A 144,179-nucleotide genomic window follows, 5' to 3' on the forward strand; every position below is an offset into this window, starting at 1 on the left:
TCCTTCCCATTAAAGAGCCACGGTAGTAGCTCCACTTACATTAACACCAAAGCCTCTCTCTGTCTTGTCTTCACTCAGATTTATGGCTTACATCTCTTGTCTGAAGAATGACTGAATCCTTTGGCAAAGCATCTTCAACCACCCACTTCTATGCCATCCCTGGATTTTTTCGTTTGGGTCATAAATTATGTAACTCCCTTGTTGCCTCATAAGTGTGCTCTCACGTTGTATTGTGAGTGTGGCAGAGGAGGAGATGGGCACAAACCCAAGCAGCAAAGACAAGGCTGACCTAGGAGAGCTGATCATTCTTACATCCATGTGCCTGTAACTGTGACAAATCTGTTTTGGTTGGGGTTTTATCCCTATAGTTGTAACATCGTTATGATAAAAATACCAGTTTATTTTCTTCCTGTTCTTGCCAAAGGTGTTAAGTATCGAAAAACCAGACTACTGATAGTCTGTGTGAATGTAAAGCCAGCTCCAGCAACAGCAAGGTAGGCTGTGTTGACAGGAGTTCAGCAGATATTGTCAGACTGTATTACTGAATTATTCAGTGTCACCATTTTTGTTCTGCTGATTTTCATGGATTCACTGACAGAGAGAGTGATAAGTTAGTATACTGAGATCAAGAGATCCCTTGGATTCTTGAAAACAACCTGTGACTGACATAACTGCAATGAGTTCTTGTTTGCTTGAATGGACTGATTTGCTGCAGGTAGCTGACAGCAAGGCAATTATGTGAAAATTGGAAGTGTTCCATCATAAGGAATTGGCTGTTTGTACACATGCAGCTGTTTGAAGAAGCAGGACTGGAAGAGTGATAAAGAGAAAGCTGATGTTTGCACAAGTGAGTAGGGGGAAAACAATCATCCTAAGTGTGAAAGAACAAAGTTGATTGCATAAGGCAGGCAAGTGACTGGAGAAACTACTATTCATCCAGTTGTTACATGCTTAGAAGAAAGAGCAAGGCTTGGGAGGCCCATGCTTCACCTTTGTATCAGACTCACATCTATATACTCCATTTTTTTCCTCTGTTCAATGGGACAGTTGTCCCTGCTTGCCAGTTCATTCTGATTAAGAGAGGGTGTGAATTTGCAGGCTGTTCCTGATCTATCTCTTTGTGGACACTCTTCTTCCACCTGCTCTGATTTAACCCAATCAACTCCTGAAAAGAAGTCAGTTTTGACACAGTATTGTGATTAATCAGAATGAGGTTTTCTTCTTTCAGAATAAGCCTGGTTTTGCACTGGGTTGTTCAGAAACAGCTATTCTGAAAAAAACAGCTATTCAAACAGCCCTACAGTAACTCCACTACGGAGGTGAATCTTCTAGAAAGTCATGTGAGACTGCTGGGGGAGCAGTATAACATAAAAGCAAGGATTTCTCAAGCATAAAGGCAGCAGGAAAAAAAATTCTCCATGAAAATGAATTTCTGAACTTCCATATCTCAGCAGCCCCAGCCATACCAGTTAGAAAGCATGACACAGAGAAGGGTTCTGGTTTTGAGTCACACAGCCTATGGTTTGGCTGTCGATGTGCTTCTGCCCATCCAGGGCTGAAGGGACCCCTGCTGCTGTCCTGGCGGCAGAGCCCTCCTCACCACTGGCCTTTGGATTTGTACAAAGCCACGCTGCTCTGTTTTCCTGCAGCCCCAAGGAATCGGGGATATTCCCATAGGGGCCCCACTCCTGGCCCCAGAGGGTCTCGGAGGCTGTGCCTGCATCCCTGCCCCTCCACAGGGCTGCGAGCACAGCTCTGCCTCGCTCCACCAGCTTCTGTCTCTGCTGCTGCCCCAGAGGGCCCGGACTGGGTCCCCTACTGTGCTCACGCAGCTGAAGGGCTCAAAAAAGCATGTTCTGGCCGTGCTTTGATGGGCTTGCTGCGCACCCAGCAGGGACACCACCTTGGGCCACCCTTAGCACAGGCCGTGCGTGCAGCCTTCCTTTTCATTTTCTCCCTGGGAGGTGGAGAAGAGTGAGTTTTAAATACAGTGCTGCGAGTTCAATGCCGCTAAGCAGAGCCTGTCTGACTGCAGATGCAGCTGGAGCTCCTGGCTTAGTCCTGGCACAAGCAAGTTAAGGACAAAAGGTCTTCGCTCCTCTTATGCAAAGAGACAATTTCTGTGGCAGCTGAGGGCAGCATTAGTATTCATGCCTTGGCTAGTCTGGCAGCAAGGCAGCTAACTTGATATTAACTGTGGCACAATGACTGGGGTTTATGGGCTGTTTCTTAATATATACCACAGGTAGCCAAGCAAATGTTTCTTTATCCTATTTTCCTTGGGGTTCCTGCTGCTCCAGCAATGGCCTTGGGTTTTTCTTGCAATGGTGGTGGTTTTTTAAGAGTCACAGGCAGGTTCCCTACTTGGCTCATTTATTGTCGTGTTGTAATTTGGTATTGGTTTATTTTCCAGATGACCAAAGTTCCTCTTAAACTCAAGTCATCTGTGTTTACAAATATTTTATTGTGTAATATACTAAAGCTTTTTCCCAGCATTTGAACTGGACCACAGATTTGCTGCTGAGACATTTCCACATTGTATGCATTAGAAACGTGTTACCCTGAATGACTAATGGAAATTATTTCTGCTCCAGGAAGCAAAATGATGCTGAGTGAAAGAGAGAAGAGGGTTTATATGGAAACAAGAGTATATTCCCCTTTGCTCAGGCCTGCTGAAATGCTCTCTCCCCTGCCCCCTCGTCATGTATCTCACTACAGCACAAGGGTGTGCCAGAACATGTTCCCACAACCTTTCAACCCATTCAGCACAGCCTGCAACTTTCCTGGCTATTTTTGTGTACTCCACTCAATGATTAAGTGCCCAGGACTGTGATAATACATCCTTTCAGCACTGGCAACCAACAAAAATGCAGTCTCAGCTGCTCACAAACAGCTTTTCCAGTTCTTCTTCCTTAAAAAAATGGATTATTGATAGATTATCCTTCTGATCATAAGGGTGTAAACTTGGAGACGTGTTCTTCCTGGCAAGGACTTCAGCTCTTAGTAATCAAGGATTATTCTTGTTGACAATAGGGGCTCTGCATCTAACTGAAGCCCCTTGCAGGCTGCCTTTGCCTGCTATAAACAAAGTGTCTCATCTGCAGCTGAAGATTAACCACGTCTGGGTGGAAACAGGGCAGCTATTCAATTTTACAAAGCTGTAGCACACAGTGGTTTCCTGAACACCTCTGGTTGTATTCTGGTATTTTAGCTTTGCTTCAGCTTCTCAGCCTATTTACCAAGCAGGCTGTAACCCTGCTGATGATTTATCCTCCGTAGAAAAGCCCCTTCTCTCTCTGACATCTGAATTTTTGCATTGGTCAGCCACACTTGGGTGCTGTGAGCCCCTACTCCCACAGCAAGATTAATTCAATCTCATATTGACCAGGTGAAAGGGTTACCATCAATTCACTGTGGTTCATTGTTCTTGTCAACACCAGAACAGAGTCTTGTGGTCGGGGTTGGGGTGCAGTGGTGCCACCCCAATAAACTATTTCAATTGCTCCTTCAGGATCAGCTGACAGAGACCAAGGCACAGCACATCCATTGCAGCTGACTGACAGCTTGCTGGCAGCTCACAACCCAAATCACGCCTGCTTCAGATCATACCCTGGTGAACTAATAAAAATAAAACAACAAAATGGGAGCTCTACCACTGAGCAAAGTAAGGGAGCACCAGCCACTGCAATGTGGGCAGGACGTGACAAAATCAGAAATCAGAAATTTTGGTTCCCACCTTCCCACACACCTTCAGGAGTGCCTGAATCCTTGAGGAGCCTTCATTGCCTGAGCTTCCAGGCAGGCTCTGCAGCAATGTTTGAAGGAGTTTGACTTCCAAGGACCTCTGGCACAGTGAGCATTTCAACATTAAATCTTGAGTCACTAAACAGAGCAGGGGTTAAATGTAGGGAACCATACTGAGGGTCTGGCCCTGCGCATACCTGCAGAGACAGCTGATTTTTAATGCCAAGATCACCTTCTAGGATCAGGGTCAGGCAGAAGAAGAAAGCATTCCCCTGATGGGCTATCTCTGATTCTACAAGACATATCCTCTGAGCCCCACATGGCAGCCAGAGGAAAGTCTCCATCCAGAAGCAGAAAAGGAGGCTGTTTTGGGACCTGCCAGGCACGGCCAATAGGAGTTATGCAGGCAAAGGGCCAGACTCCCACAGATATAAACCAGTCAGGCTCCACTGACATCACAGCTCTGCTCGTTCACACTAAGGGCAGGTGTTGCTCACTGTATTTCAGGTGTTAGATTCTAATTTATACTCATTCTCTATCCCACTACAGGGTAAATCACATTCATTGGCAGGCTCTTGGCTGAAGAGGGTGCTGCATTATACCTCTGGTTTTGTTCTAAAAAGTAAAAGCAAAACCTTAGCTTAGCCCTTCCAAACTATGGTATGAAAATGCATGCCAAAACTGTGCTGTCAAAATATTTGGAATGTTAAAAATAGATTGGCATTTGAATAGCTGTTGAAAGGGGAAGCAGTCCCAACTAAACCTGGCATGACCAAAGCTGTTTATTTTTCCTACACTTACTTCCAAGCAGGTTCCAGCACACAGGGAGATCATTTCCTCAGAGTCTTTGTATCCCAGGTACCACTGGTGGCAGCTCCCAGTGTAACTGTAGCTGGTTTCCCGCTGCTGTCACCTGCCTTCCTGGCCTGGCATCCACTCTGGGCATTGCCGTCATCAAACTGGAAACTTTTTCACCACAGGAAACGATGAAGCTTGAGTTAAAGAGAACAAAAATCTCACTTAGGGAAAGACTACCATCTCAAATTTTAGCCTCTGAAACTCTTCTCTGCTATTTTAAAGGCAGAACCCAGCGATTTATCAAATCATCAGACAGATCAATGCATGCAAACACTGTCTGCTTTCTCAGTGCCCTGTGCTGATGTGCTTGCATATTGCTCGTTTTCCACACTGAAGTCATGCTGTGCTAAATCAAACATTCATATGTAAGGCTCTGCAGCATCCTATTCATGGCAAAGTAATGATACCTTAGAAGCACATTTCCCCAGCTCAACTCTTAAGTACCGATGTGTATTTATACAATCAATACTCATCTTTAAACATGAGACACCTACACACCTTCTTATGAATCTTTTGAAGGGCCAGGGCATGGGGCAAGTGGAAGGGCCACACTGTGGAGAGGGGAACTGATGCCAAGAAGAGTGATGAAGTCAATGTTTTATGAAGCCAATGGATAGACAGAAAAGCAGTAGATAAATAATCACACATTATTCTTGTCCAATTTAAGCTTCAAACCATCATTAGCAAGAAAGTGCTGCCAGTAGAATTATGAATGTCTTCTGTGATATTTTCCATGCCCATATTTGTGCGTGTTTCTAAACAAACTCTCCTCTGCATCACACTGTAGTGGGTCAGCTTCACACTTTTTCAGGGCAAAAAGCTTCACCTTTGTTCTTTCTTGCCAGTATGCCTCACTTAAATTGTGCCTGGGTTTTTGATGACTGCCTGAGGTGGCTTCTCTGTGTGTTAGAAGAATCATTTCAAAAGGCTTATTTGTTCTAAAGTGCACCAGAGGAATGCGGGGAAGTGCACTGGCAAGGGAAAAGATAAACAGAGCAAACAAAAAGAGCAGTTTAATCTTGCTCAGCTGTATCTCAGCTGCAATTCTACTTTCTCTGGGCAGCTTTGACACAATCATGATGCAAACAGATGGCAAGGAAGTGAAATTTGCAGTAGCACCCAGCCCCACCTTGAAACAAGACTGAAACACGCACAGAAAAGGAAAGCCTCGCTCACCAAGCCATAACACACAACAAAAATTTGCTCTACTATGGCTGCGATTTGTTGGTAGTCTCTTACATTTCTGTCTCTACAGTGTATAGCAGGAAGCTATCAACTGCATTATCACAGATAATGGTTTTTGCTTAGCAAGGCTGTAGATGAGTCATTAGATCCACCAGCACAAGTTCTGTGTGCTGCCTCATGCCAGGCACACCCTGACGAGCCAGGGCAGCAGGGTCATACCCCTTGGGATGCCCACAGGACAAGAGGCTGGAGCTGAGCCCTGTTCTTGCCAGCAGCAAGTTCTTTGCAGGTTATTTGACATTTTTCTCTTTGTTTCTCCGCCTTTGTAAAGCTATTCCTCTCTATTTCATCTGATGCTGTTGGTGTCTCCTCCCACTGCAAAGTGCTTTAAAATCATTGCATGGAAGGACGTCTATGGAGATGCACTTTACAGCTCCAGGGTAACTGGTGGAATGAGGAGAAAGCACATTGCCCCCTCAAATCCAGAGAGCTAATGTAATTACAGGCTTTCTGGCTCACAGCTGGGGAGGCAAAAAAAAAAGCTTCATGGTGAACTCTCCTTTCTGGCATCTCAGTGTGGATGAGGGTGGGGAAACCCAGGAAAGGATCACTACAGTAGGGCTGTGAAATAATATTTAAATCAACATCCTAAAGCAATAAAAGGAGTTTGCTTCACAGGATGATTTCTTTATGGTGGACATTTTATTATACTGGTTCAGGCTTGCTGAAGCCTCCAGAAAATGTCATGTGGTCCAAATGAATAAGTATTTAATCAGTAAAAAGCCCCCCTCACTCTTTGCATGTTGTTGCAGTGCTGCCACAAGCCACCCAAAAAAGCAGGCTTGGGCCAGGGAATCCCTCTCCACAGTCCTTGTCCAGAGCAAGACCTGTCCCCTGTTCCCAGGAAGCTGCCTGGCTCCAGCAGGGTCCCTGGGGCTGCACTGCTGAGCCTGCACCTTGGGCTTGGCTTTTAGTCTCACTGATATTTACCAGAACCTACCCTGGGACCAAAGCAGGTTTCCCTCCTCCATTGCAACGACTGGGAAAAACATGAACATATTCCAGATAAAGCCCCAAGAGGGGAATGGTCTGAGGGGCGTCACAGCTGATTAACAAAAATCCTCAGTAAGAATAAGCCTCCCCTTTGAGCTACTTTGAAATAACCTTTAGCACAAATGTCTCTCCAGGCTCAGGACAGCTGAATGCAAAGCAGACAGGTCCCAAGAGCTCAGAGAGTTTTCCCCTGCTCTCTTGTACTTTTCTCTCTATCTTTTCGCCATGATGCATTTGCATTTAAAAGTAACAAATGGGCAAAAATTGCACCTTGTGGGAAGTTTATCTCTGTTCACATGATCTGCTTTCTTTTTTTAGCAGGATGCTTCCTGTATGCTCAGGGAGGTCAGTCACTGTTTCTGGTAAACTACATTCCCAGAAGAGAAGGGAGTGCAGGATGGGCAGGTTCTGTATAAGTAGCTAAGTAGCCCCTGACAGCACAGGGGATTCAAAGGGAAGAATTTTTTTTTTTTTCATGCAGGAATCCCCCTCCCTTCAGGCCTCGGCAGGGTGAGCACAGCATCTCTTTTTGCAAACCCGTGCCTCAGAGATGCAGCTGCTGAGTTCAAGAGTGAGGGTGAAAGGAAGGTCGCGACCACTGCGCTGTGCCGCCTTCCACTGCAGAGAGAGGCCCTTGGGCCAGCTCCCCTCCCCACTTTCTGGAGGTAAAGCTCGGGGCACTGCCCTCCTGCCCCCAGAGACACCCAGGGAGAGGGGAGGGAAACCCTGGGGAGCAGCAATGCCCAGGGTCCTGCACAGCCCTGTGTGCCATTTGGGTTCAGCATTCCCAGATTCAGGTGGGAGAGCAGAGGACATCCTTCCTTCCTCCATCTCCCAGCACCGCCATGGGTCATTTGGCTCCTCAGTGTCCGGGACCTGGCTGGAGACCTCCTGCCCACGGTGCTGGCAGAGGCTGTGGTCATTCTTTCCATGTGATATATATGGTAACAGAGTTTGCACAAGGTCAGAGCTGGGAATAAATTCCATTGCTCAAATAGGAGAGAGCTAAGTTTCATTCACTTGCCCCTGTTCCAGCTCTGTGTCAACGCTGTTTGTTAAGGGTGACCTATTACAGGTGACCTACAGGCTGCCCTGGAAACCAAATTCACTTTTTATCACTCCTCCAAGCTGGCAAAAGCCCCTTGGTAGAGGCAGTGGCCGATCACACTGGATGTTTGCTCCCAGCCGGGCTGGAGGTGCTGCAGAGACTGCTCCTTTGGGCACCACCGAGGACACAGCACAGGGCAGGCACAGCACGCTTGGGAGCTACAGGATCTCTGCCTGAGACTCTGCCATGGACCCAAATGAAGGGCAGAGTGCTGATCTTGGCTGCCTTTACTGCATCCAGAGGTCACCCGCTTGCCGTTGACACTGCTATCCCAGGCCACGCCGAGCCGCCAGCCCGCCATCTGCACACGGCCATTGGGCAGCCCCAGAGGCACTGCCCTGCTCCCAAAAGGCTCATCTTGGCTCGAGTGGGAAAAACACTTTCATGCAGCTGGATGTTGAAAATATGCCCAATCACCTGCCAAAACCTAGCAGTTGGAGGCTGTGCTAATAGATGCACAAAGAGACAGAATTATGCATTATAAACAGAAGAAAGAAAGAAAGAAAGAAAGAAAGAAAGAAAGAAAGAAAGAAAGAAAGAAAGAAAGAAAGAAAGAAAGAAAGAAAGAAAGAAAGAAAGAAAGAAAGAAAGAAAGAAAGAAAGAAAGAAAGAAAGAGAAAGAAAGAAAGAAAGAGAAAGAAAGAAAGATCTGACATTTCAACAGCCCTGAGCACTCACCCTTGCAACTTACAAGAGGGAGTAAAAGGACACTAAATGTTCCATGTGTGGTGCATATTACATATGGCAATTGTGTACTGAAGACCATTAATCTCTGCTTTTCCTAGAAAAACCTGTTTTTCCTAGATCACATAGAAAAGACTTATTTTGGAATACCTGAAACATGCGAGTGTAGTCCAGGTTAATAAATTATGGGCAAATCAACTGTCCATATGCATAACAACTGTTTGGTGACTATGAGAGAGGAAAAACTTCTCATCTGAACACAGCTGATGGCTTTTACAAGGTCCTGAGTAGGAGGTTACCTAACAAACACACATTTTATTTGAATGATGGATCTGCCTCACATCTATGCACTAGTGTTTGAGATCTGCCCAGATTCACCCTGCAGTTGAGGTTAAATTAGTATTTATACACATTTATCACTGGTTGAACAGTCAAGAGTGTCATTTCAGGTAATGGTATTTGGAATAGGGGGAACACACCATGGAATAATAAAATAGCATTCTGAGCCATCACACAATATATCATGTTGGATGGTGTGAATTCAAAATATTGAAACCACACCAAGTGAAAGTGCTTCATCCTTCTGCTGGTCTGTTTTTGCTATCAAGAAACTGGACTAAGTGAAACTTAGGTCTCTCCTTCCTAAACCATTCCTGTTCATTAATTCAATTTTAAGAATTTAGAGGAAAATGTCTTTTTTATGCTTTGATATACAGATGGAGAGGGAAAATGTGTTTTTAGGATGGTAGGTGATGTAATTTACATGAGGAAACTCTAACACTGAAAATTGATCTCTCAAATCCAATAGCTCACCACCGCACAAATGTAAAGCTACTGAAGTCTCAGTTTGCAGAAGTTTTAAGACTTCAGAAAAACAAAGCAAATTACAGTCATTTCTAGATCTCCTACCACACATTACTAAATTTTAAATTGCCATTCATATGCGTACCACAACCAAAGACAATTCCTGCCCCAAGGAATTATCAAATCTAGTTGACTGATGAGTGTATAATCTATTACAGGTAAGCCACTTCCATATTTTAGAAGTATCTAATCACACTTGAAAGCATGCCTGCAGAATCTGCTGGTACCTTGTATTTATACAGATACAACTTCTCTAACTGATTTAGGAGAGAATATGCATGGCCAGTACACATCAGCAATGCTTGCTGATAGCTTTGCACTGTGCTCCTCCAGTCTTCCTCGGGCCAGTCTGAAATCTGTACGCTGTTTATTTTCATTTTAGGCTTCCTCAGTGACCACATCACTTGTTCACTGACAGCACACTTGAGAGCCTCTGTTGCTGGAGTTGTTTCTCCTTAGAGGCTATTTGAGATCCTTTGGGTGCCAAGGTGATAAGCATCACACAGGTCTGTAAAGCAGGCTAGCAGGGCTCACATCTGATGAAGGTGGTATGAGGGGAGAGGCTAAGGCTATCTTGGGAGAGCATAAACAAAGTTATCTCCACAAGGAGTAAACAGATCCATCTCTTGGCAGGGAAGAAGGGTGGGAATTAAATCTGAATTAAAGTTCTTTGCTTGCATTGCAAATGATTTAATGTCTTAGTTGAATGAATTTAAAGAGACATCGGATGTTTATAAAGATCTTCCTTCTGTTTTTTATTCTCCTTTGAAATAATGAGCCTTAAGCCAAATGCTTAAGTCTTTAATAAGAATTTTGACCAAGTAGTAAAATTAATAATGACTTCAGGTTTTGGCCATGGATAAAAACAAATCTTCTTCCTGTAACAGAGAAGAATAATCCATTGATATGAAGTATCTAAATGGTCACTGAGACAATAAATCATTTCATAAATCCCTGACCACTGATCTTTCAAATGCTTAGTAGTTTGAAACAGATACACTGCATGCTTTAGAAAGTCCTGAATTATGCACTTTTTCCAACCCGAGTATGCAGACCTCTCATGTGATTAATACTTGTTTTTAAGACAAAGCCTTGAGAGGGAGTGAGATTAGCTGGCCTACAGTGTGATGGTTCTCTACTGGGCAGATGTGTTGGGAAAGCAAAGGGCACTTCTGACACATCTGTCCAGAGGCAGCAGCAGTCTGGCTCTCCTGTATGGTTGGTGGCACCAAAATATTCCTGTTGCATCACTGCCATCAATAAATCATCCTCTCCCTCATGACATATTAGGTGATATTATTGTGTTTACATAAAGCATAATCAATGCTAGTGACTCAAACAATTCCCAGTTTGGTGTAGCAGAGGATGTCCCTTCAGTCACCAGGGCCTGGCCCACACACATTACAAGAAGTTTAATCACAGTAAAACAGAGGACTGCATTGTTACTTCTGTCCACGACGGCTCTCAGTGAATTATCTTCTCTCCTGTTACATTTCAGAGATCTCTTCAGAGGAGAGTTTTTTCTCCTCCTGGATACTGTACACTATCTACGTGACAAGCAGAGGACACTTCAATAGGAAAAAAAAATAAATCCCAGGTGATTGCTGAATTTGATTACTTCACTGAAGGCGATATTCCTTTCCCAAGTTGCTTTAGCATCCCTGAGCTGTGCCAAAATTGCTTCTCCTGGGTGGCTGAGGTAGAACACTTAGTATTTGCTAAAGGAAATGGAGTGAATTGCATCCTCAAGATGCACAGTAAGAGATGAGTCCATGAATCTTCTGGATAGCTTTGTGTTTGTCACCCCAGTGCTGCATCACCTGGCCAGGAGTGTGTGTGCTCTTTTAGGAACATCTATGAACTGATGGGAGATACAAACAGGACAACAAACTGGGATTGGCCAAGTCAAGCAATATACTTCCCTCACCCAGATACCGGGACAGGTGTACTCAAGGAAAGCAATAGAACATTTCAAGTCTAAAATCGACAACAACAATCTTTCAACAGTATTGAAATTCAACGTATTGATATTCAACAAATCTAAAATCTTTCAACAGTATTGAAAGAAAAGACAGATTAGAGCATATTTTCTTAAGCTAGGATTGGATCAGTAAATTTGATATAGTCTGAAGGATGAATTTTTAAAGATCAGTACCTCCCCTCGGTAAATTAGCCCATTATCTCAATGCAGGATATCTGTATCTAGCAAGTGATAGAATTCTAGTAACAAGGCATTTTTCTGACTATCACAGACATCCTGATTTTTAAACCAAACTAAAAGAATTTTTTTTTTTCAAATGCAGTGGAGAAAAAAAAAAAAAAAAGGTGGGCATCTGTATTTGTGTAAAATCCCCTCCCTGCTTCCCCTCCCTGTATTTTGTAGAGGAACAGAGGAACAAAGCTCTTATCTTGGATGTTTAAAGTCCACAAACCCAACAACAATGCAGTGCTCATCCCTGTGACGTCTGAATTTCCTGTGTGGCTCAAACCCTTCCTAAGTGAGATATCCTTTATCGCAGACCAGCCACTTTTGAAGTTGCAAGAAATCCCTGTAAGATGGTGAGACAATTTTTTATATCACTGCTGAAATCTGTTCTAGCCTCCATCCCAAGGCAAGCTGAGAGAGGTACATGTGGGCTGGCTACACCTCCCCTTGTGAGGTGCAGCACTTTGCACCACCTTCTGCAACAGCGAGGGTGCTTGCAGTGAACTGAAGCCTCATTCTGTTGCACCAGGCAAAAAGCCTGATAAAGCCTTTAAAAAGAAGAACCAAAAAAAAAGTGTGCATTATTTTTATTCCTGTGCTGGTGGCCACAGCTTTACGCAAGAGCGGAAGGAAGGAAGTGAAGAAAGTGGGTTGTTGTGCTCTCTCACTCACATCAACAACTTTCTGGAGCTCGTCAAGCTGGTGAGAAGGGCATCTCAAATGTGCTGTGAGAGGTAAACAAAGCTCTGGGTGTATCAAGGATATGGAGGGCAGTATTAATCACATCTCAGGGTACCTCTTTGTCTTTCCAGTTCAGACCCTATATGCAAACATCAGACATATCAACAAATAAAATAAGTTACATATCAGTGCCATGACTGTGCTTCCAAAGGGGATGAAGCTACTTTACCAAGTAGCAGCCCAGAGTTATGTTTGTTTTATGAGCCAGCTTTAGCTGCACACAACTTCCACTGGTGTAAGACCTACCTACTGCACACCTCAGCTAAATTAATTGCTTGTCCCGATCAGCTACATAGTTTGCAGTTCTGTTTCTCCTGACCTCAGACACATTTATTGTAAGAGGGGAGTTGACGCACAAATGGCTTGTTTTTCAGCTGTGTGTCTGTTCCTTGAAAGGAAGGTAGTTTGCTGATTTTTCTACAAAAAATTTCTAATGATACCTGGTTTTCCACAGTGAGAGAATACCTCTCTTTTCAGCCTTTGCACACACTCTTATTGCTCTGAAATAGATGCCCCTTCAACAGACCCTGCACAGCTGGACCCCAGTTGTGGGAAAGTGCCTCCCTTTCTACATAAAGATTTAATTTCATCCTAAAATTAATTAGGCACTGGCCTGCAATCAGACATCCAAGCCTCTATCTTCAAAAGTTTTCACCTTGTGCTGCAATCCCCACTCTCCCTCACTGCCAACAGTGCCAGTCGCAGGATGATGCCTGCCACCTTCCTGGTGGTCCCAAAGAGGAAGAAAGAAATGGAACAAGGATTGTAAGGATCCATCCAGCTCTGGGTGCATTTTGGCTGTTTTCATTTTAAGTTCAAAGCCTTCTACATGGCAGCTGATTGGGAGACTTTCCAAAATCTACAGGAGGCTGGGAAGGAATCCAGCATCACAAAGAGTATCCTGACAGAAACAGAAGAACTGGCAAATAAGCATATGTGAAACGTACCCCTTTTTGTCACAACCAGAGGCACTGTTTTCCCAACAAACACCCAATCCATCTGGTAAAGAACAGCCACTACCTGTCTCTGTGGATATGATCCTTGCTGCCCAGACAAAGGGAGTTTTAAGCAAGCCATCCCTCTACACTGCCCTCTTCTTACCCCGTTACCTCTCCAGTGTTGCTACCCTTTTGTAACAGATGATATTTTTCTGACATCCTAGACCTACAAAATGATAGCAGAGTCATGCAAATAGGTTCATTTGCAGAGATAAGAATTCATCATGAGCACTCTTTTACAGGACTGGTCCCTATATTTTTCCTTCAACTCTTTGCAACAATTTCTCTCCTGCCAAATCCCTTTCTGTCTAGATCCTGCTCTTACATTCAGACTCCATTTCCTGTGGCTTTGGTTTGGCTGGAGTTTATACTCTCTTTTTCTTCTTAATCCCTCAACTTTCTTTTGCTGTATTTTATTTTTGCTTCTCAAGCTCCTAATAGTGTTTCTGTAATCAGATTTCTTCTGCACAGCTTCTGAAAAGGCAACACTGCAGGTCTGTCTCAGAGCATTAGTTTGCAAGCATTAGAAGAGGCAGAGAAAAACCCTCTGTGTCTAAATCCTGCCATTTAAAGTAGTATAACGGACAATGTTCACAGAAAGTCCTTTAAATATTTTTTAAGGGTATCTCAAGTGTCATACACGCTGCAGGCACAGACTTTTTAAGTCAAGGATTTACACTGACATCGGCGTCTCCTCAATTTTCTTCATAAAGCAGCGTGCCCAGCTCTTTCCTGCTATGTCCTTGCCTCTCTCCAGCGGCTGCAATAACACCAGAAGTAATTCAGAGGAGCGAGCAAGAGGCTCCTGCTTTGTGTATAGCAGTGAAAAGCCCAAGGACAGAGCAAGCCAGTGCTTCTGGCAGCAGAGCACAGGATAATTAGACAGCCCTGGTTACACATCCGTTGGTGCAGGAATGGCATACTTTCCTAGTGAGCTGGCAGGTAATAAAGCTCGCATGCTTACACGTCCATTATGAACAGGCTTATTAAGAGCCTCTCCTCCCCCAGGAATGCTGTAGTATACGTGGAAATAAGTCTGTGGTCACCCAGCACTTCACAGGTATCCAGCTGCGCACTCAGCACACACGGAGCACGCAAAGCTGTGCCAGCCTCCCAGGCAGAATCCAAATATTCCTGCTTAGAGAAGCAAGATCCTTTTAGCTGGAGCGAAGACAAGGCCCATTTGCTTTTAGCATTGTTTGAACCACAGGAAAAAAAAGCTGTTTCTCATTCTCTTCAAAGAAAGATTGTTGCACATATTTCTCCAGGCCCCCAAGGAATATTTTGTCTCCATATAAAATCCTCCAGATTACTTCACGAGTTTCTTAGCCAGAATCTCATTGATTACTGTTGCTATAATTCCTCCTAAACAGATGAAATATTTCAACTGCTTCAGAGAAATGTCCCCTCTCTGCACTGACGTGTGTAGAAACTCGTAACTTCTGTAACTTCTCCTCTCGTAATTTCTGAATCTGGCTTATCTTTCCCAAGGGCTGAGGCATCACAGTCCTCTGTTATTCCTCTCCCTGGTGTTTAGAATTATGCTTCTGCCTTTGGCAAAAGATGAGGGAGGTCAGACTCTTCCCCCACACAGTTTGTTGAAGCTACAGGATTTGAGACAGGTTATTACTGTTAATATTACTAATTGTTTTAGAACATATTTTTTAATGCCTTATAATACATATGGACTTTATTGTGAATGCTACTACTCCCTTCTAGCTACTAACTACTCCCTTCAGGAATACTTCCTTTGAAGCAGCAAGTACAGGGTAAATGCTTCAAGACTCAGGAGCTGCTAGGGTTTAGAATGCATGTGATGATGATTAGAATTTCCTTCAGGAACTCCATGTTTCTGAGATATTCTTAACATTGGACTCTTGCATCTTTCAGACACTCAAAACTCCCATGGGATCTAGGGAAGCTGGCAGTCCAGCCAAGTCCACTTATTCCCACAGTTCACTTTCCACACCTCATTAAAAAAGTGATTCAGCATTTCTCCTCAAAGCCTCAGCAGCCCTGCACGTTAAAAAAGAAACCCTTCGGAATCAAACCCACATATGCTGTTAAGCACATACAGTACTCTCAGTGGGATTATACGGCAATAAGGAAATAGGGTAAAACACCAAAACAAAAACATTTTTAAAAAGCAATGCAATACAAATGAGGCCAGCAGCTCCATGTGACTCCAAACAACATTCCAAGGTCTTCAAGGATTCATCTATGCTTACCAGTTCTGCTACTTTAATTATGCTAACACAGAGCAGCATAATGCCTTTCTGGCACAGTAGCAAGTATACTGGTACAGTTTAGTCCACTTACGCACATTGAGAGTGCACACTTATTTATACCTTCATATGCAGAGTGCAGATTTTACTGGCTGTATGTATATCTATCTATCTATCTATCTCAAAAGAAAAATTATACGCTTGTTAATAAAATCTCTGTGTCAATTAGGTATAAGTCCCAACTAAATTCACCTTTACTTGAACTGGCTTATTTCTCTATCATTTCTTCTGGGGTTTTCTTTGGAGATCTCTTTATCACAACTCCCCTTTGCCTTCCCTGCTGCACTTTTCTGTGTGCTGCTGCAGCTGCCAAACCTCTTCCCAGGTTTGATTCCAGGCTTGACTCCTCCCAGTCCTGTTGCAACATTTTCGGATCAGACCTATGTGTGTGATCATCTAAATTCCATTTTTCCTGACAACATTCACTTCCTCTTCTTTCCTGTGAGCTGGGTTAACAAACCAGCTGGAGCAGAAGGCCAGCATGAGCCCAGTTATTCCAGCAGGACAGGTGGATGTTAAGCAATCTGTTACCTGCTTATTCCTATACTTTCATATAGAAAGGTAGGGAATGAATACAATTTGAGACACGTAGTTTTCTTCTTATCATGAGACTGCCTCACCAGCCTATTTTCCATTGCAAAGAGGTATCCTTAAGTGCAGATCTTGTTTTTCCCCATGTAGGTTGTCTCTGAGGCTCTTGCGTATTCAGATTTATTACACATTTGAATCAGAAATAAACAGCCACCTCACAAATCTGGGTAAGGTACCAACATGTGTACATCTATGTTCCCTGCTTCTCTGGTAACAGTGACATAATTACTGCTGACCACAGGAGACCACTACTGGAGTAACTCCTCCACGCCTCCTGAAGGGAGTCAGCATCCCCTCAAGCCCCTGGGCACACATCAACCTGTCCTTCTCTGAGCCAATCACAAGCTGGAGGCAAAAAGGGAGAGAGTCTTCCATCTGAAGCAGACAGTCACCACCTCTGAGCACATCTTCATGCCACAGCTGGCACAGGCCATTTGATGAGGAGTCAGGCTCATCTATTACAAATTAGTGTAGAGAGCTGTCTGTTTATGTTAACCACAGCCTGACTGTCCAGGGAGAAGTCCTACAACTCTTTGGACTTGTAAACTTGCATGTGATGTCTCTGCTGGTTGTGTCAGCTGCAGAAACAGATGTATTTTCAAAAGGGAAGCGTGAGAAGGACATTGGAGGGCTGCCTGCATTTCACTGATGTCCTTCTTGCAGATGGGTTAGGTACCAGGCTGCTGTAAAACAACACTCAGGGAGCTAATCTGCAACTCCAGACAGGAAAACTCACTTTAGCCTAAAACACTTTCAAGCTTTTATCTCTGGGAGCTGGGGAAGCAAAGGGCTGCGCAGTGCTTGGTATGGCTGGTGCTTGATCCCTGATAACTTTGTGACAGTCGTTTAAACAACCTAGGGAAAAAAACAAGGCAAGGACCTAACTGATGTAACTATTAAAGAAAAAAAAAAAGCCAAGGTTCAAAATCTGATTTCCTTCATATTTACTCCAGTTGAGTGAGAACAGCCACACTGCAAACCACGGTGTCAGGAGCAGGAAACTGAAGCCCTGCATCCTCTCAAACATCAGCCTGAATCCTGCGATGACCCAGATCACGAAGATTAAAAGCAACACAATCCCCAAACTAATGAAGTGGCTAAGTGGATAGGACTTAATGACAGTGTGATACTTGGGTTATGGTTTGTGTGCAGTAAAGAGGAACTCTTTGGATAACTGATGAATTTATTTGTTCCCCTTTTTCTCAGCCTCTCTGGAAGCAGCACTCACACACTCATAGAGTCTTGATCCTGCCAACAATTCAGAGAGGGATGCTAAATGTCAGAAATGCAGTACTGAAATGGCTTAACTTTGTCCAATCAGTGGCTTTTTCTTTCATTTATTTATTTATTTATTTACACTGTAAGCTGTTTAACTGGGGCAGGGACAACTTATTTTTATGGGTTTGCATACGGGATTCAAACCACAACTCTTATATTTCAATGGAGCACTCATAGGTGCTTCCAGAAAAGAAGTGAAAAATCCTACAGGCATGTGCAGTGAGAAAGTCTAATGATTACTGAGAAGAGCAATAATCCAAGGATAAGTGACATCTAGTACAGCTCTGTGGCAGTAACAGAGACAGCAAACAAGGCACTAACAGCACTTGTTAGCAAAGGAGCAATTACAGCACCAGCAGCTGTGGGTGAATGTGAAATCTCTGTAGAAAGGCCTGTGCCTCTACCACATGCTTTGACAGCGAAACCCAACGAGACACTGAGCTCCCCAACTGCTGCACAAAGAAGGAAGATGACACAAGCGAGTCAGACACGGTTGTGGGTCACTTCACACTGCAGATGGCCCCAAAATACACCACACTTGTCAAACCTATGTCTAGGCAAGCAGCAGCAGCTGGAGCTCGTGGCAATGGTGCTTGAGGTACTCAGACACCGCAGCAATGGCTGCACTCAGGCTCAGAAAGTGTTTCACAGAGAGCCGCCAGTGCGAAACTCCTGCTCCATTTTCATGTGAGGGGGACTGGACTGCAAGGGATGTCACGCGGTGAGAGAGACTCCACGTCAAAATTAGAGGCCGTAAAGGACCAGAAAACTGGAATTTTTCCCCCCCGCTTTTGTTTAGGAAGAAACAAATCACAGAAAACAATGGATCACAGCAGGGCCATCTAACCCTTGGGAGACAGGATGGCAGTGTTGGAGCACTTTTGTGCTCCAGCCAGTATAGCATGAGTATAGCAGGTGGCAGGGTGTTGGGTTTCCAGCCCCGGATTGGGGTGACCCCGAAAGATGGAAAAGTCTCTCCTCCAACCCGTGCCTTTAAGGAAAGACTCTGTAGTCTTCTGTTGTCTGTTCTCAAGGTAGTTTATTGTTGGTTATCTAAAAGATTCTTTTCCTGAACTGCTGTGGCCCGTTCAGCAGGTCAGACAAAGGCACACTGCCCTCCCAGGGGGCTGGTGCCATCTTTTATATCATACATTACGTGTTACATGTTTATACTTTTCCCCAATGCCTACTATCTATATTGAATGGTGACTTTCTACTCTAAACCAATCTGTGAGTGCCAACATCACCAAAGACATGGAGGCTAGGAAGGAGAAAGAAAGAGGACAGGGCACACCCAAATCCCTCCATCTTAGAACTCCTGACCCCCATGTACAAAACTTGGACCCCTGCGTACAAGGCTTAAAACCCCCTTGTACAGCACTCAAAAATCCTACCCTTCACTTCGTGACTACTTCTAATACAATACCTAACTTGTGTGTGTGGCTTGTAGTTCTTCATACAGAGTTAGTAATTTGCTCCATGGGCTAAGATCAAAACCCCACGTGTGTCTTTGGCTGCATGCCAGGGTCTCAGAGCCTCCTGCCAGCGGCTCTGGCCATCCAGGGCACCCAGAGGAGAGTCCTGGGTTCCCACAGCAGGGCATGGGGTCCACCCAGGCACAGGGGCACTGGAAGGCCTTGGGCTATGGCTTTGTAGTTGGAGATCCCTGCATTACTGTCTGCACCTCTGCTAAATCTCCTTACAGACTAATTACTTGGGAGATCCCTCTAAACACTGCGGGAAAGTGCCTCATGCTAGGCATTATGGCTGCCAGCCCTGCAGATGCAGCTGTTTTGTAACCAAAGGAGTGAAGACTGCAATTAGTTGCTCATCTTTCAAGCCTTTATTTTGAAGAAGGTAACACTCCCAGTTACAACCAAAATGATTAAGACACCAGAAACTGCAGAGCTGATGAGTAAATAATAACCATATGACTCATTTCCTAACTCAGAGATGCCTGGAAACTGAAATTAGCAAGTCACAGAGCAAAAGGCTTCATCTCTGAGGGGTTTCATCTTGTCTTTTTAATGTGCATAAAAACCAAAAGTCTGCAGCACCTGGGCCTTGTGACAGTGTCTTGCCAAGACAGTTTATGGAGGAACCTGCACTTTGTTATATTAAAGGCCATGCCTTACAGTGCGTAAAACCACACCTTAGAGCACAGTGGATGGCCAGGGGTCTGCAGCGCGCCTTCCCGAGCTGCTGGCACCGTGGGGCTCTCTGTTCCTGGGCTCTTCTTACTGTCCCAGCTGTAAGGCTGTCAGTGGTTTGGGCTGTAATTTATGGAAACAGCCAGATGGATCAGGATGGACCTTAAACCCAAATTTCCTTGCTGCAAGAAAGCTGAGCTTTAAAGGGTACTTAGAATCTGAATTAGAAGGAACCACCAAGTCAGAGAACCCTGCTTATGTGCATGAGTGAAGGTGGCTGGTCTCTACCAGCTGCTGACACCAGCCTGCTTTTCTTTGCAAATATGTCAGTTCACAAATGGGCCTTGAGGATTTAGGAACTAAATCCAATGCACTTTGCAAATCTTGTGTATCCTTTAAGATGCAAAACCCCACAATTTTGAGGGTGAGTGGTACATAAGTGCTGTATACAGTTCACGTTCATCTCTGAGCAGGAAAAAATGTGTTAGAATACTTAACCTAATCTGGCATTCCAGAGGGAAGCCTTACCTTGGCTTTACCTACAGAAATTTGTTACAAGAGTAAATACATGGTACAGAAATTATTCATCTCATCTTGAAAACTTGCAGTCTGGATTTGGGAGGTTTAGACATAAAATGTTGAAGCAGGTAAGAAAACTACTTCATCTGAATGCAATTTGGATGTCCAACAGAATGTCATTGTAGTCCCAAGTCACCCAAAAAAATGACTGCTCAGAAATGAGACTCAGAGAACATTATTCAGAGTTTCAAATTAAGGAATATAAAAAATTGAGAGAGCCTACATTATTCATAAAGGCTGGCCCAGTGAAAGACCCAAAGAACCTGAGCTTTCAGAAACTTCAGCCAGTGATGGATCTCTGTGCAAAGCCATTGGACCCCATAAATCACTCAGCTGCAGTGGACTTCAACACACACAGCAGAGAAGCCCAGATAAAAAGAGTAAATATTTAAGAATACAAAAAAAATCAATAACAGACCTGAGCAGCAGAAGATTTCTTCCAAATCTATGAATCAGTTCCTTCATTCTTATGTTCACATAGTGCTCACTTGTTCTCAAGAGTTTATGAAAAAATAGCATCCTTTCAAATTTGAGGAGAACAAACAGTACCAGAACCATAACCAAAACATATGGTTTACCTACAATTTCAGCAATTATCAAGTGTGTTATTTTGAGTTAATACAATTATTAACAAGGGCTTCTCAAACATTTTAGATACTCTGGCAATTTATAACAGGCACAATACGTACTTGTCTGTATTTGCAGCAGAAACTAAGACATGTCAGAGTCCTGTTGGCCTCTCTCACTGTGCTCTGGAGCTGCTCACCTACTCCTCCAGCCTCACAAATGGGCTGAGGTTGCCCCAGGAGTCCCAGCACAAGCAGAAATGGGAGGCCTCCCATCCTTATGCCCTCACTCCAGCTTCTGAACTGAGACCTGCTTTTCATCTTTCAACATTATCCCAAACTGGCCATCCCCCAGTGGTCCTTCCACAGACTTCCACAGACAGTATTCCAAATCCATTACTTAGCTGCCCTTCAACCATTTTCCAGTTATCACCTCTCAAATCTAGGAAGGAGGTTAGCAGCACGAAAATCACAATTTTTACCTCCAACATGACATTGGCCAAACAACCCTCTCTGGCATATTGTCTTTTTCTTTGCCTTCCTCTGACCGTGACTCTAGCAGGCCTGTCATACAGTTGTGTGCCCATTTGTCCCACCTGTATTGCTTCTTTCCTAGATTTCTGGTGAAATTCCTGGTTTGCACAGGCATGACTGTGCATACATAGCCTGCACAACGCAAGCAAATTAGCCTTTCATCCATGGTGACACAGTTACCTTCCTCCCTCTCGGTTTGCTGCATCTTTCAGAAGTGGAAACTTTAGCTTAGTTTCACTCCAAAAGTTAGTTGTACATCTTAAACATCAATGCCTCATCATCCCCTTACCGAGAGTTTACAAGAATGCAGCTGCAGCACATCTGTCAACTGCATCTCCACTGTAGAGGGAGCAGAGATCCCTCATTCAGGCACCTTTTGTGCCCAAGATTAATTTATATGAATCCATCTGAAATATGTAAGTTATTTAATAATTATTGTATTTCTGTGGGCTTATCCAGCGCTCAGGAGAATGAGTCTACAGCTGTTCTGGAATACAGGTAAAAATAACAGTGTGCAGAAGTTGCATGGCTCGTGAAGAAGTGCAGAGTCTCAAGCCCTTGTAGGAAAACTGCCCTGGGCAAGGGGTACTTGGCAGGCTCAGGTGGGGTCTGCATCTCAGAGCCCCACCGTCAGATGCAGGCTTCATGGAAAACAAGTATTCCAGGTCTTTAAAAGGGGTGGTTTTGGATGCTAAATTTTCCTACCTGAGCAAAGTAAGCATTTGATAAGAGCACTTGTTCTCTACACCCCATTACCAATAGTGAGAGGATGTCAATATTCAACATGATGGAGTCTTTTCACCACTATGGATAGGAGCACTACCTTTGTTTCTATTTCTGAGCCCTGGAGTCACATCTGCTTTTTTTTTTTTTCTGAACAGTTATTTTATAGTAAGACAGCCAGCACAGCCCAAGGATTTTGTTTTGTTTGCTTAAAACCTGCTTGCAGCTTTGAGGTGTTGAAATTCACACTTCTTTTCAGCTGCTGAAGCAACACTCTCGGATGACGTATCATAGAAGTGAGGCCAGCTCATTATTAGAGAGAGATATATCATAAAACAAAATAAATGACAAAGAAAAATGGGCCGCTGTAAAAGCAAATACAAACAGTGCAAGGCGGTAGCACAAGCAAACAAAAAAAAGGAAAAAAAGTACAAGAGCTCACACCACTCTTTCAAGCCACAAAAGTACTCAAATAAGTGCAGCAGTATTCAGTGGAAACTACACAACAGAACTATAGTCCAGCTGCTTTGTTCTTCTTTTATAAAAATGGATCTAATATTAAACATTGCAGCTCCTTGTTAGAACATGAAGAACTAATGCTGGCTGCACACCATGAATCACAGTGAATATCTATCTGCAATTAAATTTACTGGACTTTGAACAAACTGACCTAATAGCTAAAAATATAGTCTAGTTCCTATTTCTAAAATCCCATTTCTGCCTATCCTAACAGTTCACAGCCAGTGATGGTTTGCTGTGAAGGTACCAGTCCCTTCTCTTTCCAAAAGAGGCGTGATGCAAGCTCTGACTCACTGGTGTGGACAGATATTCAAGCAGACAGCTCTCTGAGCTATCAGTTCTTAACTTCTGCATTGCCTGGACATGATGACAGGAATCTAGAAGTTAATTACCTTGCAATTTTCCTTCCTTAAAATTATTTTGTAAGACTGGCTTCTGTCTCCTGCTGTAAGACTGTGGGAACACTACCGCTGCCTGTATTTGGTCCTGAATGGCAGTGGCAGTAGCAAGCACTGAAAGATGTTATCTTCTTGCTGCTCACAGACACAAAGCAAGAGAAAATAAAAAAGGGTGGATTTTACCATCAGAATTACCACATATATCGTGGCTTCTCTAAAAGACACAAAGGTTCCCACACTGGAAGTCTGATTTAACAGAAATATCATCCAAAGATAAACTTATAAGTGGCTGTATCTAGTTTTGCATAGGCAGCTATCTATACCATGCAGCCAAAGCTTATTAGATTGAAGGATTTCCTACAACACATGTAGATGAACCCCTTACAATATGAAATTGAGAGTTTTTTCATGCATAAAACCAAATTCAAGCATCCACGTCCACAAGTCAAGCATGGAAAATTATAATGATTCTCACATAGCCATGTCACTGCATCATTTAGAAACTTCACCAAATACTGCTAATCTTGCAACACATTTGGCAATTCAGACAGTAGAAATAAAGCAACTCCATAAAGTAGGGATATTCCCAGTATGCAGCATATGTATCTTCCTAAATCAGTTGCATTTGTTTAAAATAACCAGCAGGTCTGACTTAAGAGCATACACTCCTTGAAAGTGAAACAAGTTTTTTCAGAGGAGTGCTGCCTCAGAACTTGTGCAAAAGCTATAATTCCATTTAGCTGGCAACTTCATCTTGACAAGAAATAAGTACAATTATGTTTTCAAAATTTTTTGTCCATGAAAACAAAAAATCCCTATGAGCTCATTAAAAACAAATCATGCTAGACAAGATTTCTGCAAAACTCATGGTGGTGGTAGAATTATGCTCATTATAAGTTGAACACTTTACCTGATGAAGTGTCATAGGAATTTGTAACAAGTGAAAGAGCTGTAGAGGCAAATTTGAAAAGCAATTTTTTCACTGATAGACTAAATTAACTATGTAAACAGAGTTGCAAGTTTTGTAAGCTTATTTTCCAAGCAATACTACATTTTTTTTCCCCCTTACATCATGCATTGTTTTTGTCTCATTTTCTCTGTTCTCAGACCAGGAGCAGCGCTATAGCAAAACAGCTAAATTGTGACCACCATTGCTAAAGCCCTTTCATTTTGAAAGTCATGTCCCTGTCTTGGAGTAGGGGGTCACTGTGCTCCACAGAGGGGGTGACCCAATCTGGGATAAATCTGAGAGTCAGGATATTATTAGTGCTGATGGTCATTATCTCTTGGGAACACAGTAAAGATTAACCGCAGACTAACGACCATTCCCGACCCCCATGGAGGAGCTTGGGGAGTAGACAAGGAGGTTTTCAGGAGCAGCAGAGCTAGACCTGCCTCATATGTGACCCTGGAGCTGCCAGGGACCCACGGGGACAGACCCTGTGCAAGCTGAGGGACAGCCCCAGTGGTGTTCCGTGGCACAAGGACAGCCGTGGTGGCCAGGGGTGGCCAGGGGTGGGGCACAGCTCCTGCCAGGGAGCGGCGGCGGTGCCCAGCCGTGCCCAGGATGGCACTGCCCAAGGTCTCCCTGGCTGCCACCTCCAGTCCCACCTGGACTGATGTGCTAATGTGCAAAATGTAGGTCATGCTATTGCTCACACCAAAAGCTGCTGGCAGCTCCATCTTTTCCTGCTTTCTCAAGGAAGTGGGACTTACACAATCACACTGTCTGTTGTCCTGCCCCTTAGATGAACCCCCATGACAAATCCTGAGTCTGTTGGTCAAGTTTAACCACACAGGGGTAGGATTTTATCTTTCAGGGGTCTGAAAGATACAAGGAACTTCTGAATGCCACGTAAATCTGCCCATGGGCTGTGGTGGGGACACCACAGCAGCTTCTCCAGCATGAGAGGATCTCTGTGAGAGCTCTCCAGCCCTGGGGTTTGTGTCTGATCAATGTGCAGCAGATCCCAGCGCCAGCCCTGGCACTGCCTGTGTCCTGCCCTCAGGAGCACCGGGGCACCAGGGAGGTCATAGGGAGTCACCTCACTCCCCACAATAATCTGTGGTCACTGAGGTGCTGCAGGACCTTGGGCACCTACCAGAGGAAATCAGGCCCCTTTAGTTCTGCTGCACAGCTTGTTGGTCCCTTCTTTGTATTAATCTGCAGAAGAAAAAACCCAGTTAAAGCTCACAGCAACAAAGATAAGTTTGCAAAAAATGGTTGTCAAGAAGCCAATATTTTAATATCTGATACTTCCAAGTGCATCACACTGACATGGCATGGAAACATGACATTATTCTAATTATTTGGAATTTTATGTTGAGCCTGTAACTCACATGAAGCAATGGTGAAAACTAAACTTAAACAGTTTTCCAGTGTTTTGTCTTGTAGAGATGAACATGCATCTTTGGAAACCATTAAACCCTTACACTGAAGGGAAGGCTGTAAGGGAAATCTGAGAAGCACACTAGCATCAGTTTGCAGTCAGTTGACAACAACATTTTCTAACTTTGAAAGCATCATAAAAATGTATATTTCCTTGCTTTCTCTATGCCAACCAGAGAGCTACCCTCAGCTCCTGGAAAGTATCACACCTTATGGTACCAGCCACAGCAGGATGTGCTCTGTGCCCTTGGGAAAGCCCAGGATCACCAACTGGACTGGCTGAGGGGGAAGGGAAATGGAAATCTTCTGATTTTGGACAGCAACCACGAGAATAGCATGCTGCTTCTTTTAACCATTTCCTAACTCAAATTGGTAATGTATGATTTACTTTCCACAGAAGAAGAAATTGGAACCAGTATTACTTTCTTCAGTTCTGTTTACTTATATAAGGGAGGAAAACCATCCTGTGTCCTTGAAAGCAAAAGGAATCAAACAGCAGAAGAGGCAGGCTTTGTTTCCAAATCAAATCCCCTTTTTAGCTAGCAATCTGGCCAAAGGTCCTCCTTTAATTATTTTTAACACTGCCAGACTATTGGTGCTTCTGTGGCTGCAGGGATCCCTTTCTTACTGTCCTGTCTCAGTTTCTGTTTTCTGCCCCCCTCACAGAACAATGAACATTTGTCTTGGTTTGAAAAGACAGGTGTCTGCTAAGGAAGGCAGGAGCCTCCCCTGAAATGGAAAATGTAAACCCCCTCCCTCTGAATTGTTATAAATTTGAAATTAAGGGAGCTCTCAGGCAAAAATATGGGAGCAGGAATAACAGTTCTTAATTGGAGAAGAAAATAAAAATAAAATAAAATAAAATAAAATAAAATAAAATAAAATAAAATAAAATAAAATAAAATAAAATAAACAATGCAGTAATACAAAACAACACTGACGGAGTCAGAACACAGCCTGACACCCTGTTGGTCAGGGTGTTGCTAGCAGTCCAATTGGAATGGTGGCTGCAGTCCTCCGGGAGTGGCAGGTGTGGTTCTGTTGAAGCAGTGATCCTGTAGAAGGGTGTAGTCTTCCTCTGAAGGTCCAGTGGAGAAGACAGATGTTCCTCTGGGAGTCCAGTGGAAAAGGCTGACTGTGGTCTTCCATATCTCTGATTTTATCCAGGAAGGAATGCTTGGTTTGTCCCTCTGGGCAAAGCATCTCCCAATGGGATGCTGTAATTTTATCAGCCACGCAGTGACAGTCAACGGCCCATTAAGAGAAGATGTCTCCCCGGAGGGAGGATGGGTAGTGGAAGAGATAAAGAAAACTGCCCATTTAACAGAAGATAACTGCCCCATCAGATAGGAATAGAATACATCCCCCATTTCCAACCTAAGACAACATTTAATAAATTGAACTCAGTGAAAACTTTTTTACCTGCATACGCTTGCACATTGGAAAGTAGCTCCTTACTATTTCGGTTACTTGGTCCATAAAAGATCCCTTTTCTCACCAGGTTATTAACATTTACCTAAATATTTTAAAACTATTTACTCCTCAAAATGCCTAATTAATGTTCAGATGTAGTCAATGATAGCAGCATGCAATCTTGATTAAAGACACCCACCTTGACTTGGCCTTTGAAAGTATTACACAGAATTTCTACTCTGGTGTGCAGAGCTAAAAGCAACAGTAAGTCACACAGCACCGCAGTTCCTACAGCAACAGAGTGTTTGCAGTCAAAAGGGTTCAGTCGTCAGTGAAAGCAGCAAATGTAAAAAAACTAAATATAGCTTGGGGGCAGAAAAAAAAGAAACTTCTTAAGAAAAGACTGAAGAAATTGCCAGATCCTAAACCAAAGTCAATCAGTATATCTTTGGTGAAGGTGATGAACTTCTTTCATGTAATGCAGCTAAAAAGCTGCCCAAAGCAAGTACTAGAAATTAGGATGGTCATGAAAGTACCAGGCAGGGGGGAAAATATCAATTAATGACAACTATTTTCACTTTGCATTATCTAACAAAAGAAAGCTTTAAACAATGTGCTTATTATTAATCAGATGAACAGAACATTCCAATATTTTACTTATAAAGGAAATAACCCCACTCTCACAAGTACTGCTGACAGTCTCTTCTCGTGATCTGCGCAGACTTCCAAGATTCTTCAGACCTGTAATAATAATCCTGAAAAGCATAAAGTGGCTGGGCTGTGGCAACCACTTCTAAAGTGTGAGAAACAAAGAGGGAAGCATCCCTTCCCAAAGGGATAGCAGCTGGACAAAGAGAAGCAAAGCACACACAGGTTTTGTGGCAGGATAAGGATTTTTTATTAATCCTTTGGCATAGCTCCAGCTTTGTAGGTGTTTTTTTCCATGGTATTGTTTAGCAATAGGTCAGATCTACAAGGTTCCTGCATCTCTCCCTGTGTCCTCAAAATCAGAGTGCCTTTCCTTGTTATTGTACTGTCTCATGGTTAAATGCCCTTTTCTCCTGCTTCAAAAATTGTCTTTCTTTCCAATTCAAAACCTTTGAAGGACTTATAAGTCTTCCCCTATTTTTCCCTCGGTGAGACTCTCTGGAACTGGTATTCTTTTAATTGCTGTTCCTTCTTCCTATTTAAGGACTTTCCACTTTATCTGGTATGGCCATTAAAGTCAATGGCTCTCCATCACTCTGACAAATACGTGGTACAGCCCCGGCAGCAGATGGCCTGTTCCACGTTTAAAACACCACACTAACCATAACATTGTCCAAAATTCTTCAGATGTGTAGAACACGCAGGCCACCCCATATGTCTGGGATCAAAGAGAGTTTAAATGTCATTTAAAAGAGATGTTTTATGGGTTTTTTTTGAAAACAGGGAGCAGGACTGAGCCCACTTTCACCTCACAAACAGCAGCTGACCAGCCAAGACAATTAACACAGATATTTAGGTAAGACTTCAGTAACAATGATTTTGATTTTTTTTCCTTTTTTCCCCCCTTCAAAAAATAATCAAGCTGCAGGAACAAAGGCTTTTGAAATCTCCACTGCCCTGTTGGACAGGGAAAACACATACTAAAGACATTTCAGTCACAATACTTTTGTAGTGTTTAGTAATTATGTGTGTAGACAGCAATACATTCGACACTGAACTACAGCAAATACATGTCTATCTCAAAAAGCCAAGAACTCATATATAGTCTGAAATCTCTGTGGTAAAAATTGTGGAAGACAGAAAAAAAAATTCTCTAGGACATATATTCAGAGATAGGAACCACAGAAATCAAATACCTACAGTTAGTGTACCAATTTGCCTGCATTACTTTGGGTATGTAGTGAATATTAATAAAAGTCAGCAAGAAGAGATCCCATCTTCTATCTGTTAAAGAGACAGAGAGAAAAGATAGTTGACTGTGCCTGTACTGAATAAAACTGGAAGGCCTTTTTAACTATAGAAACTATAGAAATCAGTTTAGAACTGATCCTCTTAAAACAGCATTGAGCTTTACTTACACATCAGCTCATACTTCTGCTGCCTACTGTGGCTTTACTTTCCAGAAACCCACTTCAATATAATTTTTTAAGGTAAACATATTTTTTTTTAAAAAAATGTAATTTCAGAAAATGGAAATTTAAGTTTTTTGTTGTAAAATCTGACCTTTGGGCTCATTTGAGGAGTTTTTCCTTAATGATGTGAACCAGTACATTTTATGTCAATGTAAATTTGATGTCTTTGGTGGTTCTGTGGTCTCCAAAAACTAGAGTAGAGAATAATCAGGCCACCAGTTTTTAAAGGAAAGGAAAAATGTAAGGGGAATCTGAGATACGCCTGTAGGAGAACATGCATATAATTTAATAATCTAGAAAGGAACCAGCAGGTGCTCAGTTATACTATAGTTATTCTGCTTCACCACAGAGAATCCTGAGGTCTATTAAGACAGAAAATAGTTTGAATTTTTTCTTTTCTTATAAGATGCCAACTTTTTAACAGAGGCAGATTGAGCAGCATATGCAGTCATTGTGATCTGCTCTGACCAGTGCTGGCTAATTAAGACTGTAGCTAATTTATTTTTAAAAGATGGCTTGAGTTAGAATCTGGAAACTCTTGTTAGGTAATACAAACAAGAACTGAGGACATGTTACAACTGAGAATGAAACAGCACTTGTACTTCTCATCTTAGTGGAGGCTGTAGATGTCACTAACTGCAGTCCATTCCGCAGTAACAATTTTTACTCAAGGAAGACAAGATCTATTTAAAGTGTGAAATAACCTGCTGGTAAACTCCAGTGTTTGAAAAGGGCCACTAAAAATTAGAAGGCTGAAGTCATAAGTGGTGGGCTTAAGTGGAAAACCTTAAAGAAAGGCTTTTTTGTCTGTAAACAATCTTTTCCAACAAATCAGTTTTGTTTCATTTGAAGAAACATCAAATAGCTGTGCGGAATATTTTCCCCAACACCTTGAACTAAATGTCTCTCCTAAGACATGATCAGGGCAAGAAGATTTGCCATTCCTGCTTTGCATTTTCCCAAAGGATTAGGCAGGACTGGTAGAACTTGTATATGTAAATGTATATATAAATATACAAAGGTGCATATATATGGGGCAGCTCGTGCAGCATGGCTACTCCCTGGCGTGGTGTGGTTCCAGCCAGAATAATACTGAAGATGTGCTCATTGTTTACACCATCAGAGCACTGAATCATGTGTTGTCCCGTATGCTCCTTCCCCAGGAAAGGTGAAATTTTGAAGAAATGCAATCAGGTGTGATGGTAGTAAGACCAGTCTGAAGGAATCCCATCCCTGTCCACCTGCTCCACCTCTCCAGGGGAAAAGTGGGTTGTGACTTCTGAAGCCAGCTTTGCACTGAAGCCAGGGAGCCTTTTAATGATAAACACCACAGACTTTAGAAGATGTATTAAACAGCATTCAGTACAAAAATTCTATCTTTTCATACTTTCACATGACTGGGTAAAGATAAGTATGTCTACAGCAAAATTTCAAGTTGAAGCCCATTATACTACAGTGATCAACTCATTGTGTACTGTTAAGAAAATGTATATATTAAAAAAATATATGGGCGGCTCAACTTCTAAGAATACTCAAATCTATTTCATATTCCAGATATTTGGCTACCTGTTTGCATTCACAAAGCTTTTTCTTGAAAGTGAAAATATATCACTACTTCCCCTGCAATGTTCAACTTTCTCTTTCTTAAATAGCAAAGGGATACTGCTATTTAGATTGTAGGAACAGCAAGAAGAATATTTGCCTGTTTAAATCTTCCCTTTCTGAAAACATGGTTTTTTCATTCATTTACTTATAATTGGTGAAAACACACTTGAGAATTGGTTTTGTAAAAACAACAATAAAAGGAACAAACCAGAGTTATGAACTCAAATTACTACAACAGTACAAAAAGGCTTATACTCGGAGGTCTAAAACATGCTATGTTGTTAACTGGTAAATCAGGCTGTCTGATCACATTCATACTACATGCAGTTTTATTTCACTCAAAATCTTTGTCTTTTTAGTTGGTGTTCATCGAAGATGTTAGAAATGATTGCAGTCTACAGAAACGAGGGGGGGGGGGGGGGGTGGAATCAGTTGTTAAACATGTCTGACTCTTGGAGATAATTCAAATGGAAAAAAAATCCAGGTCATTGGCCTTTTTAAATAGACCCCCGGCAATATTTACTCCTCCATAAATAGCACAGTCACATGAAATAAAACTGTGTTCAGTAAAGCCTGCAAAACAAAAGAACAATTTACAGACTGAAAGGCAAACTGTGGCTCATGTGCTCGCTGGGGAGGATTAAGCGAGCTTGCTGCACGGTCTGCGCTCCGTGATTGTGGTGTCAGTTCCGCTGCAGGGAGAGCAAGTCAGGTCACCGAAGGTGCTCCATCCTTCAGCAGAAGCCGGGAAAGGCCGGGATCCTGCTCCAGACGGTGACTTGCGAGGGAAAGCTGCTGCTGTGCCGTCACGTTTCACTGGGGCAGAAAGGAGCTCCAGTGCCTTCACCCTCGTGACTCAGAGCGCATCTACATGAGGAAAGATCACGGCATTGCTGTAACGCAGCCGCCGCGGCCCTGGTGCCGTAGGAAGGGCAGCACACTTCCCCGAGCTAGACAAGTCCTAACAGGGAGGCACAGCCTTCTGAAATACCAGTAAGGCCATTTGGTGCATCTGCTTGCAAAAATAGATATTTTTGGATGTTACATACAAAAGGACAAAAGAGTAAATTACTATAAACATTATTTACATCTCTCTAAAGCTCATGTCAATCTCTTCTGTGTGCTTACCCACACCTATGACTCTATTTCAAGTCTCACTTTTAAATTTTTTTCCCAAAGATCTAGCTTTGGAAATAATGTTATTACATAAAAGCCACAGCTGTCTCATTTAAGCCTCTTGCAGCTCTGAAAACACTTGAAAACCAAAACAACTGCATACCAAAACCCACACAACAAATCAGTAGTATCCACAAGGGCATGTGACTTCATTTCATTCATTAACTGGGGAGTGGAAGGATTGATTTTAATTAAATCAATATTTAGGATTCCTCCTGACTAGTATCACTCATTCTGGTTTTGCCAAATGAGGTTAAACAATGCTGCTGAAAAGGTAGTTTTGGGACCTGAGCCTGGTTGGAGGGCAGATTTGCAGGCAATGGGTGCCAGCCCAGTCACCAGTGGGCCGTGGAGAGCTGGCTGCTCGGAGGACTTGGCTCTGTTTGCAGTTGCTGAATCACAGCAGAGACACACAAAAATACAAAAATACTTTTCTGCTATTATTCTCCTCAGAGAACAGAACTACAAGGGAATAGAACTACAATTCTAGATGCAGACACAATACCTTACAGAAAGCCTTTTACACACTGAAAGTGCTTGGAAACTCTGGTACAGCAAAGCCTTTCCACCTTGGATTTAGGGAGAGATTTTCCCTATCCTCTTCGTTTCTCTGCACAACAGCCTATATATATATATATATATATATATATATATATGCTTTGCAACTCTTGGCCATGTTTTGTACTTTCCTGGCTGCCACATTCATTAAGTTTCCAGGCAGCTGATTCTTAGCATGCAGTAATTCTTGTTAGCCTGCTAAGAAGCTGACAGAATAAACCTTGCTGTTTGTTTAATTCCCTTCACTGAGCATTAGGAATTACTTTTGAAAGAACTCGGGCTTCCAGGTGCTCTTTTTTACATGCAAGTATTTCATACTAGAAGTAGTTCCCTCTTATTTCCTAAACGCTGTGTTGAACAATCTTTGAAGCTGAAGATAGTGCTTATGGGCATTTATGAGGGTCTGATTTGCCACAGACAAATGTAGGAAGTGGTAGTGGAAAAGCTACAGTGTTTTTTGTCGCTGGCAGTGGCAGCTGGTTGGTGGGGCTTGGTGTCATTTCTGCATTTCAGTGAATACAGGTGCCATTTGTTACATTTAAAAATACTATGAATCCACTCCTCTTGCTGAAGATGGTAATCAATTTTACATATATAAAATGCAAATAAATTTTCAGCACAGAGAACAGATTAATTAATACACATATGCTCATGTTCTGTAGATTCTTGCAAAGGAAATATCATTATGGCAAAGATGCTAACTGACTTTGAAAGCTTAGTTGTAAACCTATGTCCCTAAGGGATGCTTTGCATCTTACTGAGCCAGAAAGATTGCTGTTGAATTCTCAGACAGCACTGTTTACACCCGAAATGACAGCTCAAGACACAGGCAGAATTAAGGAGTTAAATTGGGATACATTTTCATTGGACTATCAGTTACAATAAGCAGTACGTTTTTGCTTGTGCATACAAAATTCTTAAAATGCATTTTTTATTTGCAACACAATCGCACTGGATTGTCTGACAGAAGACTCAATTCAAAGGTTTCTGAAATCACAACAAGAATCAGAGCTAGTTTTAACAACCTATTGCCTGCATATGCCCATACACATAGTTTTGCCTGGAAAGACTGTGTCTGAGGTTACTAGATGTAGGTGGGGGTGTGTATTCTATTCCTATTTGTCAGAGGTTGAGGCAGTTATCTTCTGTTAAATGGGCAGTTTTCTTTATCTCTTCCACAACCCATTCTCCCTGGGGGAGATAGCTTCTGTTAGTGGGCCATTAAATCTCACTGACAAATTACATCATCCCATTGTGAGAAGCTCCACCAAGAGGGAGGAGCCAAGCATTCCCACCTGGATATAATCTGAGACTTGGAACACCACAGTCAGCCTTTTTCCACTGGATTCCCAGAGGAAGACCAGATCCATCTACACCACCACTGGACCTTCAGAGGAAACCTACACCCTTCTACAGGATCACTGCTTCAAAAGTACCACACCTGCCACTCCAGGAGGACTGCAGCCACCATTTAATAGGACTGCTTCCAACACCCTGACCAGCAGTGTGCCAGGTTGGATTCTGGCTCTGGAAGGAATTGAGAATGGAGACCAGGAAGGACAAATCCCTGCAGCAGAACCTCGTGGAAGAGGCCATTTTGAGAGGCTCGATGGTGCAAGAATCTTACAGAGAGGAAAAGCCCCAGAGATCCCACACAAGGAATGGCTGCAGATTGTTGGGATCTGAAGAGGATCAACCCATTCCAGGCTGGGGAGGTGGCAGGAGAGGCGGTCAGAACTTGGAGCTGGCAGTTCATGAGCAGCTTCACAATGAGAAGTCCCATAACTGCTGGAAATGTGGGAAGAGCTTCAGCAAGAGATCCTCCCTGACCTGCCACTGGAGAGTCCATACTGGGGAACGGCCCTACACGTGTGAGGAGTGTGGGAAGAGCTTCAGCCAGATCTCCTACCTAATTGTTCACATGAGGACCCACACCGGGGAACGGCCCTACAAGTGTGGGGAGTGTCAGAAAAGTTTCAGGAGGCTCTGCCACCTGACTGTGCCCCTGAGGAGCCATACTGGGGAGAGGCCCTATGAGTGTGACAAATGCAGGAAGAGGTTTCAGAGTAGGGCCAACCTCCTCCTGCACCAGCGGATTCACACAGAGGAGAGGCCCTTCCACTGCCCTGACTGCGGGAAGGGCTTCAAGCAGAACTCCCACCTCATCACCCACCAGCGCATCCACACCGGGGAGAGACCCTATGGGTGTCCCGAGGGTGGGAAAAGGTTCAGGCACATCTCAGCCTTGACCAGACACCAACGGAGGCACCACTAAGGGAAGCCCTGCGAGTGCCGTGAGTGCGGTAAGATCTTTGCATGCAGCTCCAGTGTGCTGGCTTTGCATTGCAGCCATTCACAGGAGTGCCTTTCTAAGAGAAGCTGCCACCACTTTCCTCCATGTCTGACAAAAAAACGAATCAGTAATTAGCTTTGAGAATTTACAAACTGTTAAACCACTGAGAAAGCTGGACATGCCTCCATGAATAGCTGCCAAAGGGCTGTCCTGGCACCGCAGGGGACTCCAGGCCCCTTGAGATTCTAACACAGTCCCCAGCATGGCCTGAAATCCATCATTGAGACTGCATTGCCACCCAGCAGGGGTCACATAACCATCTGCAGGCCCCACTGAGATACTAATTCTTTTAGTGCACAGATGAGACCCACAGACATCAATCCTCTCTCAAGTGAGAGAAAAGGACAGAGTGAGGACATGTAGAGGAACAACATAAAGACACCATGGTCAGTGAAGAAAGAAGTCCCAGGTGGGAGGGATGAGGAGATTCCTTGATCTTGGGGCTGAAATCTTCTCATAAAACTATGGAGAAGAATGTAAATGATATATTAGACTCTTTTTCCCTGTAACCCATTGAAAAGTATGGGGGATGAAGGGTACAAATTGTAGATATGAGCAAAGGCATTTATGCTAAAGTAACCAGATGTTGAAGTAGCTGTGATCGCATGAGAAGTTTGAACAGAAAGAGAAGAGTGATGAAGACCCTTTGTCCCCAGAGAAAGAGGAAGACCTCTGTTCCCAGAGATGAAGATGATCTCAGAGACAGACAAAGAGAACCTTTGTTCTTAAAACAGTTCATCCTTAAAATAGTACCCCGTAAGTTGACATGGCCCATAAACACAGCTGTGAGAAAAGCTGTGAAAACAGGGAGAGACTTCATGATTGCAGATTTCCAGGTGGCTGCTGTTCGTGGAAACTAAAAACCACGAGAGAACTGTTTTCTTGTGGAGAAGTCTCCATAAATTGACAAGAGGGACTCCTCTCCCTAAGTGAACTTAGGGAGCAAGAAAGACTGTTCTAGAAGTAATAAACTGACTGAATTGTTTCTGTGCATTGTTAGTGGGAAAGAAAAGGTTGTAGGGGAAAGAGAAGTGTTCTAAAGGTTTTATTCTGATTATTATTATTCTTTCTTTTAGTTGCTGTTAATAAAGTTTCCTTTATATACTTTTAAAGTTTTGAGACTGCTTTACCTTCCTCCTAATCCTATCTCAAGCAGGGGATGAGTAAATGTAGAGGGTACCTGGGCATTTGACCAACACTAAACCCACCACAAACTGTAATGACGTACTCATAGGTATACTGAAGGAAGTCAAACTCAGGACCCTTACAAAGAAGATCTTGTCAACTAACCTCTGAATTCCAATCCCTGAATTTCAAATTCTGCTCTGGGAGGAAGGTGACAGATGGCCCTGAGATAACTAATGCTGTATTATTCAAGGATTTATCAAGCAGAAGACTTGGGAACACTTGTGCTAGACATCTACTACCCAACATTGAGTACAGAACATGTAAACATACAATTTATCTTGAACTAAGTGAATATCTCACTTGGTTTGACTGGGGCATTAGTCCAGGAAGTATTTTAACCTAGGACTAAGCCCCTCTCATTTGCAGAAAGGCTGAGTGAGTTGGAGTTGTTCAGCCTGGAAAGGAGAAGATTCCAGGGAGACATTAGAGCACTTCCTATATCTAAAGGGGGTCTACAAGAGAGCTGGAGAGGGACTTACTAGAAGGGACAGGACAAGGGGGACTTACTAGCGACAGGACAAGGGACAATGGCTTTAAACTCAAAAAGGGTAGATTTAGATCACATATTAGGAAGAAATTCATGACTGTAAAGGTGGTGAGGCACTGGAACAGGTTGCCCAGAGAAGCTGTAGATGCCTCACCTCTGGAAGAACTCAAAGCCAGGTTGGATGGGGCTTTGGGCAACCTGGTCTAGTGGAAGGTGTCCTTTCCCATGGCAAGGGGTTTGGAACAAGACGATCTTTAAGGTCCCTTCCAAGCCAGGACATTCTATGATTCTATGAAATACCCTGAAAAACTGTTGGGGTTGTGCAGTAGTAAACATAAGCACAATTGCAGTCAACAGGGCTTTTCATTTTCAGAGAGAAATAAAATTTTCTCCACAAACTTTTTTGGCTGGGAGTTCACCCACTTAGGGCATCCTCTTTACAAAAACATTCCTCCCACTGTCTCAGAGACAGCTAGATTCTGGCAGCTTGGCCTCCAAGCATCCATATAGATGAATGGGAAAGCAGAGCTGTAGTTAACTCCTCATCTGCTGGCAGCCAGGCAACTCCCTGCCGCAAAAATCTGGTAGCAACCTGGTAGTTGAAGCATCAGGTTCACAAGCCAACTTGGCCAGGATTCTGCAAGTTAATGATGCGTCATGTTTTTGTTCACCTTTCCAAAGGTTTCTCTTCTGGGTAAAAAGATGATAGGAAAGTGCAGGAAATAAGTGTCTGTGCCCAAATGAAAAGAACTGTAAATGCGACTTTCAGTAAAATCTGCTCCAGAATGTTGCTCCTCCATTCTGAATAATGATCATGAATGATAATGAGCCTTCAAGACAGAGACACGCGAGAGGTTTTGCAGAATCAAGGCCTCAGTGCATATTGAGGGCCCTGATTTAGGAGTGGGAATAACTTGGCATAAAATGACTATTCACAACATTCTCTGTGGACACCGCAGACTTTGATGAATTGAATGTGGAGCCAGCAGTTGTAACCTGGCATCGTCCCTGTGTGCCTTTAAATACACTCTGAAAACCAGGGGCTTCAGAAGCTGACTCAGAGCAGCTCTGACAGCTGTGTAGGAAGCAGAAAGCGGGGAAGGGCATTCTCCAGCCCTCTCAAACACAGTTATTTCAGACTGCCACTCACAGCTCTTGCTTTCATTTTTTATCTCCAAATACCCCAGTCCAGCAGGCCTGTATGTTCCAGTGATTTCATACATTGATGTAATTCCACTGACTTCAAGTGTAACTTAAAGCAAACATTATCATTTCTGTTTGGGAAACCGCAGCTGGTCACCAGAGATGCTGCTCATTCTTTTCTGAAACAGAAGAGTTATATTAAAAGGCAAAAGAAAACTCAATGGCTATAAGTACTTCTCATTTACTTGAGAGAATAAATGTTTTGTTTTGTATAGCTGACACAGATTTCACCAATGTTTCTTGTACAAATGATACACATAGATGCAGTCTGAAAATATCTTTCAGTGTAGTCAATATGAAAATCCCATCATTGCAAGGAGGTCTTGGTGTCACAAATTTCAACTGCCAACAGATTTTTTACAGCACATTTTCAAACAGCACTTCTAAGCCTAAACAACCTTGGGGAAAACATTTTAAACCTCAGAAAAAAAAACCATTTTTACCTTAACTAGAACTGGTATAAAGCTTCCTTAACAAACTGTGAAATACTGATGAACCTCTAAGGTAGACTCTTTTACCCTGGGACCTGGCAGCAAGGCTTGAGTTGCCAATAAACAGTACCCAGGACATGCTGGGCAGTGTCAGTTTCTAAAAATGGGTGCAGAAGAAAATGACAGCTGTTGGAGGGCAGGCAGGAACAGAGGAACACACTGATACAGGGGCTTGGCCCCAGTGATCTCTCAATAAGAGCTGTGGGCCTTGAAATGAAGTGAGAAGTAACCAGGTAAGGAATGCAAGGATTTCCTTTACTGCAATCAATACAGGAGCTGGCAGTTTAAAGGACAAGTGCCTAAAGACTGCTATGTTGTCTGCAAAATGGATTTTGTAATATAAAGAAATTAAAGTCCACAACACCTACAAGAATGATAAAAGTATATTACACTAGTACCCTATAATTTCTAGATACGTTCTACCCAGAATTGAATCTAAAGTGTATAGAAAAGGATTCTCTGAGCTCAGCTCAGCAGAGAGGCGTCATAGAATATTCTGAGCCAGAAAAGACCCACAAGGATAACTGAGTCCAACTCTTAAGTGAATGGCCCATACTCCGTCTCTCTACTAAAGATTATTTTACCAAAAGCGAAGAAGATGAGAAGTGCACAAGTCACAGACTGTGTTGACAGAGGAACGGAAAAGAGACAGAAGGAAACAGAGAGATCAGTTTCTACCAAACAGGCTCCCACACTCTTAGTCTTTTATATTCACATAAAGCTATAATCATTTGGCTTTTGATTTATGGTTTATACACTCAAAGATTAAAGTCCAACTCATGTCATGAAGGCATTTTACAAACATTTATGGTGATCTTACTGTATTTATGCCCTACCACAGCTACTGAAACTTGAGCGTGCGCTTAAAATACTACAAATACTTATTTGCTGAACTGGTATCCAAACCCATATAGTAAAAAGAAATGTGCTGACGCGCTTAAGACTTAGCTCTACGTGAATGGCTACAAGGTAAGGCATCCCACGTGTTAACAGTTCCGAACGGGGGAAGGGGGGAACTGGATATGGAAATGGGACGGCGCAAGTCAGGCTTCAGCGCAGCCCCGTAGCGCACACACAGTCGTGTGTGCACGACTTCTGCGTGCTGCGGCTGTCGCCCATCTCCTTTCCCGCGGCCAGGCTGCAGCCCGAGCCGCCGAACGCGCGCAGAGCAGCGGGACCGGCTCCTGCGCGCAGCCACGCCGGGAAGCCCGGCACGTGCTCGGCTCGGGCACCGCCGCGCCTCCAGCCCGCGACACGAGCCCGCGGCTCGCTGCGAGCCGGGAAAAACACCGCGGCCGCGCCGACCGACACACAGCCGAGTCCAGCGGAGCCGGAAAGGAGACAGAAAGCGCTGAGGCGTCGGGAGGGTGGGCAAAAAAAAAATAGCCGGGAGCACTGGGGAGATGGCACGGAGATGCGCTTGGGAGCGCACGGCGCGCTGCCGCCACTCCCGGCGCTCTCGGCTCCCGGTCCAACACCCTTTCGGCGGTGTCCCTGCGAGCGGCACCCCCGGGTGCTCCCCGGGAGCGGGACCCGCCGCGCCCGCCGTACCGCTTCCCTCCCCGCCGCGGGATTGGCGGGCGCGCGCCCCGCCCGCCATCCCGCCCCTTCCCCTTCCCTTTCCCCTTCCCTTTCCCCTTCCCCTTCCCCCCGCCGGGAAACCCCGCCCGCCCCGCCTCCCCCGCGTCCGGTTGGAGCAGCAGTCTGTCAATCATCCGCTCCCCGGCGCGCGGCCCAGCTCCCGCGTTCTCCCCTGGCCTCCGCGGGCGGAGCGGACGGCGTTCCGCGCTCCTCTCCTTCCATTGGTCGTCCCGGGCCGTCAATCACCTGTCGCCGCCAACCGCGGCCGCTGCCACCGCCCCCGCCCCGCCCCTCCCCCCGCTCAACTCCGCTCGCTCCGCCAAGTTGCGCGGCCGCTGCCCGGCGGTTCCGCGGTTCTGGCGGCGGCACGCGCGGCGGCCCCCAGCGGAGCGCGACCGGGCGGCATGACGGCGGAGGCGCGGGGAGCGCCCGGCGGCGGCTGAAGGCGGACAAGGGGCGCGTGGAGGCGAGCGGCTGAAGCTCAGGGGCGAGTCCGGCCGATGACAGCGGGATCGACTGAAGGGGACGCGGAGCGAAAGAAGCAAGAGCGGGGCAGCGGCGCCGCCGAGCCCGTCCCGCGGCGGGTCGCGCCGCGCCTGCCCTGAGGACAGCGGGACCCAGGGAGGGAAAGTTTGGCGCTCGCCCGCCCCCGCCCCGCCGGGCAAAGTTGTCTTTCGGTTTGTTTGTTTGTTTTCCCTTTCCTCCTCCTCCTCCCCTCTTCCGCTCCCTCGCCGGCTCCGCGCGGGGAGGAAACGGCGAGGGAAGCAGGAACTGAGGAGCGACCGAGGAGCCTCCCCAGCGCCCGGCAGAGCCCGCTCCGCTCCTCTCCTCGTCGGTGCGGTGTGTGAGGGCAGCCAGGACTTCGTTTTTGGTGGTGTTTTTCGTTGCTGGTTTTTGTTTTTGGGGTTTTTTTGTTGGTTTTTTTTTTTAAGCCCCTTTGTTTTTTGCCTGCCCGCTTCTCCCTCCGGTACAATATATGCTCGTGGAGAGCCGCCCCGCCGTCCAGCCATGTCGGCGGCCATCTCTGCCGCGGAGAAGGTGGATGGCTTCACACGGAAATCGGTGCGCAAGGCGCAGAGACAGAAGCGCTCGCAGGGCTCCTCGCAGTTCCGCAGCCAGGGCAGCCCGGTGGAGCTCTCGCCGCTGCCCCAGCTCAAAGGTACGAGCCTGCCCTCCCGCCCTCCCCTCCGGCTGCAGGTGCCGCTGCCCACACCGCCTGCCCCGGCTTGGCCCCTGCCCCGCGCCCTCTGCCCTTTAGCCGTGTCCTCCCCTGCTCCCGGTGCTTTCCAGGTAGGGACCCGCGGCAGGAATTCCTCCTCTGCTCGCACAAACCAGCGCCGCTGTCCCGGGCGCTGACTCCACTAACTCTCCGCCCCCCCCTTTTCTGGCTGTTTCGCGTGTGTTTTAGGGTCTTATTGAGGAAAATGTAGACCATAAGTTGTGCTGAGGGGCGCAGGCAGTTGAGCGCTAAAGCCTGGGAGCGAGCGGTGGCTCCTCCCACGGGGGGTTTTGGGAAGAGGAGCTCTCTGCCCGCGGCGTGACATCCCGAGTTACCGGAGGGAGTTCGCGTTCGGTGCTCCGTGCTTTCGCACCGCTCTCGGACAGAGTGGAACGACGTTTTGTTGCTCTCCTGGAGTTGCCTCGGAGACTTCCTCCAGCACAGTGCTGTGTGGAGACACTCTCAAGTGAATGAAAACTCTGGGTGCTGGCATTGCTGAAACAGAAAATAGTCAGTGAAGGTTTTATCCCCTGTGCCGCAGCTAAAATTTGAGAAGGCTCAGTTCGTTAGGTCACAGAAATGAGGCGCAATTCATTGCAGCCTTCTACATCTTTGAACATCAGAGTACGTTTCTGTATATTTTTAAATTTATGAAAAGGATATGTTGGGGAGGGAATATAAAACTTGTTATTAAAGCATTTGTCAGGAACTTGGAAAATAAGGGAGAGCGATTACCTTAACGTGACCTAGCATGTTAATTTTGCTTCCACTGGCTTTAAAGTCTTAAGGCTTTTGAAGCTGCATCATATGATAGTGGAAAAAAAATCTGATTTGCAGCAAATATCCAAATCTGAATAAGACATAGCAAACTTTAAAATATTCCTAGGTACTAAGTTTTTTTGGTTTTTTTTCAGTTTGATTTTATGGCATTTACAATCATGTCTAGTATTTCAAGGCTGTCACGTTTTCCTGCTCTTTGAGTGACAGATGTACATGAATCATAAATCTGGCTCTTAGCAGAAATGTTATTGACTAGAAATAAGCTTAGGCAGGGGAGTGACAAGGGCAGGGTTGTTTGTTTGATTTTAACATGTTTGTTGCACTGGTTTTGGCTGTTAGTTTTAACAACAGCAGGGCTGTTCTTGCTGCTTGTTTTGGACTTTCCTTCCTCTGTGAAGTTGTGTCCTGTCTTGGCCCACTGCTTTGATTTGAGGGATTCACAACCTGGATAATTTGTTTGAAATCAAGATTCAGCTTCTGGTGTTCCCATGCTGTTGAGACAACACATTTTCTTCAGGGCTGAATTTGAGAAACCACACTTGAGACTTTGTAAAGGCCCTTGGTAAATACTGCACATAGGTGGCAGACTTCAGAAAGTTTGAGTCCTGGTCCAGCAAACAGTTAAACATACGTGTGTTATGCAGGGAGCAATTCCAGCTTAAATCAGCAAAATGTCCAAGTTTACATTCTTTGCTGAGCTGGGACTTTAATATTAAATTTTTAACTCTACATTATTAAGTCTTGTGGTTTTGTGAGTGTGGTTTTACAGCTTTTTACTTGTAACACAGAGAAATTTTGCATGGCATCAGCAGCTCAGATGTTTGGAAATTTGAAGCCATAAACCAGCAGAGGAATTTCTTCAGTTATGCCGGGTTTTGTAGTAGTTTGAATTGCCTTATTGCCTGACGTTCTTAAAGGAAAATCCCTTCAGTCTTCATGCTCATGATTCAGATGTGAAGTCTTGCCTTGGAGACCTACTTCAGAACAGAAATTGTGGGCAAAATATACTTTTATGAGCTGTAGTGTCTCAAGTAGCTAGTTTGCAGAAAGTCAAGCAGCATTCCTTTTGCTGTTTTTCTCCCTTAGGTTTGTGATGTTAGGTTTGTTCTGAACGTAGCTGTGGACGTGGGATGGTTACTTTTCATAATGTTCCCTCTCTTAAGCCTTCCTTGTGCCTGAAACAAAAAAAGGTTCTAGAACAAGCTTGCTCTCTCTACAAATGGATTGTTTAATACAGCTATTTGTTGTTATCACATGTGTCTTGGGAAGATTCTTCTTGCTTTATTCTTTAAAGTTGATACGGAATTCAGCTATAGTTTTGGTGCTGCCAGTGTAGTATCATCTACAGAATCATGAGCCAGGATTCCCAGGGATGGGCTGGAAAAGGAAAGTACAGTCATTTTAGTGATGCCTATGGATGCAGTATACACTTAGTAATAAGAATAAGTTTTTACTTTTACTGACCTCTTCAAATAAATGTTAAACTTGAGGTATTTCAAAACTGTATTGGGAGAAAATGGAATATTTTTAGATGAAAAAGCAGTTTGGTGTTATGCTGCTGTAAAATGCTTCATCCTGTTTCTAGGTATTGTCTTGTTTCATCACTTTGAAGAGATAGTGTTCTAAAATAAGTATAAACAGTTTTTTAATAGTCCCCAGTAAGTTTGCCAGACTGGCCTAAAAGCACTTGCATCTATTTTACTGGAGGGAGAGATGTTCCAGAAGAAAAACAGAAATTACCCATCTCTTTAGAAAGTACCTTCTTGGGTAAGAGAGTGTTGTGGGATTTTTCCTTTTCTGTAGGGGCTGTTTTGTTTGCCACTGGAATGGCCAGCTCAGATGGTGAGACACACTTTCGGAGTTGTATTTTTTCAAAGCCTTTAGACAGATAATCTAAAAAATACGTATTTCTGCAGTTAATTGTACTCTGAATTACCAAAATTCTGTGCTTTGGCTATGTATTTCTTCTCCTACATTACATCTCTACTGGTGGGTAACAGTCCCCAGTAGCAGGAACTCTTCCCTTCAGAGGTGTTTTTGGGGGAGTGAGATGGAGAGGAGGGATGGTAAGACTGTGTGTTGTGGTTAACATTCAGCTTATCTTTGTGTGTGATGATCTCTATCCTGTGAAGGTGAAAGCTCAGCAAAACCTGACTGATGACAGGATACTCAAAATAATTTAGTAATTTGTTCTTCAGTAATTTAGGAGATTTCCTGAAGCATTGTTATTCAGGACAGTGTCCATTTTGCTATGTAATTTAACAACTGAATAAGAAATAGTGAAGACACAGTGATTATATTTAAAAGAAAAAAAGATTGTTTAATCACCCCCCCATCTTCTTTTCATTTTGTTTCCTTAAGTTTGCATAATAAAAGGAATTTTAAGAATCTTCAGCCAAAGTAATGTGCTGGAACACAGCAGACTTTGTAATTTCATGGACAATTCTGAGAGTGTTGCTTTTAAAGAAATCTAGCAAAGGGAGTGCTATTTTTGTAGTCTTAAGAAGTGATAATTTTGTCCCAATAGGAGATTGTTTTAAGAGACTGCAAAAGAACATGGCAGTTACCTTCATTTTTTGAAAAAGAGATGCAGCTTGACCTTGGAGCTTGATCTGACTCACTCCAGTAGATGTATGCATGCTTGTCTCTGTCACTTTTGGTTGAAGCAGCATGTAGAAATACAGGTGGAAAGTGGTGAATAGAAAACACTACTTGTTGCTTTTATTTAGTACAGTTAGTCTGGCTTGTCAGGCTGTAAAGCAAATAGATTTTTTTTTTCTTTTGTGTACCAAACTTGTCAACTGCAGCTGGAAAGAATAAACATTTCCTGATGCCTCTTACCCTCACAAGAGAAGAATTGGAAAATGGTCCAGAAATCTTTCAGCCGTGGACTAGCTATAATAGTTAGAGGGATCTCTGTGGGGCTGAGAGTGTCAGCATGCAAATACAAGGTGTAAAATAGGTGTTAACTGTGGTTATTTTCTTTACTTAAACCCTTGAGAGAGAGCTTGGCTTTGGCTGAAAACCAGTTGCTGTGTTCAAGCTAAGCTTTTGTGGGAATGTTGCAGAGAGGCCTGGTAACCTTGCTAATAGGTAAAACTTTCATGTTGTTAAATCTGAGGATCAGTTCAAGCCTCACACTTTGAATGGTTTTGAGTCACATAGTGTGTGCTTCAGAGTGACATAAATAAGTGGCATTAAAAACAGCTGAGAGGAATTTTCTTGTCGTATTAAGTTGCCTTTGCTCCCCAAGGGAAAGTGTGCTTCAAAGTTTTAGAATGGTTTACTTTTACTACAGTCCTAATAAATATTTATAAGTGAAAGGACAGTTTTCTCTCTCAGATTTGCACTTGTTTTTTTGTGTCCCTCATGATTCATTGTTATTTCCTCTTGTAGTCCCCCATCCTCCACCTTTTGTATTCAACATCCCTTGCAACTGTGATCATCTTGGATGAGTTTTTCCTTAAAAGTGAGAACTGTAATTTAGATGAAGAATGAGGATGTTCTAGTAGGAATTTATGTTTACCTCTTACTATAATCCCAGCAGGACGTACTATGAAGTAGTCAAAACTTCCTTTTTAGTGAAGTTACAGTCTTGAGAAATAAACAACCTGTAACAGATGAAAAAGCTGTAGCAGTTCCATGAAAAATGAGCTGTTTGAATTTTTTTCTATATTAAGGAACTGTTTCTAGTTTATGGAGTGGAACATTTTGGTTTTTATTCTTAACAAATTGACCTTTTTATCCGTAGACTTGAATTTTTGGTCTTAGAATATACTTCCATCAAAAGCAACTCCTAAATATAGAGCCTATTGACTGTCTTCACATGAACTTTTCTATTTCAATCTTTCACATCTTCCGTGTGCCAGCTTAGTATCAGATTTCTTTTTCCATATTCATTGCTTTCTGGTTTAGTCACATAGTAGTTTTGCAGGTGCTGAATTTAATGTTAGTTGCTGTAGGAAATACAAAGGGAATTAGTTATTGCTGCAGGCTATCTGATCAAAAGATGATTACTTCAGTCTATAGATTTGAGGTTTTTTTTTAACATCGGTCTATCTTAAAATCATTCAGTGCTTTTGAAAAGGTGTCATACCAACAGTTCAGGACAGATTAATATTCTTTTAAAGCACACGGGATATGTGTTGTGTTCTGATGAAAAAAAGACGCTTCCATTGAGAAGGCTGTAAAATTTAGCTTCTATACCCTTGTTGTCTTGACTCTTGGTTTAATCTAGCAGGTTAAAACAATTGCTTTAGCAGCATGTGGATTTGGAGGGTTGGAGCTGCAGCCCAGTTGGATTAATAGGTAGTAAATAACACCTGTTTTAGAAGACTCCCTTGGCAAAATGCTCTACTAGAAGCTGTGACAGCTTCTTTTTAAAGTCTGAATCATTGATTTCATCAGAGAATTACTGAACTAGTTTCTCCCAAGTTTTGCTGAATTTGTGGCCGGTGAATAATGTTGTCTACGAGATGCCTATTTCATAGTACGTTTCTGACTTGAAAGCAGAGTTCATCATAGTTAAGGTTGCCTTCAGTTTTCCTCCACAAGACCTTATTCTCAGCTGCTCACAAGATTGCTAAACTGTTTGGACTGAAGTTTTCCATGCCAAGTATGGACAGTTTTATTTGCAACTCTTCCTCAGGCTAATTTTCTTAGTTTCAGCGAAACCAATTCAAACTACTTTGAACACTAGAGGAAAGATAAATTGTATAGTGTCAATATTTAAAAAAAAAAACCAACCATGAATTGTGTTGAGGTTTAATGCTTGCTGTACTTTGGAGCTTAGCATGTGGTTCTTAATGCAAATGAATCTCATGTGGTCCGAATTCTTGTTTGGTCCAATTGTAGCTGTTGTAGCTCAGCAGCAGGACTGATGAGTTGGTATTTACCAAGCTGGTATGGAGAGCTCCTTCAGGATCTGCTGTGCTGCTTCCATCTGCCATGCCCTGGGAGGCTTTCTTTGGGCTTCTTGTCTGCAGTATTGCTAGGACAGCAGTAGGCAAAGTTAGACAGCAAGCGTAGGCAAAGCCTGTCATTTTCAAAAGCAAGAGTCCAGGAGTACATTACAGGTGGAGGCCTGATATGGAACTGCTGAGATGATGGAAAAGCCAAAGTAAGAAGAGAGGACAGACTCCAGCTCCTGTCCAGGTGGCTGCAGGAAGCTCAGTATTTGGAGTCTCAACACTACTGTAGGCTGTGAAGCTTTCTGGAAATATTTCTTAAAGTGTTCTCTTCTAATTTCTTTATAACTTCCCATGATCTTCCTGAAGCTTCACAGGCTTAGGGTTTTTGTTCTGTACATCAGGAGTTGTTTGCAGATTAGCTGGTTCATCAAATGAGAGGTTTTTTTCCTTGAGAATTTAAAGTTGAGGAGAGCAAAACTGTACATTTGGGGGTGGGAAGTGAAGCTGGAAAAGGCTGCTGAAATGTAAATGCAGGATACTAAGCCTCAGTATCTTAAGGGCACAGAGTCTATAGGAACAAACAGTAGTGTGATCAGAATTTAGCAGACCTGTATCCTGCTGAAAGAGTAGCATGTATGCTGCAGTGGATATGGTGGAAAAAGAAGCTCTAGATTAAAAAATAGAAATGGTGCTGTTGCATTTCCTTTTACTATTGGGAAAAGATTTCTGTCTCATTCTCATGTTAAGTTTCTTCTCTTTTCCATTGTTTATCTTGATCTTACCAAGCAAAGCTTTGGTGAAATTGATGGGTTTTTTCAGCTTTGTATATGATAGGATTCAGAAGGGAAATACGAATTTTGCTGAGGAGTTGGGAGGTCAAGGTGAGAGCAACAGAAAAAATTATATTTGTGCGTGTTTATTCAAGAACAATGCTGCAAAAGGAAGATGTTCTATTTCTAGTAAATAGTTTTTTAAAACACTAATAATTTAAAAGATGATAAAGTTACTCCCTACAATAGGAGAAGAGCTTTCCACATTTTACACAAGTTTCAAATGACTGATTAGAAGTTTGTATCTGGGACCATCACACGCTTGGAGAGTTGGCAAGCTGTGGGTGACAGACAATGAAAGTGTCATAGTTGATTATCTCAGAACTAAAAGAGTAGGTGAATTTCAAGTTTAGAGGAGGACAGTATAGCATGGGGCAGGAAGGCTGATCTGAAAATTATCAGGAATAAAAAGTCACAGCAGTGTCTCTAAAATGAAAGGGGAAACAGCTTCATTTCTGCTATAGTTGTATTAAAGGATTATCAGAGTGCACTGCTGCATAAACAAGTGAGCTTTTGGAAGTGATTTAATAGATTCATTTCTGTAGATGCTTGGTCCTTCAAAATACAGAGGCACAGTTTTTATTTTATTAATTTCATCTCAGGTAAAATTGTATGGTAGAGTATAGGGAGGAAAAAAGTGGGCTTTTAAAAAAGGTTCTGATTTAGTGTAAATTGTGTTAAACTTTTGAAAAGTGTACCGTATTTTCCATTACAAATTCTATGCTTGAAATATGACATACATGTAAGAAGTCTTGTTAAGCAGCAACATTTTGGTTCCCTGTCTATGTAAAAGCAACAAATAGTGAGAACTGAGCTTAGGTATTGAATTATGTATGGGAAACAAACCTATGCATTTCAGCATAGTTGGGTTCTGTAGGAAAGCAGTTCTTGTTTTGAGAAGAAAAATTAAGATGTGAGTATCAGCACCCTCTTGAGAGACATGGGCTTGGTCCCACAGTAAAGTCAGGAAGGACAGGGTTTGGTAACACATATTTGTTAATTTTCCCTTAAGAGGAGGAAGTGGGATCAAAACAAACCAAATACATCAAAATGATGTAAATTGAGTTTAAAAATAGCCAAGAGATTTTGCCAAATGGGAGAGGGCTTAAAGTGCAGGTTCCCTCGTTACCGAACACTTCATATTTAGAGTGTGCTTGAAGTTGATGAAAAAATTACCTCAACCTTTTATTTATGAGGCTAAATGTCTACTTCACTTGAATTAAGCAAAGAGATCCCACAAATGTTTGCTGTTTGTCTGCTCAGGATGGTCTGTTCTCGTTCACGTTGGTGGGAGTTGGGTCACTGAATGCAGCACATCCAGTCTTCAGATTTCACCAGTCTTCCCTGTCTAATTTAATCATAGTTCTTTCCACTGCAACATAATTATGAAGTATCTCATTATTGATCCAAGAAGACTTCGAAAAGTAAGAAACACTTCTTTAGCCAATTTGTAAACTATGTATTTATCCAAGGAGTTCATCCAGTACTTGTAACTTCCACACAGATTTACACAGGAATTCAAAGGAAGTTTAAAAGCCAAGTGCTAAGTTAATTACAAGATAAATTTCTATACTTTCATTAAATTGTGTTTAACAGCTACCCTTGGTTTCAGTAAAGGGTATTTTTAGATTTCACTTAGCACTGATATTGCCATGTGAAAATTACACGAGTGTTTCTTCAGCTTCTGGAAAATAAACTTGATTTGCCTTGACTTGCATGTTCTTGTGTGGTGTCAAACTGGAGCAACTTCATAATTTTACTCAAAATAAATTTTATACTTAGATATGGTGAGGAAATGATGGGGAAGTTAAAAGATTTTTAATCTGTTAATAATGTGCAACACAGATCCCCTTATGGCGTACTTCCTAATTACCACTCCTTAATTATAAACTACCATAATGTCAGTCATATAGGAGTTTTGCAGTTGACTTACAGTAAAGGGAACTTAACTTGTAAATGCAGTTGCTGTCCCTTCAGACTTACAAGGTACAAATCAATTTGTTTCGTTCAAGCAAAGTGTTTTAGGTCCCTGTGAGTTGAAAATGTTATTAATGCAGTCCTAGATAACAGCTTTTAAGCTGAAATTTTTACTGAGCCTGTGTGGCACACAACTTTGTCACCTGCTTCTTGGCTGTCCGTGTGACCTGGTAAAATTTGTGCAGAGCACTACAGCTGTTGGGTGGCAAAACAGGGAGCAGAGCTGCTCAGATTATTCTTTTAATTCTTAACAGGGTAGATGTGACACCCTCACACCCTCACCTGTGTGACACCCTCAAGGGCTTTATTGCATATTAAAAAATTACATGTGAAAATCTAGTATTTTGTCGTACCGTTACACTTTGATAAATAGTGCTTCTGTAGGGGCAAGTGCTTCAAGTGTAAATAACATCATATTTTGGGAACATGGAACATCATACCAATTGTCCCTTCTGATCTTTTTGATTTGACACTCTCAGAAGCTTGGTTGGTAGTGTCCTTCCATTTCTGTAGTCTCTTGGGTTTTGCTGGTGGTTGATTTTCCTGGCACAAGAGTCAATTACCTGGAGTAACAAGTTGCTTGTGCAGCGTCTCTGGGTGCTTTCACCTTGGGGTTGATTCAGTGTAACCTGACTTAGATTTTAAAGAAATGATATGTTTACATACACAGGGTTTTACCTTGGTCTTTATTTGCCCTCTTGTTAGGAGGACTTATTGAAGGTATCTCTGTTTTACCATAACAAAAACCTTTGTTACGTTTCAGTATTTAAAAAGCTATTTAGGAGCTGTCTTTGATGTTTGGGAAAGCAGTTTCAATTCTTGGGCCTGTGTTTCAATTTCTGTAATTTTAAGTTAAAGGTGCTATCTATCCCATATTCACATCTTCTGAGAAACAATTTCCCATTCAAAAGATCAATTACTCTTTTCCTGACTAAAAGACCTGGCTATGCATATGAATTCCACAATAGGATTTATCACCCTTAAATTCAGAAGTCTCATCCTTAAAGAGGCAGATTCCTGCTTTAAATTTTTTAGAAGCTCTGGGTATATTCAAAAAAGGCTTACCCTGCCATATGATCAATCACTAAAACTGCTTTATGGGTTTTAAATGATGACAGCAAATACATTAACAGTGTTTGCCAAAACCATGAATGCATGCATTGGAGAGCATTTTAGTGGCTTATAGGTGGGAGCAAAAGCGGGGGGGGGGGGGTAATTGCTTTTTGAAAATATAACACTTCAGCTGTGTAAGAAGTGAAACTTCTTAGCCTTTTCTAATAAATGGTTTCTCTCTGAACAAAACTTGATATGGTTAGCTGTGTACAAATTCCTCAACTTCTCAGTACTTTCAAAAGCAGCACTGATTCAACTGTGTCAGTGTTGCATGGAACTGAATTTCAGCTAGATTCTGAACTGCTGGTGTGCGCTTGAGGTAACTTTTGTATTGTTAAACTTGTACATTTGGTTAGGGGTGACTTTGGGGTGTTTTTTGTTCCTGTTCCAGTGATTGGTATGCAGAGTGAGTTTTTATTTGTTTAAAGAACCAATGGTGCTTTAATTCTTCTTTTTTTCAGAAAGTGTGGTAGAAATAAGGTGAATTGTGGCAGGCCCAGTTACTAGAGTCTTAACTTTAAGGACTAAGAGAATAATTTGTATTTTTTGCATCTTAACTGTTGTCTTCTGTAATTAAACAGTAAGAACTAGGGCTATTAATATAAAAGCGTTTCAGTACTTTCTTACTCTCTGAAGTGTCTTGGTTGACTCAAATCTTAATTAAAATCAAGGGATTTAACATGGTAGTAGCCGAAGACTCTTAACTATATGAGGTTATAAGAAAGCCTGGAAGATGGTAGAAACAATCTAGATAAGACACTTGCAGTTCATTATCATTGCAAGAAGCCGTGTCACAGAATTTGTGACAGATGTTGTTAGATCAGCGTGGGCTTTTCAGATTTTCTGGACTGATTTGTTGAGGTCAACTGCTGGCCACGTGGAGCAGCAGATGAGACTCTGAACAAACAATATCTTACTGGGTGGGAACTTTCCAGGAGTACTTTTTACGAAATAACTTAAAAATTATCTGTAGCCTAGACTTGTAACTAATTCTAAATCACAGTGCTGTATATGAATTAAAGGAGTTGTTGGTTGTTATTCTCATCTAGTTTTACTTCTAATATGTGATTTCCTTTTTTTTTTTCCCTTCCCTGGCATGCATCACAGAATTAATCTTAAATTGACAATATTCCAATGAGCAAAATTTCTGATTTTCTTACTCTTTCAAAAGAGACTGGAGATTTAACATGTGGATGGTGCAGCAGTGTGCAGGTCTTGCCTGATGACCATCTGCAGAATAGTTTACTTAAAAATGGAAGTACAGGAGAAGCTCAGCTCATTATATTGATTGCCTTTGCAGTCCTGATTTCTGAAATGAAGAGGTTAAATGTTGTGTGAGCACCTGGGTCCTAGACAGGATTGACCAACTTGGTAATTCTGTGCCAAGTCCTTTTTGTGTTTGCTTCTTTGTGTGGATTTTTTTTTGGTTTTTTTTTGTTTGTTTTTGTTTGTTTGTTTTTGTTTATCTCCTATAGGTAGTATAAATTTTCTTTCAATAATGATTGAAAATGCATTTTTATTTCATTGTCTTCCAAATCTCCTTCTCTAGTGAACAAACTTACTATTGAATAAGGAGCTGGTTAACTTTTAGGATACATAATGTTGTTCTGACTCCCTTATCTGTCCTGGCAAGTCAGAGTTCTGTTTACTGCCCCTTCTGTTGTCCTAGCAACAGCTGTAGATTTTGGGGTAACAGGTAATTTGAAAATACATTATTCGAACTCTTGAACGGAGGGGGTCTACAACACTGGTCTACTAAAAAATAGCACTTACTCTTTAGGGTGACAAAGATTTTTTAATGTGGAAAATCTGAAAATATTGATGAAAAGTTCCTTGGGTGCCTGTGGTGCTGTACAGAGCTTGTCTGAGTAGCCCCATCAGTTTCAGTGGGGCTGTTGAGCTGCCAAAAGCTGGAATTGTGGGAACTTCTCCTGTGGGTATATGGAGTTACTGGGGAATTTTATACACTACCAGCCAAGTATATACTTGGCTTGGGCAGCCATGTATATGGGGACTGCATTTTTTTCTTTAAAAAGGAGCTTAAAGTGATTTGAAACAAAACAAAACCCCCAAAATAACCAAACCTCACAACAAACACAAAATCCAAAATGTATTATTCTCAAAAGTCTCTAACTTAACTGAAAAATCTTACCTACACATTATCTCATGCCTCAGTACTTGGGTGATATGGGTCCAGAGGAGATGGTAAACTAACTTAGCAGCTCACTGCAGAGAGCTTCTGCTCCTGTCTCTAGTCCTGTGCCAGAGCTGATGCACATCAGGCCCCTCCAGAAGCCATTTAACCTCACTAATATGACCATGTTATTGAGTTCAAGCAGCTTGGGAAGAGCCTGACAAGTTCCAGAGCCAGTGCTGATGGATGGATGTGACTGGAACAGAGAAGAAGGGAGGAGTAAATGGGAAACTGGGTAGCAGGGAGGGAGACCTTTCTCAGTCTCTGTCAGCCAACAGCTTTGCTGCCTGTCAGGCTGCAGATGGAGACTTCTGCGAACCTGGAAACACTGTGCCCTGTTGTAACATCAACTGTACCAAAACTGCATCTCCTGACAATGTTTTGCCATGCCTGTGACATCAGCACTGACGCTCAGATGCTAGGAGAGACCACACCAGTCATATACACAAGAACTCTCTGGGACAAAACCAAATGTTACATTTAGGTCAAAGGAGACTCCCCATGCTTGGTTTATGTAAGTGGGGCAGAGTTTATCACACTACCTTCTTTTCAGACTAATGGTGTCTCTGAAAGCAGCAGGCTGTACAAAAACGTTGATTCCTATAAATTAAAAGCTCTAAAGCCAAACCCAGAGGTTAGGTGTCTCATAGTCCCCGTGCTCCTCTCTCCATGTCAGTGTTAAGGCTTCATCCTGCTCCAGCAGATCCCTCCACCACTGAGCTGAATAGAGTGCAGTAAGTGTAACCAGGCAGCAGAGACTAAATCCTAAACTTTCAGCTGTGGAATGCAGCACAATTACCACATGATCCTCTTCATGTATTCAGTTTGTCAAGGAATTATGTAGAATTGTCACCAAGTTCTAAGGAGATAAGTGTTACTTTATTCTGTAATATCATTGTCCTCTAAGTGTTTGAAAGGGCTGTGTATGAACTGCTTTAAGAGGCTGTCAGACAAAAGCTCCTTGGTTGTTTCTCTGGCTTCTGCATCTTCCTGGAGTAGCTGTTTCAGGAAAAAGTAGAAATATTTAATTAGTGAGACTTAAAAAAAATAAATGGAAAATGTTTGCAAATGTCTGAGGGGGTTTATTTTGTATTGGCAGGAAAACTATGAATTTTGAACTTGCCATTTGTGTAGTTGAGAGAGTTTTTGTGGATTTAGAATCTGGTTTCTGCTGATGAATCAAAGATTATGTTAGGTTCTCTGGGTTTGTACTGAAGGTCTTGGGTAAACAATTGTGGTGAGAAGGAGGATTGTCTTTATTTTCCTTCCAGGAGGAAGGCCTGTAAATGTAATAGATAAATGTATTGTAGGAAGACATCATTGTAGTGTGTTTTTGTCTCCATTTATGTATCAGTGAGGTAGCTCTTGTGAGTTCTTTTTCTTTCCATATTTTACTTGGGCCTGCTCTAGAAAGATTAGTCTCTTAACTCAGTATTCCATGCTTAGATTTGCATTGATGACCTTATAAGTCCGAAAGCATTCGATTTAGAGACAAATTGTACAATCATGCAGTTTCAGCGTTTTAAAACTTCTGCTCAGGAAGAGCTTCCAAGTCAAATTGCTTGTTACTTTTTGTCCTTTATTATCGTGCCTACTGTCTGTAATGAGTGGGGGTTTGTAAACAGTACCAATAGTCTGTGGAGAATTTAAGTGTTATGAAGTGCAACAATCAAATTAAGTATTTTAATCGGGTACAAGCTGTCTACTATCTATCATGGAAATGACCAGAGGCAAGTCATGATTAAAGAGGATCATAATTTGCAGTAATTCTTTTGGTACTGGATGTTAAGTTTTTGTCTTCAGCATTTCCCATCATTATGCTTGATTCAGGGTTGTTTCATCCACTGTCTATTTTGAACCTAATTTATCTTCTGTGGTCTTTATGGTATTTAGGGTATTTGAAGAATAACAATTATCTTGAACTCCACATGTATGATGTACATTTTCATAGAATATTAGATTGAAGCTGGTTTAAAAACCATGCTGTGGGTTGTTCAACTACAAAGCTAAAAGCTCCAGTATTTATGAAGTTATGGTGGCACCGTTTATTTTATTCCTAGAACTAGAATAAACTATTGTGATATGATTTTGTTGTGGTATAAAGTTGCTCTAACTTTTGTTGTCCTGGGATAAAGGCAAGGCTTTGAAAAGTTAAGAGCCATATATGACAAACAGATTTTCTTCAGTCACTTGGTGGTTCCTGTGGTTCCCATGGTACCTTTCGTAACATTCCTGGGACAAATGTGCAATGTGTCAAGCAGGGATTGAGCACGTGAAGACAGATTGTGCTGATAGAACAGAACTGGCTTTCTTGTTACCTTATTTTTGCCATGGCTGCACATAATTTTCATCTCTTGCAGATGACTAGAGATGATAAGTTGATACAATAATTGAGTTTCCCCTTGCAAGTCCAAAAAAAGGATGTATGCTTAGAAGAAGATACTTCCTTTGATTTTACTTAAAATGCTTTAATAGTAACAAAACAGATTAGTGAGCGGGTTTTTCATTTGAGGAAGCATGTCCAACTGAGAGAGATCAAGTTGCTAATGAGATGGACTGCTGATGTGTGGCAGGGGAGAATTTCTCTTTTACTCTGGTGTCTAACCAGAAGTGGCTAATGCAGGAATTTATTTGGTATCCTACGGAAGGTAATTAGTGATTTAATTATTTTGTATGAATTCCAGTTACTGGCTTTTAACCTGAGGTCCTTAGTCTGTTTGAACCATGCTTAGAAGTATTCAGGTGCTGGTTTTTGAAACTTCTCAGTAAATTTTGCTTAGTGATACTTCATTTTTAATTTTTTAATTTTTTTTATCATCAGCTAACTGTATTGTATTAGCTGTGCCTCACTTGTGGACCTTTGTAACTCAGACTGTAGTTGAGTTTGTAGTGAGGGAAAATAAGAGTAGACTTGGTTCCTGTGTCACTCTGGCTATCAGCTTGGGGCTAGCAACAAAAAAAGCTGCCCTCCCAGTGTCCGTTCCTTAAATTAGGCTCTTTTGGATTTTATCCTCAGCATGTCACTGTTATTGCTTTGTTGCTATGATACAATACTTACTCATGCAATCCGCTGTAGAATATTAGAAGATCTGAGCTGAAATGTTATGTAACTTACAAATGTTTTTACAGCTGATGTTCATTATTTTGCAGAGCGTAACAATGCTTTGTAGTTATCTGAGTGAAATAAGCATCTTGCAAGGTTTTTTCTTCAAAAGAAAAACGGTTCAAATGGCAGAATTGACATTCAGAAGAGTGAATCGTTCTTCGTGAGGGAGTAGCAATTGCTGGCTGGTTCAAAAGCTCCCTGAAGTTGTTGTGCTCAGCTAATAGGATCATAACTGTCAGGTGGGGAAAGGGAGCACAATGCAGTATCCTGGTGCCTGAGTTTCCAGGGCACAGCGAGCAGTATGGGTTACAGTGGAGGTGTGCCAGTCCATTTCAGCAGTTACTTTTTGCTTATGGAAACGAAGCAATTCTATCAGATAACTGCTGAATATTAAACCTGCTCTTGACTGTTGTTGCAGCCACTAAAATAAAAGGTGCTTTGGTAGGCAACTTGAGAAACAGGCATTATCAGAGTGAACTGATAGTTATATTTATACTTTATTTATACTGTTAAAGGTATAAGCTCAGTGAAGTTTTTTCAATTAGAATAATGCTAAAACATTAAAGAGAAGCATGAGAATGTTTGTGATTTGTTCAGGTTTTAAAGTGAGTCTTTAAGATTTTCAGTACTCAGTTGCATTTTCTTGTCTTGATAATTTTTTTTGGTGATGAAACAGCAGTGCTTATAGCCATACTGCAGTGAATGAGTGAGGCTAAGGGATGTAGTCAGGCTGTAGACCAGTCTTGAAAGTTCTTCAGGGGAGAGCATTCTTTATTTGGAGATAAATTGGGAATACTGTTTTTTCACCAGAGTGAGTGAAATGCCAACTGGCGGATAGATGAGGTGATGCTGTATTGGTCCAGTGGCTTTGAACCCCTGTAAACAGTTGAAAACAAGAACAAAAGACATAATAAACCAAATTTTCAGTTAAAACCATGACTTTTTTATGGTTGTTGTGGTATTGCAGCTTTGAAACAGTTACAACATATTAAGGATGTATTAAATTTTTGAAGAGTGTAGAGCTTGATAATCCGTCTCTTTTAGGGTAAATGTGAAATGCTAATGGAGGAATTCTGCTTATCAGATTACAGAGGTAGTGAATGCTAAAATGAAAATGCTAAGTCACAGCCAAACACATTGTCTTAATAGGCAAAAAAATCTGGAAAACCCTTATATGACTGAGATTGTCATAAATTATTTAGACCAAGGCATTAAAATTCAGGATTAATCCTTTTGAAATTTTGGAATTCTTTCTTCAGAGAAATGTTGATCACATGATGTCGAAAGTATGTGAAGCATTTTGCATTGGGTTAAAAAGACAAGGTTCCTTCAAAGCAGATTTTACAGCTTTTAAGCAGGTTACATAATAAAGGATTAGGGAACAGAATGGGACAAATCGGATGAATGAAAGGTTAGTTTGATGCACTGCTTCTGGATATGACTTTTGGTGATGGAGAACTGAGACTTGTTAATATTTATGTATTTAAAATAAAGTTAATTCACTAACTCATTGCTGGTAAATAAATGTACTGACATGTCTTTGTCTCTTATTTCTTTCATGTACCAAAAGTTGGGGATGGTGGGTGTTCCATTCTGACAGATATTTTCAGTTTTGGCAAAATTGCTTAATAATTTGCTATTCGTTTGCTGACTGAAGCACAACTCTTCCCCATTAAAAAAAAATAAGTCATAGCTGTGCAAATTCTTGTCAACAAAATAGGTTTAGAAATCCTGTGTTTGCTTCTACAGACTTAAGTGTTTGTTTGGTTTTTTTTTATAGATGCCACCTTCAATGAACAGCAAGATCTTTTTTGTCAGAAGTTGCAACAGTGTTGTGTGCTCTTTGACTTCATGGACTCTGTTTCAGACCTGAAAAGCAAAGAAATCAAGAGAGCAACACTGAATGAACTGGTTGAATATGTTTCAACAAATCGTGGAGTGATTGTTGAATCAGCTTATGCTGACATCGTGAAAATGGTAAGTAGAATGCTCTTGTTATAGTTTGTATTTTAATAAAATCAGTTTATGACTCTAATGGCATTTAACTCAGAATTGTGGTTGGTTATTCTGCTTATACAATATAATATAATTTGTTAATGATAACTTGGCTCAGAAAGGCTTGTAAAAACAAACAGCTTGCAAGTTTTAATTATTAGCTGAAACATGATGCATTCAAGTTAATTAAAATAAAAGAACTGCAGCTACTTGTAGTCTGGGTAAGCTTTAAAGTTGTTCTCTTACAGAAAATGCCAATATTTCAGTGCTGCCTATCTTTATTTTCTAGTGGCAATCGAGAGTTAGGCTAAAGTTTTCTGATAGTGATTGCTGCAGGTGCTGGTGACAGCAGAAAGGTTTATCAGTATAAGAAAGCACTCTACTTTGTAAATACACTTTATGGCTGTTTGTTATTATTTTGGCCTTGGAGAGCTGTATTAGAGTAGTCCAAGTGGTTGCTGAAGTTATAAACCACAGGATGACTTGTCCCATGCAATTGCAGCTAATGGCTTGTTGAATAATGAACAAAGTATTTGTGGTTATCTGCTGACTTTCCCAGGTGTTTATGTACATTTTCAAATGCTACTTTAGTAATGTTTTTAATCTGCCTGTACCCCATGTACAGAGAATGGAACTGATAGACACTTGAGAATAGTCTGAAATTGGAGAATAATCTGAAGTTTTTTTTTTTCCTAGAAGTGTGAAATGTAAAAACAATGGCTTTAGTGCCCATGCATTTACATTAGTGGTACTCTAATCTTTGGTGAGGCTTACACAGATAAAATGCTGACTTTAAAAGAGCTCTGAGGAACATAAACAGAGCAGTTCAAATATACAGCCTGCAACTTGTATAGTTCTCTATACAGTACAGATTAGTTTTTTCCTAAGGTTCATTTTGTTTTTTGGTGGTTTGTTTGTTGTTTGGTTTGGGTTTTTTTCTGGGCCGCTAATAGGGAAGATCAGATCTTTAATGTAAATAAGTGTGGAAGTTTTGCCATTATTCTGAAGGGCTAGGATCATTGGAACCCTTTAAATCATTTTGGCTGTTTCAGCAGATGCTTGTTAAGTTTTACAAAAAATCTAGGACACTGGGGGGTTTTGCATAGTTTCATTTTTTTAAAGGACCTGGTTTTCTGTCCTAAATGTTTTTTGCATAAGAAGATAAAGGAAAAGTATGTTCACCTCTTCTTAGGCTTCTTTTTTTTCTTGCTGCTGGTGGCAGCAAGCCTGAATCCTTGCAGCATTTTCTTACTCTGTGTGTCCTCTGTAGCCCCTTGTTAGAAGCAAGAATATACTAACTAGCCCGTCATACTTGTTGAAGGGAGGTTTTCTTTTATATTGGAGTTGTTTTCTTTTCTTGGAGATAAGGTGGTGTTGAGCTGTTCTTTTGAGGTTTTTTTGTTGTGCAAATGATTGGATTCTGTGGATGCATGTTTTTCCTTCCATAACAAATTTCCATCTCCTTTTCTCCCCTAAAATGACAGAAAGTGAAGAAGCTCAGTGAGAGCTTTAAATGCTCAGTGAGAGCTTTTTGAGAGCTTGAGACAAAAGATCCCTCCAAGCTTGAATAGTATTTCTAATCTCCCTGGCAACTGGCAGCGGAAAAGGCCTTTGCTGTGAATTAGGACGAAGTACCAGCTTTCAGAAAAAAATCTGCATGGGTCTGTCTCTCCCTCCACATAGGCCTGGGGCCTGACACAGGTGTTTACTTGGTAGCAAAATTTGTATGAGATTGAAGTTGCTGTTTCACTTTTGTTTTCTTGGGTTTTAAGTTTTTCGGCTGTTCAGGGTTCTTACGTTAAAAAAAAAAAAAGAATTGTGCAGCAGAGTTTGCAGTGTGGTTTTGGGATGAAAAAGTAGAAATGGCTTTAATGAAATCCAACTATAATCTGGCTGGTGGTAAAGGACAGACAGACTAAAAAATTCCCTGAAAAAAGCCAGAGTAGCAGCCGTGGCAGAAGCAGAAACAATTTCATTCCAAAGCCCCTTGTCTTTCCCTAGGCCTGGGACAGCTTCTCTCCAGCTCACAGAGGAAAGAGCCTCAGGTTTCAAACAGGTTTCCTTGGAGTCGCCTGAGCTGTGGGGAGGCAAAGTCAACAATGCCTTTAAGATAGCAGGAAGGGAAATAAAATGTTCTTTCTGACCAGTGGATAGGCAAGGTCTGTGCAGGTGAGGAGCTGTCTGGCGTTCTTTCCTTCACTGGTCTCTGTTGCCAGGATAGCTGCTGAGCCAAGGATCACACAGGCTCCTGTGGTTGTCGCTGCTCTGCTTGGATCCTGAGGCAGGGACCTTGAAATACCAGTGTCATTCCAAGCCACTGAGGATGGAACATCATCATTTAAAAAAGTCTTTGTTTAAACAGATGTGTAGGACACACTGTAGGTTATCTTTTTGGTGCCCTGGGCAACTTGATTTTCCTTCAGCTGGGAAGGAGTTTTGCTCTCAAACAGCTTTGAAGGTGTAGCACAGCAGTGCTAACACACAGTGCACCTCTGTTCTGGGTCATCTAAAATGAGTGTCTTCTCTGTTTGGAAATTCTCAGTTAAAAGCACTCTGAAGCTGAAAGGAAATTAGTCTTTGCAATTGTGAGTATTTTAGGTTTTAAAACTTTCTGGGAAATTAGAAAGTTCTACCTTGTATCACTTTTGGGACCTGTTGGTTTTTAACAGAAGTGTCTCTTTAGTAAACATAACTCTTCATCTCCTCGGGCCTATCGACCTCGCCTTGTTCCCCAGCAGCATATAAAAATCGAATGTAATGAGATTGTCCTAATGGGCTGTATGAGTTGTGAATTCAGAATTTAAAAGAAATCAGGTATTCTCAATCTGCACTCTCAGAAATTGGAATTTAATCTAGTATCTTTCAAATGTTTAGATCAAATGTACAGAAAATAAGGTACTTTTTTTCTTTTTTTGTTTTAATAAAATATAATTGTTGTATCTCAGTACACTAACTGGCACATTTTATGATTCATTTTTGCAAAATGTGGGGCTTTAATTTAGAAAGCTGGTGCTGGATTTATCTGGAAATCTATCCAGCTTTAAAAACCTTTTATGATTTGTGTTTCTGAAATCACTGTTTTGGGGTAAGACACAACTTAGGAAAGAAAAAGAGCGTTTTAAATAATATGAGAGGATATAGAGAAGAATTTGCAAAAGTATTGCAAATATAATAAGGTAAATTAACTGATTTTTTATTTTTGGAAGACAGGCTAGTACGTAAAAAGGGTGCAGGGTTTATTTTAAGTTTCATATATTCTCGAGAGGTGAATAATGCTAGTGGAAGTACTGAATACTCTGAAAATCATACAATTGGTTTTCCAAAGGGCTTGCTAATTGTTTCTCTTATACTGAAGTGTATTTAGTAGCTTTGTTTTGGACATGAAACTTACTACTTTGAGGTTCTGTGCTAAAGGCTGACCAGCTCAGTTCAGCAAGATCCATCTAGAAAGAAAATAAGTGTTTTCAGGAGATGTTACCAGTGGTAGAACATTCTCTGTAGGAGACTGATTCATATGCTGGAGGGTTTTATTGAATACCTGGTAAGAGTAAACAAAGCAAATGAGAGAACCAGGATTGTAATGCTGGCTTTTGAGCTTGATTAAAATTAATGTTCTCTGACTCCTGTTTCCCCTTCCTCTCCCCCCCCAGTCTTTTGTTCTTGAGCTTTGGAATCCCAAGTCCCTTGTGTTTACCACATTAAAGGACAACTGGTTTTGTGGGGTTGTTTGTTTGGGTGGTTTTATTTGGTTTGGGTTTTTGTTTTGTTTTTCCGTTGTTTTTCCTGTGCATTAAGCTCAGAGACAGCTGAGCCCATCCACACAGAACTTCACTGCCCTTCCAATCCAGGACAGCTTTGCCATGTCCCAACAGGAGACAGTGACACGACACAGAACAAAGGGCATAGGAGGGAATGAAAAGTCAGTTTATGCAATAGCTGTGTATCTTGCTTAATGAAGCAGCTGATTCTTATGTGCAGAGCCAGCTGGGTGACTTCAGTGTCTTTCTAAAGTCCTTTTGCTAGATTCTTCAAACACCTTAGAGACTCCTTGGAATATGTGCAGGAGGATTTTCTGCAAACTGTCAAACAGGGGTTTTTGTGCTTAGTAAGCTTGGGTGATAAGCAGCTGCTTGAAACAGATTTGATCAAAAAGTCTGAAGGAGTTAAAAAGGTGATTGGAAAAGTCATGTTAAACTTGTTCCTGAAAGAATGGTAGAAAATGCAGAAATGAACTGAATTGCATGTTCACTTTCATTTGTGTTAGAGATTTAAATCCAGTATGTGCTATCTGGTGCAAGAGATGACATTTTTCCTTTGACATCTGAATGGTCTTCTATCCATACTTCAATATACTTCAAAAATCCTTGAAGAAACCTTTTTAAACGTGTCCTCTTGAAATTGATTTGATGTGACTGTATCATACTAAAAGTAAGCTAGAGTAACGTTAAGAAAAAATAGCTACTATGTGAAATGGAGAAGCTAGAATGGTTATGTTTTTCTAACTTTCCAAACCCTTGAAGCATCTTGAAATATTCAAAGGTGAAAAATGTAAACAGAAATATCTTGAAATCAAGTAAAGAACTGTAGAAATAAGATGTATTTTTGGGATTGTCTGCCTTACATGACAGACATGCTCTCTCTCTCTTATGTGGAGAGAGCTCTCTTTAAATCATAATTGATTGGTTATGTTTTATTTGTGGTCTTAAATAAAAACAGCTCTTGGTGTCATGCACTTAAAAATTGGTTTTGATAGGGAAGCTGATTTTTTTAAAACTTCCATAGTTTCAGGGAAGATTCTGGAATATGACTATGTCTAGCTCCAAGCTTGTAAAGCAGTTGAGACAAAAGTTACTTTCTTATTTTCACTGACATCTTACAGACTTCTGGCTGTTTGTATTTTGCAGTTTTGAAAAAATGAGGTAGTGATTTCTTATGTTACTTTTTTTACATGGTTTTGTTTAATTTGATTTCGGGATAAATGCAGTACCTTAATGAGTGTGATCTGTGAAAGCATAAACAGTGATACAAGTATTTTTTTTTTTGCTTGCAGATTAGTTCTAATATTTTCAGAACGCTTCCACCTAGTGATAACCCAGATTTTGATCCAGAAGAAGATGAACCAACTCTTGAAGCCTCATGGCCCCACATACAGGTGTGTGATTCCTTTACTTCCCAGCCTTCTTGTAAAGCAAGAAATATGGATGCTTCAGTCATTTTGTGCCTTTGTTAAGAATAAGAAAATTGCTTTTATAATACAGTTGAGTTTTTATACTTGAGAGGGAAAAAAGTCGTGCTTTTTTAGCATGTATAAATATGGCTGAATGTAACTCTTCTAAGTGGCTTAAATACTATTTTTAAAACAGAGATTGCACTGTTAAATTGTGGTGTATGTATTTCTTAAAACTGTGGATATTTTAGGTAATTATGTTCTTCACCTTAGAGGTTTGTTTTCTGCAACTGAGCAACTTTTTAGTGTTGCTTCAATAAAATATAAGTTAATATTAACAGTTCTCTTTTCTCGTGGCAATAACAAAAAACAGAGTAATAGCCTTTATTTGTCCTTTGAGCAAATAGAAATCCCATCCTTATTCCCCACCCTCTTCCCTCCCTCCATGCCAAAACTTGACAATCTCAGCGTTGTTTGGTAACAGTTGCATGGTTATTCCATTGTTGCACTTCCCTGGTGATCTCCTGATTTTACAGCGCTGCTGTGTCAATCACATGATTGACTTGAAATGCTGCTGAATTTTATTTTATTTTCAATTAACTCTTAGAAGCTGTAAATGTCCAAGCACATATCTCAGGTAGTTCATTGCTGAATTTATGTAAGTAGTATCTGTTGAAGAAAAGGGAAGTAGCAACTCCTAGCAGTGGTAGATAAAGCTCTGCACATCTGCATACCATTTGCTCTCTCCTCTCAAGAGCTAAAATTCTACTCTGCCCCTATAATATTACAGTTCTAATGCATCCACAAATGTTCTTATTTAAAAACTGGACTTATAATATTGACTCTAAAAGGTACATATTCAGCATAGTATTTCAGACTTAACTCGAACAAGAATTAAGTTCTCACAAAAAATAACTCTGCAGGTTAAAGGCTGTGATAATTATTTTCTTATATATGGCTGATTCTAATTCGTAGGTGAAATGGCTGTAACTGAGCTGGATCAGAGGCTTGACTTTGTTGGGTAGGAGGGTGCAAGAGCTAAGCAAATGTCTCTTGTAGTCAGCAGCAGCACCATCTGACTTCTAAATACCTGTGTCTCAGAGGTAAAATTTGTAAATGCTAGCTCAGTTCACTTTAGGTAATAATTAAACTCTAGTCCTGTTCATAGAAAAAGGCCTGTGGATTTTGTGATCAGTTCCCTTGTGCCGCAGGCTTGCCTGAGAGGAATTGAAAGAGGTTTGTAGCCTGTGGTATTATTTGAAATTGTATTTTCAGGTTTCTTCCTTGCTGTGTTCCAAGGGAGTTTTTGCCAGGCTGGCTGGTCACTGGTTGTGGATTTCCCTCTCCCGTGACTGTTGTTCAGCCTGTCCTTGGAATAGATCATTCCTTGTAGCACAGTGGAAATAGTTTGTGTTTCCCACTCTGTCCTTTTACAGCTGATGTGCTACTGGACCATAGAAGACGGAGTTGGATAATTTGCTCATTGCCCTTCAGGAGCACAAAGCTGCTGGAAATGTCAGATTTTGTGTGTGGAGTAAAATTTGTACACAACCATTCTCCTCCCCAGCAAAATACACTATTATTTTTGGCATAGTCTAAAGGACTGCATAAGGAGGGAAGGTGCGGATGTTTTGCTGGCTGTGATTTGTGACAGATCAATTACAAACAAATTCCAAATTCTATTCTGATCTGGCAGTCAGGTAGCCAGGTTTCTGGGAGAGCAAAGAAAAAAAATCTGAACCTCTACTCTGCTTGAATCTGTTGACATAATTGCTTAGTAAGTTACCAGTGTGTGTAGCCACAACAAAAGATTCCAGACCTTCAGTAAAATGAGTGGCACTTGAAAGATGTTGCTTTAAAGCAGTGCTCAAGATGGATTGTAACAGCCAAAGTAGGTTGAACAGGTTGGCATTTAAAACCAACCATTTTAAAGCATTTTGAAGCTTAGGGAGTTGTAGAGTTGGTGGAATTGATAGTTAAAAGCAATAATATTCTAGTGGTCCCTGCAAGACTGAATCACTAAAGCATTCAGAGTTGTATTTCATAGCTCTTTGACCCAAGCAGACCAGTTTTGAGAACAAAAAACACTAAATCCAGTATCTTTCCCCTGATCTGATATTTCCAAAAGTAGTGTTTGTGTTAAGAAAGCTAAGCATGCCTGTCTCTTTAGGTAGGATCTGTCGTGGCCAGAATCTGTTCTGGTATCCCTAGTTTGATTGTTGTTGTTATGCTTTTAAGTCTGCAAACATTAGCATACAGGAGAAATGAGAGTTTGACTTATCCAGAAATGGTCACTGCACCTTGATTTCTGAAATGCCCTGGATAAAGAGGCTTTCAGGTATCTCACAAGGATTTCCAAAGTTATTTGATACCATACCCAGTTGATATCCTGAATTTAATCTTGGACAGCTTGTTACAAGACGTTGCAGCATTCTGCTTTTCACTTAGTTCATCTGCTTGATGTCTATTGCAGTCATTATATCTGTTTATGGAAAGAAGCTGTAATTATCCTTCCTCCCCTGTCCTTTAGAGAAAACAAAATATACCAATATAGTGTTCACTCTTAGAAAGTGTTCTATCCCATGACAATTCTGGTGGCTCTTTCTCTGTATCCTTCCAGGTTTTAATAAATTTTCTTGAGCACATGTAGGTCTGTGCATGTCTGTCTGTGCTGTCAGTATCTTCCTGGAATATCCTAGGGTTTCATCTGTCATTTCCATAGCTTCATTGTGAGGATGGATCTGAGTCATCCTGTGGTTAACCCTTTCTCAGCTTAAGGGCGTGCAAATGTTTAGCAGAGCTTTTTCTTGGAACTCCAACTGTGACTTTTCAATCTTTGAGTTTCATCCTGTATTTTCTTCTAGAGCTTCAGGGTCAACTTGTCCATGTTACCTTGTGGGTAACATGACCTACTTTTATTTTCTATTTTTCCCCCTGGTGGTAGCATCTAATATTGTGGCAGTAATCACACATGACTGTTCTTTATTGTTGCCACTGACAGAAATATTTCATATAGGAATTCATTACAGAAGTCTTGAATTAAATTAAGTTCCAAAATTAATCCCTATGAAGCTGGGCTGTGTAACCTCCCTCTGGCCATATGTTGCCCATTTCTATACAAATTTATCTGGTTGCTAATTTGAAAAAGATCAGTAGAATCTGAGTGTTTTGGGTTGGAAGGGACCTTTGAACATCACCTTAGTCCAAGCCCCCTGCCATGAAAAGAGACACCTTACCTGAGATCAGGTTGCTCAAGGCACCTGCTGAGTTTGGTGCCATCTGCAAACATGCTGACGTGTTCCTCTATCGGTTCCACTATCTGTGGAACTGATGGAGGTGATAAAGAGCCATGGTTGAGCTCTTTCTAAGGCAGAGGCTGGAGTATGGTAACATTTAAAATTCTGCTGTGGGTTGTCTTTTATGGTGCCAGTGACAGGACAAGGAGAAATGGCCATACACTGGAACAGATGAGGAACTTGACACTGAGGGTGGTGGAGTGCTGGTTCAGGCTGCCCAGGAAGGTCATGGAGTCTCTTTCTCTGGTGACATTCCCACCTGTTCCTCTGTCACCTGCTCTAGGTGACCCTGCCTTGGCAGAGGGTTGGACTAGATGATTTCCAGAGATCCCTCCCAGCCCCAACAATCCTGTTATTCTGTGTAAACTGCTGATATGAAAAGCTTTTCTTGCAGTCTGTCAGAGGGGGACAAAATGAAGGGTAGCTTGAGTTTCTGAGCCTCTGCTTTGCAGATACAGCACACCCTCCTTGAGGCTACGCATAAGTAACTGTCAGCTCAAATGTTCTGCATAAAAGTACTTACTGTCATGCATTTTTCTCAAGTGAGGTTCCTAGTTATAATTATGAATTACTCAGGTGTTGGCTCTCAGTTTAGTTAAGTACTCAGGGTGGTAATAGTTGAAATTCATGCCTTTGAGTATGAGCACAGCTCTGCATGGGTTTTATTTAGAAGCCCAGTCAGTGATGGCATTATGTACCTAAATTGCATTGTAGTGTTATTACTAGTCAGCTGTTTAATTATACGGAGTTACGAAATTGGCATTGAGAACATGAACAACTCTGAATGTCATCTAAGCATAAGGCATCTTTCCTCTCAGTTCTGTCTTAGTGAAGAGGTGCCTTCTGTGTTCTTTATTAATCTGCCATTGTTATGCAAGTGCAGTGTTTTGTCTTCGACTTCTGACGAACCCCAAAATATGGGACTTGTGCTCTGGCTTCTTCATGCCACTCTCTGCTAGCCCAGGCCTTTGGTAACTCTATCTCTTGTCAGGATTTTTATCTCTGGGCATTGTGGGATTGTAGCAAATAGGAACTTGAACTAGGAAGAAATAATATGCTACAAGCCATAATGGATATTATAATTGAGTTTCCATTATATAGAAGCCTAATTTTAATCTGAACTCTTTCAGTTGCTGTAAATTCATTCAGCTGTTTTAATACAACTTCCCATTTTCAGAGTTTGTGGTCAAAACTTAATTTCAGGTACACTTAGTAGATGTTTCTTCATCTCTTTAAGAAATTATGTAATGTTAGAGCACTTAATTTAACTCTCAGGTCTGCTCAATGTTTGGTAACCTATTTCTGCATAATAAGTTCTTAACGTGGCAGGAATGTAACATTTAAAACTTGTTTTTTTGTCCACTAGTGGTATTTTCAGTAGATTATTTATTAAGCTTTGACTCTCCTGGGAATTAAAGTGTTCTGGGTACTTACTGCAATTATTTCAGTAAATTCCAGCTGGAACTGTGGTTAAGCAGTGATGTGTTAAGCTTTGATTCCTTTTGTACTTTTTGAGCATGTGAATAGTCCCATTGGCTTTGGTGGTGCTGACAAGGCTGAGATCTGTGTTATGGTGTACTTACTAACTTCAGAATTTTAATTTCCATGTTTGTAGTTGGTGTATGAGTTTTTCCTGAGGTTTTTGGAGAGCCCAGATTTTCAGCCCAGCATTGCGAAGCGATACATCGACCAGAGATTTGTACAGCAGGTAAGAGGGGAGTGTTAAAGTTGAAAGTGGGATTTAAAGATCACCTCTTGAGCTTAATTTATCAGATATCAGATGGACTCTTAAAGCTTTCCTGCTGACACAGGGTAAATTTCAGTTGGTGCAGCAGTGGTTTAGTGCCAAACACTAAATAAACAGCACATCATACCACAGTATTTAGTGAGTTCAGGAACACTTTGTTTTCAGATCTCAACCTCAATGCTTTGCAATGCAAGATATTTGGAATTTGTAAAGTTCTGTTTTTCATGATTTGTAACTTAATTCCAGCCAAATCAACAATGTGGTAATTATATTTTTGTAGTCCTTCTCTGTTTGTTTTTTAATTTTTTTAACCATGGGAAAACTTACAGCAAACTTTGTTATTGTTAAAAGTTCATGTACTTATTGTACATGAAATGTGTTTCATCACCTCCTTACTTGTGCCTAGATCGTGTAATTCTCTTTACTATTGTGTATTAACCACAGAAGGAAAATCAAGTAAGAAGTTACTTAGGAAAGTCATGCTTTACCATGCAGAGCAGCTATGAGCCAGAAAATGAAGTGAGATTTCGTATTAAATATGACTTCTCAGGGAATTGCGGTGTAGAATGCAATAACAATTTTTGTTTCAAGGTGAATTCAGGGGGGATTTTTTCACTGTGTTGAAATGTTTGTTTGTCAAAATACTTGTTTGCTCAGTATCTGAAGAGTGAGTGCTGGCAGGCCATCACAATACAGCAAGGAAAAGTAAAACCACAGGATGGATGCTTTCCCCCCCCCCACCTTCATTTAATTTCCACTTAACTGGTTCTGCTGTTCTTGTATATATGTTTTCTTCTCAGTTTTTTTTCAACTTACACACAAAATTTAAGCCTGAGGCTGCTGGTGAGCTACTGGTTATGGGTGTCCACTTTACAAATTGACCTGTAGTCCTTGAGAGCAGCATTGCAGAGTTTGTTCCTGACATTTCACTTGATCTTTCTCTAGAGTACAAGACAGAGACAATGCAACCAACAGCTAGCTATATATGGGAAAAAACGTGGAGTAGTGACCCTGAGAAATTCCTGCTAAATATAAAATTGAAATGAGCCTGAACCAAGGTCCTGAGCAGCTGTTTCCAGTCCCTTGTGCTGCTTGGTACAGACATACCTAAGCTCAGACCTGGGCAGGAGACTCTGGTGACTGGTTGAGCTGTTACTGACTTGCTCAAGGCAGCTAACATTTCTGAATATGCTGTTGCTTGGCCATGCAGAGTTTAAAAAAAACTACAAAAATTATGGTCTGTAACATGAATGGAGTATTTTTTAATGTCTCTCAGTGAGCATGGTCTTTCCTGTATCCTTGGAAGACTTTCTACAAGAAAAATGTTTGTGGAAAGTTTTGTTATCTTATGCAGCATTTAGTCTCTATTAATAGGGAATTGGTTAGTAATTGCATACTTGGGCTTATTCTATGATCCCCCTCCTTAATTGTAAAATTTCTCGTATAGGAATGCTTTTGTTTGGCCATCAAGACACAAGTTTTGAGACAAGCAGTAAAGGATTTTAATTGCAAAATTGTAGATAAAGGATATGGATTTGATTAATTCTGATTTCTTAAGTAACAAGTGTAAACCACTTACCTACAGTTTGATAATCTCATGTTAGCAATTGCATTTTTGTTTTGATAATATAATAGTTACCGGAATGACTTCGGTGTCTGTTGTACACAGGAGAGGAATGAAGTTGACTTTATTAGAAAAAATCAACTTAATTAAAAATGCAATTTTGAAAATCTACTATTGACATTTAAACAAAATAAACTGATTTTATTTTTTTCCCTAATGTAAACTTGTAAATTAAAGATAAAATTCAAATCAGGTAGTAACAAAACAAAACTAAGTCTTTCAAAAGTAATACATTTCAATTTAATTTTTGAAGTTGTTGGAGCTCTTTGACAGTGAAGACCCACGGGAACGTGATTTCCTAAAGACAGTTCTTCATAGAATTTATGGAAAATTCCTCGGTTTAAGAGCATTCATCAGGAAACAGATAAACAACATTTTCCTCAGGTATGCTCTGTTTGTGTGTGACTAGGTTGAGGAATATTTTATCTTGCCTTCACAGTCTGGGTCTGCAGTGATTTATTCTTGAAATGAAAGACCTGTGTTTGGTCTGTGATCTTGCTTTCAAATATTTGAAGCTTAGTGAAAGTTACTTCTTTGGAATCTGTGAGCACCTGCGGCAAATTCTGATGGTTGTCTTTTGTGGTAACAGGTTTATATATGAAACAGAGCACTTCAATGGTGTTGCTGAACTCCTTGAGATATTAGGAAGGTAAGTTTGATTTCACACAGAAAAAAAAATAAAACATTATTGTGAATGTTTGCTTCAGCTTTTCTGCTTTGGGAATGGAGGGGGAAGAGAATTATTACAGTAAGGAGTGATGAAGTGCAGTCACTGATAATCTAATACTGTCTGGGTTACCACATGAATATCAAATTAGGACACAGAATAAATTACTGTTTTTTCAGTGCAAGTTTTAAAGATGACAGGCAAAAAATGTTTCTCAAGGCTCCTTGTTTGTCAGACCTATCTACTTTTGCTTCTCTTCTGCCTGATATATGACTTGTTCTTTGATTCAGAAAATGAATGTTAACTTTTGCCCTCGTGCTGGATGAAATGTTTTAATCTTCAGCAGGCTGGTTTTCCTTCAGTTCTGTTCAGGAAAGCCTTGTAAGTGCTAGGGTTTTTTAGTTGCCTTTTTTTGAATTTTATTTCACTAACTTCAATTTAACTTGGAAGTTTTTCTCTGGTAGTTTTTTTTCTGCCTTTCCAAAACTGTCATGCATTTCACAGTAGAAAATTGGTCTAACTAAAATACAAATATGGTGAAGCTATTGTGGAAGAAATTTTCATGAAAAATCAAGTGATAGGGACCCCATTATTTTCTCAGTTTTGCCTAAAATGTAAGGGGCAAGAGAAACGAACCTTTTCCTGAAGGACTTTTGTCTATAGCTCATCAACTCTCTAACGTATGAGAGGACTGAATGAATGAGACAACTTTTTAACTTTGTTTTTGAAAGGAAAGGTTGTTCAGCAATCTCAAAACAAGTGTTTAAAGTGCACTGGTAAAATTGTATAATCTTTTTTCTCTGCAAGTTGCTAGTGATGGTGGGTGAAATGGATCAGCTTCCTGATACATCTGTCTAAGCTTTACAATTAGACAGCAGGACTTACTGTAGATGATTTTATTTAATGGATGATAAAAATACTTCAGCTCATCTAATGGGTATTATTTAGCTTCTAGGGTGGTTCTCTGGTATTCCTTACCAAGAGTCTAAACTCTCATTATACCAGTATTTCAAAGATTGTGCACATGTAGAGCTGTTTTATGGCTTCAATATAATCAGGTTTAAAAACTGAATCAGAAATGGAGTTTCAGTTGAACTTACAGAAATTCTTGACTTCTAGGAAAAAAAATATTTTTAATAAAAATAAATCCTGCTTATTCATGTTTTCAGTATTATCAATGGTTTTGCACTGCCACTGAAAGCAGAACACAAACAGTTCCTTATGAAAGTTCTGATTCCCATGCATACTGCAAAGGGATTAGCTTTGTTTCATGCACAGGTAAGCTTTTGCCTATTTTTAAGAGTGGTGGGGTTTTTGTATTTACATTTGAAACTAATGAAATTTAAAACACTATGTGTTATAATATCAATATTCCAAAATGTTTGCAAATTCAGCCACTTTTTGAGAAAGTCTTCCAGATCTTATATCTAAATGTTAATTTTGAGATATTCGGCATATATTACAAGTGAAAGAATGTACCAGTGAGTCAAAGAAGTATCAGCTGAAGTTGTAAGCATTTTTGCTTGTAGTCTTGTCACACTTTAAGCTTCATTTAATCCCAGGGCCTTGTGCTGTTGTCATTTCCTTTATGTAACTTAAGTGCTGTGTGTAAAGGAACCTTGGGTATGGCCAGATATTTATTTCAGAAGTGTTTTTTTATTTCTAAAGCTGCACCAGTGTTGGGGTGGGAGGGAGACTGTTGTTGCCATTTATAAATAGCAGAAATGCACAGTAGCTCTCTGGATCAGCCAGGAATTATGTAGATCCATGACACGCTGTCAGAATGTTGCAGTTCTTCAGCTGACTTTGATTCTTATACTTGCCACAGACATTCAGCATTTCATTTGAGGAAGAATCTGTATCCTTTCCAGACATATGGCCCTACAAGTATTGAATATGGTTGATGCAAACTTGGAAGTAATTCTGCTGTGGCTAATTAAAACTTGCTTTGTAACTTAGCTCACTAATACAGCTCCATACAGACTGAAGGTACAAGAAAATGGGTTTCTAATTAAAGTGAAATCATTGTGACTGTATAGTCTACAAACAGGCTCAAGTGAAGAGCTCACTTAATTCCTAATTCTCATATGAAGTTTTAAATTAAGCAGATCATTTGTCTTTATTGTTTATTGCCTTGCTGCTCCATGAAACGAGTCAGTGAAGTGAAAGGGCCCAGTCACCTCCCAAAGGTGTCCTCAGTGACAGATCAGTACAGCAAGCTGCCCTTTCTTTCTGGGATACATTTAATCCAGTTTGTGGCTACTGAAAGGGCCCCTGTTAATTCAGCTGTACCTGGAAGTCACATTTTTCCTGCTGACCAGGCCACTCTTCTATCCCTTCATAAAACACTGGTGCCAGGTGCACGCACAGCACTGTGTGTTTCGTTTTACCCAAAGGTCTAAGCCACTGCTAAATCTGCTTTGCAATCCCAAGTGGCCTGGTTGCTTTGTTGCTGAGTGAAGTAGAGCCTACCCTTAAAAGTTAAAGCCTTAAAGATGAACTAAGCTTGAGTCTTTTGTGTCTTTGAACAGTAAAGCATTACTGAATATACATGTATAATGGGATTTGTGAGATTAATGTGTGACATTTATTATTTTTTGAGTCTATAGAAATGCATCAGTAACCTAAGGGCAAAAGAAATAAATTAGACCTGTTGCAATTACAGCATTGTAATTATCTGCTTTGGCATAATAAAAAAAAAAGAAAGGTGATGCTTAAATTCAAGCATCCTGAGTATTGAAATGTGATGCCTATTACATATTTTTTGTCTTTGTTTTATATTGTGAAGCACTGTGACTTTGTAAAATCAGTCGTAATGGAATCTAAGAAAGATTGTAACTATTCTGTAATAGCATTATTGTATGGTTTCTGCATGGGATGGTTGTTTACTTACTCAACTATGTCATGCTCAGTAACTAAACTGTAAGTAATTATATGACATTAAATGGCCTGAGCAGGCCCTACACAAAAACCAGGAGAGGCTGGGAGAGCTGTGCTGGTGACTCATTTACATTGTGCTTCCCCACTCCTTCCCCCTTTCCATAGTTTCTTGTTGGCCATTGCTGTGCTGGGACAGAACACTCAGCTGGGCAGCAGCTGCCTCATCTCTTGTGGCCTGGGAATATATTCAAATTCTTTCACTTGTAATCTTAACACTGAATGTTGTGTGCTGTAGATGTCACCTGAGCAATGTGCAATGTGTGCTCAGTCAAACCTGTGTCACAACTTGGGTTTTCCTGGAAGTATGGCCTTTTTTACTCCAGTGTAGATGTTTGAAAGTGATAGCTTTGTATTATTGATGCAGGAGTTGATGCTAAGAAAATTCTGTTTAGATATGGGATCTGAGTTAGGGAAGTATCTGCCAAGCTTAAAAATCATTTTCTGGGTTGAAAAGAAAAGATGATTTTTGGTGTGCGGGAAGTTTTTTTAAGATCGAGCAGGCCTGTTTATCTTGCTGCTTTAATTGCTGTTTTGTTTAGTTTGGACTAATATGAAATGGCTGTGTAGGGGTGTCTTGGGTCGGGTTCTCCCCCATGATCTGAAGTGCTTCCATTAGAAGTTTTGATATTTAGTAGTGCTGCAATGTCCGAACAGTGTCTGCTTAAACTAAATAACCATATGACTTACATTCCAGCTTGCCTATTGTGTTGTACAGTTCCTGGAAAAAGATACGACTTTAACAGAGCCTGTAAGTGTTTTTCAGTTGGATGTCTTTCTATTTTTAATTTCAATTAAATATTGCAGTGTAATCTGTTGAATTGTGCAGCAATGCTGTGTTATCCTGATTAAAGATGGAGAGGTAGAATTTTTTTGTGGGGTGGAAAGGAAATCTAGAATAGTTAAGAAAATTCTGAGTTTGAAAGGACACTTGTCTCTTAACTTGTGGCCAAGATAGAGCAGAGATTTAACTATAAGTTTGAACTTCTGGTATCAACCAAACTACCCCAAAAGAGAAAGCATGAGAGAGACTGTATGCTCTCCTCATAAAAACTAAAATTTCAGTGGTTTTGGTACAGATTGCTTGTGCTTAGCCAGTGCATGAAGTTGAAATATTTTAGGGAATAAACAATCCTGAAATAAAAGTTGAGAAGAATAACAACTCTTCATTTAGACAGAAAGAACTCTGAAATTCCAAATGTGGTGTTTCTGTCCGTCCTCTTCAGTTTCTGGGGTGCCTCTTGGCAGTCGAAACTCAGGTGCTTCAGGCATCTGGGGCTTTTGCCAGACTGAGTCTCCCGTGATACATATTGACAGCTCAGCCAGAAAGGGTTTATGCACAGGCTTTGGCAGGGCCCATGAAGAACAGAGGCTCAGGGCAGTGCAGCAGCTCGTGAGGACACAGAGTGATATCAGGCCAGCTATAAAAGAAACTGGTTTTAGTTGGACAATCAGGAATATCGCCATTAGGGCTATGTTGGTATTTAAATACTTTACCCCTTTTGTGACAGAAAAACAAGGAGCTTATGCAAGACCTACATTTTCTTCTGAAAAAAAAAAAAAAGATAAACAGCTTTGGGAAAATAACATTGATCTCCACTGAGTGCTCTTTCAGTGGAAGCTTGTTTTCTGCACAGCCATTTCAGCTGACCAGTTATTCTGTAGCTGGTGGAGGGCATCTATGGATTTGCCTTGTGTGCTTGAAGCATGTTTTCCCCTGTGCTGCAGTGTTCCCAGCCACACTGGTCAATAAGCTTATTTTGTGGGTTAGGGAGAGGAGAAAGGAATTGTGTAACCTGTATTCCTTAAGCTAAGTGAGGAAACAACCCAGGCATTTTGACAGTTAAAGCTGACATGTGAGCAGAAAATGTGTAGTGTTACATAAAAACCTGCAAGATTGAATGAAGTGACAATGTGACAAGGTCAGAACTTCCTGACACAAATTTACAGAAGTGAGGTGTAGGATCCAAGCCCAAACTGCTGTGAAGAAGGCAAGGCTTTAGAGCAGTGCCACAGTGCAGTTCTGAGGCTCATCTGGACTGTGGTCTATACAGTTGTGGTTTCTTCTTAATCAGTTAAAGGTGAATTCAGGCTGGAGAAGACACGAGAACTCACTGCAGAGTCACTGCCTTGGTTGTTACTCTGGGCGTATATAAAAGTTGTTTTATAAAGGAATTAAAGTTAATAAGATAAGAAGTGAAGCTTCAAGAAACTTTCTGAAATGCTTGAAAAGTAAATGTTAAAATTTGGGTCAGCTGATGAGATAGCATTGGAAATTTTTCATGGCTTTAGGTCAAGTAATATTTTAAGAACTCCATCAGAAGGCTGTCTTCACACATACCTTACTGTTATTTTTCTGGCAGGGATTGTCACTCAGGGTCAATTTGGAGGACATTCAATCCAAGCTCTTTTAGCTATGGTAGTCTGCCTCAGGTCAGCCCTGATGTTTGCAGAGCTGACAAGAGGAGTTTGTTACCTAACCCTGCTGAGTGCAATGGCCTTTACATGGAAGAATCAGGCTAAATGTGCAGTCCTTGTACATGAGTTAAGTTTTCCAGCAGGTGCCTACAGTTGTAACCCACTTCATGGGAATCCTGTAGCTCAGGGAAGAATATTGATCTTGTGTAGTAAAAGCAGCAATCCATGAACATAAATGTGCAGGTATCAGCTTTTTAATGTAAAGACACAGTCAAGCTGGAAACTGATACTCCAAGGAGGAGCAAGGGATAATAGGTATCTTGTTGAGGTGTGCACTGTTATACTCAGAACATGTTACTTCTTTAGCAAGTTGGGAATATGGGTCTCTTCTCTAGCAAAATACATTTAAAAATTCTTGCAGTAATTTGTGCTGGGGAAGTGCACTTTAGCCTTATTAACTTTTTTCTCTGGAAAGCCACTTTGGATAGTCCATGTAGTTGTTAAAGCAGCCAGCTGGAAAGCTGAAGGAAGAAAATAATCAACGTGACAAAAAACAAATATGGAAGGTATTTAAATAGTTGAGTAAGTTTTCCCTTTGGATATGATCAGTTAGGTGGTGTTGTATCATAAAAAGTAGAAGTCCTTTCTACAGAATGAAAATTTATAAGGTTCTGAGAATATTCTAGAAGCATAAACATAGTTGCAGCTTTTTTTTCCTTTTTTAAAAGCCAGAATTCATTTTGTAATTTAAATGCCATGTGAGATGTTTATTTCTAGGAAAAATGCCTCCAGCCTTTCTTTGCTGTATTCCCTCCATTCCTCTTGGGGGCTGTACTTTCCAATTAATTTTCCCAAAGGTTTTGTTTTTCCAGTCTTGTGTAAGGTAGTTTCAAATGTAGATACTAGAATACATTTTCTCTGTAAGTTCACATATTTCTTACTTTAGTTTCCAGTCTAACATGTCAAATTGTAGCAGAGAAAATGAAGAGTTGGAGGCCATGGCTCCTCTGTAGAGCCCTGTCAGCATTTATTGTTTCCTCTCAGGCTTCAAACCTTTGATGCCAAGGCAGGTGCTCCCCAAGTATGGATGAGTAGAAGACAAAAAAAATATTCTATGAGATTTAGCTACAGGGAGTTTAATTTCTCTTTGTGATGCTTTGATGTGATCAGCATCCTGGGGCAGAGTGTGAATGGATAATCACAGGCACCCAAAGCAATAGGGGTCTGAGTTATTCTGATAACCTAAATAAGACCAACATTTAAATGATGCTTATTCTGTTTTCATTGAACCTCTGGATAAGGAAAAGCAAACCAGTACTTTTTTTTTTCTTATCTAGTAGGTAGTAGAAACTTGTCGTGCTTTAACATGTTTGTGTTTTTCATACAGGTAATCAGAGGCCTGCTCAAATTTTGGCCAAAAACGTGCAGTCAGAAAGAGGTTGGTTTTGTCTCATTTCTGGTGTCTGCTGTCACGTAAAATCTCCTAGGGCAGATTGACAAACCTCTCTGCTGTGCTCTTCCAGAGATCTTGCAGAAAACTTGCAGTTCTTGAAGCTTCTTGAGGCACTCACCTTTGTCATGTGACACAGTCTGGTTTCTTCTATGTAGTTAAAATGAGCTTAAAAAACAAGAGTTTGATTTGTCCCACCAGATTCCATCCCCAAAAACTTTTTAAAAGTGGGTCCCTTAACACTGTTGTCTCTTTTTCTGCAAGTGGTGATAAATTTTTCTGTGCCAGCTACAGAGTTCTGCTGGTTGCAGTTTTATATGGGAATTAAATACTTACCACTTCAAAAGCTACTTTGGTGATCTCTGATAATCTCTGCAACCATTCTTGAAATAAGATGCCCTTTTTTTTGTAACTGTGTACCCCCATTTTCCGTAGGAGCAGTTTGGTGAAGTATTCAGTATTTACACAAAATTAGTCCAAGAGGAGAGCTGTAACCTGTTAGCTGAGAGTGATGATTGACTTCTTTAGGCTGCAAAAAACCCCTGTGAATGTCTAAATGCCTTGTAATGACAAACAGTGTTCTTGGCAGGATTCATGACTAATGTATCAGCTGTATTTTGTTTGCTTCTGTTTACAATAATGAAACTTTCTCATCCTTTTTTCCTTTCTAAACTAACAGGTAATGTTTTTAGGTGAAATTGAAGAAATCTTAGATGTTATAGAACCAACACAATTCAAAAAAATAGAAGAGCCTTTATTTAAGCAAATATCCAAGAGTGTGTCAAGTTCACATTTTCAGGTAAATAAAATAAGTATTAAAAAAACCCAAGTAAACCTCAGGGTAACTTATTTTATGGTTGTTATGAGCCTTTAACTTTGTGTTTCAGGTTGCAGAAAGAGCTTTGTACTTCTGGAATAATGAATATATTCTTAGCCTGATTGAGGAGAACATTGATAAAATTCTACCAATTATGTTTGGCAGTTTGTACAAGATCTCCAAAGAACACTGGAATCCGTATGTAATGTTTCACTTTATTTGTAGCACCATAAATAAATTGTCCACTGTTTCAGGTTTGGATTGGGAGCTTGTAAATGTGACCTCATTTTTGTTTAAATCAGATGAGATCCATGACATTCTGGGTGTTAAATCAAGTGTCACGTTCAGTTGTGTTGTTCTTTCACTGTTCTGCACTGTTATGATGGAGACGTGAAACATATTGAAAAAGTGTGAGGAAATTGGATGATGATCTTTGTATTGTAATCACATCTGATCCTTTGTGTTAGTTCAAAACGCAAATTAATGCTACTTAGGCCAAAACCACTTCCAAGGGTTGCTTCTGTTTATGCTTTGCTGTCCTTTAATACTTCAGATGCGTACAGCTGTCTGTCTTCGTAAGTGTTTATTGCTCATCAGTGAGATAAGAAAAGATCCTATCAGAGATAGCAACCCTTATAAAGGATGGTAGGACTGAGAAATAAGTGACTACTTTACTTCATATTTAGTGCCACAAGTTAAATATTGGTATTCCTGTGTTTGAGAAAAGCAGTAATGGTATTGCAATACTGAAAAGCAAAGCTTGCTGGTGCCAGCACCCTGAATTAAGTTGCAAGTTAGTATGCAGAATATAAAGCTTGTACAGGCAAAAGCCAGGGTGAGCAGGAGCCTCCTAGAGCTCTGCAGTAGAACAGATGTCCTGTTCTAAGCCCTTGGAGGCTTTGCAATTATTCTGGGCTTATCTAGATGGTGTGTCTAGTTGCAAACATAGCAGCTGAGACGGAACATGAACTTTGGGGAATAGTCCTTGGACCATCAATGTATTTGGGACCTCAGCAAATTTGGAGGATGTCCCTCTTTCCTCTCTGCAGGCAGAAGTTGCCCTTTATGAAGGAAGTAGAAGACACTGGATAATTGCTTACTTTAGGACAAGGAAGTTTGGGGAAGAAAGTCTAATCCTTTGATTCTAATCTCTTTTGGAGGGCAGCAAAACATGCTTTTATCCATCTTGTTGTCTGATACAGACTCAACTTCTTGGTCAACATCCAGCTTTTCCTCTCAGAAAACCAAAACCTTAAATAAGCTTTTGACCTCAAACCACATGAAAGCCAGGGTACCAAAAAAAAATCAAATTAAAAAAATAAGTGTATAAACAGGCAAAGGATGCTGCTGTGCATTTTGAATAGAATGAGCTCAGGGCTCTCATGAAGAGCTGGGAGATTTCCTAGTGCCATGATGGACAGAGTGCACTGAAAAGGCAAACCTGGTTCTTTGGTTATTTCCTTAGGGGTTTTTTTTTTTACTCCTTTTAAGGTCACAGGGCTGCAGCTTTGCAGTCAGTGGGGAACTGCTAGTGAGGGAGGAGACAGAAAAGGCATTTTACCTGCTTTTTGCCTAGTGATTAGGCTTAATAACAGGCATTTTAATATTTGATTTTATTGGGTTTTTATTTCTTTCTATAAAGATGAGTAGGTTTAAAGGAGATAACACAACATTTAAGATGGTTTATTGAAATATGAATACTTTCACAAAAAGAAGGGTAGTGCAGGAATACAGGCAGCCATGTAACAGCCAGTGTTGCTCAAGCTGGTGAGTCTCTTAAGGAAACCGAGGTACCCAAATCCATTATCTGATGTTCTTGATTCTAGTTCTCAAGCAAAACTCCTGTTGCCCAGAAACACTGCTGGGAGAGCCTTGCTGTGCTAAACCACACTGAACCTGTGGTTTGTCTGCTGCCTTCTTGAAGCTACAAGCCAGAAGTTTTATTTTTCTAGTCTCTCATATTTCATTGCTCAAATGTTACAGAGTTGTTGTTAAAACTTGGTTTATTAAAGGTTCACATAATTTAATGGCTTTAAAGTAGAGCCACAGCATGAATAATCATATCCTGTGCAATTACAGAAGTCAGGAATTTAAGATTAAATAGCCATTTCAAAAAATGTTTAACTATACTGTAATTTCCTCTGTAAATTAATAAATTTGAGAGGATTTTGTTCAAGAAACTCCCTGACCTTACAGTAGTGTATCTTGAATAAGAAGCTTGGAATCCAAAAAAGAAATCAAATGCTTGTTTTCTGAAGTTCATTTTGTCACTTAGTAAATCTTAGGGCTGTGCTCCTTCTGTTTCAGAACCATTGTGGCACTGGTGTACAACGTGCTGAAAACCCTGATGGAAATGAACGGCAAGCTCTTTGATGAACTCACAAGCTCGTACAAAGCAGAAAGGCAAAGGTACTGAGCCTTTTTCCAAGTTCCCACTGATGAATATGTCCAAGCTGTAATTGTGGCTGTTGCTGTGCTGTTGTGGGGCTCTGTGGTGGAGCTGTTTGGTGCTGGGTGTCCTGTGAGTGAGGCAGTGCTGTGGGGGAGCTGAGCCCAGGGAGGGGACAGGAGGCCCCCAGCTCCCCTCTTGCCTGGGCAGGGGATGTGCTCCCTCCTGGGTGGTGAAATGGGTCTCAGCTGCTGCTAGCCGTGCTGCCTCAGGTGTCTGAAGAGAATGGAGCTGGAGAGTTCTGCATAGCTCAGCAGAACCAGCGCTGACCCTACTAACCTACTAAGCAGCACTGTTGGAGTCAGGGAAGCGGGGCACAGGGGACCCTTGGCCAGCTGAGACCACTGCCAAGCCTCCTTGTGGTAGCTGTGTTCCTCCCCCACAAAGATTCTCAGTCCCTTAATTTGTGTGCATGTGGTAAAAATCCTCCTTAGAACAGCAGCCAGCTGTGCAAAGCCACCCTACAGCGATTGTCTGCATTTGCTGAGCAAAGGCACAGTTTCACCACTCACCATTACTTATTTGTTATGCTCTCTTTTTAATTGAGGAAACTGTAATTGCCTCTAAAAATAGCTTTGGCGAAAAACTTTAAAGTGGAATTTGTAGATGCAAGTCACAGTTAAGTCACTGTGTCTCCAGACTGTGCTTAAAACACATCTGAAATTGATCTTTCACTCTTTTCTTCAGAGAGAAAAAGAAAGAATTGGAACGTGAAGAGTTGTGGAGAAGATTGGAGGAGTTAAAGCTCAAGAAGGCGATGGCAGAAAAGCAGAACAGCACTCACAATGTGCTCAATGCACACAACACAAGTGCCAAATAAAAGAAATGACCACCTCTACTCGGCAGACATTATTTTTTTGTACCCTTTTGAAATATATAAGGATTTGCAAAAGAAACCTCATCAGTATAATAGAAACAGCCAATTTTTTTCTCTGGCAAATGTAAAGATTTGAATTTAAATACAGCAGTTAAGTGATGTCATTACCACAACATATTGTAAATTTGTCTAATTATTGATATACTGTCACTTCCAATGTTTCATAGAACTGAATTATCATTCTTAATGAGTGAAATAATTACGGGAGTGGTGAGAATTATGACTTGAATTTTTGATTGTGTTGCACATAGGTGGAATAGTTTGCTACGTACACATTTTTCCTTGTTTTATATGTGCTTTTCACATTGCTGCATACTTTGGTTAAGATGATAGAAAAGGCTTCTAGTTGTGCTGTATTTTCTCAAATAAAACCAAGGTACGTTACCAATAACTTGAGATATTCAGTATATGCCCCTGACAGCTTCGAAAGGAACTCTGATACAGAGCTGTCCTTGAATTCCTGATTGGATTCAGATTTAGATTTATACAATGCTCACATGAGAAAGGAGGCAGGGTAGGGAGAGAATCAGCCGCAACAGGCTGGGGTGGCCAGGGCCTCTACCCCCTTCCTGCTGCCTCTTGGGTCCTGGGCTACTTAGGGATTTCCTCCTGCTGCAGCTGAGGATGGAGCTTCCTCTGGAGAGCCCATCAATGATGCTCCTCATCAGCCCAAGGACCCTCCAGGGTGGTGCAGTGTCCAAGAGAGATTCATCTTGGATGTTTCTGCATTAGTATTAGCATCTCATGGACTGAAGAATGAGACCAAAATTGGCATTACTTTTTTTTTTTTTTTTCAGGAAGGAGGGAAGAATGTCAAGAAATTACTCCTTGTTTTCTTTAAAGAAAATGCAGTCTGTTTTTTAAAGGTGGAAAGTTGACAATAGAAGTCTTGTCTGTTTACTTGATCAAGTATTTTTTCACATCTTTTATCAGAGTACCATTCCAATCTCTTAAATTGCAGTTGTGTGGAAAAATTTTGTAATGAAAGATCTTTGGGGAATTGAGCAGCATTCAATAAAGTCTTTATGTTTGTATTTAGTGCTGTACCTCACATCTTTGTGTTTCTGAAGACCAGGAGCATTAGAATGGCTGTTACAAACAACTTTTTAACTGTCCAATGTGGCCTTTCATTGAGTGGCCAAAGGGGGGAAGTCCCTGCTACAGTGTTTGAGTCAACTGTATTACACTTATTTGTGGCTTCACTTTTGTGTCTAAGTAGTTGTTTCACAGAGGGTTTGGGACTAGCACTGCCTGAAGGGAAAGGACACTCACACAAGCACAGCTCACCTTGGTTTAGTGCTTTAGTGCCTTTTTGCCTTTAGAAAAATAAAAGTTCCCAATGTGTGACAAACTGTGTTCAGCTGTCCTGGAGCCTAAATGAAAATAATTTACTCAAATATCAGGGACCCAAACACCTTGCAGGGGTTCAAGGAATAAATCACTGCCATTTGTAATTGTTATAACTTTTTCCCAAAGTTACAAATAGGGACATCAGGCTTAAGTAATAGAAAAAAAACAACACAGGAGCTGTAAGATAGCCTTCCAACTTGTGCAACACTTGCTGTCAGGATCGCTCCTATAAATAGGTATGTAAAAGAAAGGTTTCTTGGCTGGGATCACTGCTCTTGTAACATTTCCTTATAAAACAAAACATCTTGACAGCTGAGATGTAGTGACTGAAGTGGACTGCTCTGGGAGTTTATTGAGGGGAAAAAATAGTACATACTGCAAAAAGGAGTTTATCCTTTATTTAACTCTGCTTTCTACTCACCCCACAGCTGAAGCTATGTTGTCTTACAACTTACCTTCTCTGACCTCATTAGCAAAAAAAGAAGAAAAAATGCAGTAGGATCCATCAGAACTGGTTCCAATTGTTTCTATTTTTTTTGTTGTTGTTGTTAGTTTTTGGGTTTTTTTGTAAAATCTAAGAATAGAAAATTATATTTTTTGGAAAATCCAAGTAATATCATTTGTTCAAGGAAGAGTTGGGTGTTCCTTTGGCAGCGAGGCACCAAGAAAGCTCAGTTGTCATAGCAAAGGCTGTTGGGTAGTAAAGTCTGGGGGTTTTCTTTATGTGGAAGGGTTAAGTGTGGGGGATTCTGGTTTCTGTCCTGTTCCCCATCACCCAGGGATGGAGTAGCTCTTTTTGCTTCAACCATGCAGTGTTAGGCCTTTGCTGGTCTTGTCCAGTTTAATCTCCTTCCCTTGCTGTGCACTAGTGCACAGGAGCCATCATTGTGAGATACTGAAGATAAGGTGGGGACTGGACACCACCTTTCTCCCATACAAACATCTCTGTCCCCTCATTAAACACTTTCCCCCAAACAGCCAGTGCTGCTATTTTGTTTATCTTACTGCAATGAGATGTTGCTTCCCTGTTTAAGTCTGTCTGGTCAATGCAGTGCCTTAATTTGCTCTGGAAGCCAGCTGAAAGTAGGAAATTTTGTCCCAAAAGGCTTCTTCAGTTGCCAAAAACAAGGAAGAAAGGTGAGGGGGTACTTTTGATACATTTACTCCTCTGAGTACTTTGCTGGAAGAGGAAGGAAGAAGCAAACTGAGTTGGCATCCTTGCAATAAAGCCTTGAGAGCAAACACACAGTGGTGCCCTGCTCCCTGTAGACTCCACACGTCCAAGTCAGGCATCTCAACTAACGAGGGACTTATAAGGAAGAAAAAGACATCAGCACCCCAGCACAGTTGGTGAGCAGGCATTCCCCATAGAACAGAGAATCACAGTTCCATGCCCTGCTGATTAAAGATTATTATTTTTCACTTCCTTAGGAAAGACTGCCAGAAAGAGGGATAAACAGCCTGAGACAGACTGAGATCAGCCACCAGCTCAGCCCCCTCACGTTGTCCTGTTGCTTGAGTTTCCTTTGAGCTGGACTGATCTGTGGTTTTCACCTTCTCCTCCTGCCACAGCACTCCTGCCTCCTGTAGAGCTCCTTCCCAACCTGAGAGCAGGTAGTTTCAAAGAAGGCACACAATAGATTACTTGAAGTATTTTTTAATATTAAAGTCATTGTACTTTGATTTAAAGATGACAAGTAATAGAATTCCAGTGTATTTTGTTTTAAAATTTACTTTGGAGAAGAGAGGCCAGGGTGTTTTCAGAACACTTTACCTTCCACTAACCACCATCAAGGCAGTGACTGTGCTACGGGAGCAGCTCACAGCTGATGCAGAAACTAAATGGTCTGTTGGAGAAACATTCAAACACTGTCCACTTTGTCACAATTTACTACAGCGATGACTTTCTGAACATTACTGAGTTCCCTCCTTTCCCCCGGTTCCCCCATACACGGAGGTAAACTTGTTAAACTTGGGACTAGAAAAGCGTGAGTTTGTTAGACCTGTCCTAGAGTTAGCACCTTCTGCAGTTCCAAGGCCGGTTCACTAGGCTGTTCCTCCAGCCAGCATCTCTCTGGAAGAAAGCATACCTGGTTTTCAGCTTTAACTGCTGATTGCAGTTTATTCCAGTTATTTTCTATCCCTCCTGCTATGAACAGTTAAAAGGCAGTCTTAGTCTCAGCTTATGTGGTTCGTTACTTGACGAGTCCTCTTCAGATGCCTTCTTCGGATTTTGATCATCCACTTAACACTTAACTTAGCAAAGTCTGCTGCCTTAAACAGGGCCAGAAAGATACCACAAAGAAGAGCAATCATGTTCCAGGGATTTGCTGTGATAATCTGAAAGAGATGACAAATATTAGTCCCTTCATCTGATTCCACAGAGGTAGAGAGGAGTGAGAACTGTAGGAATAGGAATGGGCTCTAAAGGCCAAGGAGGTGCCTGGGTCCTGCTGGGACAGCAGGAGTGTAAAGCACCAACTCCTGTCCCACACAGTCTGCATTCACACACTGGTTTTGGGCAAGGAAACACCAACACTCTAGATTTTGCTGCTGCTGGACCTTGGTTGTCTGGTAAATACAGTACCACATTTTATTACAATGAATTTCTTCTAATAATGGATAAAAAATACACCAGGCGATTTTTATTATTCTTATTTCAGCCTAAGTTTATTGTCAATTAATTTAAAAAAATTCATTAAATCAGATTATCCAGCAGACTTACTAAAGCAAGAAGTTCAGCCCTGCCCTGAAGCTACCCTTTGCTAGAACACAAGGGAACACGTGCTGTTCTTAGCTACATGGTACCTCTAGCTGCAAGCAGAATGCTGCGTGTCACCAGGCCAGGGAACAGCACCACATGGTCCTGACCTCCACACTGAATGCATTATTGGACATAAGGAAGAGCCTAGACTGAAATTTCACAAGTATCCTCACTCTTCTCTGCATTTCTTTTTGGGGTGAGGTAACAGAGGCAGGTGCACGCACACACACAGCACGAGCATGCACAGTCAGACAGTGATTCAAGAGGGGACTGGTGGGTTACTCACGTCCTGAACAGTCTGTATGAAAGGGTCTTTCCATTCAAACACCACAAAGAACAGCTGGTCACTCCTTGGTTTAGTTCTCTGGTCAATGTAGTTAACCACACTGGTCTGGGGAGAGGGAAAGAAAAGTGCAGGTTACTTTCTTTACTGGTACAATGAGTCTTCTGTGCAATAGAAAAGGCCTATAAGAAGGTGAAAATACCAAACTATTTAGAGACTTCCACTGCAGCCTTTCTCTACCTAGAACAATAGGCTGCCAAAATATGGCAAGGGCAGTTTCCTCCCTCTGTTCATATTATTTTCCTGTTTCTCACTCAGTATCACACTACAATACCATTTCTACATTGCCTCTCAAGAGGGGACAATTTACTTCCAAAATTCATTTACTTGCAGTAATACGACATTTGGAAAGTTCTCATGGATGAACGTTAAATTTGTTTTATTTGCCACAGAACCACATAATGGTGGCAGGAAGATTCCTTCTATTTGAAAAATGGGTTGTAGAATAAACTAGAACATTTCAGCAAGTGCAGAATGAACACGGAAGGAAAAGAGCCCAGGTATTAACAAGCAAACCCATACTTCCCAGTGCTGCCCATTAACTAGGTCACCACTTGAAACTAATGCCGCCCAGCAGAGAGCTGTAACACAATTCCAACAGGGAACTGGGTTAGGATACCAGACTATGTTACAGCCACGTGAAGCCAGAGTCTCAAGAACCACAACCAGGAAAATATTAAGACATCAGACCCCAGGAAAACACTTGGATTGTACCACCTGCCCCCAGCCTACAGGGGAACTACACAGGGTTTGTACACAGGTAGTAACCAACACAACCGGTTTGAACTGCCCCCTGCTCCTAGGACACAACACAAACTGCCCAAGAGCCACACAGGGACTTCAGGAAAGCACAGTGGTGGAAGGACTTCTCCCTTCTCCAAGCCTCAAAGGAGTGTTTACATCTTGGTGTGTGCAGAGGGGAATATTGCTGCTCGTCCTGTTTAATTCTGTACTGGAAGCAATGAATCCAGCAGCACTGTGACTTTGCATCAGGGTTGTGACACAAAGATGAGAGAGATCATGGAAGAGCATGCCTTTTCCATGTTTTGTGAGCCCAGTTTTCCAAACAGCATTGGAAGTCTCTGAGGAGACCACTCTCTTCATCTCCTTACAAGTCTTCCCATTGCATGAGGGACGACCTGCCACAAAAGCCTGTGATCTACCATGGTGCAGTCTCTATACAAATACCTCAGGGTTTCTTTCAGTCTTCTTCACAGCCTGAGGCCAGAACAGATTTTAGGCTGCAGGCAGGAAGAATCAGGAGCTAGAACACTGTTCATGGCCACTCAGAGCACATGGAGCTTCCCCAGCTTGTGGTTTCTGGTCAAACACCTTTGCTGCAAACTTGCCTGTGAGGATTTGCGAGGAGTTTTTAATGAGTCAGAGATGGGACCTCTGAGCTGCTTTAGATGATGCAGTTTATTTCCCTTATCCTCTACACAGGCAGGAAGGGTGAGTTCAGCTTACATCTTTATCCCATGGTTCATCAGAAGGTCACAAGACCTCCAGTTACAAGACCTTTTATTAACCAATAAAACACTGCCAACAAGGATATTTATGTTTTTCACCCAATCCTTAAATATTTTGTCTTGTGGACTCATACTACAGAGTAAGCTTTCTTAGCCAGTCATGTTATGACATACAAACCTACAGTACAGTACTAAAACTCTAAACTTTCCTCTACTTAGCTTAACGTGTCTCTGCTCTAAACTGTAAATCCACATTCTTGCTTCTAGCCCCTAAGTTTGGAAGCCTTTTCCAAGATCAAATCCAGTGTTCCATTCTAAGCTTTGCCTTACAGGCCCAAAATTTTGAGAATTCCCTGCATTTTGGACTCCAACACTTGCCCCACACTTCCACAGCTGATTTCTTTATTGCAGGGTACCAGTGCCCCAACCACACTCATCCAAGAAAACTGCACACCAGGAAACAAACAGTACACAAGGCAAAATGAAGGCAATGGGAAAGGAAGAAAATGCAAATGAATTGACTGCTGGGCTAGTTAGCAGAGTGAGTGACTGCTCTGTTTGACCTAGTATTTGTATCCATCTTTCCAGTATGCCAGCTCCCAGGTTTGGATTTGAAAGGCTAATGGACTTCCTGGTGCAATTTGAGCAGATGTTGTACTGTCAAACAAAGCAAGTGCAAATTATGTCTGAGCTGTTTCAATTTCTGTTGTATTATTAATAGGGATCTGATTCCTGGTTCCTAGGTTTTATTAAAAACAAACAAACCCAGAAAGCAAACAGAAAACCCAAACCAGCAACAGTGTTCACTTACTCAGATGATCAGTCCATAACTGCTGAACTGAATAGATGTTTATGGTCACAAAAAGTTCTTTTTTTTCTGAATTTGAGCCAGCCCTTTGTCTCCACTTTGAGACACATTAGACTTGGGCACACAAAGGAAGACTTTCAAAAATCCTATACTTGGTAAGCACCAAATGGCAAATGATACAGAGCTGATGGTGATGAGGGACAGAGGTGATGAGGGACAGACAGACAGCTGCTGCCAGTGCTTACATGGCAGCAGCCGACTGATGCATTCTTTCCTCTCCTCCAAACCAAGGTATAAACTCGGGACTTGCACGACTCTGGGATTTGCCTCCTGTCCTTCTCCAGTGGAGCAGGAGTGTGCCCCCCTCACAGCCACAGCTCTGGGCTTCCCTTAAGGCTGTGCCATATAACACCTAACTGTGAGAACTAGGGATAGAAATGAAGATTCTGCTTCATCTTGCTCTCCCCAGAACACTCTTTCCAAGAGTACCAAGGACCAAGAGAAAGCATAATCTCTGAAAGAGACACCCTCTAGAAAGGACAGCTCTTAAAATTTTCATTGCTCACCACTTGTGAGACACTTCCTTTCCAACCAACACTGGAAGAAAACACACTCAAAACAAAATTATTTTCCCATGCATTAATGTGAACAGAACAGGAATGAAAGTCAGGCTCATTTCCTCTCTAGATAAGCTTGCATCTTCCACCTGCATATTTTCTAGTTTTAAACAATGCAAGAAGTGAAGTTACTCCATGTTTCTAAGGACACTCAACAGCTAAAAATTCCAAACCCAAACAAAAAGCAGATATAAGAATGCTACAAAGGATACAAGGCTTACATTTACCTCTTCATCCTAACATCAGTGGCAACCTACACAATACCTCTTTCCAACAGTAGCTGTTATTTAGACAATTCCTTTGGCAATTGTTCTCCACCTTGAACTGTAGGGAGCTGTGTTAATATTTCTATGCCAGTCTCTTGGGACCCTTACCTCAGACTACAGGTGTCATAACCCAAGTGAGGCCTGGATTTCTGGCCTCCCTGTCAGGAGATGTTTTCCTGAGCTCTGTCAGGAGGCCACACCAACAGCTGAGCACATCAAGACATTTACACTTCTGCAGAATCCCTCCTTCTTGAGAAACAGTGTGAGCAACGAGAGCCAAAACTGCTCAGCGCAAAGTGGCACCATGGATACAATGAAACAAAAACCAAACTCCCAAAACATTATGAGTACTTCTTTTCTTTTTTACCTCTTGTTTGAATTCAACAGTCTCACTACCATCTTCTTCTTTTGTTTTGACCAAAGACATCTTGACCCAGGTTCGGAAGCCTCCAGAAAACTTCCAGCTGGAGTATGAGCTTTCACAGTCCTTCATGAATTTTGCTTTTTCTGGACTAAAGGAAAAAAAAAAGCATTACTTTATTGACCAAACTGAGCACTGCAGGCAGAAGGTCAGACCTACAGGTACTTCAAACTATGTTCACAATTCCTTTTACTCTTCACCTGCTGAATTCAATATATCTAAAACACTGTGTGCAGTGATGTTTTCATTAATGGTAGCACTTCACTGGTGCATCCTTAACCACAGAGGACTTACCTGGTGCCCTACAACCCTGGAGCTCTGCCTGCCTGTAGGGATTGTTCTACCCCACGGGGAGTTTAGCTCTGCTCATCAGCCACCTCTGGGACAGAAAGCGTCAGAGCCAGGACCTCAGGAAACAACTCATCACCGTGTCAGGAAGCAAGAGACAGTAGGAAGAGCCTAGAGGAAGGACAGGGTGCTTCACCTCATTTCTGGTTGCCAGATAAACCAGTTGCAATGCATACATGCATAAAATGCCTCGAAACTGACATTCAGTATAATCCTATTATTTTGGAAGCACTGTAGCTTTGGTGTAAGGCTCCCACCTGCCATAACTGTTATCCCAACATGCAATCACAGCTATTTGCAGCCCCCAGAACAGCAGGATTGCTTTGTGTGTTTTGGCTGGGGTTTTGTTTTTTAATACTGTGACCGTGAATCTTTCTGGCTTCCAACACCCCTCATGTTGCAAGCAGTGAAGGGGTAGCTTTCAGGCATATCTGGTCTCCATCTCTTCTCTACCAGCTGCACAGGACATAGTGAATTAACCATGCTATTTACTTGGAGCTCTTCAGTACTGTGATTTTAGCCATTTTCATGTTATCCCTGTGAAATAAGCCCAGCCCTGCAGCTGCTTTTCCAATAAGGTTTCATTTCAGAAGGAGGGGTAAACCACTGTGAGAAGTCAGGAATCATTGAAGGCTATTTTTACTAAGACAGATTTCAGGTTGTAGAGATATGCCAGGGTATGTTGGTCCTTAAAAGAAGGGAGAGGGTTTTGATCCAGACTAAATCCATCTACTAGGAGAAGGGAACGAGCGTTCTTTGCTTTTGTGGCACAGGCTGTGCATAACCAGGTCTTTTACGAGATGAAGGTGGTTTTGTCTTTTCGGAGAAAAATGCAAAGAAGTAAAGGAGAAAAGCAGAGGAGAAGAAGCAAGCTCTTGTTCCAGAACAGGCCAATCAGGAAGATTAGTCCAGCACCAACTGGATTTGCAGTTCTCCTGTCTTTTTTTCTTAGTTTTCAAATTCAGGGCTTCTTTTCTTTCTACAAACCCAGGTGCCTTGTCTACAAGGGCCAAAGGGACTGCATTGATATAAATATCAAATTGATATCTACTCTGTACCACAGCACCTGCTCAGGCTTAAGAGATGAATACACACATGTCCATGGGAGGGCAAAACCCAGCAAAGCCACTCTCACAAGTCAGGGCTTCAGGCAATGGACTCAGACACAGAATTCCACTGTGCACATGCACAGAAAAGAGAAGAGTTTCTGGAAAGAAAAACTAACACGCCTTGCTACCTACCAAGGCAGATGCTATTCCCAGGGTATCCTAGGAAGTTAGGAATATCTTTATTTTGACATGAGGTGCTTGTTTAGTAACCCCAACAGGATGGCACCTCTCTACCTCCCACAGGAAAAGATGTGGGCAGAACCTAAGGACAAAGCCTACAGCTTGCCTGCTCCTCACCAGAGCAAACCAGCGACACAGGAACGCCTAATCCAGCAACTGCTTCCTCTCCTGGGATGTGGGCAGAGCAGCAGCTGAAGGGACAGCACAGGGGGAGCACTGGAGTGCACTGCCACTCGAGAGGAACATATATAATTAGCACTCTGCCAGCCAGTCATATGCCTAATGGCTGGCTAAATACAGCATCCTGGAAAAGCTTTCCAAGCCAACATGGAAAAATGAGGCAGGAAGATATGACACAGAGCTGAACGTTACAGCCACAACTTCCATGGTAGGCAGACAGCAGCAGTATGCTCTGCCTTTGACAGTAATTGCAGGCTGGAAAAAAGAAGGATTAATAATATCTTAGGAGAAGCTGTGGAGAAGTGATCTGAGAGGCATCTCCGTAATCCAGACCACTGCCACAGAGTGAGGGGAAAGAAAAAGGGGGGTGGACAGGAGAAGCACAGCACAGAGGAACAAGCTTTGCACACATTATAGCAGAGGGCAAATTACACAGCTTTAAAACCACACACAGCCAAGTGAACACAAGACAGGAAAGGGATTTTAAGCTGAAAAACAGTTCTCCAGGCAGTTTCTTTTAATTCCCTCTTCACACCAAAGACAGACAACCCACACAGGCTACGCCTCTTTTTTTTGTTGCTGTTTGGGGTTATTTTCTTTCTCTTTTTTTTTTTTTTGGTCCGTGGGAGTCACTAGCCTATTTCTGGACTGGGCTGTAGTGCTGCAATGTCTATGGACCACCCCACAAGAGCCAGAGAAGTTCAGGGCATCCCACCAGCAGATTCCAATGCAACAGCAAGAGCCAAACTCACTGATGGTTCAAGTCCAATCTGTGTTTATTGCTTTTGTGTTTCCCCAGAGCAGGAAACTCTCAAACAGCCGTGGCATCTTATAAAGATTGGTGTGGTACCAAAAGTCTCAATCCTTCTATGTTGTATTCCTCTGCATGCAGCAATCCAGAGTAGAGACGTGAACATGGGGCTGTGTTTAGACCCTGAAATCATCTCTGATCTGCTCATACTGGTATCCACCATTTCACAGGACCATAAGTTATTTGACATGCTACACTAACAACACTTTTGTCAGGAATATATTCAGGATTTTCTTCTAAACCCCATGTATTATCCTAATGACAGTTCAGAAGAGGAACTTGCATTTTTAGCCACACATTTTGGGTAATTTGCAAGGGTTTCATTATTTCCCTCCCTCCAATTAATAGGGTACAGACAGCAGCTGCCACTACCTTAAAAAAAAAGAAAAATAAAAAGAAGCCAGCAGTATCTCCCTTCAGCTAAGAGGCCAACAACAGCACACAGTGCAGCAGTGTTCTGTGGAGATCAGAACAAAACCAGTGAGTAGTGCCAGTTTCATGGAGTCTGATCCAATTTTAACAGAAGGGCTGCAGAGAATAAAGCCCTTGACAGAAACAACTGGGCCTTGCTTGAGTCCTCAGCACTCACTACACCACAAAAAATCTCTTAAAGGTACAAGTCTTTAGATGCCATTTTTTTCTTGCTTGTGGCACCTCTGATAACACTGTACATGAACTGCTGGGCACGGTGTTCTTCTAGGCTCTCATAACCAGTGAGACACTTTGTCAGGAACAGTAGTTAACAGAGGCCAGTAATGGAAGTTTTCAGAGGCTGTATGGAAGAATACACAACAGTTTCTACAGATATCTTAAGCCAGACTTCCCATCAGCTAAATTTAGCATCTGCTGATGAACAAGAAATTATTTCTATTTTCTCTTCTGCTGGAAGCTGGACAGACTCTCCACATACACAGTGCAGTTTCAGATACACTTTTCGTAGTCAGGAGAAATGTAAACTCCCAACTTGCCCTGAGCCTGGCCAGTTCATGCCAGGACAGCAAACACAGCGCTGAGCAAGACAAGCCACAACATTTGTATCAAGTTTGGGAGGATGCTGCAGAAAAGACACTACTGGCTTCTTGCCTACAGCTGGTTCTTTTTCCTGTATTCCATCCAGACATGCAGATCATTTGCCAGTGAGGCCTTCATCCCCTTGCCAGTGTTACCATTCACCTGGGTTAGCTCAAAACCAGTTTTAACTCCTATTCCTACCATCTGCCTCAAGCAAGCAGAGAGGATGCATCCCCAGACAAACATTCCCATTTCCCTGTGGCTGCCAAGGCCTGAGGATGCACAGACCGAGCTGTTCATCCTGTCCCCAGCCAGCTGCAACACCGGGGGTGGTCTCAGGCAGTGCTGGTGTCTGGCAGTACAGAAAGAGCTGAGCACCTTGCTGCAACTGGTCCCACTGTAAGCATTTCTTACCAGAGCACAAGCCATAAAGCCAGAAAACAACAACATGAGGAACAAGCAGCACCTTCTACACCACAACTGGAGCTCTCTCACCCTAAAATATCAATGCCTAAAACACCCAGAACAGTAGCATTTTATGAGGTGTTTCAGTACAGTTACAGAAAACAGTTAAAGACTTAGGATGTCTTCACTGAAGAAGAAATGCTTTGTAAAAGGCAATTCCAGCTAACTGGTCTTTGGCCACCCAGAGGTATCATGTCTGAACACTTCCAGTCTTTGATCCACCTGAAAAGCATCTGTATGACCATGTCCAAGCCTCTGAGAAGGCCTTGCTACAATAAAATCTGTTCTCTTCCCTCCCTCACCTAATTTTGTTCTGCATAGGTCCTCGGTCCCCTGTCCCTTTCTCACTGAGCATCTATTATCAAATTAAGGTTTTCTATCAGGTGCCACTATGACTAATATTTCTTGACTAACTTTTAATCTGGATCTCAGAGAGCAGAACAGAACTTGAATTCAAATTACAGCAAAAATTAAATCGTTAAACATGAAATTTATTCTCAAAAGGTGGAAAAAAGAGTGGGTCTTTCAAGAAAGTTCAAGACAGGATTAATTCCATTCTTGTTAAAATCAGAAGGCTGATTAGATACTCCAATGATACCAATGTCAAACCAATACAAAGCCATTTCAAAAATGCCATATATGAATTTACATAATTCTGTAGAATCTTAAATAAAGCCAGTAATACAAAGAAACAGAGTTAATCTCTCAATGAAATCACAACAAAGCAATGTAGGGATCTAACCTTTACAGCAATTGCTTTAAAAAACCCCAAATGGTACAGAAATATTTGTGTTCTTGGTGCACTTCCTGACACACCACCCAGGACAGCACACTTCCTGAGCACCCACAGCAGCAGACAGCAGGAAGCCAGCGCAAACTCCAAGCTTTTAGAAAGTGCAGCAACAAATGGTTTAAGCACAGCAGAAGAACAGTTTTTGTCACTGAAAAAGCCCTCAATACATTTTCTAAAGGTCAGATTAGTAAACAAAGACATGAAAGAGCATCAACATGGTCCAAACATTTCTCAAAAATCACAAAAGCCTGCCTGTTTCTTTCTGAAAAAGCCCTGCTTTCACAAGTATTGTGACAGCAAGTTCAATGCAGCCACAGGCTCTTCCCCCATTTACATACCTGCTGACAAACTCTTGGAAGGAAGAAAACAGCAGGTAGTCAATGGCACTGAAATCTTGGTCTGTTTCATTTAAATGGAACTGCAAAAACACCAGCTCCCTTTTCTTCACATCACGAGGGCCTTGAACAACCAAAGCATACTTCTGTAAGCAAACAGAGATGGTGAGAGGAGCAAAGGAATCCTCATTTCCTGTTCATTAATTTACCACCTGGCACTAATACTCTGGAGAAATCTAACATACAGAGAGAGTTTCTTGGCTACTTCTAAATACACATCTATTAAAATACCTAACAAGAATGCCACTTCAGTCCCTCCTTTTAGTTTAAAAAGGAGGTATTTATATCAAGATTCAGTGTTTAAATATTAATATGTAAGTATTAAATATGGTAATTTGGGGGGTTTGGACATTTGTTTATCAAGAAGCAAGCTTCCCTGCACTTCGAAGGGCAATTTAAGACAGACTATCACTCCTCAATGTATCCATCTTGCTAGCTCTAAGCATTTCAGTGTAATGAAGCACTTGGCGCCCATTTAAGATTCTTCCAAGTGTGACAAACATGGTATGTAATTCCCAGCAGGAATTCACGTATGAATTCCCAGCAAACATAAAAAAAGAGATTAGCTATCATCCTTTAATGGATACTGATACTGCCTTCAGTCAAAGCTAGGTTTGCTGTATCAAGGAAAATGCTTCCCAGCTCATTTAGGAGAAGAATGAAATGAGAGCTTCACTGTGAAAAATGACTTATTTTATCCCATTAAGGCTTTTGTGCTGCACACACCCACAGGACAGCTGATCTTCCACAACACATATACACACTGACTGGGGTCTTTTACATTTCTGAAAACAAAATGACAGATGGCTTACAAAAAATCCAAACCAGAAGCATGGATTTTTTTACAGCATGTAGTACATACTCTTACTTTCCAATAAGATAATGAGCAGAAACCCCACACTGAATAAGCTTTGTTCTATTATATTGTTATTACCATAGTTTGATTAGTAAAAGGATCTGTGTAGTTGATCCTCTGAGTGGTGCATTCAATGTCTCCCGGCTGACCTGGATTTATCAGAGGTGGAATGTGATCATAGTAATGATGTTTGCAGCTAAGCAGCCGAGCCTTGCCTGGGTAAAAGGCAATACCTGTTTGGGGAGAAAAAACATTGGAGAGCACGGATTTCCTTCCTGTGGACATAGATTTTCATTCTGGAATTTAATCCCACAGGATACTGAGCTATCTTTAAGATGCTACAAAACAATCAAATTAAACCACGCACTTCTGCATTTTTCTGGAGCAGGACAAAGCCACCAACTGCATCAGGACAGATCCCCCACAATGCATTGAAAAAAAATCAGGGCTCATATTCTGTTACAACAGTTCAAGGTTCATAGAAGCTACCAAGTTTCCCACAAGCCAGCAGCTAATCCATCAGTCCCTCTCAATCCCAGATGAATCTGTAAAATATGTTAGGGAGCATCAAATGGGACATGCAGTGCTTTAGTTTTCAGATATTAGCATTTAACACATCAAGTGTTAATTGGAAATAATGTACATACCATACATGACAGATCAAAGATCACTGGCTGAGCTAATAGAGGTGAAAAGATGCTCTTCAGAATACAGCATCGTCTGTTAACTGAATGTGACATCATCATAAAAATCAAAGCCATCAAACATGCACTAACTGCTGCCATCCCTTATTATTTACAGCACTGGGTAGGGCAGGCGACTACTCCACCTGGATGGAAACCCACATATGCCATAAACCTCCTGTTTCAGTCCAACAGCACATTCAAGCAACCTCTGCCCCCTCAGCTTTGGAAGGCTAGCAAAATACAAGAGCCAAACCTCAAAATCCTTTTACACCACCTACGCCATATTTATTATTGGAAACAAGTTTGCGGGAAGATAATCTAGTCCAACTCAAAAAAAAAAAAAAAAGGAGAATGATTGATTAGCTATAATTAACTCACAACTGAGATGACCTGCCCACCAAAATGTGAGCTGTCAAAGCACTCAGCATATATCAAATGCTTTATTCCTATCTTCAGAGCTCCAGGCTTGCAACTTGCCATCTCATCATTAAAATAGAGCAATAAAATAAAGGACTACATTGATTCAGGTTCTCTGATCTGCAGGGATCTCCAGCAATACTTTTGGATTTATATGTATGCTGCTCTGCTTATTTAAAATCTGCTTGTTTTCTTCCTGTTGCCGTATGAAATGCTCACATGAGGGGAGAAAAAAAAGGGGGGGGAAAGCCTGAGTTTGCTTGCTCTTACAGTCAGATTCATATGGCCCAAACATAAGGCACTACTTCCAGAGCTGGGCTAACTGGCCATAGAGAAAAGCAACTACAGTAATATGGCAAAATCTAAAAATACCTTTCAGCCACAACTACTGAAGTGGGTATTTGGAAAATGTGGTAACACTTCAAACATAAGTGTTATTGTTAAACTGGAAACTCACTGATGACTGACCGAGCTGCATTTGCTACCATGAGTCTACTTATGAATGGCTACTGGACAATTAAAAAAACTAATAACAACAGAACTCACTATTCAAAAATGCCCCTGTGGAGCAACTCCTCCTGCAAACTGCAACAGTTTCCGCTGCCATGCTGCATTTTTGTGCCAACATTGTTCCCTGCAGTCACATCATATTTTCATTGCCTACTGATGTAATGCCACGTTGTAAACAAGGCAGGGTGGAAGTAGAAAGTGGCATTGTGGTTATTTTGTGGTTGGTTTGAGAAATTCATCTTCTTTACTGTGAATGGCATCTCATTGCCCAGTGCAGCCCTGAGCTCCTGTGTTACTCCTATGTGTTCCTCCATTTGAGTGATGCAGTTTGGGGAGTATTTCCAAAAGGAATTAACTTTCTCCCTTAAAAGAGAACTCATTTTACAGCCTGAAAACACTTCTTATCTATGAAACGTTGCATAATTCTCCACAGATTCTGTCATTCATGTTATTGGCACGAAAGCTCCCAAAAATCTCCCGTACAACATTAACATTTCTGTGCAAAGCCAATACAACTTTTTAATCTAAAGTGAGGAAATCAAAGACCTGGGTCAAGTCTTATATGCACTCTGGGCTCTGAAGAATGAACACCAAAAATTTAAAACAACCCAAGAAAAACATGAACAAGAATTTAACCCATTTTACTTGTTACCACTCTTACCAGGTGCATCATACAAGGACACTTCCTTGTAAGTGACAGACATCACTGGGTGCTTGAGCTTCTCCCTGAAGTCACTGATGGTTTGGTAGACAAGGAATACAGCTACAGCCATGAGCAGCAGATAAATAAACAGGAGTATTACTGAAAAAACATTCTTTAGGCAGGTCTTGCTGAAACGTAAAGAAGGGCCAGTGGTACCCAGCTCACCATCTGGAACCAAACAGAATATGGGTTGGGACTTAAACATACAGATATTTTTGCTAAATTTACATTTAAAGATCAATCATGTGATAGGAAAGTAAGCCTCAAACTCAGCTTGATTTTAAAAACCACAGCTAATTCTAGTTTTGATGATCAGCCAGGCAGATACTTCCTTCTCAAGTATGAAGTGTAATCAACCTAAGATTATGCCTCCTTTTCACATGCCAGAATTTGGCACTCTGCTTAAGGTCACTGCAGGCAGGAAACCAGGTTTGTATTCAAAGACAACTGAGAAACAAAGATTAAAGTTCACAAAAAAATCTGTTGATGGTCAGTCTTTGCTTCTGGAAAAAAAAACCCTCTTTTCCCCCCATTTCCAGTCTGAAGTGATTCTTATGCACTCAGCATAGACATCAGAGGAGTGATTTAATATTCTAATGCTCATGCTCAGATCTATGCATTGCATCTCCACCACAGCAGAAGTCACTAGATACTTGTTACCCTCTAGTTCATCATTCCTTGTGCACATTAAAAGCTTCCATAGAAGGATTCTTTCAATTACAGCTAGAAAGAGACTGATCCAACTCTCCTAGAGTCTCCTTTCCTTCAAATCTTGTTCTCTTTACATCTTCTCAGTAGTCTCACTCACACAGAGACATTGCTTTACCCATACCCCTTGCATTTGCCATTTCTTTTGGCAATACTTCTAATGAAAAGGTTCCTGTACTCTTGAGTTACTCATCATGTTCTGTCATGAGTGATATACAGCTGAACACACAAAATTTTACGCTAAAACTCAACGTAAGAAAGAAGCAGCCATGCTTCCTACTGATTGTTCTGTGTGGTGTCATTTAATGAGTCAGGCCCTCTCAGGCCATGCCATACCCTGCTCTCCAACTCTGTGGTTTGGTGTTTGTGCCCTCTCACAGCAAACAGGAGCCTTTTAGTGAACCCTACTGCACACATAACCACTTACAAATGTCCATGGGCAAGTTACATGCCAGAAGATGGCAGCCAAGGCAATTAGGACATTAATATGCATAAAACTGCACTGCTGAAACAAGTATGTCTTGAACAGCTGCAAGGCATCTAGGACATGCTCCTTTCAGGCTGGCTAACCTCAGTGCCCACACCTGAGCTGCAATAAGCCCATTTAACACTGCTCCATGCCCTCCAAAAGCAGCCTGAACAGTCTAACTAAGAATTTATTTTAAAGCATCTATTCAATATTGCATCTTCCTCATGTAAATCTGGCACAGACTCTGCCTGCAACCCACTGCCACTCAGGTGAGACACAACATCAGGGAAGATGACCTACTAAGCTAGCTCAGAGTCAGATGTGCTGAACATGTTTTAAATGAGCACAGTTCCTGACAAAGAAATATTCTCCTATCAGTCCTTGGATAACCTCCTTAGCTTTCCATCATACTGATTCACATAAAATAAGTAAATTAAATTACTGAAGTAAGGGAAATAAGTAGTGAAATTAGTGTTTTGTTTACTTTCAGAAGTGCAATAAACTAACAAAACCAAAACAACCAAAGCCGTGCACTGCAGTGGGTAACAGGCCCAAAAAATCAGTAATTATTGGGTCAATAGTTCTCACCTGGTAAAATAACAGAGCTGGAATCTTCATGAACTTCCATATCTCCTTCTCTCTCCTCTGTTGGATTTTCAGATACTCGCTCCACATCTTCACTCAGCTGTGTAGTTAAAACAGTGGTTCAATTTCCAAACATGCTCTCAACTTGCAATTGTTGGAATTTCTATGGTACAAATAAAAGAGGCTCCAACTAACCAAACACACAAAAACACATCCCCAGTCCAAGAGCACCCAACATCTGCTCCACTTGTTCACAAGACAAAAGCCACAGCTCTGTAGGCTTAGAGCCACAAATTAAGTGAGTGGCATGCTACAAATTTAACCTACTTCTACTCTGCTGCTTCAACAATAACATCACCTTTCCACTCAAGTTCAAAGTAATTATTTCCCCAGCAGCTCCAACACACTTTAACCCTGCAATTAGGACCGTGCTCTCTGACAAGCAGGAACTTCATTCTGTCACTGAAGAATATATTTTTAGGCATCAAGAAACCACAGCACATAGCAGCAAACAGAGCATTTGCACTTCTTAATAAAGAGGTACAAAAAGCATGAGACGTATTTTGACAGGTGTTAAGGCAAGGCACTGAAATACAGTCTCAGCCACAGGTGGCTGGGTCATTATGGGACAACAGTCAAGCATCTCTATATTTCTGGTCCTTTTTTGATCTCACTGAGCAGGTTATTATATATTAGTGGTTATGCAACTAATTAGTCTTCCAGTGTTTCTGAAACACCAACAGAGACCCGATATTTTCTTGTTTTGCTATTCAGAGCTCTGGGCTCAAACTGCCAGGCCACTTCTGTCAGAGCCAGAAGCTTGTCACAGCAGACACACATCACATCACATTGTGAAGCACTGCAGACTTCATACATGAGAAATAGAGAGCATCTCTTGTATGTTTTCCAAGCTCTCTTTTGTGGTGATAACTGAGACAGAGATTACAACAATGCAAACCAAGGCATGAGCTTGCAGCACATCGCATTAGCCTTGTTCCTGTTTCAAGAAAATGGGGGTTTCAAGAAAACAGGGGCACAGTTAATGCTGCAGCTGCACTGAATGCTATTAAACACTACACCCCTAACTTACACAACAGTAACGTGAATGTATCCATAAGGAAGTGCTTTTATTTCACTCAACTTTAAGTCAGTACTGAAATCATTATTATGCCATTACCAGGTCATCATTAACACCTATTAGGAAAGAGTCCACTCATTTTACATCTTCAAAGTCTGACGTAAAGTCTCCCTCACTTCCTGCTGCATTTCTGTATTCATTTCCATCGTGCAAAGCAAGATGAAAGCAGTTACCCAGCTGTTTTTAAATGCTTAGTACATAAATAAAGTGTGATTTCCCATAGCATGAGGCAAGAAGTGAAGTTACCTAACTTGTAGGCTAAAAACTCGGCTCACGTGCAAGACTCTTACTGGGGTCCAACTGAAGACACCTTTTTCAATTATCACCATAAAATAAGGGAAAATTAAAACTCTGCTCCTTTGTGTAGAAACATGCTGGTTCTTTTTATCTGACCCAAAATAAGCTACTCTGACTCAAGAAAAGTACTCACTGAACCTCTTGTACTAGTTACACTAAATCAGCTAAGAAACTAGTTCCAATCATACTCGTGCAAATTGCTGATACCAAAGCTGATCCAACAAATGTAATGTAAGTTACAAAGTCACTGCAGTTCCTCAGCTGACTCCCACACCTCTCTGATTCCCCAGCTACAGGCACCTCACTGACTGAGGTTATAGGGAGGGTAAGGAAATTCTATTCCCGATGGCAAGGAGATCTCAACACAAGCTTAAAAAAGAATAAAATAAGCAACACTTCCTATCCTCTCAAAGAGGACCTACAGCATTTTTTTTTCAGCAAGTGGAAGAAAAATCATCTTAGAGGTAATTCCCAATCTAAATGATACTGGGTAACTCAGAAAACACAACCTTTCAGCACTCCTTAGAAACAAACCAAAAAATCCCAAACAATATGCAACCATGTTTTCCTACCTCTGTTCACAATATTTCACAAGCTTTTCACTGATAAAGCCAGAGAAGGACAGCCAGGCAAGAGCAGGACTACTAACAGTGCTTCAGATGCAGTAAGCAAGTTGAGCTGATGTGTAAGATTGGCTCCCTAAAAACAGCTTTATTTTACTGCAGGTCCTGAACACGTGAACTGAGGTCACCAAGACCCCAGCACTGTGCATGGCTCAGCCACCGCGTTCTGAGCAGCACACAGCACCCTGACTCTACGAGGCAGGGCAGCACACACCTACAAACCCAACACCTCACACACACACCCCGCTACAGCCTCCCAGTGACTGGGAAGCCAGCACAGGACACTGCAGGACAGCTGATTCCAGTTCACACTTGCCACTCCCCTTGGATTCAGGGATTCTGCCAACAGCAAACCTGGAGCACGCCAGCCAAGTTCACCCTCACAGGCCAGCCCTTCCCACGTGGCATTTTTGACACATGGGCTGAAGCGTGGTGCCAATCAGAAGGAACACAGACTGCAGGGTGGTTGAGTTTGCAGTAGGATGCAAGCTCAGGAGACAGGACAGGACGTCAAGGGCAGGAAGGGCATGAAGCAGAACTTCACTCAGCATTCCTCTGGGTTCAGCATATACAGCTGAGGGAGAAACAACCGCAGGAACCTGCCCAGGTCCCAGCAGTTCTTTTTCAGTCCTGTACACAGAAAAACACTGGACAAAAAGAAGCTCAGAAAAGGCAATTCCAGACATTAGAGCATTCCTGCCAGGGGCAGAAGCAACAAAGCCTGCTGCAGGTGCTGGAGAAGGAATGGACACACAGGTGCTGCACTTACACACACATCCTATCTTGACTCCTGTCACAGTTTGGGATAAACCCAAACATATGGGGAGCAGTGTCAGTGGTGGCTGATACTTGAGGTGAAAACATAACATGCATCGCCCATGTCCACACTTCAGGCATCAATGCAGACTCATTAACTCTCACAAGTACGTTCCCTAGCTACAAGCACACAAGTCAACCCCATCTTGATAGTCACGGGCTAAAACCTTCCTACGGGATAAAACTCCCTTAAATAGAAGGAGAACTTGTTCATACAGTCCTTTTGCTGATCTGCTGATTCATCAGCTTCCAATGCCTTCTAGCCTGGCAAGAAAACCAGAAGCTGAAACTAAACAGACTGTACCACACTAAATCAGAATGTATTAAAACTGAGCCTCAAACTACCCGTCACGTGTAGAGGAAGGAAGATATCTACATTCCTTTTGCCTGCAAGATACAAACAAAAGCGCTTTGCTGTAACTCTCTACGCTGCTGAACTCGGCACAAATTGCTAGTGTGTCTATTAGGAGAGATAGGAACGAGCAAGGAAGCCGGGCTGCTGAGCCTGTACATTGATATGCAAACAAGGCGCTGCCTCGGGCTTTTGGCAGCGTGATAAAGCGTCCTTCAGTTTCGGATGCGGGAGCTCTGCTACCCAAGTCGCTTCTCACACCCGACAGACCATCCCCTTGTTACCAAACCCCGGCTACAGAGTCCAGCCGTACCCACCTCCCGCACCTGAAACAGCGGCTGCCCGCTCTTTTAACCCCGTTCAAAGGTGAAGCACGGACCCGTGCGCACCCGAGCCAGCCGGCGCTTTCTGCAGGGCGCAGCTGCCGCTGACGCCCCAGCACCCAGCGCCGAGCCGAGCTCACGGCGACACGCCGGCTGTCCCCGCTCGCCGAGCGCCCGGCGAGCCCCCCAGCCCTGCCCGGCCCCCCGTACCTCCTGGTAGGATGCGGACACCTCTGGCTTTCGCATAGCATCGGCGGGAGCGACGCCGCGGGGCCGGGCAGCGCCCGCCGGCACCACGCGGGGCGGGGCAGCCACGGGCCGAGCCGGGCTGGGCTGGGCCGGGCTGGGCCGGGCTGGGCCGAGCTGAGCCGAGCCGGGCCGGGCCGGGCCGGGCCGAGCCGAGCCGAGCCGAGCCGAGCCGAGCTGCCCCGCCCGGGCCGGGCCACGCAGGCGCCGCCGGGACCCCCGAGCCGCCCGGCCCGGCCCTTCCCGTCCCCGGCCGGTGCCCGCCCCTTGCCGGGGCTGCCGGGAGGCGTAGTCCGGGCCGGGCGCTGCGGTCCGGCTGCTCGGCACACCTGAGGGGCTCCTGGGAAGGTCTGTAAGAGCATCTCTCCCTCCTGAGACGTACTGACGGGGAGATGAGACTTTTCTGCTCCACAGCGCAAACTCTGCTAACACAAGCATGAGCCAGACTTGGAAAGCCGGCTCCCCCCAAACTGCACAAGATACTATCTTTTAATTGTTTTTAAATTTTAATTTTTATTTTCTTTTGCTCAAGGCTGTTATCAGAACACCAGAACACCAGGCGTGCTTGACCAGCAGACAGAATTCCTGCAGGACTCCTGGGATGACCCACCCACGCTGTGCCCGCAGCAATGGGGCACTGCAGGAAAATGAAAGCCAAAACCACGTAAGGGCTGATTCACGAGCCACATGGCCACAAATACCTACACAGCTATTTATTTTTTTTCCTTCCCCAGCGTGGAAGTAATTGTTAATGTTGCATCATCAAGAAAAAGCATGTGCAACTCTTTTTGCATTGAGATGCAACACTGGAAGGGAGTCCCTGCTGAGCAGATAATTTCCCTCTGCCTATGGCCCAAGCCTAGTAAGTTAATAACCAAGATTTGAAGTCCTTTGACAACAACAATCCTATTATACATTTGAATTGCACCACTGTAGTCAGAAAGAGTGGATGCTGCGGGATCAGTCATGCAGGCTTTAAATCCTTCAGATCTTCACTTGTCAGCGCTGCAGTGAGGCATGTGATACATGCACCTAAACGGTAAAAAGGTTCTAATTTTCTTAATTCTATACAGAATGATAAACACCCAGCTTATTCTTCTGCCGGTCCTGAATGTTGCCGCGTGCAGTATTTATAGCATAGGGAAAACTGTAATCTGAAAATTTCCTGTTTATTCAGTCTGTTCCTAGGCTAAAAATGTCTGGGTTTTTTAAGTCACAAAGATGAAGCCTGCAGTATGTGCGCTGATTTTGTGAATAACCATTGAAAACAACTAGCAGAGAAACTTTAGGCGAGGAAGAAAGAGGAAAATTGAGAAATCTTTTATTATTAGGTGTCCGTTATGGTGCTGCCAAGTCCATCTGTAAACCACATCCTTAGGTGCTGCATCCATGTTTCTTTTAAATACCCCCAGCGATGGTGACTCCACCACTGCCCGGGGCAGCATGTTCCAGTGCCTGGCAACCCTTTCTGTGGAGAAGTCTTCCCTAATATCAAATCTAAACCTCCCTGGCACAACCTGAGGCTATTTCCCTTCGTCCTATCGATTACCTGGAAGAGGCAGACCCGCACTTGCCTGCAGCCTCTCCTTCAGGCCGTCGTGGAGCGCCATGAGCTCCCCCCCAAGCCTCCTTTTCCCCAGCCTCAGGCCTCCCATGCCCCTCAGCGCTGTGCAAGCGCCCGCGGCCGTTCCAGCGATCCCTCTCCACGGTGTTCCTTTAACTGCGGTCCCACCCCGCTCGCTTCCCGGGCCGCAGGCCGGGGGCGGTGCGCGCTCCGCGCCATGGCGGGCGCTGCGGCCCGGGGCCCGCTGCCGCTGCCCTGCCTGCCGCTCCTGCCGCTGCTCCTGCCGCTGCTCCTGCCGCTGCCGGCCGCCAGCGCCGAGCCCCAGCTGCGCTTCAGGCCGCCGGCCGAGGCCCCCGTGCGGCTCTTCACCGAGCCCGAGCTGGCCAGATACGACGGGCAGCAGGTAGGGCCGGGCCGGGCCCGCGCAGCCCCGGTGCTGCCGCCTTCCCTTCCCGCCTCCCGAGCCCTGGCGCCGCCGCGAAGCTCGGGTTTCTCGTGGTCGGCTGCTGTGCCGCCCCGCCATCTCTCCTGCCCTGTCGTTCTGGGCATCTCTTGCTTCTCGGGCGGCAGTTTGTGAGAGGTGTGCAGGCACCCGTGCGCTCCGGCCTCTGCCCCGCGGTGCGGCTGGCAGCTGCCGGCGCTGATGCTGCGCGCACCGTTGGAGAATTGGGTGCCATGTGCTACTTTACTCGCTCCCTGCTTGGCAAGGTGCTCCTGCCAGAGAATTTCAGATTACCATGAGTTGGAGGCAAAGTTAATTTTCTCTCAGTAATCCATTAAACCATGTACTTAGATTAAAAAAAAAAAAAATCCAAAACAACAACAACAAAACCCCACCAAGATTATCAAAATAACAAGACAATTTTAACTTAGGAGTGTTTAGCTTCCTGTGATTCAGAAGGCTCAGCAGAACCCCAGACTCAAAACGATAAAGTCCTGTATTGATACACATCTGCTTCTCTTTTGAAACACTTGCTGTCTGACCTTCTCAGGGTCTTCTCTGGATACTTTGAAGAGACTAATTAATGTCTGACTAAAATTACATCTTATGTATCAAACACAAAGCAGAAGCACTGGCTTATTAAGTAAAACAGATGTCAGTAGATCAGATTTACGCGTGTTTATGTATTTATCTTTGTTTCTTAATCAAATAATGCTGTTGGCCACACACCCTTTTATTTTGGGCAATATCCATCTGCATTAGGAATAGAAAGATGCAGTTGACAATTTTCAAGCACACTAGTGTGCAGAAAAGAGGTGACTTGCAAAAGGGACTTGTCTTCCATGGTTGTGCTGTTTAGATTAAAAATATTCTCATTGCTTATGGTTGAACCCTCAAAGAATATTAGGGGCACTTTGAAGCACAAGCAAGAGATGTCAAGAGAGGGAACGTGTATGGTGGCATAACAAGAGTAAACATACAACTAAGAATTTGTGTCCTAAGAGCTTGTGGATTTCACAGCCGTAACTAACTGCTTTTTGCCTGTGCTTAAGTGCTGAGGATGTATTGATGGCTTTCCCTCCAGGAAGGACAGCCCATCTACCTGGCGGTGAAGGGAGTAGTGTTTGATGTCACCTCTGGAAAAGGTTAGTGTGCTTCTCCTCCGCTGTCTACTTTGCTTTCATGTTATTATTCAGACATTTGGTTTTAAACATTCCCAGTGTATTGGAAGCCTGCTGTTCAATTGCAACAAAAAGATATGCATTTACCTCTTCTAAAAACTTGATTTTCCTCCTCTGACAGCTCCCTTACTAAGGTTTTGTCTAGAACTTACACTGGTCTGAGATCACACCCTGCAGACAGACAAGCCAGCACTGTCCAGCTTGGGCACTTCTAATGAAAACTGGAAGAACTTCCCAGATTCCTGAGTCCTTGTCAGATGTGGGGTCAGGCCACATGGAAGCAACAGCATTTTATTGCCCTGGGTACATGAGCTGAGCAGATCAAAGCTCACGTGGATGTACCTGCTGCACAATATCAACACTGCTGCAGCTGCATCTTTTCCTTCTGTGCTGGTGTTCACACCCCTTGCTGTTTGTGCCTTCCCTGAGAACTACAAATGTTTTCATTTGAGCTCCTGCTACTTAATCCAGATTTGCTATAAAAAGTTTGAAGGGACCATGAGGGTCTTAGGCACTTGCCTTGATGTCATCATAAGTAAACTGATGGCTTGTTACTGTGTTTGTACTAACCTTGCCTGGGCATACACGTTGGGTTGGCTGATCTTCAAATCCTAAATTACACAGAACTTGCAAATTCTGGGCTCTACAAACATCTCATGAGAAAGTAAAGCACAACTCCCTAAATAATAGGTAAGTTTTAAGACTGCAGTATATGAAGTTCAACAGCTGTATAACCCCAAAAAGTACAAAATCCAAAGTCAGTTCTGGAAAGAAGAGTCTTAAGGCTTGAGTTGTTGCTTTCAGTACACTAACATTCAGTTCACAGTCTGATGAAGGGTAGAGGCTGAACGTACCCCTGTACATTGTCAGATCATCACTGGATTTTATTATTTTTTTTAACCTGACAGAATTTTATGGAAAAGGAGCCCCATACAATGCTTTGGTTGGAAAAGACTCAACAAGAGGAGTTGCAAAGATGTCTCTGGATCCAGCAGATCTTACACATGACACAGTAAGAAAACGGGCCATCAGTTTAATTCCACTTTGCAAATTTTTATTGTTGTGCAAGATGATGAGTGATGATTTAAAATTGTTTGTATTTATATAAGTTGACTCACATATTTAAAATCAAAATGCATTAATGCATTAGTTCTCTTTAGATACATAAAATACATTTACTGCTCATGAAAGGTGCTAACAGCCTTCAAGAGGAAAGATTTTCATTTGTGGAATCAATACAACTTCTGTAAACATGTAAAAGGGAAATTGCCTGCTGTTTAAAAAGAAGCTCGCAAAGACAGTAAATCCCTTTCTTTTGGTTTGGTGTATCCTGACATGGCAGTGAATGCTAGCTCTGGTGGTGGGTTGTTGCTTGTTTGACCTGAATACCTTAAAGTTTTGTCAAGGCTGAATTTGTATGGAAAGAATACAAATACAGGTTGTACTATCAATTTTGTTCATCATGATCTGCAGTGTAAACCCAAAAGCTGACCCTAAGGTTTACAGTAATCATTAAAAAAAAAAAACCCAAACATGCAAATATCTCTATTTTTATTTTTTTGAGACAGGACTTTCATTTCCCTGTTTCCTTTAGACAGGACTCACAGAGGAGGAACTGAAGTCCCTGGATGACATCTTCAATAATGTTTATAAAGCCAAATATCCAATTGTTGGCTATACTTCTCGGCGAATTCTGAATGAGGATGGCAGCCCCAATCTGGACTTTAAACCTGAAGATCAGCCACATTTCAGCATTAAAGATGAGTTTTGAGGAACATTTTTGTACCTAGAGAATGCCTGGGCAGAGGCACAGCAGAACATTAAATTAATTCCCTGTGTTGTGGAGTTCATTACTACAAGTAGCTACCATGAGTCAGTTCTCTGCTCAGAAAATAAGTGTGTATGTACACACATAGCATAGAGGAAACGAACAGATCTGTAGTAGAGTCATACACCTGGGCTGTTTGCTGGGAATTACAGGAATTATTTAACCTGCAAGTTCTTTCTGCCAGGATTTCTCTGTTAAGAAGTGTATAATGTAAAACTACGTTCCTTAGAAGAAAGAAGAAAGCTTTTAATAATTGAAATATGAGTGGTCTTTTTGTAAATCCCAAGTTGTTTCCCACTCCTTGGAAAAGTGTAAGTTAATCATCTGGACAAGCTAACATCAATTCTCTGTGCTTCATGTGGATGTAGGTATCACAAGTGCAGACAGGTGCAACACATGACATACAGGCTTATAAGCACAAAAGCATTATGGAGTGTAATATTTGATGGGTTTGAGAATACTGGATATAAAGCCACTCAGTCTCCTCAAATGCAGTTACTGTGGAGTATTTCTACAAAGCCTACAGCTGTAAACTGAGAAAAATAAATCTTTTTTCCCCCATGAGGACTACTGTGACATTTTAAATAAGACTGTTACGTTAGGTTTGGATAAATGACACTTTACTTTTTAAAAATAATTATCAAAGATGTTATCTATATTAGATTATGATGATTTCGTTCTGCCTTTCTCCAATCTTTCTCTGACAAAAAGAGGAAATCATAGCCCCCTGTTTGTCACATACTCTTACAGCACAGGTTTATTGTAGCAGCTTAGTGTCCTGTGAACATTGTTATGTCCTGTGAGCATTTTTATATTAACAATTTCAGATCTCATTTTTTATGTCTCTTAGTTTTTCTTTGTTCTTACCCTGGCTTCATCACTGCTGTTTTAATGAAGCGTGCAGTGCCATGTTCCTCTTCCTCTTAACCTGATACAGAACTGCAGATCCTGCAGTGTGAAAGCAGACCCCCTTGGTGACATTTCCCTGGCAGCCTTCCAGCAACAAGAGGACTGTAAAATCCTGAGCTGTATAAATTGCTGCTAACCCCTGACTTTCACTAACTTAAGTAGAATGTGAATTGTCCCATATGTGCATTTATCTGTCACTGTCACCATTTTGATTAATATGGGAAAAACTAAACAGCTGCTTCTGATTCTGTATTAATAATGCAGATATAATAAAAATAGGATTCGGTATTGTTGTGCTATTTCTTAAGCATTTTGGTAACTTTCTATGAAGGGAAGATTTTATTAGATGATTCTCCACTTTCTAGCTTGCAGAGGACAGCTGCCTGTCTGTTGAATAACTAGAAAAGCTGTTTCTATGTATTTGCCCATTCTTTCACAGTGTTACAGATTTTATTCTAGATTTGTTCTGTTTCTCACCATCAGACCACTTCATTTGCAGGAGGGACTTCGGGGACCCTCCCACTGTTGGATGGTGCTCTGAGAAGAAAAAATAAATCAGCATCTAAGAAATTACTATTGCTTCAGAGAATTATTATTTTGTGTTACTATTTATTAATATTATTATTACTGCTGCCCTTTTGATTAAAGACCAACAGCAGCTGGGAGTTTGCTCCTTGATGATACCTGTTGTCTTTGTGGGAATGCACGTGGGTTTGGTGGTTATGGTGGCTGGTTGTTTGCCAGCATTTCACAAATAATTTTTCAGTGCCTACTAGTTTTTTTGCCCTTCTCCTCCTTTCCTTGCATGCTACCTGATGGGGCAGCTTCAGTAGTTGTGCTGCTGTGATTACTGTAGAAGTCCTTGCTTCATCTTCATCTGGAATCACGATATCCAGCTGCATTTCAAAAAAAAACCCTTGTAGCTCAATTACAGCTCATCACCACTGAGTGGCTCAGTGTTCCTGTTCTCTCCCTACTTTTCCTGTTCTCTCTATGAAATCACCTTTGCTGATGTCAAAGCAGGTAACGCAGCTTCTGCTTGTACTACATTTCAGGTTCTTTTCAATGAGGAAGTGCTCCTGTTGCAACAGGACATGGTGATATAAAACCCCCTCTTGTATTGCAAGATCCTCACAAATTCAACCTGCTCTCACCTGTCTGTGAGGGAGATGCTTTAGTCCTTCCTTTCTGTTGTGAAAGACAAGGTTATCACAACTGAGTGCACTTTAGAAAGAAAAACATTTCCTTTTTGGTTTTATTTCCGTTTGGAAACTGAAGGTTTCACATTTAATCACTTCCTAGGCTATTTCACTTGGGGTTTCTACTCAGTAGAAGTGTTACAACAATAAGGCTTTAAGTGGATATATCCTTGACATGTTTTCACTGACTGCTTTTTAAAAATGCATTCAGAGCACCACAGTATTTCTTTTAGTGTTAATTCAACAACACTATTTTATGTCTAAGGTTGTTTTACTCGCCAATGGCCTAAAATTGATTTTGCTTAAAAGCGAACTGTCAGCTATGGCTGCTTTGTTCAGGCAGCTGCATTTCCCTGACTTCTATATTATTCCAGTAAAACAGGTGCCCTCATGATCTATAAACTGAACTCAAAAGAAGCAAGCTGTGCAAAGCCCTGTTGTAGCCCTCCTACTCCACACCTCCTTTGGAGAGTCTAGAATTTCTTTTCAATTTGCTTGTTGCTTCCAGATAGCATTGCAAATGTCATTATTTTTACTGTGTGCTTCCAATATCCATCTTGCTAACTTAAGTCTAAGGTTTTAATGAATTGCTGCACCAAGAATTGCCTTCCTTTAGTATTTAATAATAGTTTACTCTTCAAAATGTTAAAAATTATCAGATGGGCTCACTTACCTAGGTGATTCATAATCTGAGATGGTGACCCGGCACTCTTTTCAATAGTGCCTCACTTTGACCCTAACACATTTGTGACAGGATAAATTCTATCATCCCTGCTTCAAGAAGGACTTCTCTTATTAACAACTGAAGCATTAGGACTGCAAGTGGAAGCAACAAAAACACAGTAATGGGTTTATGAAATGCAAATCAAAGTGTTCTCCTTATTTTTTTGCAGTTGTAGAGAGTGCAGTGAAGAGAAATCCTCCTAAGAATGTGTTACTAGTTATTGCATCCTAATCTAACCAAGATCACCTGCTGGAATGCAGGGGCTCTGAATCCTGCAGATTGAGCAGCTGAGACTTTCCCAAGAATTTAGGATAAGACATAAAGTTCTTTTCTATCCATAATATGTATATGGATACCACGTCTTTTTTTTTTTTTTTCTTTTAGCCCTTTGCCAAAATATGAGTCTTTCATTGACTTAAATCAGGTTTTGTATTAGTTTTTCTCTGAAGAAAAGGCCTTGTGATCCTTTGAAAACTGCAGCTTAGGCTACTAACTTTGTGATCTGCTGGTACCACTGACTGTGAATTCATCACATCAGTGTAGGAATCACAGTGGGATCACAGTTCAGACTGCACTTGTCAGACCTGTCAGACTTCCATGTTTCAGTAAAAATTAAAAGAGGATGCTTATCTGTTTAAGGATGGTGCTTTGGAATGGAAGAAGCCTCAAAACAGTTTGTAAATCACCTCCTTTTACTGTTACTTTAAAACCACTATCAGGCAATACATTCAACAAATGATAGTTTGGAAAGGTATTAAATTGCTGTCGTTTTCCCTTGTAAGACTCCCAAGAACCTGTAGAACAAGAAAAATTGTGTAGATGACTTTCACATATGTATTCTGTCCCTTACAGGTGAATATATTTATCTGAAATGGGCTCAATGTAATTTGCATTTGCTCAAGAGAAAATGGAAGAGATGTGGAAAGACCCACTTAGGAAGCCCAATGCTGATTTTTCAGCTAATCTGGTTGAACTGAAAAGAAAAAAAGTTTTAAAAAATCTGCCTACTACAGTGAGTGAAAAAGCTGTCATTCAGAAGGATTCAGCTGCACATCAGGAAGATGTGCTAAGCAGCTCTGATTAGTATTTGCATCTTTTCAGATGAACTCTGGATATCTTGAAATCCCAGAACTGATGTAATCAATGACAATCACACACTTTGTTACCCATCATCCATTTATTCCTTTGCCTAATGTTCTCCTCTCCATACAGGAAAAAATATACAAACCAAGCAATTTATATGACAAATCTGTGCCCCATAAGTAATATTCATAAAAGTGCACATGAATCTATAACCTGAAAGGTATTTACATGGTACACAGAATGGCAGTTTTCAAACAAACTAGTACTTACCTGTGAATGCTTTGAAACAAACAAAAAATCACTGAACTTTTAGATTTGTAGTACTTTGCTCAGAGCTCTGTCTGTGAGTGCCAGTTCAGACAATTATTATGTACTCTGTATCTGTCTGCTTTGGTAGAAAACTCAGTGCCATATCAAAAGGTAATTTTTTCCTCTCTGTAGTCAGTCAGGGTGTCAAAGACCTGGGTGTATGATAGGTGGGCATCACTGCTAGAAGTACTCTCATAGCATAGGCATGATTTTGACCTTGGCATGTCCAAAATAACCCTAACCCAGAAAAGAAAGTAAGTGGGAAATGAGAATTTATCTTAGTGGGCTACGGGACAATTTATATTGGCAAGGTAGATCTGGCAGAACAGGTCTGATAGCAGTGCTTCCTATTTTTGCTTCTGTCAAATATGGCTAATGATAACAATGTAAACTTGCACCCTTATCCATCTGTTGGGCTTTACATAACACCTTTTGGTTTAGCTTTTTTCTTTCTGTTCAGTAGAAAGTGTGAGTCCTGATTTACTTGTTTACAAAACTTACACTTAAATCTTGGCTTGGGTAATCTGTTGATGAGAAATCCAAACTAAAAGAAACAGAGATGAATGTTCTGTGAAAAATAGAGCTTGTGCACCTGGACAAACTGCAGAGCCACAGGAAGTACTCTTGAATAAACCATTTCTTTTAATGTTTCCTGTAAGTTATTTGTAGCTCTTGCCATCAGAAATTTTGTACTGTTGATGAATGTTCAGCTTACCATGTTCTGCAGTACTTCTTGACATGAGTCTTTATCATTCTGACATGAGATATTATCCTTCTGAGAAGTGAAAAGTTTAGAAGAAACTGGGTGCAGGCCATCTTGGAGATAAGCCAGCCAAGCAAAATCAAAATATGACCTAATTTTCCCTTTATTTAAAGAAACCTCTCTGAAAAAGGAAAAGAAATCACTGTCCCAGGGTCTATATTTTACCTTCCAGATTTTGCTGAAAGTTTTCCCATACTGTGCAAAGGCAGCAGATAAAGCCTTGAAAAAGACTTGAATCTAAACCCTTGCACTGTGAAAATTTTAATCCACTTCTCCTGGGGCTTTAAAGATTACAGCAACTCAGATAGTGGCACAAAAAGTGTCAAACACTTGAACTGAACCAAGCCAGGCCTAAGCTAGTAGGAATATCTGAAGGAAGAGCTGAAACTTAGAGCTTTCACCCTTCTTTTGTAGGCAACAAAAGCTTTGAATGGAAAAAAAAATCCTTAAAGGTAGCACTTGTTTCAGGCAGTTTGGGCAGACAGAATTAGATGGTGACTGAAAACTTCCTCGTGCCTTGTTCTGAGCTGCTTTGCAGGGATTCTAAAATCATTTGTGTTGGATACACAGAACTTAGTTACCAAGCAATTCACTGCCTGGAGGGTAACTTTATAGATTAAACTGATAACTGGTTCAGAATAGCCATGGCAAATTAAGAATACCCTAGAAAGTTTATTTACCTTGTTGGGGGCTGTGGCTCCATAGCCTTTATTTTACAATGCAAATAAAAGTCCAGGTAAACTCAGAAATTATTCATTACATTTATCCCTTTATTAATTTTTAAGTTTGAACAAAACTCCTAAAAACTTTACTAATAAGAATAAATATCATTCCACAAAAAAGGAAAGTGTTCATTCTGAACTGTGCAGCACACCTAAGTATACTTAAGGCAAAAGTTGTAATCAAAGGGATTACATGTTTAAATTGAGATCACATTCATAGGTAACAGGTCTTGGAAGTGTCTCAGGCATTTCAAGGACTTTTTTCCTTATTTATTGTTTCAGCATGCTCTGTACTTTAAAATAGATGCAAGACTTTTTAAGAATAGGGCAATAGGACTTTCAAGGCATTTCTGAAGTATTTTCATGTTACACAAAGACAAACATACATGTGCACCTGAGATACACAACAGACAGATCCAGCAATTTAGACAAAGGCAGCAGCAGTCTTACAGTCTTTTAAAACATGTTGTATTCCATGTATTTCCATATTTAAACTGACCAGGTCACAAATAGCACCCTGACACAACAAAAATGATAGGCAGAAATGAGCTTGTAGGGATAGCTGAAAAACTCTCAGAATTAATGTGTAAAGACCAACTTATCAATTGTAGTGAACTTGAAAGGATTTTGGGAACATGAGCTTAGCAGGGATGTTTGGTATGAGCTAAGATTCTGTGATTCTACACATTAAATATTATTATTGTCCCTAAATTCCTTCCCATTCCTCTGAGTGGTCTCCTTTGAGCTTAGCATATCTTGCAGCTGGAAGAAAGCAGGCTGCTGAAAGGTTCCCATGTGAAGCAGCAGCCTACCGGTGCAATATAATGATGTGAGGCAGAGCAAAGGAAGGGGAGTGCAACTCTACTTACAAGAAGGAGCAGGAGATTATAAATACATCACAGGAGAGTGCTCTTTCAGAAGAGGTGAAACTTGCTGATGCTCACAGAGACATGGTTGAACTTGAGAACAGAAAAGTGTGACATCCTCTTGGATACACTACTGGGGAAATCAGCATGAATTAAACAGCTCATCCTGCTGGCTCCTTGCTTGACAACCTCAGTCTCATTTTCCAAAAATATGATGCCTTTGGCTTTGATACCTTGCAGGTGCCTGGATTCATGGAAAATCACACTGCTGCTGTTCAGTCCATAACTTATCCATTTTTCCCATTTTGTCTTTAAATGATGCCCATTGCAGTTTAAGAAAGAAGGCTGGAGTTTATGGAGTGAATGAGGGTGCAGTTCTCAGTTTCACTACAGCTTTGCCATCCTTAATGGCTTCCTAGCTGTTAAATAAGCTGGTATTGTCCTTTAATTCCTCATGACTTTTATCCCTGCTGTGACTTCCAGCCTCTTGAGGAAGGTAATGTTGGCTGGATACTTGGGCTGGTGGTACCCCTAGATGGCTATTGTATCAAGAATGCTACTTTGTGGAACTCTAACTTTACTTTCCTCACTCCAAAGAGGTATCACTTTGTGGTGCTTCATCTTTCAGCTGAAGTGAGTGAGGTTTACCCCGTCTTGATCCAAGTAATACGTATTTATGGGAAGCTTTAATACAAAGAAAAATAGTTGCAAACCATTATTTTACAATACTGTAGCTCATTTTATTGCAAGGCGGGTCGGAGGCAGTGCGTGCAAATTCCTCATGGTACTGTGAAAACAAGAATATAAGCTAGTCTAAGTCTTTGAAATATATCTGGTTTATGTTACCCTTAAAAAAACCCCTTCCACTAGGCTGTTTGATTTAAGAACAACAGAAATAAATCAGGGGTTTTCCTGGTACTAGCTGAAAAATCATCTCACTGAATGTGTTTTCTTCACAGCTGGGAATCTGCTGGCCACTTGTGCACTACTGCTGGTAGTCACATAATAATCACTGGAATACCTGCATTAATTGTTTACAAAAATACTTTTAAAAATCAACTTTAAATATATATATATATATAAGAATTCTGTTTTCAATGAAATTAGACTAAAAGTAGACAGCTAGACCTGAGAGGTCTCCATGAGCTACTGGAAAGCAGTTCTTGATTTATAAACAGAGTTTGGAAAGGCAAATGAATTCTGTAGAATGTTTATATAAAAGCATTACTCTCCATAACTTCCTCTAACTGGACTGTCCTTTCATTTTTATCTTTTTCCATCAACTCATTTAGACTGACTCATTGTACCTAAAAATAGTTTAGATTTACTTTATCTTTTTATACTCAGAATAACACCACAAAATGGATTATGCCAGCATGCAGTTATCTGAGGAAACGTTCTCTGTTATTTCAGCTCATTCCTTTTGGAGTATAGAAATCACTGAATCACATATTAAGTTGGTATTAATTTAAATAACCATGAAAGTCAAGGAAGGCATGTGCAAGGATCTGATCCCCACTTAAAAATGTAACAAAGATTACTCTCTAGGCCCAGGAGAATGTCTCACCTTTAGATATCCTTTTAGAAACAGCATAACTGCAGTGCTCTTAATGGAATCATCCCAGATCTCTGTTGGTGTTACTTCAAATAAATCCAGCTTCTTGAATTTTAATTATTTCACAATTTTTTCCATGTAGCTGGAGGTACAGGTAGCTTTACACCACAGGAGCCAAAGGAGGAACTCTGTGAATAGCAAGTTCTTACCCTGTCTGGGACAAATCACAAAACAGAAACAAACTCAAATGTAGTTCATTATTCTGTGCCCTGCAATGTGGTTTTTTTGTTTGTTTGGGGCTTTTTTGTTTGTTTTTAGAGAAAAAACCCAAACCAAAACAAAAAACCAAATCAACAACAACAAAAAAAGGGATTAGAGGAACTTCAGAGGGAAAAGTGAGACTATACTTGCACACCAGAGAGCTGGTATGAACTTTAACAGTAAGGCTGGTACACATTTGTTTACACATTTTCAGAGAGCACAAAACTCAAAAAATATTAGAAAGCACTTAATCCAAGGGAGAACAGCACAGATATAATTTACCTGTTATTTATCTACTTCAGAAAACAGATTTTTGCCTCAAGCTGTAAATAATTAAGGCCTCTAACTTTCAACCAGTGCATCCCAATTTGGCTTTCTGGTTTATAAAAATCATCCTAATACGCCTCAGCACTGTTTTCTTTCAAGAGAGCCTACAGAGAGCCAGCTGTCTGAGCTGCTTGTGTTGCTATGTAAGATGTGTGCATAAGTGTCTCCCTGGGAGTTTTGTTTTGGTTCTGTCATTTAATATTCATGACAATCACCATTAACCTGCCAGCTGAGCTGCCTTAGCATCCTGCCTCCAGACAAAGCCAAAAGTTCACTCTTAGCCCACACAGCTCCTGGCAGCCTCCATTTCCACATTACTGGCTATTTTGGCTTGCATTTCTTATATTTAAACTAAGAGGATAAATAAAAAAACAAACCAGAAGAACTACTAGGGAAAAGATAAAGCAAGAGCATGTTCAGTACTCCTAGTTAGTGATGACATGGTTAAGCAATTATTCTGATCATTCCAGCCAATACACCAAGGTTTTGGGAAAGCTGACAATTCAAATGTGTCCATTAATAATAAAATGTGATGGGGTAAAAGGGGAGGGGGGGAATCCTTGCTTTTAAGCGGCATGGAATAAACTGTACCACCTTAAAATTACTCACAGCCCACTGCTTATCTGTCAAAACAATACATAAATATTGGGAGCAGTAAATCATTTCAGTGTCACAAAGAAGAAATATATTCATGCTAAAAGCAAATTCTGTAATTACATTATTATTTTAATGTACATATTTTTGTATCAAGAATGTCAGAATAATCCAATGATGATTAACACTCTAGACAATTCAATTACACACAGCAACTCAGAGAAGTCCAAGGGTTGCTAAGTTTCAGCTTCCCCAATCAGGCAGAACAAAATATACAGTAGGGCTCCATCCTGCCAGTGTGGGGCAAACTGAAAAGCTCTTGGAGAATCAAGAAAACAAAAGAGTGACACGAGGAGGAGGGAGAAATCGGTGATAAAAACAGAGTAAGGGGAGAGAAGGACCCCCACAATCAAGGGAGAGAGAGGCAATAGAAATTTTGATGTTGACAGCCACAGCAGAGTAAGAGAAGTCCAGAGCCAGCCTCACTGGGTTCCTGCCAGAACCAGCAGGAATTATTTGAGACTAGTGAAGTGGGGAAAGAAGAAACACATGCTATAGAGTGAGCTGTTGGGAATGAAGTATTATTATATATTGTACATAGTGATTAGAAGAAACAGATATTGGATTATATTTCTCCCCTTGAGTTCCTGTGATGTTTTTTGTTCAGCTGCAGCTGGATGGACAGAAGGAGGGAGGGAGAGGCTTACTTGTTGCCTGAAAATGTTTTTCCCTGTTTTACTCTACACTGTACAAGAGAGTATCATGGATGGATTTGCTAAAAAACAGCAGTTGAAGGAATTAAGAGCTCACTCGTCAATCAAGACTACAACATCATCTTTGCTAGGGAAGCATACATTTATTTTCTAGAGGGAGCCAGCCCCCCAGGGGTGCTGATAGCAACAATGTACTTCCAGAGTTAGCTTTCAAAAATAAAGGTTTGTATAAAAGGTCCTATGTAAAACTACTGATAACAGACTTCTGAAACTTGTCACAACTTTATGAATGTTTCTTACCCACCAACAAAGACTTTAGGAAACGTGAGGAATGTGAAATACAAATATCTAACATGATGAACAGCTGTCTAGACATAAAATTAAATTACCAGAACATGGAACAGTAAAGAAGAATAGAGCAAGGCCCTCTTCATTTGCATCTAATGGGCATCCCAAGTGTGGATGCAATATTGTGAACTAAATCACAATTCACCAGCCCATCCTGGCTGGAACCAGCTCAGCCCTCATAGGGACAGCCCCAGCAGTTTTCACCTGCTTCTTTCTGTGCAAGCACTGCTCCAGCACTGCTCAGTCTTGTTTCAGCCTCCTGCTGTCTTCTCTAAAATCAGCTCTGCTGCCTTTAGGCTGCTTTAAGGCTCTGCCAGCAGAAAGCCCATCAGGACTCAAAGCCTGATGAAAGTCCAACAGGAAGAGCCAATTTCTAGCACAGCTTGTCATAGTGCAAGATTCTGTGAGCTGTGTAATGATGATGAGGTTTTCCTGCACCTTCAAGGAGAGGAAAGAGCTCTTATTCCAAGTATGACCATTATGAGGCATATACATATTATCCTGTCCATGCAGAAAACAATGATTTTATATTTTTAGTAAAAGTTATCAGTGAAGTGCCTTAACATCAGGAGGTGCAAAAATAAAGGAGAAGCATCTCCTACCACATACCAAATAGCAAATCAATACATGAAAAAAAAATTTTCTCAGACTTCTTTCTGGAAGCCACTTTTGAAATATTTTTGCAAGATTTTCTCTTCTTCAAATCCAGCCCTAACTATGGCTTTATGACAATGTGGCATAGATGTTTCATTTCCAAAAAGCCAGTGTGTTCCCATTAGACTGCTTCTGACCTGCCTATGGCCACAAGCCCCACTTAACATTGTTTATTTTCTGTAATTTGTGAGATTGTGTTTCACCCTCAAGTACATTTCATGTAAGTATTGCTCTACCCACTGTTGATTCAAAACAGCTAAAGGAAGTAGGAACAGGACAGCACAGTAACAGGCAACAGGCCTGGAGAGAAAGTTTAGAGAAGACTGCAGGTCAGAGAGGAGCTGTTTCTGTATAAGTAGAAATCACCTACAGGCAATTTTCCTTGTTTCTAGGAACCTATTAACTTTGATATTTATGAAACTCTTAAGCTGCCCCTTTGGAAACAGTCATAGCAAATGCTCCTCCAGATGGTTATGAAGCCTTTCTTTTTTCTTTAGAAGTAATGGAAAAAAAAGAAGAAGAAATTTATTCTTTTAAATATACCATCAAGGCAGCTGAAAGAGCGTTGACAATTTGCTTCACATTTTCTGTCTACATTTTTCAGTAACTCCCTAGCAGGAAACTTTATAAATGCAATAGTAAATTTAATTTAGAAAGAGTGCTGTTTTCACTGTATTTTTCTCCCCCAAATGTTTTCCTAGATGGATGCTTTCCTAGCAGTACTTTTTTTGGTTTTTTGTTTTGTTTCTATGCAACTTGAAATCATAAACCAATTTTCAACTAGTGTACATCAATAAAAACACAGAGCTTCAACTGAGCTATGCTGAATTTCACTATTTTGGAATCCAGTCCCCCCTCTTTTCCCTAGACCACAGTAACCTCCTGTATTATCAACTTTCATGTTTTCTATGCTGCTCAAAAACCTACATAGTTTACATTATTTAAAGCACCAAAAAAGCACCTCTCTGATTATGAACATAATTACATATCCACTTTTCTTCTATAATTCTAGACTTAAATGGACACTTGCTTTTGGTTAAAAAAACCCCAAACTTTGGAACTTCAGAGCTCTGCACTTCACTGTACATCTGTGTACATTATTATCCCTTTCCTTCATTTCTCCTTTCGAAGAATATTAAGACATCCACACTACTGGGAGTTTTCACAAATATTGTTGCAAGATGCAGATGAGATAACTACTTGTGGACCTGAAGCAACTGCTAAATCTAGTAAAAGCTATAGAAACAACCCATATGTTTTGATAATGCTTATTCTTGGTTTTGCAGGGGAAAAAACCAAACACCCCCCCATCTCCAATTAAAAGTAAACATAATTTTCTAATTTCATGCTTATTTACATAATAAAATAGCTCTCCAGGGGTTTCACTGCCAGTCTAAGATAACAACCATGCATTTTGGCTCTTGCACAGAATAACTACTTGTGATTATTGTTTTTATGCATAGTCAGGATTAGGCGAACATCTTTCTCAATGCAATCCTGGAAAAGCTAAAATCCAGAAGGAGTAAGGGCTTTTAAATATTCAGTATAGCAAAATGCAGATTTGTCTGCCCCAGACTTCAAGAGCATGGTAATAAGCACCTTCCCTGTTTAATGCTTAGCTTAGACTGTTAAACAACACTTTCTGATATTCCTTAAATTTCACTGTCTGAGATAAGAGAGACCAAAATGTCTTTTCCTGCCAGTTTTCCTGAATGGCCTCAGAGAAACCCAGCAGAAAATGGAGTGGAATGAAACCAGTTTGCAGTCCTAGAGAAGCAAATGTGTCTGAAATACAGCTGAAGATGCGGACAAATAGGTATTTGCCTCCCAAGCACCAGCCACAAGACAAGCAAGTAAAAAAAAAAAATCTGAGCCATGGGATGCAAACACAAAAGTGTGTGTATGTAATGTTAGCAAAATTGTGTGGCCCAGTCAGGAATGTTACAAATGTAGGTAAGAAAACACCCCAAACTAGTGAAGCACTTTGTAGAATGATCCTGAATTACCACAAAGAGAGAAAAAAAGGGAGCAAGGATTTTCTGAGTGCAGCCCTAATTGAAGAGAGAGGCTTGGGCTACTGCCAAAAGAGCTGTTTCCTATTGTCTTTTTTCCTGCTACATTCAGGAAAACAGGACTTCAGTTTAATCCTACTTTGATTACAAAGAATGTACACAAAGATACATCACTTTGTATAAACATTTCTGACATAAATAAACTAGAGGAGATCAAATATTGGCCGACCACTAAAGTCAAAAGTTATGTAACTCCTTTCATATATACTGAGAAAAAATACACAGGAAAAAAGAAGCCAGCAAAAGACTTTCAGCATTCAGAATTTGTAATCTAAGTTGTTTTCTAACTGAAAGAATTAAAGATATAATATTAATATAAAGAAACATACTATTTCACAATATACAGATGAAACTTTTTGAAAATAGTGTAGAGATTTGAGGATAGGAAAAAATGATCTAGTTATCATATTACCTTGAAACTTTATGCTCTCTATTACATTCCAACCTAACCTCAAATTCCCATATTAGCCTAGCTAGATCACTGAAACACAAATTCCCTGCACTCACCTTCATGGGTCCTTCTGAAAGCACTGCCTGAGGCACCACTCTGTTCTCCCCTGTGTTCCCCATCCCTGAGAGCTCTGTGCTGGGCAGCAGTACAAAACTCTTTGATTCTACACAAGTCAGACACTTTGAGGTTCTCAGCCTCCACAGAGCTTCTAAAGTGTTTTGCTGCATTCCTGTATTTTTGGTGCCTCAAACAAACAAGGGCTGACAATGTGCCTGCAGAAAGATTTCCATTGCCTTTCCAAAGCAGCAGCTGAGCAACACAAGGAGCCTGGTCCTGTACCCTTGACTCACACAGGGAACCAAAATTCTCTCATAATGCCCACTTTTTCAGAGCAGGATTTCATTGGAAGTTCTGAAGGTATGTCTCTCTCAATTCTGTTTCAGAACAGAGAAAGCAGAGAGTGCAGACTCTTCTAGAAAGGGGAAATCTAGTTCTTGTTTATACAAAGTTGCTCCCAGCTTAACTGATCTGGGCCAGAACCCCCTGGCATGAAAAAAGAACATTTACCTGGTGCATTTCTTCTATCCAGCCTAACAGAGCACTTGCTTACATATGGTAACTATTGAGAAAGGCATTAGAGATCCTAACTTGTTTTTTCACATAGTCTTCAGTTATTGGCAGCAAGTTTAGTAGAGTGGCAGAGAGCACAACTGAAAAGAATGGGATGGGTGAAAAAAGTGCTCTTGTAATGGAATAAAAATGCATTTCTCATCTGTCAGTCTTGCTGATACCTCACCATCTCTTGTGCTGAGAGTTGTGTCACATCATCGCAGTCAGCTGGGCAGCAGCGAGCAGCCGGCCTCCCGCACTGACCCGTTTGTCTTTCCCGGCCGCAAGCTCGTCCCTGTGGAAGGCTGCTCCTCGTCCAGGAAAGCGGAGCAAGAGAGACATCCAGCGGCTGCTCCATCGGTGTGCACCCCTGAACAGAGCTGGAGACAAACTCCGCCACCTCCTTAGCTAGTCCGTGACCCTGCGTGCATAAGAAAACATTCATGAGCCAACTACCGGGCACACAGAAACACAGAAAAACATTCCAGGGGCTGAAGCGCCACTTTAATCTCTGCTGCGCATTTTTCATGCAACCTACAGACTTCCTCACTGCGTACCAAAGTCCCACCTCTGGCTCTCCCTTCTTCTCTGAGGCTTAACTTCGTTATTTTGTTTCTGAACTCTACATGGGAATTGGGATGGGTCTATTACCTTCCACGAAGCTACAACGTCCTGTGCCAACCCAGGATCTCACTCCAGTGCTTAGCCATTCAAACATGTATTTTTCACATCTACTATCTTCTATTCAAATATTTTCTTTAACCTTAACTCTATTTGTACTACTTATTTTTATCTGCATAGTAAATAGAGCTCCCAGTTAATACTGATAAAAATTCCAGAGAATCAGTTGTAAATCCTAGTATAAAGTGGTTTGATGTCCATGTAACAGCAAGGAAAAACAAATTATTAACTTTACTAGTAGAAATAAGTAGTATCTATAGTATTTGTCATTAAAAATTCCATGTCTTTCCGGTCATATCTAAACTATTTCTTGTCCATAAAAATACAGCTTATTTGCAAATATAAGTCACTACAAAAGGGCTTACAAATTCAAAAATCTGAAGGCAATATGAAGGAAAAAAAGGGAAACACAGGGTTACATTTTTTTAGTAAATATTAGCAATATTAATTTAGAAGTAATTTATTTGGAAAAATCAACTTTGTCACAGCTACATGTTAAGTAATTCTTTTTTATAAGGATTGACCCTTACAAACTTGAAAGATCTACATGAAAAGAGTAGGAAATGGGTTAGGTCTTCCATATTTAGAGAAGAATTAAAGGCTGGCAATTGCTGACTTTATTCACAACAACGCAGGATGAGGAGTTAGGAATACAGTTAAGGGATGTGTTTAAAGAGCTTTTAAAGAGAAAAGTGTGTTTACCTCATTCAATGGGGTAAACCAGATCAACCAGATAATATGATGGAATGAGCCAAAATTATCAGGATATGCTGCTTATGAAAAAAACTGACATACCCAATAATTATTAGTAATTAATAGCAGAGAGGAGTCAATGTTCAAACCAGGACTGGTGATCTCTCTCTGTCTCCTTTTCTCTCTTAAAACAATCTCTTTCTTCCTGCTTTCCCTTTCACCCCAGCCCTTTATCCTAAACCCACACCATGTGCTTATACAGTAGGTCAGGGACCAGCACACCAATTTCCCTGCCAAGTGCACAATTCACCAATAAAACTTTCTGGTTGTTTGCAGACTTTTGTCATTCCTTTTGCCCACGAGCATTTATGAATCTTGGCCACTTCCTTACTCTTAAGGGTGGGGCACCACTCGTGCATTGAAGTCCAAGCAACTCTTCAGTGACTCAAAGCCCTGGAAGTCAGGGGCTGTGCCAGCCCAAGCAAGCCATTCCTGCAAGCAGCTCTTTGCTAGGGGCACAGCCACAGAAGGACGTGCTTGGTCTGAGCAGTCCCAGCCATTGCATTCCTGCCATCTCCTCCGCAGCAAATCCATCACAGATGATTTTATAGCAACACCTTGCCACACACTGAGCTCCAGCCCATTTAGCATAAATCTGCTACCCCTTGAATTAGCTCTGATCGATGCTAAATTTGCTGCCCAAGTCATTACACTCGAACGACCTAAGGTTGTCCATCTGCTGAGTGCTGAACAGTGCCTCTGAAAAGAGAGACAAAACCAGAGACACCTCTTCATCAGTCCTTACTCATGGAAATCATTAAGTCTTCCCTAATTGCTGTACTCTGGAAATATAAAGTCCCTCAGATTACTGCTCTGTTGCAGAAAAAAGTAACACTGGCTGGAGACTACACTTATGAACTTCTTTAGCTCTGTACTTACTCCTTTGGAGGACTGCAGAAAAAAGCATGTGCATTTTCTTCTACAAGAAAAATTATTAATTATCAGGAGGGTATATGGTAGAATTTTCAACTGTACATCACTACAGCTGGATGGATATCAGACAGTAATGAAGTTATTATTACTTTCTAGTTATTGCAAAATATTTATTTTAAAGGTTAAATCAACAACTGATTAATAATCAATTATTTAATCACTTAGGTCTAAACAAATGGAAAAACATATTCTTATATGCCTACATGAAAAGTAAATATTTTTCCTTAGTTTTCTTCTGCTTTCCAGTAAGAATTTACCAACAAACTTTAAAATGGTGATCTGTATTTGGCATGAGGTCACCCTGACTTTGTACAAGCATTTAAAAAAATACAACTCCTGAGACAGGATTCTCTGAAAGAACTTGGGTCCTATTCTATTGGGAAATGTACCAGTAGGTTTTTACACCACATAAGCTTTGCACTGAGGACCTTGTTTCAATTAAACACTGTGATAAAGGAGCTGTTATTGTCACTCCATTCTCCATACAGAAAATGGCAGGAAAAAAGCTACATCCAAAGTTTCATCAACACTTTACAGTTGAAACAGAGCAATAACTCGGATCCCTTGACCTAATGTTTTGTATTTTTCCAACAAATTTTCCTCCATTTGACTTCAAGGAACAACAAAACGATTGCTGAGACAGCCAAATAAACCTGAAACTGAATTACTGAATTATTTTAGGAAAGTCCCAGTATTTGTTTATCATAAATAAACCTGAAACTGAATTATTTTAGCAAAGTCCCAGTTCAAATCAGCTTCATTACAAAGTTCCTCTGTTAAGAACTTACCATAGAATCATAAAGTGGTTTGGGATGGGACCTCACAGATCATCCAGTGCTAAAGCCCCTGTCACAGGCAGGGATGCCACCCACTATCCCAGGTTGCTCAGAGCCCCATCCAACCTGGCTTTGAACACTTCCAGGGATGGAGCATCCACAGCTTCTCTGGGCAACCTGTGCCAGTGCCTCACTAAAGAATTTCATCCTAATATCTCATCTAAGTCCCTCCTCTGCCAGTATAAAACTGTTCATCCTTGCCCTGTCACTGTCTGCCCGAGTAAGAAGTTGCTCTCCCTGGTTTGCATCGGCTCTCTCTAAGCTCCGGAGGGCACAGTGAGGTGTCCCTGGAGCCCTCCCTTCTCCAGGCTGAACAGCCACGTGTCTCTCAGCCTGTCTGCAACGGGAAAAGCGCTCCAGCCCTCTCTCAGCATCTTTGCGGCTCTCGTCTAGACTTTTTTCCTAAACGTTTTTGTTACTTTCAGCAAGTTTTCCAGAGCCAGAACAGCAGCACGGCCCTCCAGGGACGGCGTTAAGGCGTGAGCAGCGCGGAGGGCAGCGCCTGCCCCGGAGCGAAGGCTGCGAGCAGAAGGGTGACCGCGAGAAGGCGGCAGAGCACAGGCTCCGGGAACGCTGCCTGCCGGCCGGGACACCCCCGAGCCAGCCCAGCCTGGGAATCCGGCAAGCTCCAGATAAAGGGCTCCCTGGAGTCCAGCGAGGAGCAGAGAGCACGGCACATGGCTGATTTGCGGGGACATGCACGGGCGCACCCACATAAAGCACAGCCAAGAGAACCCTGGCTGTGAGGGTGAGGGCCAGGCGGAGCTGGTGCCGTGGATTTGCTGCTCGGTCAGCCTGGGGCTGACACAGGAGTCCCAGAGGCTGCTGCCACTGCTGCGGGACACGGACTCTAAAATGCTCTCTCCTGCTCCTCTTCTCAGGCCAAAGCAGACGGGAAAACTGCCTACCTGAGAAATTAATAAAATCTGGAGAAAGGCTTCTGACAATTGACCAGTTAACAGCCCATACACAGAACGGAGGGGATCAATGACTTTTTATAATAAAATTACAACAGCAGGACACAATTATTGTTCTTTATTCTTTAGTATCATTAGCTTCTCATCGTGTCACACGGCACAACCCTGATCCCACTTAGGTTTCTGAATCACACCACCGAACAGGCAGGTTCCTCCTGATTTCTTACTCTGAGCTGAGCCTGTTTCCTGAGATCCCAGGTGAAGGGAGCTTCACAGCATCACAGGGGTTGAGCAGGTATCCCTCTACATTGTGTGGGGACAGCACTGTGTGCTCGGGCAGCAACAGCAGAGGAAGAACTTGGGACTGCAAAAATAGAAGCGATCTGGGCGAGTGTGGTCTCAGGTATGCAATGCAAGATGCCTGCAGGCATACAGCAGGATTTGGTTGGATTCGCATACCACAGAAATATGACATATAAACACAAAATGAAGCAAATCAAGCTGCCAAAAGAAATGGTTAAAATGAAGATTACTTGAGCCCGAAGCCAGGACAGCTATTTAACTATTCCAGACCCTAATGGAGAGTAGGCTGTGATTGTACTCCACTGCTACCATCACCTACATCTATTTTTTTGCGTAAGAAATGAGGAGGTACACACTTAGTTGTGAGAACTCTTAATAGAAAAGATGGATAAAGAGGAAAATCTTGGATTTTCTGGATAAAGAGCAAAACTTGGATTTTTTCTGGATAAAGAGCAAAACTGGATAAAGAGCAAAATCTTACTATACTACTCCTGGAAAAAGGAAGGTGAGGAACCTCTGTACCAGAGGGAACTAAAGTTCAGAGAAAGTTGTGAGACACCCAGGCAAGGAGTGCACAGGCTGTGCAGTGAAGAAGACATTCCAGAGGGCTGATTTACAGGACAAAGAGTGGCAGATTTACGGCCAGTGCCTGGAAGGGACACACATCTGTACAGCACCCCAGGCCACTGGCACCCTCTCCTGTGGCAGCAGTGCCCAGGGAACAAGGGAGGAAAGAACTGAGATGACTGCACCGAAGATCAACAGTACCATATAGAGAAATTCAGGTTGGTTAGGGATTTTTCTTCTCTACCAGTGAATAAAGTCACATCCATTCCATTCCAGCACAGCCTGCTCTTCCAGAATTTAGAAGCAAGGTGATTTCAGTCCCGTCTGCTACAGAAAAAAGGGATCTGAACGGGGATCCATAGGCACTCTGAGCTAAGTCTCTGTTCTGAGCAAAATAACCACATGTAATCCAGAAATTCCCAGAACAGTTGGTTACATCCTCTTTCCTGCTGCTCTGCACAAAAACAAGGTGTATTTTCACAAACTTCTCAGTTACAGTGCTGGCTTTAACAACTTGGTCACTCTAATTTACTCTCACCTGACATCACAACCTTACCTGTGCCAAGACAACTGCTGGTACAGGCACATGTTGAACTGTGTTGAGGAAAATTAACCTCTCTTTATAACATCCCCTTATAAAATAACCCTTCTCCTTCCCCCAGAACAAGTTTTTAGAAAGAATTAATTAGCTTCCCCATCTAACTCACTATGCAGTCCCACCAGCTGTCCCACTGGCACAAGTGAATATGTAGGTGATGGTGGCAGCAGGCAGGAATGAGCGACACGCAGAGGACACTACTGTGAGAAAGAAGGGCTTGTGAAACCACATTCTCGTGGAGGCTGAGCCTGACCATTAATCACTGAGGAAACACATTTAAATTTGGCACCAGTCAAACTACTCAGCTGTTAACATTTTAACCTCAGCACCTCGCCAAAACTCAGGTGGTTTTTCCAGTTAAAAGATACTGGTGTAGAATTGAACTCTGAAATAGTACTGCTTTAATTAAGTTCCCAAATAATAATTAGTTTAAACTGTTAGTTTTAATAACTGGTATTGATTTTTAATTTCAAAACATTCCACTTCCACCTTGCTCACTGGGCTTTTCAGCCCATCACTCAGAGCACAGCTGCAAAGATTCCTGGATCAGCCTTTGCCACAGCAGAGGAATGGGAAGGAGTGGGACTCTTCTGTAGTAGCTCTGCTGCTGAAAGCACAGGGACTTTTCTCAGTGCCAGACTGTTCCCAGGAGGTGTCTGACACTGTTTCCAGGCTGTGCTCCACACCACAGTTTCAGGCCCTCAGCTGTGCCAGCTCCAGGTACTCAGCCTCCTTGAGTACTTACACTCCAGCCGAAGGGTGAGAAACCTCCCACACAGAGAAGGCAGAAACACAACTGACTTTACTCTTTGCTTGTTTTTTTTTTCCCCTCTCCCAATTTATTTATCAGCTCTACTTTCAAGATAAAACTAACAAGCCTCTTTCCCAGCTGTGCGAGAATGAAACAAATCAGACAGCTGAACGTGCCCCCAGTGGGTAAAGCAGGATGCTGCTCTGAGAGCTCTTGCTTAGCTTTTCTTTACTCTTACCCAAGATAGCTTCCTACTCACTCTGTGGTTTTTCTGTTTAAGTTCCCAAACACAGCTCCTTCTGCATACGTGCTTCCCCAGCAAGATGACTTAATATTGCCCATCAGTACAATTTGTTCAAATATTCAATAGCCGCTGCTAATTTTCCCCAGAACTGATGACATGCTTAAGTATCTTTTAAAATGCAGTACCATTTCTTAAACATACAATTACAAGAAATAAAGGGCATCAGTAAAACCTCCTGATTTCAGGAAAGCACCTCACTAGTTAATAATGGAATATTTAAGCACATACAAACACATCTCTTTAGCCCAGCTGCTTCTTCCCCTTGCACACAGTCACACATGAAACAACTTTAAATGGTCATAGGAAAGGAGATTTGATACAAATAATTGCAAAAAAAAAAAAAAAGAAGACTTAGGGAGAATCAGCAGTTCTAGTTTTCCCCTTTGCTTGCTGTACATTTGCTCTCAAAAAGACATAAGCCCCATGCCTATCAAGAGGGGATAAAACATTTATGATTCTGTATTGCATAATGCCTGTACATTTGAAAGTAAATAGTTACAGATATTTTACAGAGACATTCTCTTACTTCAGTTTTGTCAGCTCATATTTCAAATCAGCTTTTTAAGCCTTCATTTAGCTGCAGAAAACACAGTGGCTGCTAGAATGAAGCAATATTCAGTACATGTTGTAAGGTAATTCCAAAGATGTGCACCATAAAACTTACAAAATGTTCTCAGTACCACATAAATTAATCCTTTATCACCTGAAAAGACTGAAAAATGCATTTATTTAGACTTATTTCTGTTTAAAAAAAAATCAATCCTCAGGATGGCATTAAACAAGTGAAGTTATACTGAACCCTCATGTGCCACAGTGCTTCTGCTTGCTCTGCTCAGTGTTTATTTTCATTTCTGAGTGCATCAGACTGGCATTCCACGTGTAGGTGTAGTAAGAGAAAACCAAACTTGAAGTCCCTTTGTACAATGTACAACTTGCAAGCCTGGATGCCTACATAAAGCCAAGCAAAGGTCAGAGCAGAGGAGCTGTAATTAAAGTTGTCATTTAGAAGAAACTCAGGCCGCACTCTAGAAATGTATCAATGAAATTGCTTAGCTTTCAATTGCTTGAATCCTATACAGAAGGTCAGCAGTACTTTCCTAGATAGGATCCTAAATTTGCATTGGGATTCCAAGTAGTTTACAGCAGATTCACCTGCATTTCTAGCAGGACTGATTCTCCCTTTACTTCACTCCATGCTGCAGTACTCAGCCATGGATTGCTTAGTGCCCATGCAGCCCCCTGCCCATACCACAGCTGCACCTGCAGCCCTATTAGGCGGTTTTAAAGCTTTGTACATGATTTGTGAGAATTATAGTTGCTGCCCCAAGTAAAAGGTAGCACCTCTAGCAGATAGGCCACATTTCCATCAGTATTGATAAGATGGGCTCTTGTCTGCTCTGGCTCAAATTTTAGGGAATTCTCCAGCTTTAAAGTTTTGCCAGTCTCGGCAAGAAGGTGTAGTAACAAAGGTCAAACACCTGAGCTGGCCTGATGAACTTTTTCAGCCCCAAAGGTTGTTTTTCCACGTGGGAATGAGACTGCTGTCCAGTCAGGATGAGGGAAGCGCGCAGCGTCACAGCACGCACGGGATCAGCGTGCGGTGTGACCACGTGTGCGGTGCCTGCTCGGGGACAGTGCGTCACTTCCCAGAGCTGCCAGCACAGCACCTTCCCACAAGCATGAAATTGTCTCTGTTGGAGGGGGAAAAAAGAAAGAAAGACAAGATTCCCTGATTATCTTATTATGTTCCTCATCCTGTCAAGTGACCCACCAGGCTGTGGCGAAGCACGTGAGGCTGCCTCCATCCCACCGCGTTATATAATTTGGTGGTAACAGAAGTAGGCATGTCTGCTAAATGACTGAGCAGATTTAGCATTTAAAAATGTGTCAACTTTGCCCCTGGACAATCTTAGAGAAAAAACAAACAAGACTAAACCAGACCCTTCCATCATCCTGATTACAATCTGTGGTGATTATTTTTCTCTGAATTTTTGTCTGCAATGTGATTTTTCCTTCTCTGTCTTTGTCCAACCTCAGCTGTGGGAATTTCCCCATCTCCAGTGCCAGTGATGGGAAAGCAAGAGCAAAACTTGGGTTACATGATCTGTCACAGAGACCCTGACCCCAACCCTAAGTGGGGTTTTTAGTGTGAATCTGGGGAGGCAACACACGTTTAAGCTACAGCCCTTCCATATGATCACAAAAGTCTGAAGCGAGCACATTCTCCAGCTCACGTCCAAAGCACTGGGCATGACTGTGCATCCTACTTCTGCCTAGTAAATACCTGCTCATCTCACTTTTATCTCAAATATTCATGGGAGGATGCAGCCTAAATTTGCACTGAGTGTGTGATTTAAATGAACTATGCAATTTCCTGTCCAAGTCCATTAAGTTATATTGCAACACCATTTCTGTTTAAGTGATTTGCAGCCCTCTTCATCTCTAGTAATTTAGGTTTCCACAGAACAGATGGCAAACTAATAGAGGAATGCACAGTCACAAAAACATGGAGCATTCACTGCCTGTACACAGTGACTCAGTAAATGATTCACCCACTTTCATAAAACAGTTGTGACCTTTCATCTGACTACTTCCTCAAACAAAATAGAGAGGAATATTAATAACATATGGAAACCAGGAACCAACAAATTGGGGCAATAATAATAGCTCATCTCATGATTTTTTTGCTATTGTGCTAATCCTTACTCCATGCTCTGCTTTTCTCAAATGTTTCTGTCATCTCTTGCTACCCTTTGACAACTTGACCAGATCCACTTAAGCAGAGGTTGCTCTTTGTTATGAAAGAAGTGAAAGCAGAGAATATCTAAAGGCCTAGCGAAGGGATAAGCTTGTGGAAAAATATTATGAAAATAAACAATATTTTATTAATAATATACCAATCTGCAGATAATCTTGTTCTATATTTTAAAAGCAACAACACCTATATGCACAATTTTCCTTTCTGCCCCTTACAGTGTAAAGCTGGTAACAAGCAACCTTGAGCACCAAGATTGAACTTTATCAACAAACACAAACTGAGAATTAGAGTAGGCAAAGTTAATGTGCTACAGTATTGTACCACAGATGTTTTTGCCACCACATGTGAAAAATCTCAGGCATAAAATTAAACACGAGCAAAATCCTTTCAGGAAGCTACTGGCAATATCTCATTCTATTAGGCATTTTGAAATAATTAATTACTATCAGAGAAAAAGCCCTTATCTGGTCTCTAGAAACATGAGGTGATACACACCAAGATAAAAATGTATTTTAAATGTTATGCAAAGCTTTGGCAAAAAGATTAAAGTGGCACCATCCACCAAACCCCAAACCGGCAGAGTTGAGATAGAGCAGAAATATCAGAGCCCTGCTGGATTCTGCCTGGACATCACACATGTGAAAGAAATATGTGGTAAATCTGAGAAGCAAAGGGTAAATATATTTTCAAGGGACACCATCCTGCAAATATTCTGCAAACAGTGGGAAAATTGTGCTTTTTTCTCACAGTATGTAAGAATTTGTTACCTGGTGCTTCATTGATTTTTTTAAAATTTTTTTTCTCCTAAATCAGATCAGTTATTTCTTAGTAGCTTCCTCTGGTCAGGCATCACAGTGTTCTAGGGACCATGTAATTGATATCCCAGGCTCCAGAACAGGTAGCTCCTTGCTGGTGCTACCAGGTTGTGCTCTGAGTTCCTCTCTGGGAGAGACAGTGGAGCCCATGGAGTGTTAGGAAACCTCCAGGGAGTGGTAGAAGTGTGGAAAAGGCTGACTACTTATCAAGTGAAGTCAGCACAGGAATGGCTTGCAATGGTTAATGATCCAAATTTCCAAGGAAGTAGCTAGAAGCCTGTCTTGCAGGTCTCTGAGGGGTCACTTCAGAGCCACAGTGTGGCATCTCCCTTTTCCCATGGGAATGTGGCGACAGTTTGCACCACCCAACCAGTGCCACAACACAGTGGGTCAAAACAAGTCAACCAGGCAACCAATAGTGGATATTGGATTTGTATTTAAAAAAGTCTTCTGAACCCGATAAGGAATTTTGTCTCTTTATTCTTGATACTGTACCATAAGTAACAAAGAGCTCCCAAACAACACACCACATCCACTACTGACAAGATGGCACAGGAGGAAGAAACACAGGAACAAGTTGGGGATGGATAAGCACAAAAATAGCTTGAAAAAAAAGCAGAAGTCCAGAAGTTCCCCTTTTCCTAACGGTTGATTTATATCTTCTGGCTGTGAGGCACAAATGCAGACTGAAAGAGAATGTGTTCACCCTGAATGAGAAATTCACCTTTGCCTCACTTGGGACTCTATTTCCCCATTGCTTTATCAACACAAGATTAGCACAGTTCAAGCAGCTCTGGTGATCAAACCCTGATGCAAATTCTGAAAGACAAGGAATATTTGGCAGTTATTGGAATGCTGCAACAGGCAGGTAGAGGATGCAATGTGGTGAAATACTCAGGCCTGCAGTGAAGTTTAACCACACTATCAAACACAGCTGTACCAGTCACATGCTGGGGATTTCCCAGCTGCAGACTCCCAAAGCACACGAGTTTCAAACAATTCAGTCACTATGTAATCAGCAACCATGTGACAATTTCATTTTCTCTTTCAAAACATCCAAACAAGTCTGGATTCAGAAAGACTCTCTGGCTCAGCCACTGTGACTCTTAGGACTTTTTCTGCATCTATCATGTCAAACTTAACACTGCTCCTACAGTAGGACTGTACTGGTTTATCACAGAAACTCCTTCCATGATCATCATTCAGAAGGAAGTACGTGTCCTTATGTACTGAAGAGACACTAAAGATTCCCTTAGCAGCATGATCTGGACAAATGACATCAATACATTTGACAGGCTAAATGTATGACACTCAGGGATCATTAAGTTTTTTGTCTCTATCACTGGAGACCATGAGATTAAGTATGTGTAAGAAGATGATCACTTTAACAGAGTATAAAATAGATAAGAATTAGAAAAAGAAAAGCCTGCATTTAAAAGCCCTTGTACATCCTAATTCTGCTTGGTGTTTGTTCCTCTCCTCCCTTAGTTAGAAACCAGACTGGAAGCCCATGAAAGAAGAGGTACAGTTCAATTTTGCCAACTGTCTTCCCCTCTGCTCATTATCTATGAGTTTTCTGGATAGGAAAACATATTGAAAAAAGTCATTATTTACTTCTAGTTTCCTCCTAGTCTGTGATAATTGGAAGGTTTAATCAGGTATATTCCTAAAATAATTATTACTGAAATGATGTTAAAGAGGTTTAACTGCAATGTATGTGCATTAAGGAAACAGTTTTTCCTGGGAGAACAGGAGACAGGAGAACCTACAGCGATGATTGTATTTCAGGAAGGAAGGAGGAAGTCAGAGGGGAGAACTGTGCTGGGGGGGCCTGTCCTGGGAAAGCATTTGATTTAAAATACTAGAGTAAGGAGGCATGCCCAAGCCACATTTTTGCTTTATCACCTCTGAACAGCTATTGTTTCAGAATGCTGACTAAATTTTAATTCCCACTGTAAAACATGCAGTGTGCTTTACTCCTGGGAGCAGCCTTTAGCACCACTTACAAACCAGCTGGATGCTATAGCTCCCTCAACACCCTTTATATCATCCCTTTTAATTTACAACATGCAATTCTAAAAGAAGAAAAATATACACTGGTGTGGAACAAAATGCTGACACATCCTTCAGATACGTGGGACTCTGAGCCACAGAGGCAAAAACTAAAAGGAGGGTCTGCTGTACAAGACTATAAGGGAAAAAAAAGAATTAGTTTTGCCTTCTGCTGATAGAATCACAGATTCTACATTCATGGTATACTACTGTGGGAGACATGCTGGTGAAAATTTTGCACACAGAACATAATGTTGTGATGAAATGCATCTGAAATCTCACTTTTGCAGCATCACTTCTGGAACAGATGACATTATCCTCAGAGTAAATATGGTCATATGGATAACAGACAAACAAGCGTGTGACTTGGGAGACCTCTTTAACAGGGCTTTTATGAAAATACATTCCCTGTTGTAACCTTACCTCTTAGAAAAACTCAAAAAGTGGACAGTGCAAGTGTTTACCTCTGTTGATTGGAGATAAGTTGGAGTAGGCAGGAGGATGTTAGAGTAGCAACACCTGAGGAAGTTGGCAAGAAAGCAAACCCAGTACATGCTCAGTCTCTGGCAAACTTGAACTAGCATGGCAGAGTGTTAAAATATGACTTTTTCAGTCCTTTACATACTGAGATTGGAAGAGGTAATGAACCAGAGATCATGAAATCCACCAATGCAAGAGAATTATGCCATTATTATTAGTGAACACTGCACAACGATGTAAAATGTGATTTAAATGCTAAAATGTGATTTAAGTGCTAAAAAACCCAACAAACCATACTAACAATGTATAATGAGTAGATGAGTGAGACACTTTTGCATAAAGACATTAGTGTGATATATGTGCTGCAGTTGTCAGTAACCTGCAAGTTCAGAATCCTATCACAGTAATTAAAATTATGGCTGGATTTGAATTGAGAGTCAGAAGTGAGAAGTTTTTTTAAGAAATCTCAGGATGGTCATGAATTTGTAATTCCACAGTCAAGGGAAGGATAATTTTGCCTAAAAATTCTGCTTTCTTTCACAATTCAAGTGCAAGCAGAAGTTTATAATAAAAAGCACTATATAATAATGAACATAAACAGTAATAGTCCCTATGAGTTAGAAGTTACAAAGGGAAAAATATCAATAAGTTAAAATATCAGCAGAAGGTACACAGCTGGCATCACCAATGTAACATGAAGAACTAAAAAACCCTCAGACTTATCAAGACTACAATACCCTAGCAGCTATAGAAACTCTTTGCCAGATAGAAATGATAAAACTTTTAATAGTGATGCAGAAGAGACAGACATATTTAGAAATATTTTTATTCCATATTTGGACAGCTGTTCTTATGTCACATGATGAAATGGAACTATTTTCCAGTCCCCTGGTAACCAAGCAGGATGTTATACAACATGCATTAGAAATCAACATTTTAAAGTCAGCCAATTCATCTACCTCACACCTAAGAACTAAGACAGAGAAGACTTGAGAGCTAATCATGTTTATTTTACTAAATTAAGGCATTCCAGGGAAATCCCATTTGACTGAAAAAGTGCTAATGTTGTGCCAATAATAACAGAGGCCAGCAGGATGACTCAGAGCTAATGGACAGTGAGTCCGACCTTCCTTCCAGGTAATAAAGCTGTTACAAATTTAATGAAGAATGGAAGTGATGGAATATAATTAGTATCATCCCAGTGAACCCAGTTTTGTGTCAAACAGAACTTGCAAAACAAGTCTTTGCATTGTTTGATGAGACAAGTATTTGGATGATGAAAGTAACTGTATATTTGCAATATATCTGTGGAGAGCACTTGACTTAATAGCATATGACATTCTCATTATGAACACTGGCACAACACTATCAGTAAAATGTATTAAATTAACTGAAAGCTGAAAGATCTAACAAAGTAATAATGAATGGAGACTTGCAACATAAACTTTAGGGCTTTCATGAGAAGAAAATAAATATATGCATTCATGATAACAAGGTTTGTGAAATCAATAAGACTGTGAGGATGAAAGATGAAGATATTAATGCAGGACAATGTGAACCACTTCACAAACTAAGCCAGTTCTAATTAAACATGTCTTAATACAGCAAACTGCAAGGGGAATAGAAATAAAAGCTCCACGACTAGCCAAGTCTTCTCCCTTCTCCCTGGAAAACACATGGTCTGAAAAGTATCAGGAATTACAGGTGACAAACAGCTGACATTGTAGCTAAAAAATCCAAACTAAAAACCAGTCTTAATACATCCCTTGTATGTATAGATAAAAAGCAATACCAGATTTTTCACTGGTGAAACATGCTGTGAATCTCCACACCAAGCTGCACAGTTTAGAAAGAATGCTTTCAAAATAAAATTTAAACATAAAAAAAGCAGACAAAATTATTTGAAGAGGAAAATCTCTTACAGCGACATGTTTGAAGAAAAGACTCATGTGTTAACATTATTAACTAGCTTGACTTAATAGAACAGAAAATGCTGGTTCCTAACGGTTACTTAGTGTAAACACAAAGTTCATGTAGAAACATGGCCTATTAAACAAGTTATTTATAGCTGAAATTACCATGGGAAATCTCAATGGCATCTTCAGTTCAAGGCTAGATAAGTTTTTGAGTGTTGTAGGTCAGTGTGTACTTGCCTGCTTAACACCACAGCTGAACATAAAATAACCTATACAGAGGTAACTGGGTAATAATGACCTGTGACACAGAAAGCAAACTAACTGACTTAGTAGTTTCTTCCAGTTTTTTTTTTTCCCCCTGCAGATACTGTAAATATATTTTTCTCTCTTTGTCTGAAGAATTGAGCTGACACAAACACACCACATCACGGATTTTGGAATATTCTATGTTGAGATCTGCCAGAATTCACTAAAGATTATCAGATCCTCAGGCTCCTTTCAGAACAGATACTCCCTGGAAAGGTAAAGGTTTTGTTAAAAAGGTGCAGGTAGAGGGAAGTGGAAATCCTAAGCCTGATCCCATATGTGATTTGCCATTGATTTGCAGTGGCAAGATCCGTAGCAGAGTGTTCACAACCCTATGCAAATGGTTCTAATTTTGGGGTTCTTAATTCCACACACAACTTCTTCAGGAGCAACTGCGCAACTCTGTGCATGGTATAATAATAACAGTCAGATCTTCCTCTTTTCCAGAAATAACCATGTCATAGGCTGCTGCTTCCTTGTTTTATGTATTTACAGATATCAAGAAGCCTATATATAGCCTCTCCATGATTTGTTCATACACAGTAGCCTTCCTTTTGATATATTTTTAGATCAATTGCACTTAAACAACATTTCCTCAACCTACTGAACTTTGCCCTGAGATGATGATCAAAGGAAATGCAAACATTGTGCTGTTTAAAGGATGACAGCCAACATTTTCCATAGCACTTGTTGAAAGGGTAGGGTACTATGAAGGACGAAGAGTTTAGCATGACTCCAAAGTGCTGCAGCACCCAATTCATGCTCACAAACTCTGCACCTTTCTTTGGGCAGCCTCCAGAACAAGATAGGTGTGAATTTATCAATGTGCAAGAAGCAGCAGCTTACATGTAAGATCTCTCATGTAAGATATACACGTACAAGACAATACATGATCTTTCAGTTTTCTAACAAACAGTGCCACTTTGAAGGAAACAAGAGCTTCAAGCCTCTTTGCAAATAATTTTACCAAATGGGAGAATTGTAATAAATAAGATAACTTATCAAGGAAAAGCTGTGTCTGTGCTCTCCTTCCCTTCTTTGCTACAAGATTTGATAAAGCTGGAAAACACCTGGAGAGGCAATATTCCTATGGCTAGGTTGTTGTGTGCTTTCAAGCATATCACCTTAGAATCTCAGGACTGGCAAAACTACCCTTTTCTGAATTTTCCAATGCAGAGGATATAAGCAGACCCAACTTCTGGTTACTCCAGTACAGAAACCTCTCTAGCAGATTCTGCCATTTCCCTCAGACTAAAAGGTGTGGGTAGGTACAGCCCTACCTGTAAGATTTTTATTGGTTTGTAAAGCTTGACTGCTAAAGCAGCAGATTGGACAAGAGTAAAAGAAAATTGTGCAGATATCAGGACTTTTTTGTTGGTTAAAGTACAAACTAAATCAGTCCCAATTACAGAACTGAGCACTGTTGCGTGAAGATTTCCCCTCACAAGGTGTAAAGTACACCAAGAAAAATTCATTGCGGTTTTGAAAAACAATTTTCAGCTCCCTTGTGTGCTATGAAGACTCTCCTGTTCTGATTCTGTGCTGATCCCATACAGCCAATGCACGCCTCTTACTGTGCACCACACTGGTGTAGGGAGAGGACCTGTTAGCATGTCCTAATCAATAATTCTTTATGAGCAAATATTGTTTTTAAATACAGATTAGTCACAAAACAAACAATCAGAATATTGATGAGAAAAGCACTTGGGGCAGCTGTAGTTTGCAATGATTATATCTGACATGAGAATCCATTGTGAAATAGAATTTACACATGCACTTGTTGCTACATATCAGTAAGAAAAAAGTGCTACAATTTCATCAGACCCCACTAAATAAAATCTTTACAATGTTGAGAAAACATTACAGTATTAATTTGTGGGCTTTCTAAGTGGAAATTGTTGAGATATTTCTATGGATCAAGTGAGAGCTTCAGACAATCCCTGCCTTAGGTTCAGATTTTTGGCAGCAGCTTTACAGATCCACAATGCCCATGTAGACAACAGAGAAAGCCAAATCCCACACATCCCGTACAAGACATAATCAAGTTATGTCTGCTTTGTAGGAACAAGACATCCTTGTAGAACTGATTGTTTTGCAACTCTTGTCCTGCTGGCAGAAGTAGAGATACACGCAGGTGGAACATTCCGCAGCTGGAAGTCCAAGGACACTGAGAATGGAGACAAGACACAAATGGGCTTTGAGACAGCGAGTGGTGCACAATGTGAAATGAGACAGAAATGATGACACAGGGGCAGCAGGACAGGGACCTAAACAGTCCAACGGAAGGCATGGGAGCCTGAAAAGGGTAGAAGCACATGACTACATCATGTGTAACTAAAGTCAGGAAGAGCTGACTCCAACTGGCAAAAAGTGAAAGATATACATAGAGGTAAAAGCATGGTGATACACTGGTGCAGATTTAAAAAGAATCTGAAGCTAAGAAAGTTGAGGCATATAGTCTGAATTTGGAAGGTGAAATGCTGGTACAGACAACCTTTTTCAGCTGTTAAACCTGTGTTCGGTAAAATTCACTCCCTTACAATTGAAACGAATGCCTACTGTGAATGCCTGAAGCCACCACAAATTGTCTTTAAGGATCCTGCAGAGCCCTGTATTACATGTGGTCGGATTTTAAAATAAATAATTTGAAGAGGGTAATGTCCCATGAAAGTCCAGCAATTAAGAGAAAAAAAAAAAACCCTCTGGGAGTTTGTGCAAGAAAAATGGCCATTTCCCAATTGTTCTCTATTCTGACTGCCCCTTCAGAACCTTTGCAAATGGATAGGGAAGTTCTTCTAGTTACTCACAAGGAATAGTTTCCATCCCACATCAGCCTGCTGGACACCAGTAACATGGCTAGCATGAGTTAGGATCATGGAATCAAGTCTACACAGACTAACTAGGCTGTTCCTATCCACAAACCTAAAACCATTTGCTGGCCTCCAGACTAGTATTTTATGTTCTTTCCTGACTCAGGCTACCTTTCAGCCCTGGATCCCATTGAGCCTCAATCCACCCCTCTGTGCTGTGGGTCACTGCTGAGCCTTCCCTCTCACATCACAGGGCCATGCTTTAAGGAAAATGAAGAATGCAGCCTTTGTGGCAGCACTGAGTAAACACCACTTGTAAGGAAAATATCCCAAATCTCATTAAAAAGAGATAAAGCCATCTGGATCCTAAGACAGTCAGTTTGAAAAAAACCCCACAAAACTATTCTGAAACCAATTTACGAAGAGAAAGAGATAGGAAAACAACTTTGCTGCCAACAAATGTTGCAGCCCTTGTCATCTATTACCACATGAACAAAGCACTCAATGACTGCCTCCAGTACCACTGCCAATTATTATGACAACATACAGTATAACCATATTATGTTTACAATATAATACATGTGAGTATTCGATAGAGCCTGGCAGCACTTCAGTCACTGCCTCTTTTATGCTTTAAAAATCAATTTTTTAAACTGAGTTTGCTGTATAACATGTTCCCTAATTACATAGTTTACTGTATAGAGAACAAGAAAGGATATTGAAAGTGATTTCAGGCAAACCTCTGAACATTTAGTGACATAAACCCTTTTTATTCATACACATTGTACCACTAACAGCCAACATAATGCCTTTATTCTATAAACATGGCCCATCTTGTTCCCATTGACATCAGAGACAAATTCTCCAAAAGTGTCAGCTTCAACTGAAACTCAAGAAAAAAATGTTCAGGGACTAGTTTTAAAGGGGTTCCTTCTTCACCTTTTATTCTACAATTAAGGTTAAACAGGATCATTTAAACATCTGCTTCATTTATGAATGACATCAGAAAAACAGTTTGCCAAATGATTTGATTTGCATTTCCCAAATCATGTGCCAAATAGAAGCAGGAGGTTGCCTTGGAAAATATGAACTGAAGATGTGCTCAGACTCAAATATCCAGTTACTAAAAGGCCCACTGTCAGTCCACAGCCAAAAACTTGATCAAATTTCTGGGAGGGCTACCTATTTTACATATAAATCAGGACACAGGGGCACAGATACTTAAAATAACAATCTGCATGCTAGCTTAAGTACATCAGGCCCAAGCAACAACACACCAAAATGATTATAATGATTTTCAGGCAAGCCTGAGTTCAGAGGGAACACGGTTCACCAGCCAATCTTTGGAGCAGGTTGTCCAAAGAGGTTGTATATGCTTCATCCTTGCCAGTATGCCAGACCTGACTAGCTAAAGCTCAGAGTGCATATGGATGCCATAACCTGAACTTCAGTTAGTAACACTGGCTTGTTCAGCTACTGAAAGGTGCTTAAAAACACATGCCAGCTCCAAATCACAGCCCTGGTTACACAGGGGGCAGACTGGAAGCAAGTAACAATTGCAGAGATACTTTCTTAAATGTGATGCTTGGCTTGGAAATCTTTGTGCTGTCACAGTGGACTGAATGGAGCTGTTTTGCAAATACCTGAAGAACGCCTAGAACCTCTCAGAGACTTCTCTGATTACTGCAGGGCTATCCATTTTTATGCTTCAGTATGATTTATAACATCTAAGATCCATGCATACAGTTAACAGGAAAGAAATGGAATATGTGCACTTCTATTTCTACACTGGGGTTAAAGAGAAAGCCATTCAAACAATTCCAATATCAGGCTAGAGAGAAACTGTAAGGGTAATTCCTCAAGTAGCTGCCTTTAGACATATTTCATATTTTCCCTTGTGATCTTGGCAGAGAAACTAGCTTTGTGATAAGCTGTTAGTACAAAGAAAGACTGTATTCCACACCAAGGGGGAGCAGAGAACTCTGCAATAACAGAAACAGAAAGAAATTAGATGAAGTGCATGGTCATCCATATAGGAGTAAGAATTCCTGTGACAAGCTGGAAATTACAAATGAAGAGAAAGAAGAGGGTGTATCTAGTGCATCAGAGGATGACTGTGAGCAATCACTGTGAAGTGGCACAAAGAACAGTGGGATATTCTGGGTGAAATGTTGCCAGGAAAGGCAGTGTCAGGATACAAAGTGCTAATCAGAATGAAACAATGCAAGATCTTGCCAGTCATATTCAAGAAAAATGAAGTCAAAATAGTGCAATTACAGAGAAGTTTGACACAGTAAGAAAAAAAAGATAAACACTAAGGATATAGATAAATTGACTCTCATGAAAGAAGGCAGATCTAACTATTAACAAAATTCAATACCTTGACTATTTCTTTTACAATATCCTTTATGTGGAAATGATTACAATTTAAAATGAACGACATTATGTACTGCTTTGTTTCTCTAGACATCAGTTTTTCCATCTTTTTCTTTTGGATATTGTTTTTTTTCCATCTTCTGTTCCAGAACTATGGATAGCAACAAGTTTGAAATTCACTTCAACATGAATCCTCACAAAGACAGACAAACTTACATTTTTCTCTAAGATTGACAGAAAACTTTAGAAAAAATACCAGTTACCAAGGAGAAACAGAAATGACAGTTTTTCCCCTGAAGTATGTTCAACTTTGAATTTGTATGGTTGGAGTCAAGAATCCCATTGTCATTCTACAGGCAAGGTCACTCAAAAAAAACCAAACCTAACAATTTCACCCACTAACATCACAGACTTTGTTTTCAAGACTGTCACTAAATGTACACTGATTGTTAAAGTCAGACAATGTTAAGCATTACACAGCATTTTGTCTGCTCAATTACTCCCCACAGCTCTCCTGGCAGGTATTTTAAAGACCTACCTAAGGCCACAAAAGAAAATCAGCTGGGATAAAAATACAGCAATGTCCATCTCTCAGCTTGTTCACCATTATACCATGCTTTTCTTGTAAGAAGGGATCCTGGCAACTTCTAGGGTTTATGGGAAAGAGGCTCCATTTAAACATTTAAAATTTTAAAGCACTTACTGGAATAGAAATAAGGAAATGGGACTAGAAAAGATGAGAAATCCAAGTTAATCCAAGAAACGCGATGGCAATTGATCACAGTGCAGTCTGGAAAGAAAATGTAATCAATACAGAGGGGAAGAAATCAAATAAAACAGATACAGCTCCAGTGACTGAGGCACAGATGCTCAGATTGCAGCTAGGGGTGACTAATTTGTCCTCACCCTGATGTATGATGAAAACTAGAAAGCTAAACATTGAGAAAGGCCATCTAATATTAATATATATCTTTCTTACAACTGTGCAAGAGTGGCAAAACGCAAGTCTGAAATTGCTATTAGAATTGCTCTTCAGGTCCTAGGAAGTGCCTTACTCACCAAACACTGCTTAGTCACTGCAAGGGAGTGTTTTGGTGCATCTCTGCTCCTGGGAAATGATGTTAGCATGAAAATTCTGTTTACATTTAATGTATTTTCTAGCACTGATATTCTGATGACAAATTGATATTTTTGGTGACAATTTCAATTTGTTCCAGGTATTAGGAATGTAACATTGTTAATGATAATAATGCTAACACTTAGAAAGTTTATGATGTTACCAGTCTAGAATGAAAGCACCACACAGAGAAGTATCATAAGTACTAAGCAAATACTATTTGCATCTAGGAAATAAATTACAATGATTTTTTAGAATATTGTTTTGTACCTAAGATTCATACCTGAATCCAGGTCAGTATGGTTCTGTTCATACCTAAAGGACAGTAATTCTACTTTGCTATGAAAATCAGAATATTTCATTAGAGAATTTGAGCTTGAGTTCAGGGGTTTTTTTGGGGGTTGGTTTGTTTTGGTTTTCTTTAAGACAGGTAGGAAGTTCCCACTCTGCATCTTAGAAAGCTGAAGTATCA

General features: G+C 41.3%; 4 protein-coding genes across 5 annotated transcripts; 3 read left to right on the top strand and 1 right to left on the bottom strand.

The window, feature by feature from the left end:
* The first annotated feature begins 33,868 nt into the window (after window positions 1-33,868).
* Window positions 33,869-34,600, top strand: LOC119699125 (gastrula zinc finger protein XlCGF49.1-like). The gene has a single exon (XM_038132170.1). The coding sequence runs from the start codon at window positions 33,869-33,871 to the stop codon at window positions 34,598-34,600; it is 732 nt and encodes a 243-aa protein (XP_037988098.1).
* A 5,953-nt stretch (window positions 34,601-40,553) lies between these two features.
* On the top strand, window positions 40,554-82,235 carry PPP2R5A (protein phosphatase 2 regulatory subunit B'alpha). The gene is made up of 13 exons (XM_038130927.1): window positions 40,554-40,787; window positions 57,538-57,734; window positions 62,803-62,904; window positions 67,831-67,923; window positions 69,840-69,970; window positions 70,176-70,235; window positions 71,423-71,531; window positions 73,888-73,941; window positions 76,996-77,046; window positions 77,738-77,857; window positions 77,946-78,073; window positions 80,183-80,284; window positions 81,012-82,235. Exons 1-13 carry the CDS (start codon window positions 40,637-40,639, stop codon window positions 81,142-81,144), a joined length of 1,431 nt encoding a protein of 476 aa, XP_037986855.1. The 5' UTR covers window positions 40,554-40,636; the 3' UTR covers window positions 81,145-82,235.
* On the bottom strand, window positions 81,980-103,379 carry PACC1 (proton activated chloride channel 1). Of its 2 annotated transcripts, none has more exons than XM_038130928.1 (8): window positions 103,225-103,379; window positions 99,469-99,565; window positions 97,662-97,871; window positions 95,466-95,620; window positions 94,475-94,617; window positions 89,186-89,330; window positions 85,602-85,706; window positions 81,980-84,891 (listed from the first exon to the last, which is right to left on the bottom strand). In XM_038130928.1, exons 1-8 carry the CDS (start codon window positions 103,258-103,260, stop codon window positions 84,730-84,732), a joined length of 1,053 nt encoding a protein of 350 aa, XP_037986856.1. In that variant the 5' UTR covers window positions 103,261-103,379; the 3' UTR covers window positions 81,980-84,729. The 2 variants fall into 2 exon arrangements, with proteins under 2 accessions (XP_037986856.1, XP_037986857.1); XM_038130929.1 differs by having other exon boundaries at window positions 99,469-99,628; window positions 103,225-103,365.
* Window positions 103,380-104,953: 1,574 nt separating this feature from the next.
* NENF (neudesin neurotrophic factor) lies at window positions 104,954-109,757 on the top strand. Its single transcript, XM_038132921.1, has 4 exons — window positions 104,954-105,227; window positions 106,351-106,411; window positions 107,356-107,459; window positions 108,042-109,757. Exons 1-4 carry the CDS (start codon window positions 105,042-105,044, stop codon window positions 108,216-108,218), a joined length of 528 nt encoding a protein of 175 aa, XP_037988849.1. The 5' UTR covers window positions 104,954-105,041; the 3' UTR covers window positions 108,219-109,757.
* The last annotated feature ends 34,422 nt before the right edge of the window (window positions 109,758-144,179 follow it).

The sequence above is a fragment of the Motacilla alba genome, chromosome 3, assembly GCF_015832195.1.
Source record: "Motacilla alba alba isolate MOTALB_02 chromosome 3, Motacilla_alba_V1.0_pri, whole genome shotgun sequence".
Lineage (NCBI taxonomy): Eukaryota > Metazoa > Chordata > Aves > Passeriformes > Motacillidae > Motacilla > Motacilla alba.

Coding starts and splice junctions, on each gene's coding strand:
- LOC119699125 (XM_038132170.1), top strand. CDS start 33,869: ATGGAGACCAGGAAGGACAAATCCCTGCAGCAGAACCTCGTGGAAGAG.
- NENF (XM_038132921.1), top strand. CDS start 105,042: ATGGCGGGCGCTGCGGCCCGGGGCCCGCTGCCGCTGCCCTGCCTGCCG. Junction 106,412..107,355: donor TGATGTCACCTCTGGAAAAG/GTTAGTGTGCTT, acceptor TTAACCTGACAG/AATTTTATGGAAAAGGAGCC. Junction 107,460..108,041: donor CAGATCTTACACATGACACA/GTAAGAAAACGG, acceptor TGTTTCCTTTAG/ACAGGACTCACAGAGGAGGA.
- PPP2R5A (XM_038130927.1), top strand. CDS start 40,637: ATGTCGGCGGCCATCTCTGCCGCGGAGAAGGTGGATGGCTTCACACGG. Junction 77,047..77,737: donor AAACGTGCAGTCAGAAAGAG/GTTGGTTTTGTC, acceptor CTAAACTAACAG/GTAATGTTTTTAGGTGAAAT. Junction 77,858..77,945: donor TGTCAAGTTCACATTTTCAG/GTAAATAAAATA, acceptor TTTGTGTTTCAG/GTTGCAGAAAGAGCTTTGTA.
- PACC1 (XM_038130928.1), bottom strand. CDS start 103,260: ATGCGAAAGCCAGAGGTGTCCGCATCCTACCAGGAG. Junction 94,618..95,465: donor CTTTTACTAATCAAACTATG/GTAATAACAATA, acceptor GTTTGCTTACAG/AAGTATGCTTTGGTTGTTCA. Junction 84,892..85,601: donor TCATACAGACTGTTCAGGAC/GTGAGTAACCCA, acceptor CATCTCTTTCAG/ATTATCACAGCAAATCCCTG.